This window comes from Micromys minutus, assembly GCF_963924665.1.
Source record: "Micromys minutus genome assembly, chromosome: 9".
Taxonomy (NCBI): domain Eukaryota; kingdom Metazoa; phylum Chordata; class Mammalia; order Rodentia; family Muridae; genus Micromys; species Micromys minutus.
This window is the reverse complement of record NC_137978.1, coordinates 28,377,280-28,484,532: the sequence shown is the minus strand read 5'-3', so window position 1 is coordinate 28,484,532 and position 107,253 is coordinate 28,377,280. Positions and strand designations below refer to the sequence as shown.

Below are 107,253 nucleotides of genomic sequence, written 5' to 3'. Positions count from 1 at the left end.
TTTTTTTTTTTTTTTTTTTTTGTCTATTTTCCTCAAGCATTTAAAACCACATTTTTTAACTAAAAAAGGTTTTTTAAACATTCAACTTGTGTGCATGCATTTGCATTTAGAGTTCAAAGGACAACTTTTGAGTCAGTTCCCTTTTGACCCCTGAGTTCTGGTGACAGAATTTAGGTGCTTTTACCCATTGAGCCATCTCACTAGCCCAATGCTACATATTTTTAATAGTAGTCCACAGAATCAGCCTCATTCTTCATACCCCCCCCTCTTATATATATGTATGCACACTCAGCTCCATTCTTCAGATTCCTATCTGAGGGTACAGAGACGCACCTTGTGTCTGTCCTTTCTGGAACTAGTACCACGGCTACACACAGTTGAGTGAACGAGGGAACCGGTACACAGTAAGTTGTTATCAGTGGCAGGCGACAGGGTTTACACACCAACTCCAATGTGGAAAATGACTGAAGACTTCCAGCCCTGCCTGGGTGATGAGCGCTGCTCCTCTCGGGCACCCCACGTCAGCTCAGAAGTTTAGAAATTGAGTCAGGAGCTTGGGTTCAACCCAAATGTTAACTTCTGGGTGTTTGCCATTTTCAGTGTCTATTAAAACTATATTTGGCTTTATCTTAAATTCGTCACAAGTACTAACTCAATCCTCAAACAACCCTATAGGCTGTGCTCTTTTAGAACTCTTCCCCCCCCCCAAAGATTTATTTTTATGTGTAAGGGTACTAAGTATACCACATTTGTCTGTGCATTGCCCGCAGAGGCATTTCTCATCGCTTGGAACTGGAGTTACAGACTGTGAGCTGCCAAGGGGGTGCTGGGAACTAAACCAGAGTTCTCTGCAAGAGTAACAATGGCTCTGACTATGGGACCATCTATCTCTCCAGCCTCCCACACTGCAGCTTTAATAACTGAGACAGGTGGGCAGAGAGGAGGAATATGTTCCAATAACATCTATGCCATAAAGCATTAGGGGCATGTTACCTGCCTGCCTGCCTGCCATGCAAGTTCTTAGGATGTACAAAGTACTTAGAAACCACATTCCCAAGTTCATTTTATAATAATTCTGAGGTAGGATATAGTTTTATCCCGTGCTTGCTCTAGAGCCAAAGTCTAGGCTGAAACCTCCTTGGCTTCCTGCTAGCTACTTAACCTCCCTGTCCCCATTTTTTCAACACTAAACTAAGGACAATAACAACACATACTTGTTATGCAAATGAGGGATCACCAACAGAGCAGTTCTGGGAATAGTGTTCTTTGTGCATCCTTCAGTGATCATCTTATTCAGAGTAAGAAAATGAGGAGTTCTGCATCCGCGGCTTTAAAGGAAATAGGTTTATCCCCTTCAGAGCCTATCAACATGTTCTTAAATGTATCATTTAATAACTGTGTGCACGCGTGCATGCAACCCCCCTGCACGTTGTCTTGTGACCCAGCACAAATTCTATTTCCTGAGATTTAAAATGATGCTCTTTAACACACTGAAAGATTTACATACAATGAATCAAAAGCCAAGGTATGCAGAGTTATCCAAAGATACAAACAGCCACCCAACCAGCCAAACCAGGCGTCAGCTCAATAAACATACTAATCTAGAAAACCATGCCTGTGGTCCAGGAATCTGAGATGAAGGGTAGAGCCAGGAAGGAAGGCGTTGGATTCAGTCTACTGTGGTCAAGGCCCAGTGACAATAATGGGGAAGAGATAGCCTGGTCCTTACATCAGTGAACTAACAGTTACTGCCTCTTTTACTGATGAAATCAGGTGTCTAAAGAAAGGTCTGCTTTTAGAGCAGGCTAAATTCACTCAAGTGATAAATGCCACCTCCATGAAGCCTTTTGAAGAAATCTTTTTAAATACACACCAAACAGTGTGTGGCTGTGGATCCTGCACTTGACTACTAACAGACCACCCAGAGGCCTGCTGAATTTAGTTACTCTTTCCTCTCACTAACATCTATTTAGATGCTCAGATTTGTTAATCTCGATCTGTTCTTTTATCTGTAAATGTAATGTATGGTTGTTGAGTTACCTAAATCTTTAAACTTACTTTTTACTTCCTTTTTATTCAGGATGGGGAGGGGGTTCATGGAATCCAAACTGGACTTGAATTCCTTCTATAGCCAACGGTAACCTTCAACTCCCGACCCTCCTGCCTCTGCTTCCCTAATGTTGGGATCCCAGGCACGTGACATCCTGCTGGGGATTGAGCCCAGGGCTCTGTTTGTTCCAGGCACTCTGGCCACTGGAGTTCTTAGTTCCTCTACTTCCCTGGTCACGTCTTCCTTCAGAGCCTCAGCATTACTGGTTACTTTTTATTTTTGCTTGACACACTGCTTCAAACTTACAACCCCGGCTGAGGACTTTTCTGTGTAAGCATCCAGAATGCGCATGATTTTGTTTTTTGTTTTTTAAGGATTTATTTATTATATATAACTGCGCCGTAGCTGTCTTCAGACACACAGAAGAGGGCATCAGATCCTATTACAGATGGTTGTGAGCCACCAAGTGGTTGCTGGGATTTGAACTCAGGACATCTGGAAGAGCAGTCAGCGCTCTTAACCGCTGAGTCATCGCTCCAGCCCCATAATGCCAGTCTTATTAGGCATAAACAACCACTTGGCTTAAACTTGTATTTTTTCAGTGATTTTTGAAAAAAAATTTTTAGTAGATACTCTCTGTATTTACATGTGAATGTTATCCCCTTTGCCCACCCCGCTCCCATTCCCCCTCCCTCTCTACTTGTCTTCATAAAGGTGCACTAACTCCCAATCACCCTCTCCACTTCAGTGCCTTGGCTTCCCTTACATTGGGAAAATATGCCCTCACTAGACCAAAGGCCTCTTCTCACATTGATGCCAGACACTGCTATTCTCTGCTGCATATGCAACTGGAGCCATGGGCCTCTCAGTGTGTGCTCAATGGTTGGTGTTCTAGTCCATGGGAGCTGTGAAGGATTTGTTTGGTTGACAAAGTTGTTCTTCCCATGAGGCTGCAACCCCCTTCAGTTCCTTCATCCTCTAAACTTGTATTTCTTTAATAAAAAGTAAGTCTGGTGCTTCTGCACTGTTTATGGGGTGACGTTAGTAATTTACAATTGAGCGCTAATGTCAGCAACTCATGTAAGTTAGATAAGACTGTTAAATCGACAATGCTTTTATTAAAGATTTATTTTTAATTATGCATCATATTCATATCTGTGTAGATGAGTGTGAACGCCTGAGGAGGCCAGAGAAGGGCACTATATTCCTGGTGCTGGAAACTGAACTCCATAGTCTTCGTCAACAGCAGCAAATGCCCATAACCACTGGGCGTCTATCCAGGCCCGGAGCGAATCAATGCTTCTTTCTAGGTCTTCTTTCTTGATGGAGTCTTGGTATGAGGTCTGGCTGGCTGTAACTCTCTATGTAGATCAGCTTGACCTCCAACTCAGGAGATCCACCTGTCTGCCTTTTCAGTGCTGGGATTAAGGATGTGTACCACCACACTGGGTTCTGAAGATGTTTTACGATATTAGGTGCAATGCAGTAGAATTATTCCATTTAAGAGTGACTACATAGACTACATACAGTATTTCTACTCTGTTTTATCTAAAAATAATGGGTAGCAGAAAACCTCTGGAGTCAGTTTCTTGGGTTCTTACTTGGGTATTTTTGAAAAATGGAGACATCTGTATTTTCCAGAGTTACGGTTGTGGGGGCCAAGTGGAATGATACTTGCTAAACACTGAGGATCATAACAACTTTAAAAATTATGTCCTGTTCCTACTGTCTTCTAGAGGCATTTCTTCACACAAATGAAATACAGTATGTAAACTACATGTACTAGCATGTTGGAATCAAGAGATCAGGTGTGTAAGCTAAAGCACACTGCTTTAACTTTCTGAGTATCAGGTCCTCCATTTACAAAAAGGGATAAAAATTGTTCCTACTCATCCTATGGTGAAAACTAGGCAAACACAAGCACAGACACAAATGCTTGGCATAGGGTTACATACACCACAGTCTAATGTGAGGCTGGGAAGAGCCCAGGGGGAAAGCCTTGGTCCAGCTTGCAGGAGGCCCCGGGCAGGGGTTAGTGGTGGTGGTGGTGAACTTATTTCTTTAAAACAACTAGTATATTAAAAAGGCGTCAGGCTGGGCAGGGTATTACAAGCCTATAATTCCAACTGCTCATGAAGATGAGGCAAAAGAATTTAATTGGAAGTTAGCCTGAGATAGCAAGACCTCCACCTAAAGAAAGATTGGCCAAACTATCGCTCATTAATGAAGAAAATTAAGTTGAGGGAATCAGAGGCTAAAGAACTTTCTTTTGTTGTTGTTGCTTGTTTTTAAAAGGATCTCCTTATGTAGCTCAGGCTAACTTGTAGCTGAGTTTGCCACATAGACTAGGCTGGTCACAACTCGGGGACCTGTTTGCTTTTGCCTCCTGGATTAAAGGTGTGCACAACCATGTCTGACTTAAAGGAGTTTCTCAAAGTTATTTTCTCAAAAATGGCAGAAAAGGGATTTGAGATCAGGAGCATCCTAGGAATCCAAGGCAGGAGTCCTTACTCAGCAGATACTCAGCCATGTGTTTCAGGCTCTATCTTTATGAAGATACATTTTCCAACTTTCTTTTAAAAAACAGGACAAAATAACACAATGTTTGTTTATAGAATAAACATTCAACATTTATTTAGTCTATATAGTATTGTCAGGAACACTTTATAGAGGATGCTGATGGCAACTTGCCCCTCCTCATACTATACGCATACAACCAACAGTGCAAAGGTTCAATGCAAAATGATAGTACACATTTTTATTTATTAAAGTTTATTATTCTCATAATTACAACTGTAATTTATAAGTTTGAAACATGAGAAAAATTCTATGAAGAGAGTTCAAATAAAGCTGAACAAGTACATAAAAGATGGTTAAAACTCTGTCTCTGTTTCCAGCACAGGCTTGGAGCCAGGGTCAACACCATAAAACGTCACAAAAGACTCCTAAGACATTCATTCTATACAGTCAAGCATGGAGACATAGATATGTTTATATCATATGTGCACACTTTAGTATGATATTGGCCCACTGAGCACACACATTTTAACAAAGGGTAAGAGTCTTTATGACCCAGCTAAGCGCACTGAAGATTAGGGCACACTTACTACACATCAAAAGTTGCTGTTTATAAGTTATAGATATTTAATATTTCCAGAGTGTTTTTTAATTAAAAAAATTTAAAGCATTTCAAACATTTTTCACTTTTCTCAGTGCAAACGAAGGTTATTCAAGTCAACTTACCTTTCTCCTGAGGAGTGAGAGGAGGGGCAAACAGAGACGCCACCCACCACAACCCAACACGACCTGCTCATCACCCTTTGCAGCAAACACTTAGGCCACTGGATTAGTTATCACAACTAAAGCCCTGTGAATATGATTCAGCCCTTACTTCATGTTTAACTTTTACACTGAAATATATTTTTACAAAAGTAGAAAAAAGTTAGCAGTGCAAGGAAGTGGTTTAAGTTTGCTTTAAATCCCAGCTATCCAACAGTGTGTGGGACGGGAAAGGAAGCACCATTTCAAGATGGTCTGACTAGACTCAGTGGAACTTATTTATAGGCCAGGCAGTAGATTACTCTGATTAACAACAGTTCAATGCCACCTTCACTAGGTTATCCTAAAGAATTTTAAATAGTTTGTAGGTGCATGTTTGTTTATCTTGGTATTACAAACACTAAATTAGTAACTCATATTTTAAAAATTACTCAAATCCATTTTAAATCCAGCTGTCTGTAAGGCCCGTCTGGCAGAAGACAGGCTTTTAACAAAAGCAGGGCTCTGATAATTTGGCAACTTGGTTTATTTTTCTCTCAATTTAAAAACTAGAAATTTTTTTGGGTGGTGTGGCATAACTTGTCAATTTTATAGGTGAGAAAAAATAAAGCAAGTAAATAAAGTAATTTAAACTACAAAGATGGACAGAAAGCAAGAGGATATGACAAATGCTATTTTTTCCATCTGTATCACTGCAAATAGCTGGGCCTTCAGTTAAGAAACAAAACACAAAATGAACACAAAGTACCTTCCGACTCTGGCTCCTAGACTCCAGGACACTTACTAACAAGGTCAGTGCAGCCGCAAAGGCAGATGGGTGCAGCCTAAGTGTTCGCTTACCTTAATGGATAGGTTGTATTTTAAGTTACAAATTTTCCTCACTAGCACTTAAACATTTCCTTACAAATCTTATTTGTAAGAAATTGGTTTGTTTTAAACTAGGAAACATATAGTGAGGTATCTGTTAATCTTAAAATTCTTTAAGTCCAGAGAAAATTGTTTTAGAAACATGTTTCATATACAAGGCTTTAATACTTTTATTTAGGAATTACTTGAGGCTGGAGCAATAATGGTTTAACTTAATTCATCTAGTTTTCAATAGTGGAGTTGATCTATGCAGAATATTTTCCCCTGTCTCTAAATAATAACTATTATTTTCTCCAGAAGTACATATAATGTACCTTAAACTGACTAATTTGTACCGATCAGAAGAAACAGGATAGTCTTTTCCTTCCCCTCCCTCCACCACTCAGCTCAGGGAGAATACTTGCACATTTTCAGAACTCCAGTCATTGTCATAGTAACTACAGGACAAGGGCAGCAAGCGTGAAACTATATCTGCTAGGTTCCAACAGGCAGAGGACTAGAACAAGCAGGCAAGAGCTCACGGTAAATGCACACCAGAACAGGGATCTAGGCGAAGCTGTTTAATTAGGGTACTGCTTTTGGAAGAAAATATAAGACACATTTGAAATAGCCCCCTCCCCCCGAAACAAACTAGACTCTTGTCACATTTATAGGAATCTCAACCCTTTGTATCCCATGCTCATAGGTAGTTTGATGCACATGGTAAAGAGCTTCAGTATTTGAGAAGAGCACTGTACTGCTGACAAAGGACACATAACTCTTCATGCTTCTGATATCTCTGATTTGCTAAGTGCAATGGCCAGTTCCAAGTCTTCTTGTTCCTGCTGATTTAGTCTGGCAAGCCTCTGCTCCTCTTCTCGCTCACTTTCCCTCTTTGCCCATTCAATCATATCTTCTTCAGAGGGATACTGCCATTTAAAAGTACAAGAGGATGAATGAATTAAAAAATAAACTAAGTCATACAAAAGACCTTTTATAAAAGAGCACTAATTACTTGTTTTACCTAAAAGAATAATGTTAATTCCTTGTTTTTCTGAAAATATATTTTAACTACTTACTGAGTTCTGGTTTACTTTAAATGTTAGTGCAATCTATGGGAGGAAAAGTCTATAAACTATAATAAACCCTATGAAGTAACTGATAAAAAGAGTAGAAATTGCAGGCATGGTGGCACATGCTTGCAGACCTAGCACATGACCCTCCTGCCTGAGTCCTAAGTTGTGGGATTACAACCCTATGGCAGCACGCCTAACTGATATACCATTAAAGTTAATGCCACCGGTGATAGACAGCTGCCTTACCTGGTCTTTCAGGAAACCCCACAGTATAAGGCAAAATTAGGCACATTTTGCTATATATAAGTACATTAGATACAGTCTGTGAACCTAACTATTTTGTAACAAATGTTTTGAAGATTCTGATAGTCCTTAGGAACTTTTAGCCCAGTTTTATATAACAAAATTACCCAGCTTAAATAAAACCTTAATACTAATGATGATTAGATTGGAAAAATATTTGTATGCTTGTAACTACAACCACATTTCAACTTCAGTAGAAACTAGATGCAAAGTTTTATTTGGTTTGATTTTTGTCACTCGTGGAGACCATCGAAAGAAGTGAAACAAACTGGAAGGCTTTGACTGTACCTGAGACTCTTGGTGTGCTTATCCAATCCCTCAAAGTAAAAATGGAGGACTTTATCATGAGCTACTTTTCTGATCTGTACTCAGAGTCTCATGTATAAAATAAGCAAAATGCCTCCACTACTGTTCAGGACTCATTCCAACCAGGTTTTTACTTACAGATCTATATTTAACACACTGACTGTTACAAACTGCCAGATAATTATTTTACACCAAGAATTACAATCTCCTAAGAAAGCCAATTCTCCATCCTTCTCTGCTTGAAACAACTCAAATTCCACCTGACATGGACCTTGAAGATAATTCTGAGTTGTCATTTAACAGGGATCTCTATCTTGTTCCTTTACACTCATTTGATGCTGCTGGAACCGACTCAAATGGCAGTCACTGCAACTGCCTCAGTTGCACAGATTCCTGCTCTCCTCTTTCCCAAGTAGCCAGAGTAGTGATGGGGTTAAAATAATGAGCAAGAGGACCCAATGGTACTTGCTGTGCTCAGAAGCATCTGGCCATTCAGCTGTTCATCTCCAAAGTCAAGGATAGAACGGGGCGTGGTAATGAATGCCACTTTGCTGAAAACCACCTCGTTAGCAACTCTAAGAATTTCATTTAATAATGATGATATATATGATGCTTCCAACATGGGTTACTCCATTTCTAATAGAACAAAGGATTTGCCCAGCCTATTCTCATAGTACTTCTATATGTTTCTCAAAGAATTCTTAGATCTTAAGTTTTGTAAAACTGAAAAGGCTACCATGTTAGAGCACACGCTTATCATAAATGAGTAACCGGGCTCTCAGATGGATAAAAAGAACCACCACCACCAAACCATCAAAACTACTATGCGAATACAGTGGGTAAAGACCTTTGTTTTGTATTCAAAGAACCCCTGCACTGTCCCCTCACAGAAACTGCCAAAGCCTTGTACACAAACAAACATCCACAGCTACAAATATACAAGTTTCTAAATCATGCATAACCATTTGCCAAATATTAACAGTCAAGATTTTACTTATATTTGTATCAAAGACTGAGAGAAAGGGTATATAAGACATCTTGTTTACAAGAACCACAATGACTAAAATCAGTTTAGCAATGGAGTCATCTGAGAATCAGCAAAAGCAAACCAAACAGAGGTACTGCTTGGGGGAAGGAAAAAAGGTAATTTTTAGTATGTTGATAAAATGATGCAAATTTGGAAGACTATGAAGAAATCCTTGAAAACTCTTCAAACTATAAATGGCAAGATTTTCCCCCAAACAGCCCATTCACAGTACTTACAGCACTGAAGTTAGCAAAATTGCCTGGATCAGCCTCTTTATTGGTAGTGGTAGAAGAAGAAGTGAATGGATCACAAAACATATCAGGATCTTTTTCTTTGGGACTATCATTGCCTGGGAAAGGCTGAAATGGATCATTCAGTTTAAAGGGATCAGAAGAATCCACTTTGTTGATGGGTCTTTTCCCTGGATCAAAATCATTACAATTAACCAGAAGACACAGCAAACACAAGCACACAAGAACATGTTGACAGGGAGCATTTAAAGAACTGCAGATGGTGCACAGAGAAGAGCCCAAGGCACTTTCTCAAAACGCCTTAATGGGCCACACCAACTGTCCTCAAAGCTTTCGTCTCTCAAATACATTTCAGGCGCAGCTACATGGACAAAACCAAATACAAAAAGAGCAAACAGGCCAAGAATCATAATTTTGTCCAAAGATTAAGTCTTTCTCCATTTTAAAGACGCATGCTCCTTAGGACGATAACGACAAACAAGAGAAAAATGATAAAGAATACACACAGCAACGGTCTCTGGTCACAGCTTCAGACTGATACTAATGGCAGTAATAGCAAATGACTGAGATTTGGTAAATCTCTTTTCTTTGGTATATTTACACAATGCCTAGTAGCATAAAACACAAGATTAAATCGACAAAACAACTCACTCACTTTGCCATCTATAAAACTTCAAGCTGAGAATGATCAACACTTAGAAGTCCATAGCCTATATGCAGAGCTGCTGAGAACTCATCTTTGACCAAATAATAGTATGTTGTCCTGCTAATTCATCGCCCACTGTTGTGATACCATGTTAGAGAAAATTATCTATTTATTCATCTTATTCATTCATTAATTTGCTTTTTAAGACAGGGTTTCTCTGTGTAGCCCTGGCTGTCCTAAACCCACCTTCAAACTCAGAAATCCACATGCTTCTGCCTCCTGAGTGCTGGGACTAACAGTATGTGCCACCACACCCAGCTAAATTCTTAAATTTTAAATTTTACTTAAAGTATAATACTTCTTGAAGAAAAGAGGTGAAGTCTAAGTTTCTTCAAATATGCTTTTCTTATAGGGCAGTTATGCTGATAGTCACATAATAGATTCTTTTTATTAATGTTTACAAAAGAATTTTGTATCTCACATCTACATATGCCTTCAGAAAGTCCTGTGAACGAAAGCAAAACCTGAGTCACAGCTACCATATAACAACTAAGGTACTGAGGCTTAGACATGGAGAATTATACATTTAAGATCACAGAGTTATGGCTCCAGTTATGAAGTCCTGGGTCTGATCTCTAGCACTATTAAAAATTCTAACAAACAAACCCCCCCCCCCAAAAAAAAACAAAAACCAAGCTGGGGCTAACGCTAGCATGTGGGGGATGTGGGTGAGAATCAGGAGGACGAGAGGTTCAGTCTGAGGCCAGGTTACACATGGGGCACTATCCAAAACCCAAAAGGACTGGAAATGTCACTCTGTGGTGAGAGTGCTTACTGAGCATCTGTGACACTGAGATTCACCAGAATATAAATTTAAGATCCTTAATCAGTGATCTTTTCAACAAACCATTCTTTCTCTTTGCTCCTCTACAATGATGCACACGTGAATGTCTTCAGCTTTATTATTATTGCATATATATGATGTGTGTGTGAACATATGTGTCACACTGTATGTGTGCACAGTATATGTATTGTCAGAGCAACTTTATGGAAACAGTTCTGCCTCTGAGCCTTTACAGAGTTCTGGGATTTGAATGTAAGTCACCAGGCTCTAAATTAGGGCATCTGAGTTTTAAAAGGATACTCACATGGGTGTAAACATGTAAATAAACAATATATCCATTTTAAAAATTATATAGACTCTGACCAACTTATTTCTAACCTGTGATATACGTGAGTTTCCTTTAAAGATAAAACATTGTGTAACTCATTTACTTAAGTTTTGAGCAGGTATTTATAGACTAACAATTGTATGTGCAATCTAATCAAATACTATGGGAAGACCACTGTGAGAAGGCAACAATGATTAACAATGAGTTGACAGTGATCAGTGAACTCTGGGGGCTGAATGTTACCCAGGAATAGTCTAAGGATAAGAACCCAGTGTGCCCAACAACACTGTCTTCTCACAGAGCAGCTTTTCCCGTGCCGGGCACCTGCCCTCACAGTTCCTTCCTTCTGCATTCAAGACAAACCTTTCCTGTGTAGTGCTAAACACAACACCGACTAAACAAAATAAAGTTAAAAGTACAACAATTTGTTCCAAGACTACAAAGAACTTTAAGATCAGAGTTTTAAAGCCTGGCATGATGGTGCACACCTTTAAATCCAGCACTCAGAGGAGACAGAGGCAGGTGTCTTCAAGAGTCTTGAGTTCAAGGCCAGCCTGGTCTATACAGCAAATTCCAGGCCAGCCAAGGCTACTTTGTTAGATCCTGTTAGATCCTGCCTCAAACAAAACAAAACATCTTTTATAAAGAAATGTTAAAGAGCAAGCAGTTTCCCCACCTTCCTTGTCTTTTTTCTAAATAAAAATAAACAAAAAAATTAAGGATTTAGGGAGGTTTCAAGTTAGTTTTCTCTCAAGAATATTAATTTGAAAACCAGAGTACAAAAAAAAAAAAAAAAAAAAAAAAACCAAGACAAAACAAAAACAACGATTTCACCCATTCTTTTTCTGAAATGGGGATGGGAAGGGGCACATGCCCAGCCAAGCGGATTGCTAAGTGCCTGGCTCCAGCTTACAGTACAGCCTTTTATATGACACATCATGATGGAAGTAAGTCCACACAACACTCTCTAGAGACAGATCATGAAGTTATCTAGGAAAGTCTCTAACTTGCATACCAGGGGGTGGCGGGCAGGGTCTCGTTGGAGTGCCAATCTTGGGTGGCAGTGCTGGAGGTACATCTTCATTCTTGCTGGGTATTTCCTCTAACACAGGTTTTGGAATGACCACACTGCTGGTAGAACTTGATATGGTAGGATTAGGATTAAAAGGATCTTCATTGCTGACCTTTGTTTAAAAAGAAATGTTTATATAGTATGATAAACATCTGTTCATAAAGTATTTAGAAGAATGATTAAGTATAATGCAGTGGTTTTTGTTTGTTTTTTTAGGTTCAAATCCTGGCTTTTCTATTTTCTTTTTTTTTAAAGATTTTATTTATTTTATATATAAGTACACTGTAGCTGTCTTCAGACACACCAGAACAGGACATCAGATTCCATTACAGATGGTTGTGAGCCATCATGTGGTTGCTGGGAATTGAACTCAGGACCCCTGGAAGAGCAGTCAGTGCTCTTAACCACTGAGCCATCTCTCCAGCCCAGTATAATGCAGTTTTATTTCAATCCTTAGAGAAGTGACATCTTACCTTTTACACTCAAGAACAAATAGACTAAAAACTGGTCTGTACGAGTAGTTTTCTCCCGTCACTTATCAAGAGCAACAGACAGATCAAAACAAGCCAATTCTAGATGGAGGGCTAAGTGAGGCCCAAATGGACTATCTGGGCTGAATGATAACAGAATAAACAGGAATGTCTGACTCTATGCTTGCCAATGCCCTTAAATATAGGAAAGACAATCTTAAAGATAATGGCTTCTTGAAAAACTATTAAGACAACCCAAAAGTCATTTTTTTAAAAAGCAAACTGATCCATGGAATACTAAGTCTACTAATGTGGATAATGGAAGACAGACTTTTCTATAACAAACTAGAGTATGATTTATTTAGGCCAGTGCTTTTCTCTCTTTCTCCCCCCCCCCCCCCCAGATTTGTAAAGCCCTGACTATTCTAGAACTCACTCTGTAGATCAGGCTGGCCTCAAACTCAAAAAGATCCACCTGCCTTTGCTTCCCAAGTGTTGGGATTACAAACTCGGGCCAGTATGTTTCAACAGTGGCACTACTAACTTTGGGACGTGGTAACTACATTCAGGGTGTGAGGGCGGTGGCTCTGCAGTGTGCTGGAGAGTATACTCAACTAACTAGGAACAGCATCTTCCACCTAGCTTCGAGAACCACAAATGTCTCTGGACACTGTCAAAAATGTTCCTTAGAGGCAGACAATTTGGCTCATCCTCAAATTCTCTCAAATCTTTTTCTTTTAGCCTAAATCAACACTACAGCTACACTGGAAAATAGGTAGTGGACATTCAGTGCCAGAGTTTACACATTTTTATGTTGGTACAGACCTTAATAGATAAAATTAAATACACATAGAATGGAATGAATGGTACAGCTACTGACCTGGAAGGGACACAGGGAGAACCTAGGAAAGAAACATTTAAACAGACAACTCTAATTATCACACTGAACAGATCTTTTAAAAGAAAATGTAAGCACCTGTACCACTGTCTGCTTATTATAGAGATGCTGATTCATAACTTCACGTAAAGGCAATACCTGCTATGAACTGATGGATTGCAATCAAATATCACATCTGTGAGAGAATTCTAATGGTAAGGAGGTCTGCTCATTTGACAGAACATGATGTTCCTTCCTACTAATCACTGCAGATTACCTTTGACAATGTGCTGAAGTCAGCAAATCCATCTCCAAATGATTCATTTCCAAAAACAGAAGCAAAAGGGTCTGTGGCTAGGAGTAAATAAAGACACAATATTTCATATTATTTTTTATGTGGTAACAGAAAAATTATTTCTAAATTTGACTGATGTCTATACAATCAAGTATACACTGAAAACCCCATATGGTGTATTCTTTAGTATTAATCAGCTGGTAAATGTCTCAGATCACAACCAGGTGCGACTGGAAGGTAAGGTTCTGGAACACATGTGAAACAAGACAGCCCCATAAAGTACATTTTCTTGTTGTTTGTTTCAAGGGAAGTACAGCGTATGACTTTGCTGTCTGCCGGCCTCTCAAGTGCCGGGATCAGTCATTTAACAATGTCCTTGGCCATTCAAGTCTCTTTTCACAAACCTTAGACTAACCCAGGCGTCACTAATTTCGATAAGAACCGAGTTTGTCATTCTCTACAGCAATAACTGTATTTTACTGTGTTCCACAGTTATCTATAACTAATAAGTAGTTTGTAGCACTAGTATTTGAATTTGTCATATACATTCTCCCCTGTAAAGTCACAGTCACGGACACAAAGCTAAATCTGTGTATATTGAGGGAGGGAAGGTGCACATGCTAAAGTTTCCAGGGCAGATTTGTACTTGGGATATATTTAAAATTAAAAAGTCAGCCAACTGTGGTGGCACTAGGCAGGCAGAGGCAGGCTGATCTTTGTGAGTTTGAGGTCAACCTAGTCACCAGAGTGAGTTCCAGGACAGCCTGGAGCTACACAAAGACCCTGCACCCTCCGCTCAAAAACCCCAAACCCAAACCAAAGCAATAACAAAAAGCAAAATTAAAAACAGAAAAGAAACCATTTATTAAAAAGGAAAAGCACCCGTGAATGGGAGCTGCGGAACGGCATATGCTGAAAAGACCAGAGACCTTAGTTCTTTTCTTTTTTAAGATGCTTTTTCCCTTCACCCATCTGTGCACACTTCGTGTATATATGTATTCAGATGTGTGTGCCTGGAGTCTGTGACAGCAGAAGGGAGCGTCAGATCCCCTGGAACTTCTGGTAGATGGTTGTGAACTGCTATGTGGGCTCTGGAAACTGAACTTGGCTCTTCTGAAGAGCAGCCAGTGTTGCTGATAGCTGAGCCATCTGTATAGCTCCAGGCACTTATTTTTGTCCGCTTTGCTCCAAGGAAGTAGGGCAGTGAGAGGGAAGCAGGTGTGGGTAAGAAAACAGCCCTTTCCAGGTCGGTCACAGCTCTAATGATGAAGATATTGACACTTCAATCATAGGACACAGTATCTGGGGGGGGGGGGGGCATAACTGGGGGATGCTTTTACCAGAGGTCAGGCATTCCCTTCCTTTCCTCTTCATTCCCTTGGTTATTCCTGATTCACTTCCTTGGTAATGCACAGGGTAGGAGAAAAAGGGAAAAGGCTCCTGGCTCCTTCTGAAAGAATTGGTATTGTTCCACCATGCCTTCTCTGTCTTTTCCTTACAGACTTTATAAGGAGTTACAGCACTTGTAGCAACACAGCTGAATTAGGCCAGAACTGAAGTACTATAAAGTATAATTTGAAAAATATTAATTGAAAAAAGGTATTTCTACATGACGAATTTGTAATTGCTAGAAGTTTTCTATAAGATACTGAGGAAATGTACCCTAAATGACAGAATAGTTTTTTCCAAATCAGATAAAAAACATTAAGACTTTGACAAAAACTGTCTCAGATGATGGTTCATATGATGAAGCACAGGCAGCACTCGGAAGCCATGAACAGTTGATTAGGCTTCCAATGTATGAACGCACCACACCCTCTCTCCCCCAAAATAAAGGTAATATATTGGGGAAAATGTATAGAAGCATAATATAAAATCATCTATAATCTTATTATCCAAAATCACTTGTGAATACTTTAGTATATAACTTCAACACTATTACGATTCTCTGTAAAGGTAGAAACAGTAAATCTATATTGCAGATATAACTTTCTATCCCTCCTCAGCTTAACTAATTACAGTTCTCATCAGCACCTAACCCGTGTCTGCTTCCGTCTGTCAATAAAAGCTCTATGATGCTGGAAACTTCATTGTATTTCTTACTTTCTCCTCAAGGATGAGCACAAGGCCTGGTGAGTAGGAGGTGCTGGTATTTGTTGAAAGTATTGTGAAAATAGGGGACAGAAGCCATATGTTTATTAAGGATCCTCCGAATAGATGGAACAGTTCTTAGCATAACCAGCTGACCAATAAGGAAGAAAGGAACAGATAAAAATTCCCCAAAAGACTGAAGAGACTGCTCAGTGGTTAAGCACACAGAATGATCTTGTAGCGTTCCCAGCACCTACAGTGGGTGGCTCACACAGCCTGTGACGCACCTCCAACAGACCCAATGCTGTCCTCTGGCCTCCATGGGTATCTACACTCACGTGCACTTACCTATACACAGATACATAATTTTTTAAAAATTAAAGAAAATGTCCCCCTGAAGAGTAGCTGGTTATCAAAGAATCCTAAGATGAAGAAATCTCCCTCACCCCTACCCACTAAACTAAGATTTAAGCTCAACTTCACACAGTGTTCAACAGATAAATCCAATAAGTAGCATCTGCAAAGACACATTGTATCTTCTTGAGCTTTAATTAGCACCTGGAAAGACTTTATTTCCTGAGTCTAGAGTTAGTAAAATAATGCGTGCCTGTGCGTGCTCCAGTTTATGCCCAAGCACACACATGCATACGCATGCCCATGTGTCTGTAGATTGCAGGAGTAAGCAAGTGCTGAAAGGAACTCAAGCACTTGATGTGACAACTATACTTTAGTGGTAAGAGTGCAATGATTTGTTTAACCAGATTATATACATATAATAAATGTAAATTTACTCATTTAAAAAACTGATTTTGAGAGCCCACAGTTCCAAATGTGATAGATGCCGCATTCAGGTAACTTGTTTGCTCCAATCTGCTTTATTACTCACCTTGCTACTCACGCTGGGAGCTAGTATCTAATCCCCAGCCTCACTCAGACTAACCTCTCTTTTTCATAACCTCCTTCTCTTGTCACATCAACCCAGGAAAACAGCACAGCCTACCAGCCACATTCCATTAAAGCACTCACGTTTGAATTTACTTTCCTCTAATTTCCTGTGCTCCTGAGCAGTAGAAAACCTACTCGTCTGTCTCACTCTTCATGAAAGGTGGCAATGAAACACTGACTGACCTGGAAATGGGTAAGAGTGTACCTATGGTTGAATCTAGTAACTGGCTCACCATTGCATAAACTGTGTAGCACTGATCAAGTTATTTAATGTTCCGGTACTTAGTTTCCTGGGATTTAGATTTTCTCTGTATTTTAACAGGACTCTTTATATTAAAGACAATTTCCATTACTCCTCTAAAGCCACGAACATTTAAACTTAGACCATGATCTTTAAGAGTAAATGCCAAACAACACTCTGTAAGGTTTACACTGAGTTAAGAGAAAGAGGCATTCACAGAAAGTAAAATGTACGGGGAAATATTGATATGGCCTCGTGTTAAAATTTAAGTGTGAGCGCTTTGCTTGCATGTATGTGTGTGCATCATGTGTGTGCCTGTTTGCTACGAGGCCAGAGTGCAGTGTGGGTCTGTGCAAGGGCCATCTCTCCAGCCACCTCTTCCTTTTGTGGTCCAGGCTGGTGTGGAAATCGCTACGTAGTTCTTGTTATATAGCCCAGGCTGGCCACGAACTCATAGCACTCCTACTTCATCTTCCTAAGAACTAGGATTAAACTGTTCTCATCACACCCAGATAGTTTTATATAATTTTTTCTTTCTTGTATTTGTTTGTATCTGTGTGTGCATATACATGGTTTACGTTGTGTGTGGTGTGGGCACATGAATGTTCATGGCAAGATCAGGACAGAACATTAGATGTATTCCTTTATTTCTATCCTCCTTATTGCCTTAAGACAAGGCTTCTCCCTGAACCAGAAGCTCGTCATTTTGAACAGGCCAGCTGCCAGTGAGCAAGTGAGGCCTCAGGACCTGCCTGTCTCTGTTCCCCAATGCTGAGGTTATAAGAAAGTGCAGCCATATTTAACTTTTTTTGTGAGTGCTGGGGAATCAAACTCAGGTCCTAATGCTTGCACAACAGCAGGGCTCTTACCCACTGATCCCCCTTTCTAGCCAAAAACTACACTGTACACAGCAAAAGCTTCTTATTGGTTTTCCTGACACTGAACACAGTATATAGTTTAAGGAGAATGATAGATGATAATTAATAAGGAAGTAAAAAGTGATACACAAATATTTGTTGCTATTATTAGTATGTTTTAAGTGGGAATAATTATACATCAATCTAAAAATCATAATTAATAGGGCAAAAGTGTTTAGAAAAGAAAACCTTGGTGAAGGGTGATGATTAACAATAATAAAACTGACAAATGTCTTTACCTGAATCACTAGCTGCAACAACAACGGTTCCACCAGGAGCGAATGGGTCATTGTGCTTCCAAGTTTCTATCTAAAGAGAACAGTAAAATCTCTGAGAGGCAACATTTCATAGGTGGAACTTCACTGTCAAACCTAAAAAAATACTTTATAAAGTTCTGAATCAGAAAACAAACATTGGAACAGTTTTTCTTTTCCTCATATAATCAACAAATGGAAACAATTACTCTCTGATTACAATATATTTATCTAAAAAGTATGCGCCACATGTATAATTTAACAAGTTAAGTTTATGTGAACACTCAAGCAGTCACCTCACAGGAAGGCCCAACCAGAATTCCAACCCCTCTTCTGCAGAGCCACTTTTGGTAGTACTGGCACTGACCCCAGAGCTCACATGTCCTAACCAAGCACTCTGCCCCCGAGCTCAGCACCATCCAGGGAAACAGAAAAAACCAGATAGGTGTGATGGCTATTAGATCAGCAACCTTTTATTTTAATAGAGAAACTATGAGATGAAAGGAGAAGAACAGGAGAAATGTGTTAGTTTTAAATTAGGAAGAGCAGAGTTGGCTTGGGAGCAGTGGAGAATAGTTAAACACGAAGTAGAAAGAGAATTCAGACTGCCATATATGTTAGAGGAACTTGGCATATGGTCTTCATTATAAACTAGGTATGGTAGGGAAAAAAAAGTATGCAATAGTCTTGTGGAGACAACAAACATTTAGTTATAGAGGTGTTCTTCAAAATTTACATCAGTGGGAAACACCAACTGCTGGGCAAGTAACTCTTATTAATGAACACAGTAAGGGATAATTACCAAAAAACGAAAACCACACCAAACCAATTACTCTTCTAAGAAAGTAATCTTCACTTAAGATAACAGATGATAAAATAGGCATTTATGTAAAATGCCTGGCGATTAATTGTGCCTCTCTTGGTCTAGTTTACAGAAATATTGCTGCCAATCTTCCAACAAAAACCAGCAAAATATTTCATTGTATTATTCTGAGTATTTTAAAATATCCAGAGTATAAATTTATTTTTATTTTATGAGTATTTGAACTGCATGTATATATATATCTACTCTATGTGTTGTGTCTGTCTGTCTGTTTCATGTGCCACACCCGCATGCCTGGTGCCTGTGGAGGGTAGGATAGGGTGTCAGATCTCCTGTAACTAGAGTTACAGATAGTTGTGATCTACTGCTGGGACTGAACCCAAGTCTGTTACTGTTGAGCCATCTCTGCAGCCCCTATATATATATTTAAATTTATATGAGTACACTGTAGCTTTCTTCAGACACACCAGAAGAGGGCATCAGATCCCATCACAGACGGTTGTGAGCCACCATGTGGTTGCTGGGATTTGAACTTAGGACCTCTGGAAAGGCAGTCAGCACTCTTAACCACTGAGCCATCTCTCCAGCTCCATAAATATTTTTTAAAAGCCTTCAGACACATGTCTTGGACATATTAAAGTAACACGATTTTTTTTAAGATTTATTTTTAATCGTGTGTACATATGTGCATGTCTCATGTGTGTCAGTACCTCAGAAGTTAGAGGCTCTTCATTCTCTGGAGTTGGAGTTGCAGGCAGTTGTGAGTGTGAGTGTTGCCTGACAGAGATGTTGGAAACTGAACTTGGGTCTCTTTGGAAGAGAAATACATGTTTAACTGCTGAGTCATCTCTCCAGCCGGGATGTCATGTAGCCTAATATACTCTCAAACTTACTATGCAGCCAAAATTGGCCTTGAATCCTCTTGTCTCCACTTCTCCAGTGCTGGCATTATACCTTTTTACCACTGCACTCAAAAGGGTAAATGTTCTGAATCTTAAATGTCTTCATTTTTAAAGCAGGGGTATCAACATCTGCCTTAAGTGAAGGTTAGAGCGGTGACTGTACAGCTCCGAGGCCTTTGGATCAGAGGCTGTGGACACAGACTCAAGAGAGCCTGACATTCAGTGCAAATTTAGACTCTCCAAGATTAGCATTCCAAGTATAACTATAAACAACATGATTTTATTTTCCTAAAATATTAATGTCTCCCTTTAAGTAATTTCCATTTCTTCAACAATACAGCAGATAGTTATAAAAAGTTTTACTTAAAACTGTCTTTTGGACTTCCAGCCACATATTTAGTATCACCCATGGGACAAGGACAACTTCATTCTGTAAATCATCCTACTCCTCTCCAGGGGTCATCAAAATATGAAATATTACATTAGACAAATTCCTGGATGGGTGGGATCCAGACAAATGTCATATGAACCATTAAACACAACCAAAAGGAAGCTTCCATGGCTATACATTCAATACACTTTCTTAGATGTTTGCTCATGTGGCTGAACAGTCTTTAATCCTGCCACTCACCGATGTGTTACTGCTATTGCTGGAAGCACTGAAGGGGTCAGTACTTGAGGTGGTAAAAGGATCCGTAGAAGTCTGCTTAAAGAAGCAATCAGATGCAAATGGGTCTGAACCTTTGAAAGGATCACCACCAAATGGATCTAGGAAGAAAAAACAAACATAAAAAGCTGAAAACCTAATGTTAAATTCTCTATTGCTATAGGCATCATCACTGTGTTCTTTACTTAGAAGACACTTTGAGGCATTCCTTATGAGCCACTGTGAGGAAGGGATGAGCCCGTCCACAACTCAGACTCAAAAAGCCATAACCATTTCTTTTTACTTCTTTTTGTCCCTTTCCAACACCAGACAGAATATTTTTAAGTATGCATCTTCTAGTACTTTGTGTTCTCTTACTCCTTCTAAAACCCCCACCCTCAGTAAGGCTGCTTGTGCACCATGGATGACCTTCATGTCAGCCTACTTACAACCCTGCTTCTTCCTTCGCACCTCCATCCCTTTCCTCTAGGCAACTATTGAGATTTACAGCTTTCCTGCCTTGGTGTTTTTCTTTTAAACTCAATAAAATTGTCCTCTTTGAATAGACTTAATTTTCAAAAAGTAAAATCATTTTGAACTCCTACAGAACTTCAAGTTCCCTTTTCATTTTAGAGTCTATTCTGCTTTCAAGAAAAATAAAGCTTCTCACTTACTAAACTTTTTAGTTAGCATTTAATTTTAAGGGATTCAGTCCTAAGTTTTCTAGTGCTGTGCTTGTAAAAGAAACAAACACTGTATAATACATTTCCTTCTCTGAGCTCAAGGCTAATACATTGAAACATTTGGACCAAAAGTAGGAAGCAAGACTTCCTTTATTCTACTGAAAAATCTGAGAAAAAACAATTATCTCAAATCTTCCTTCCTTTCTTTCCTTTTAAAGACTTATTTATTTCATGTATAAGTACACTGTAGCTGTCTTCAGACACACCAGAAGAGGGCATCAGATCCCATCACAGATGGTTGTGAGCCACCATGTGGTTGCTGAGATTTGAACTCAGGACCTCTGGAAGAGCAGTCAGTGCTCTTAATCACTGAGCCATCTCTTCAGCCCCACCAATCTTATTTTTAAGCAACATTTTGATCATTACTTTAAAAAAAAAAAGAGTTTTGAGTTGAAAGTGTACTAGAGTACTTTGCTAAGATGCACAAAGTCTTGTTTAACCCTTACACAGATACACAGACACACTCAGACAGATAGACACACACACACTTCCTTAAGCAAATTGATAAGGTTCTAACCACTCCCTAAAAATGCCTGTGTGTCATGCAACACACACACACACACACACACACACACACACACACACACACACACACTTCCTTGGCTTTAGAACTACTCAAGTTCTGTGTTCTCACGAAATAAAATATAAGGCATAACAGAATAGAATTAAAGTTAAGAAAAAACTCAAAAATATACTGACCAATTTTTCCAAAAGGATCATCCTTGAAAGGATCGCCTGTAACAAACAAAGAAAAAGATACTATTATTTATTGCTTCGGAAAGGGGTACTTTTAAAACAAAAGCAAGTTAAGTGAAACAGTAACAGTTTCAACAATTCTATTTCCATATTACAATACTTTAATGCAACAGTTCTACTTCAAAAGGGGTACTTTTAAAACAAAAGCAAGTTAAGTGAAACAGTAACAGTTTCAACAATTCTATTTCCATATTACAATACTTTAATGCAACAGTTCTACTTCAATAAAATCATGCTATTCAGCTTGTGTGATATTTGAAATAATAAAACATAAATGCTTGACTCAATGCACATCATAAGAAGGCAAGTGGGAGCCATGGTAGTTCGAATGAACAATGTTCTCCATAGTCTTTGGTCTCTGAACACCTGCTTCACAGGTGGTGTCAGTGTTTGGGGAGGTTTAGGAGGTTTGGCTCTGTTGGGTCAAGTGTGCTGGGAGGCAGGCTTTGAGAGCTCAAAGACTGACTTTTGATGTTTGCCCTCTGCTTCCTGTTCTGCCTGCTGCCATGCTGTCCCCGCCATTACAACCTCAAAGCCACTGGAACAATAAGCCCAAATAAACTCTGGCTTCCTTAAGAGGCCTCCTTGGTTATGGTGTTCTTCTTAACAGAAGAGTAACTGATGTAAGAACCTTTGATTGAAGGAGGTTACAGGGAAGAGAGACACAGTAGTAACATTTTACCATCTGTACCTTCATGTATAGACAAGGCTAACTAGGGCAGCAACAAAACAAAATGAAACAAACCCTTCATCATTTCAGAAGCCAGAGGCAAACTCTCACACCTATGGCCACTTGAATTTTGATAAGAGTATCAGGAGCACATGTCAAAGAAAGGATGAAAGGACAACAGTTTTTTCAACAAGTGGTATCCATGGGATGTAGTTTACATTAGCCGAGTGCCTTCCTGGGTGGCACAAAGCCCTGGGTTCCAGCCCCAGAACCCTGTATGTCTGGTGTGATGGTGTGAATCATAATCTAAACATTTAGATGTAGAGGCAGAAGGATCAGTTAGTTCAAGGTTAGCCTTGGCTATGTAGTGAGTCTGATGCCAGCTTAGGCTACAGAACATCCTGTCTCAAAAAAAAAAAAAAAAAGTTTAGACAACTAGAAAGATCTTTTTAGAATTAACTAAACTAAATCTCTAAATCTCTATAGTTATTAAGATACCCCCCAGTGTGTGTGTGTGTGTGTGTGTGTGTGTGTGTGTGTGTGCGTGCGCGGGTGTGTACACACACACATGCAGGTGCCCAAGAGGCCAGAGTACATCAGATTAGATCACTGGAGCAAAATTACAGGCAGTTTGACTGCCTGATGTAGGTGCTAGCACCAAATCCAGGTCCTCTGGTAGTTCTCAACCACTGAGCTGTCTCTCCAGCCCCAAAGATCAAGATAGAACATTTATACTCCTGCTTTTCTTCCAAAGACATTATAGCTAAAACTATAATGTCTTTGGAAGAAAAGCAGGAGTATAAATGCTCATGCTTATAACCAATGCTCAAGAGGGTGAGGCAAAAAGAGGACTGCCATTAGCTTGAGGCAGAATAAGAACCTGCCTGAAAAAAACTACACACAGAGGCACACACATGCGCGCGCGCACACACACACACACACACACACACACACACACACACACGCAGAGTTAATAAAGTATTTTCAAACCATATGTTGGGAGTTTTACTTGGAATATGTAAAAAGCTCTTACAAGTCAACAATAAAAAGACAAACTGGACTCGAAAGACAGCAGCGTTTAAAAGTGTATACTGTTCTTCCCAAGGAGCCATTCCTAGCACCCAAACTGGGTAGCTTACAACTGCCTGCAACTCCAGCTCCAAAGGGATCCAACTCCACCGGCCTCTGTACTCATGTCCACACACCCACATACATAATAATTAGGAAAACAAAGACAGTCTAATTGCAAAGGAGGAAAAAAATGATGTGCTGCTCAAAATTGACATACATGTTTTTGCTGCCTGGTCTACAGATTGAGTTCCAGGATAGCCAAGGCTGCACAGAGAAACTTTGTCTCAATAACATAAAAACTAGGCAAAGAGACATACATGTTTTTTGCGTGTGTCCATTCCTTCTAGGTACATATCAGGTCATACAGTAACTCTAATTATTGGTTTGGAAACTGCCAGGCTGCTTTCCAAAGACCATCTCCCATTCCCACCGGCAGTGGAGCAGTTGTAATGTCTAAGTATCCTCACTGTCACTGTTATCCCCTTTCGATGACTGCCATCCTAGTAGATGTGAAGTGGTAGCTTATTTAAAGGTTTAATTAATGCTGTAATAAACTTACTGTTTACATATATATTTTTAAGAAATAGTTAAATAATTATGCCCATTTTAAAATTAGGCTGAGGCTGAGGAGGGAGAAAATGCTAAACTGTTCCAAAATCAGATTTGTGATGATTATAAAACTATAAATGTTCTTAATCTATGATTGAATGGTTCATCTGTAGTTCTAAGGATCAAACCAAGGTATTAAGCCTGCTAGGACTTACTGAGCACAATCTCAGCCCTATATATTTTAAGTGCAAAACTTATGTTTACTTTTTGACACTTTATATATTATGCACTGAGTGCATGCGTGGTGCCAGTGGAAGAGAAGAGAGTATCAGAACCTCAGGAGCTGGAGTTGCAGACAGTTGTGAGCTGCTGTGTGGGTACTGGAGACTGAGCTCATGCCTTCTGCAAGAGAGTTAAGCCAAGTCTTAACTGTGGACCCATCTCTCCAGCCTGTGGTTTGTTTGAGACTACATCTCACTGTGTAGCCCTGGCTGAAACAAGCTATGTAGACCAAACTGGCCTCACACCTACAGGATTCTCCCACTTCTCTGCTTACCAAGTGCTGGAATTACACAAGATAGTTCAGGGAATGAAATATAATTCAAAATACTGTGACACAAGGAATGTTTAACATATTTCAGTCATGATATATTTTAATCAGAGTTATTTATTTATTTATTTATTGAGATAGGGTTTCTCTGTATAGTCCTGGCTGTCCTGGAACTCACCCTTTTAGATCAGGCTGGCCTTGAACTCAAGAGATCCATCTGTCTCTGCCTCTTGTGTGGGAGATTAAAGGCATGCACCACCTTGCCCAGCTAGATTTATGTTTGTAAAATTAGAAGTATCAAAAGGAAGGAGAATCAGACATCTAATTCTATTATATCTTTCACTGTTATTTCACTTTATTTTTGAGATAATAATCCACTGTGTAGCCATGGCTACGTAAACCACACTGGCTTTGAATTCAAGAGATCCATCTACCTACCTCTGCCTTTTAAGTACAACAAAACTCATGTCATTATGCCTGACAGCTTCTAATGATTCAAAATTAGTGTTTGCTTTTTTTCTTTCATCTTCATTTTTAAAGTTTCCTGAGGCAGTTTTGTAGCTCAGGCTAAACTCAAATTTCAAAATTTTGGGATTACAGAAGTGTGACTCTACTTGACCTGGTGCTAGTATTTCAGTAATTATTAGCTAAGTAATGCTGACTCATGAGTGTGCAGTCTCTACCACTGGCTTATAGCTTTTCTTTAAGCCTTTCCTCTGAAGAAACAGTCTTTTAATCAGACAACCCTATGAAAGATGCTAAAATTAAATAGTAGCAAATATAAGACTAAAAACCCTTATTCTCAGTTTATTTATATTGTAGAAATTATGCTCTCAAAACTGAAGCCTTAATGCTTATATAATATATACATCATGAAGTATTTTTTATACACTTACAAAAGAAAGATACTTACTGCCAACAAAAGGATCAGACTGGAAAAAATCCAAGTTTGTATCTGCAACTGCATCTGTCAGTGAACTTGATTCTACATTAAATGGATCTTCCTAGAAATAATTTTAAATTAAAACAGATATTTTAGTAACCAAACATTTAAAGAAAGTACTTCAAATGACCCACATTCTGACCATATACATACTTTGAAAAAATTAGTAAATGTTTTTCAGCTACAAAGATCATTTAAGACGTGAGTGATAAGAACAATTGAATTTACAATCATCTTTACCTCTTTTGAATGCTTGTCATCATCAAAGCTGGGACTCACTTTTTCATTATCAGTTGCAGCCACAACCTCGCTTTCATCAGTCACATCAGAAGGTGCTATTTCAGGACTACTTCTCACCTACGAAAGATACATATGTGAGCTTGACAGATTAAAAATCTTCTCTCAGGCTGCTGAAATGGTTCGTGGGTAAAGGCATTTGTTGCTGAGCCTGGCAACCTGAGTTTGATCTCCAGGACTCACTAGAGGAAGTGCAAACAAATTCCTAGAAGTTTACTTCTGGCTTCCACAAGAACATTATGGTATGCCAATACCCACCCATAAATATAATAAAGATTTTTGGAAAACATTATTTTAACAACTTTTTTTTGAGAGACAGGGTCTTATTGTGTAATCGAGGCTAGCCTGGAATGCACCATATAAACCAGGCTGGCCTCAAACTCAAAAGGTTCATCTGCCTTTGCCTCTGAGTACTGGGATTTAAAGGAATTACAACATATGGCTAAAAACAATTTTTAAGCTGTGTGTGTGTGTGTGTGTGTGTGTGTGTGTGTGTGTGTGTGTCTTAACATTTATTTTGGTATTGGCAATCAAACCCAGGACCCCTTGAATGATGTGCAAACTATCTGTCACTATGCTGTATCTCTAGACCCTTAAAACCTTTATTCTATCCAAATACTAAGTTGTCATCTCTGAACTCATACACATACAGGTAACATTACAAGGACTGAACAGGTTGCATTTATTATCTCCCTTTCTTGTTTCCTCCTTCCCACTTCCTCTTCCTCCTCCACCCACTCTGTGTGTGTGTGTGTGTGTGTGTGTGTGTGTGTGTGAAACAAAAAAAAAGAGGCCATGAATTTCACTGGAATGTGGGAAGGGTTAAAGGAAAGGAAAGGAAAAAAGGATGTACTTATAATTTAATTTTTAAAAAAAGTATTAAAATAACATTTTAACTATTAAATACCTAAATACTTAAAAATAAAATAAACTTTAAATAAATTTAAATTATTACCTAAGCCAGGTTTTCATGCTGTCTCTGCAGTTCTGGAGGCAGAAGCGATTATGCAGAGGTGTTTGAGGCTAACTTGGGAAACAAGTGAGACTCTGTCTCCAATGTTATCATCTACAGAAGTGCTTTTGTTGTTCTGAGACATGGTCTCTCTATACAGCCCAAGATGGTTTAGAGCTCACAGCTGTCCTCCTTCACCTCCTGAGTGCTGGGATTAAGAATGTATACTAGGGCAGCAGAGAGAGCTAAGCAGGTACAGACACTGATAACCTGAGTTCAATCCCTGGTCACAGGTAAAAGGAGAGAACTGACTTCCATGTGGACACTCTGGTATGTATGTACATACAAAATTAACAGACAAAACTTTAAATGTGTCTGCCATCATGCCTACCAGAAACACTGATCTTCAGCTATGCTCTATGAAAAGCAAACAAAGAACTAGCTGTGGTACCAAACTCTCTCAATCCCATTAAATGGGAAATGGAGGCAGGCAGGCCAAGTGCAGAAAGTTAAGACTGAGAGGATGGTTCCCTCTGTAAAGTGCTTGGTGCACAAACATAAAGAAATGAGGTCAAGTTTGAAACACCGGGCTTTAAAGCTAGGCATGGTGGAGTGTAACTGTAACCCCAATGCTAGGATGGCAGAAATACGTAGACATCCCAGGTCTAGCTAAAATGGCAGCCTCTGTTTTCAGTGAGGAGACCATGCCCCCCAAAAGAAGGTAGAGTGGTATTAGAGGACACCAAAGTTGAACTCTGGCTTCTATCTACACCTGCACACATGGATGAGGGCAACCAAAGGTGAGCACACTAGTGAACCCTCCTCTCCCCACAGGCAGACACATTAAGTTAAAAAAGAGCTTAAAGACATCCTCAGCTATATATTGTTTGAGGTTAGCCTGAGGTACATAACCTATTATTTTAAAAAATACTTTTATTAATTAGATTACATTTGAACATTAGTTAAAACTGAAAAAAAATTCAATTGTTGGGGCTGAAGGAATAGCTAGCAGTTAAGAACACTAGCTTAACTTCTTCCAGGGAACCCAAGTTCAATTCCCAGCACCCACACAAGGCAGCTTAAACTGCCTATTAACTCCAGCTCCAAAGACTCTGACACCCTCTTCTGGCTTCTGTAGGTACCTGCACACACATTCATATATAAACATTAAAATTTATCTTAAAATTATATTTCTTTACATTATATACAATGCTAACAAAACACTGTTCTGGGGATGGGGAGACAGCCTGTTTGATAAAGTGCCTGCTGATCAGGCATGTGGACCTGAGTTCAGATCCCCAGCATCCATGAACAAAGCTAAGCATGGTGATAGTGTTTGCAATCCCAGAGCAGGGGAGGTGTAGACAGACAAATGCCTGGGGCTTCTGGCCAGCTACCTCAGTCTAATTGATAAGCCCTAGGTCTCAGTCAGAGAACCTATTTTAAGAAAAATTAGCAGCATCCGAGGAATGACACTTTGAGGATGACCCCTGGCCTCTACACATAAGTATAAGTATGTACACACTAACTTTGATCTTCATCAATCTGTGGGAGGAGGGGGAAGTTAATAATAAACACTATGGAATGAAAACTCACTGATGACTCCTGGTGTATGGGTTCCAACTCTAGGTTATTTTGGCCTTCGGCATGTTCATTGAGGTTGGCTGTTTCGCTGCTGCTGGTGCTGAGGCTACAATAATCTGTAGCACCATTTACAAGAATGCTTTGTGGGCTGCTGCACCAATTCGATTGGTTACTATGAGTTTCCAGATCTTTCATTTCCAATCGCATTCGCATCTGCCAATACAAAGTAGAAACATAAAACCATTTAACACTAGAACTATATGTAACGTACAAATAGCTATGCCCCTAGACTTACTCAAGTTTGCTTCCTATTAGCAGATTCCTCTAGGTTTCAATAATCTCTTCTACTGAGTCCTCCTGCAAATTCAGCATGCATACATTTGTTTTTGTAAATCTTGTGAAATCTCCAAGAATTCTGTCTCCGGTCTCTGAGAACTGGCAGTCTTTCAGGGTATAATTAGAAAAAGAAAGGCTCAAGATACTAGAGGAAAAGATAGCTAAGTAACAGAAAAGGAGATTCAGCAGTGAAGCTATAGGGGTGGTAAAAGAAATTAAAGTATACTTTAGTATACTTTACAGTATACTACATCGTATGCAATATATAGAATATGTATATTACACACACACATAGGTATATATAGTATACTATATAGTATAAACATTTTTAGATTCGGCCATATTCCTGTTAGAGAAGGGAGTGAAGATAGGGTAAGACAAGCTAATGATCTGTTCTGGCACTATCTGTAAATGGGAAAGAAGAGTCCTTGAAAGTATCTTCTAAAAAAAAAAAATAAGTCACACAAAGTTCAATAAACAAAGGATAAAGCTGTTTTGACTCCACTATTCAAATGTATTCAACAGTAAGATAGAAAAGGCAGAATCAATATATTATAATAAATAATAATAATAATAAACAGAAACAAAAATCTAAATGATTTCAATGAGCAAAACTTATCTAAAACTTAGAATCCCAAGAAAAGATAGTAACTTGTGTTGTGTCTTAGGGTTATCACTGCTGTGATGAAACATCATGAACAAAGCAGCGTGGGAAGAAGGATTATTTGGCTTACACAGCATTGTTCATCATTAGTGGAAGTCAGGACAGAAACTCAAACGGCAGGAACCTGGAGGCAGGCAGGGGCTGATGCAGAGGCCATTCAGGAAGTGCTGCTTACTGGCTGGCTCCTCAAGGTTAATTCAGCCTGCTTTCTTTTAGCACTGAGGACCACCAGCCCTGGGATAACATAACCCACAATGGACTGAGCTCTCCCCATCAATCACCAACTAAGAACATGCCCTTCAAGCTGGACATAGTGGTATGTCTTTAGTCCCAGCACTTGGGAGGCAGGAGAGGGTAGATTTCTGTGAGTTCAAGGCCAGCTTTGTCTACAAAGTGAGTTCCAGGATATCCAATACTGTTACACAGAGACAAGACCCTGTCTTGTAAAACAAAACAAAAAGAAAAAAGAAAATGCCCTACAGGTGTGTCTCATTCACAGAAGCATTTCCTCGCTGCATGACTGTATAAGACAGCCAGCACAGGCTTATATTTATAAAAACAGACTATTTACTAAGAATTCATGGATCAGACACTATGCTAAATTACCTCATATTTTGCCTCATTTAATCCTTACAATATCTCTAGTAAGTATGCCTGTTAAATCTTCAACTTTATCTGATACTCCAAGGTGATTCACCTACTAAATGGCATAGCCAGCATTTAAACCTGAACATGTTTAGCTACAAAGCCCCTACTCTAATCCATTATGTAAATGTACATTAAATATGCAACTGTAAGTATTAAACAACTAGAGATACTAACTAGGCAGCTGGAAAAGGAGCAGGTGTTAGAAAGCTACAAAAAGGACAAACAAGGTGCCTCTGGGCATTCTGCTTGTTCCCACTTACTGAACTGATTTCCTGTTGTGAGTCTTGTAGCTGCTGCTGAAGAGGTTCCAGCTGAGCCTTTCCCGACTCCACACTTTCTTCCAGTTGTGCTGTTTCTTGTTGTAGGCGACTCAGTTCTTCTCTAGCTTTTGACAATTCTTCCTCATAAGTGGAGATCTGAGATTCTTGACTAGTTATTTCTGCTTTCAGGGAAGAAATCTATAAATGGAGATGAATGGGAGGAGAGGGAAGTAAATGGAGAGATGTCTAGTTTAGTGTATTAGAACTTTTGAGGTATTCTTTTGGTAGTGAAAGACAACAGGAAGGGCTAAAGGAGATTTAGAGGTATCATCTGTGTAAATTAGGTAACATCTGTGTGATCAAGAGTTGGAAAAATATTACCCTTCTAATTTCTACTACAGAGAACTATAACTCCTCACAAATATCCCTCCAACTCCTTCACAAAGCAACTGCTGGCTAGATTGCCACTAACACATAGGGAATGTTTTCTTTTTAAACCAAGAACAAGATGGAGGTAGAGAGTGGGTCAGTAAGCAGCCAGGCTTTACCAGCTGGGCCTCTTCAGCACATTTTTTTCTGACTTCTTTGAGCTGCTCCTCCAGCTGGGCTTTCTGCTCATCCAGTTCATCCAGGAGTTCCTGCACCTGCTGCTTCTGGGCCTGCAGTTTTTGTAGATTAATACTCTCCCTTTGAACTTCATCTTGAAGATCCTGAAACACAAGAAAACTCACACATGTATCTCTTTGAAGGCATGGATAGGTGAACTTTTAAGTCTACCTTAAGGGAAAACAAAGTTTTGTTTATTAAGTATTTTGTATTAGAGGGCTAAAGCACTCAATCTTACATTTAGTTAGTCAAACCTCTTCTAGATTTGGATCTCTAATCTCAGAGCGGTCCTTAGATGTCTAACTGACTGCTATGTGTCTAAACAGAGCTTATACTATTTCCTTAATCTGCTATAACCTCAATCTTCTAGTGAAAACTATGGCATCTTCTTCCACTTTTTCTTTCAACTTCCCTTTCTCCTCTGAGTCAGGCTGCCAGCAAATCTTTTCCTGCAGCGCTGGTTTAAGTCTATCTCTCTCAGACGTTACCTTCCAATGGGTTATACTGCTTCATCACAGCTACTCTCACATGTATTTCAGCACCTCAGCCACTTTAAAAAAGACTTTTGTCAGCTGAGTGTGGTGACACATACTTTTAATCCCAGAAGCTCCAGAGGCTGAGAGACATATCTCTGAGTTTCAGGCTAGCCTAGTATGCTGACTAGTTTTATTGTCAACTTGGCACATGATAAAGTCATTTGAGAGGCGGGAACCTTAATTAAGAAAATGCCTCCATAATACACAGCTATCTGGCATTTTCTTAATTATTGGTTGATGTGGAGGGCCCAGCCTTTTGTGGGTGGTGCCAGTCCTGGACTGGTGGCCTAGGTTCTATAAGAAAGGCTGAGCAAGCCAGGAGAAGCAAACCAGTAAACATCGTTCCTCCATGGCTTCTGTACCAGCTACTGCCTCCAGGTTCCTGCCCTGTTTGAGTTCCTGTCCTGAATTCCTTTAATAAACAGAGCTGTGGAAGTGTATACCAAATAAACCCTTCCCTCCCCAACTTGCTTTTTGGTTATGGTGTTTCATTATAGCAACAGAAACACGAAGACACCTGGTCTACATAGTGACTACCAAGGCTACATGAAGACCCTGCCTCACAAAAAAAAAAAAAAAAAAAAAAAAGGAACAATTCCATCTTATGTTAAATCCCGTATTTTCTTACTTGTATTTAAGTGAAAGGAGTGGTCTCATATGGTAGGGAATAGCATTTGTCAGACCTTCGGTGGGTGTAGGGAAGAAAGGGTTTCAAGTGTGTGTGTGTGTGTGTGTGTGTGTGTGTGTGTGTGTATGTATATATGTAATTATGGCTAATTATGGCTCACAGCAATTAAACAAAAGTGCCTAGGACTTTCAAAGTAACCAACACACACACACACACACACACACACACACACACACACACACAGAGTAATGCATGTCAGAGTGACAGTTTTGCAAACTATCTGCCTGATCAGTGCACTATATAAATAGGATGAAATGTCATACTGCATATAATTACTGTGTCAGTTAAAATTAAGAAAAACAACCTTTTTCTTTTCTTTTTTGAGAATGGGCCTCATGTAGTCCAAGCTGGCTTGAACTCAGATGTAGCAAAGGATAGCTAGCCTTGGACTCTAAAGTAGTGGAATTATAGTTACACCATCACAACCGGAAAACAATGCTTCAAAAGCATGAAACACAGAGTAAAATCATATCAAATCAAAACCTTTCGGTCTCCATCCCACTGGGAGAAAAAAACCCTCAAAGCCCTTAAGAACTGAAACCACCCTGTGCCAACCCATGCCCAAGTGCTCCTTCCACACTGAGAACCAACACCACCCTGTGCCAACCCATGCCCAAGTGCTCCTTCCACACTGAGAACCAACACCACCCTGTGCCAACCCATGCCCAAGTGCTCCTTCCACACTGAGAACCAACACCACCCTGTGCCAACCCATGCCCAAGTGCTCCTTCCACACTCACTATCATGCTGTCCCTCTCCTTCCCCCAGTACTTTACGACTTCTTCTCCTAGACATGGAAACATTTGATCTCTTTCAGTTTCTGACCAATATAACACTTCCTGATCTCAGCAGTTTCTCTGTGTAGCCCTGGCTATCTTGGACCTCACTCTGTAGACCAGCTGGTCTCCATTTCAGGTATCCACCTGCCTCTGCTTCTCAAATACTTGGATTAAAGGAGGGTATCACTCCTTCCCCTCAGGCTCCAGTTTATTTTCCACAATAGCTATTTTATAGCTACAGAGTTAATCTATAGCTACAGAGTTAATCCACTTACTTTAGTCAGGGAGTTGTACAATTATCACATAAAGGCATTTCAGAACATTTCCATCAACTTCCCAAAGGCACTCTTACTCATTTCAAGTTTCCCCTTTACTCCTGACCTCCCTTCTTTTACTCCCCATTCTTCTCTGTCTAGGCAACCACCAACCTATTTCTCATGTCTACAAATCTGTCTAGATATTTTACATAAATGTCATCATATATTTTTCCCCTAACTGGGGTCTTTCAATTAGCATAATGCTTTCAACATTGGTATATGATTATTTTAAACCGCTTCACTGAGGTATATAGCTTACATGACATACTAAAAATTTGTCCTTTCTAAACTGGGAACTGAATCTAGGGCTTCACACATGGTAGGCAAGTCCTCCACCACTATTTAAGAGGAGAAATTTTAATTGATTGTGTATTAAAGATTATGTTGTAAGATGGTTCAGTGGATAAAAGTTGTCAGCACCTCCACAGTGAAAGGAGAGACCTCCACAGGCGTACTGTGGCATGCATGCATCCCACATGTACATCCAAGAGGTAGGTGCTATTACTGGCCACATATACAGGTAAGAAAACTACGGCACAAATGGGCAAGTAAGAAACTATTCAGATCACTTCTCAGACTTTTAGTTAAGATTACTGGTTTATTTTTTACCAATTTAATATTTGATGTATCTTCTAAGTGTAATATATTAAGTGCATTTTAAAAAGATATATTCTATTTTGAATTACATGTGCATGCTTATGGGTATGTGCCTGTAGGTGAAGGTATCCATGGAAGCTGGCATTACAGGCAGCTGTATGCCATCTCACGTGGGTGCTGAGAACTGAACTCAGGTCTCCAGGAAGAACATGCTCTTCACCACTGGGCCACACCTCTAGCCCCTGTTACATGAATTTCTGTATTAGGAGATGGAACAGGAGCTTCATCCATTTCTGTGCTCATGACCAGAAAATCCAAAATCCTCAAAGACCAGTATCCTCTCTACATCCCTATGTATGCACACACCCACATCCTGCCACATACCAAAACAAAACTCAGAGATTAAAAATAGTAAAACTGGGGAAAGGAGGAATGACATGAGGAATTTTTGGAGGGTGGAGAGGGAGCGGGATAATGACTAGACTGTAAAAACAAGATTAAAGAATAATTTTAAAAATAGTAAAACTGTTACTCTCCCCATCCATCCAATTTGTTTTTTCCACAACTCAAACAAGAATCTAGAATTTCAATTCTCTATTCATATCTAGTCTTTATAATCATAGACATGTTGTCTTTTAATATAAATCCAAAAAAGGACAATACTGTTTACCCAAAAAGGTCATATATAAAAGTGTTTAGGACATAGTTCTTATTTTTTAAAGCTTAAGAGAAAGGTGTAGGTAGTGTTATCATATATCTAATATCATATATAAAATATAACAAATATTAATTAATATTCACTGATAGAAAAGTTTTATTTTATTATTTCTCATGCTTTGCTGTATTTTATATGTAATGATCTGTTGCATTTTATTAAGTGTGTTTGGGTATGTGTAGTGTGCACGTGCATGTGTGTGCAGGGAAGGGGCAACTTGTAAAAGTCAGGTCTGTCCCTAACTATGTGGGTCCTCAGCCTTTGCCTAATAAGCCATTTTCTGGCCCTGTATTTTACAAATTTCTTGGACCCATTTTATTTTCTATAAATAAAAAATGTCAACTCTGACTTTCTAAAAAATATATTTTGTTATTTTATGTGTATGTTGTGCTTTGTTTGGATATACGTCATGCGTGTGCCTGGTGCCCATGGAAGCTAGAAAATGGCTTCAAGTCCCCTGGAACTGGAGTTATAAAGCCATGTGGGTGCTGAGAATTGAACCTCGGCCCTCTTGAAGAGCAGCCAGTGCTCTTAACGACTAGGCCATTTCTCCATCTCTGGTGAATTTATTAATTTAATTTTTTCTCTGCTATTGGCCTTTTTATGTAAGAACTATAAGTAACAGGATCAATGTTTATTTCCTATAAAACCCTGAACTATTTTTAAAAATATTTTTAGTGAGACTTGATTATAACAAGTCAATGTAATATACACACAGTCCTGCTTTCTCAGTTCACCTGGTCCTACTGCTTTCTCATTTTTCTTTGCTGCAATGAAAATACACCTTGTAACACAAAAATAGAGGACATAAGGGAAAGTTTCCTGACAAAATACCTCTAGGAAATTCTTAATCAACATCCACATAAAAGGTTGTGTTTCTCTATGTTTATATCTCAGCATGAAGAAAGAAGCATCTCTATAAAAATCCCAACACAACGCTAGGCGGGTGTGGTGGCTCATGCCGTCAACCCTCACTTTCACAGGTGAGGGAAAATGAGTGTTCTGAGTTCAAGAGAAGCCTGAGCTACAGTGCATCCTATGTCAGCAAAGTGTGACCTTGTCTCAAAGCTAAACACAAAACAAGAGTTCGCTCAAGCAGTTAAGAGCACCTGCTGTTCCTTGAGACATAAGTTTGGTTCCCAGCACCCATATGGCGGTGGCTCACTGCTGTTCAGAACTGGAAAAGTCCCAACACTTTCTTCATTAGCACTGGGTATGCACATACATGTTCAGGCAAACACCCACAACGTTTGAAAGAATTCTTTACAAAGAAAAGCTTTAAAGTAAAACAATATTAAAAAAATAAAACATTTCTAATACAAATCCACACAAAGGATCTTTGCTTTTAGTAAACAGATTTAAAATTCAGTCAAAATGAAAAGTGGCAACATATATGTTAATATGAATAAGAAAGAACTTTTACCACTAACTCACTCACTGTCATGCAACTTCTGTATTATTGTCTGTATCCAGATCCACTATTTTACTGTGGCACAAATTTGCTTCTCCTGGAACTCGGTGAAGCACCAGTGCCTGTCTCCCTCACCCCTCCAGCACTCTGCCTCAGCACACTCTAACTAGGGCAGTGCGGTTCTAGCGCTTGCACAACTAGGCAAGTTGCAGAGGACTGCTGCTGGTGCTCCCTTACGTCTGCTCTACGGGCTTTGTGCTATGGACTGCAAGGGAAAAGGGGTGACACCAGTGGAGAGCAACAGGAACAGAATGAACAAGAATGGTGTGTCACAGTGCCATACAGGTCTGTAAAAGTCAGAGGCTTCAGATATCCAACTAGAACACTCTCCATCTTAATCCTTTGAGACAGGGTCTCTCACTCAACTTGGAGTTGGACTGGTGGCCAGCAAGTCCCAGTGAATCTATGTCCACTTTCTACTCTAATGGGTTATAAGCATGTGCAGGGATGCCTGGGTCTTATGTCGGTGCAGGGCACTCTAGCTTGGGTTGTCATGCTTGCACAGCAAGCACTGCTTCCCTAAGACATCTCAAATACAGATTTGAGATAAGTCAGTACTATAAAAGAAAAGAACTGACAGAAATAAGAAGTCCAAACTTGAAGCCATTTATTTTCCAACAAAATCTGTTTAGACTGACTAACTTTCAAACGATAAACACTAAAATGGCTAAATGGAAATGTACAACTGGTTCCCAGGGAGCAGAGATCTGGGAGCAGGGAGAAGAAAAGAAAGAAAATGTTTCAAGATGTGAGCTCACAGACCACACAAGAAACAAAACCTTAGAAAAATCAGTATTTTCCTTTAAAGTAGAGAGCATATATAAATTACAAAACCAAAAACTTGACTGGAATCTAGCTCTGTAAGGGAAAGAAGTTTAATATGCTTGAGGCCTTGAGATCATTCTTCAGCACCATAACAAAAATAAGCAAATAAAACCAAAGAACTCCAGGTGGGGTCAGAAAGATAGTGAGCAGTTACCAGCACTTACTATTCTTACAGAGGACCTAGGCTCATTCCTTGGACCCACATGGCAGCTCATGTGGGTGCAAGGCCTGTAACTTGCTCCAGGGACCAGACACCACTGCCACCGTTCCACCTCCTGCAAACATTCCAAAGGGACAAGGTAGAAGGATACTTAATGATAGGCTAAACTTTATTTCTTATTAGCATCTCCATTAGAAAGTGGAGTCAGGAAGAAGTAGCAAAGTACACTTTCTCAGATGCTGCTATTTAATAACAGCTCTATTAAAAGGTCTTTTACCAGAAACACCAAAAGCAGTGCTGAGATCAGGTTATGGTGGTGGACATGTGTAATCTCTAAACTTGGGAGGCAAGAGGAGCAGAAGGCCTGGGTCACCCTCAACTACAGTGAATTCAATGCAAGTCTGAGTTACATGAAACCTGTTTCAAAAAAGACAAAAAAAAAAAAAAAAAAAAAAAAAAAAAAGAGGCTGGATATTGGAATTACAAATTTTAACTATCAGTATGACTCTTACTCTGTGCCTTGTTACTAAATTGTAAATCAGAGCTACTTCAGTAGGTAATGAACCCCACTTCTTACCAATTTTGCTAAGTCTTTTTGTGCTTCAGGAAACAGAAAATAATGACAAAATGAGGTGTTTTGGTTGCAATATATATGTATAAACACATACATACATACACACACATATAATGTATATCATCCTTCTTGGTCCAGCATCTCATTATCATTGATAATACAGAGATGGCTCTACTAACCCAGAACTTTCATTAACCTCAGTGTTGATTTTCAGTGGGTTTATTTTCAGCCATCAGGACTTGCTCTACACTATGCAAGCTTCAAATGCCTCATACTTAGAAGTACCCTATGCAAAAACCAGTTTAGAACACATGTGCCAAACATACATTTTTGGATCTCACAAAGCTTAATGTTACTTTACTAATACCATTAATCAAAATGTACAGGTACATTATGAAGAAATTTTAGCAATAAAATTTATATAATTATAAGAAACCAAATATTTGAGAATATTCAAGGAACAATATAAATGTTAGTTCTTCCCTGAACAGGCTATTTAAACCTCTATCCTTTTTGTTTTTCCCTATAAATGTACTCAAATAACAAAATATTGTCTATTACAAGAACCTGTATATTTTAGAATAGCAGTTGGTTAAATCTAGAAGTTGTTTATGATTATACCAGTGATTATATTGAGAAAAAGAACAACTTTGTAGATTTTTTTTTGTCCTCTGTTCCCAACAATAAAATTCAAGCAGCTTACCAGCCTACACCCAATCTCATTAGCAGGAAGAGAAATGCTGGAAATAAATCTCTTGACTCTTACACCACTTTTAGGAAAATACCAATAAATATAATAAATGCAGTCATCCAATCAGAGTCAACTCCCAACCTCTCTGGCTTCCTCAGGCCTTCAGTGAACCATCTTCCCCAGCCTAGCACGGTTCTCCTCTAGCAAATGAAAGGATGGCTCTAAGAAATTCCAGTTTCTATCCATTTAACAGCATTAGGACAGGCAGAAGGACCTAACATGTAAGTGACACATTAGGAAATGCCCATCCATGAGCTCTTGCTGGCAACTGCTCTCAGTGCCTGCACATCCAACCCCCACAGAGCACAGCAAACAACCCAGTAACATGGCCACACAAAACACTGCTGAATAATGTTTTCAATGTTTAAAACACTGTCACATTTATCAAATACAAACGTGTTTTTTAAATCTCCTCTATTTAGAAAATAAAAATACTAATGCAACAAAGCAAAAATGAATTAAATCTCTTTATGACAAAGTATTTATGTCCCAGTATTTTGGCTCCAAAGCATTTTATAAGATGTTATTTTTAAATCTCTATCATTTCCACCCTCCCAGTGACTTGAGAAACAGTACTTGAAAACGGTAGGTCTCCCAGCTGACAAAAATCTTAAATTCGTGAAAAAGCAATTTGGCTTTTGAAGATCCAATTTAATTTTATTGGTTTAATAATACTTAAGTCATTCAAAGTTATCTTTAATGAATAATATGTAGATAAATATCATTAAAATATTTTCAAATTTAGAAATATGTGCTTAAAAACACTGCTTTCTCATTGCAGTATTATATTTAAAGGCCAGAATTCTGAGCAACAACCATCATTTACAAAAAATTTTCTGTCAGACAAATATTAGGTCCCCGACCTATCACGCCTGCCCGTCAGATAGTAAGCACGCTCAGCGAAGACTCCCCCATGAGAGCAGGAGCAGTGCATTTTACAGCTTACCTGAGCCTCGATGCTCCTCTGCTTCACTGTGTCCTCCTTCTCTTTCAGGTCCTGGGCCACATTGTTCTTTTCCCTAGAAGACCAGCAAACAATGCAAGAGTATCTGAGAACATCAGCTACAGCTGGTATGGCTATCCATCCTCCTAATCCTGAATCTCTTTTTAAATACATGCTGAAACATTCAATTTTTAAATGAAGGGCAGAATTTTCTACCCTCTTTAAATTATTTATGGAATAGAAATCAATATAAGCTCTGTTTGTAAAGAAAAAAATGCTTCCTCACTAAAATGTGGTGAAAGGGGGATAGATTAAAAAAGGAAGAAGCAAAAACTAATCAATGGAACACTCAGATTTCAGTGATCTCACTGTTGCTATGGTGATACCATCCAATGAAAACTGCGGGTGGAGAAAAGGAGGAGTTGCATCAGCTCTGTAAGTTTAACCCTTAACTGTCACTGTCCTATTAAATAAGAATGGCTGATAGAAACAGTGAACAATATTAAGAAACAGAGCCATTTGTGTGTTAATTTTCCTTAAATATCAGTGTACATCAATTTTACAGTGCAACAACAGAAAAGTATAAAAGATTGTTAAGATATAGGTAGCACACTCTATGAAAAACCACATTTACTCCAACAGGGTCCTTTGGGGCTACCTATGAAGCCCAATAGGTCAATATACAAAATCATGTACATTATGTTTAAGAACAGTCCAGAGAAGTGTGATATCTTTCCCTCAAGTCAAACACACAAGGCTCTCCTTTAAAATAGCATCCCAATTTCCTATGTTCTTTAACAAAGCTGTAGCCATACGAATGAATCTAAAAAATAAAAATAAAAACCCTTTGATTTAAATTACAAAATAAAGCTATTTCTTTTCCTAGAACAAATTTAACAACCCATGTTTACTAAAACCATTAACATGTACTGCTCTTTTATTTCCTGCAAAATGAGAGGTAAAAAAAGTCCACAGAATTCTTCAGCAATACATAGGAGTGGGGAGAAGAAGGCAATATGGAGAGGGGAAGAAAGCATTTAAGAAGCCTTCTAGTCTTGGATGGCAGTTTCATCTTACAGAGTCATTGCCATGTTTCAAATAACTAACATAAATCAGTATGTAACAGAACCCAAATGTAAGCTCCGATTCCACTTAGCTGTATTATAAAGTGAGAAAATTATGTTAACTATGTGGGGAAGAAACTGCATGCCTTATCTGTATAGCTCATCTTGTTAAAGTGCAGCACCAAATCAGCTGTTCTGGATCTATAGGTACAGTGATCTGAAGATTTGTGTGGAGGAAAAGGTACATGAATAAAGATATTTGTACACTGTTACTTTTAAATACCTAAAATAGCCAAGGAACTCAGGAACCATTTGTCAAATGGGTTGCAATGTGGGTCGAAATGACATGGAGATTTTAAACAGTCCCTTTACCAATCCATCACTGTTCCAGCCTTCCTTCCACCTCCAATCCCCAACCCTTACCAAATTATGTGAAAACAAAAACCAAAACATCTGAAAATGCAACACAAATTCTGCTAACTCAATCTTTGACATGTTTCTTTTTATCCTTATGTGAGCAGATGAGTGTTTCCAGTTCTGCTGCAGTATGCCAGAGATAAATCACATAAAAATCTAGCGTCCTCCAAATCTCCTCCCCATCCCCTCCCCAGCTCCATGCCCCCAAATCCTCAGAGACATTCCACACAAGGTCAATATTACTTCAGCTCCATTTCAGACGGTAGATAATGAAAGTAGAAGACGTTTTAATGTATCGGAAAGCGTTGCTGCAGACATGAATGTGCATCATTTAAATTCTCTCTGTTGCTCTTTTAACTCTTATTACTGACAGTGTCTGCTCAAGCCTCTGTACTCTGCTGTTAGCTCTTGTTACTCACAGTGCCTGCTTGGAAGACAGAATGTGCACACGGGAGACAGAGCTGTAAGAAGGCAGTGAGCTCACGTAAAGTAATGCAGATAGAAGAATGGCAGAGCAAGGGAAGCTCACTTGGTGAAAAAGAGACCACTAAGATCAGGGCTCTTAGTAGCAAGTGTCTATGCTTGAATAAAATAGAGGATACTTGAGGAGCAAATGCTACTGCTTATAATTTATGGTATTTGGGGGAAGAAACAATAGAGCAGATATCTCTAAATATATGCTGAAGACTATTCTCCACTAAATAAGAGAACCTTTAAAAATAATTTCTTAGCTCAGATATCAATAAAACTTAACTCTAACTTATGTTTTGTTAACCTAAGGGAAATCCTGGTTCCTTTACTAATTCCTTTGACAATATAGACAAAACTAAGTACCATAACATAGTACTGGCCAATGTATAAAAATTAATTTAGATTATAATATCAGAAACACCAAATTGCTAATCAGTTATCTTAAAATAGCTCTTACCTCTACCTACACTCTTGTTTTCAGGTAATTAAAGACATGTAAACATATACTTGGATACATGAAAAAAATGATTGCCTATATTTCTTACATTATTTCTTCCTTTAATTTTTTTCTAAAGGTAATGTATAAATAATCAATACAAAATACTAAAAATGTATGCAGATTTCTATGTAAATTTTTATGCATGTGTATATATATGTTCCTATGTATATGAGCAGGAGGACATGTATGTGTTTGGGGGGGCAAGGTATATGTCTGGAGTCTTCCTTGATCACTGTCCACACTATCTATCTATCTATCTATCTATCTATCTATCTATCTATCTATCTATCTATCTATCTATCTCTATATAAAAGGGGGGCAGGTCTCTTACATGCACCTAGAGCTTGCATATTTGGCTAGTCTACCTAGCAGTTTGCTCAGGAGATAGATATTCTGTCTCTGCCTCCCTACTGAGATTACAGGTGGACCACCATATCTCCCCAATGGTGCTGGCTATCAAGGCCTCACCCATATATACTTGCTTGACAAGCATATTACCTGATCAGCCATCTCCTCAGCCCCCAACACATTCTGTTTAGCATACTTTAAAAACTAAAGGCTCTGTACCACAATTAAAAGTGATATATTCAGCTTCTCAAGTAGCCTCCTATATACTGTATGGATAATAAAGAAGTCATGTCCAAAAACAGGGAGAGAAATTGCCTTAATCACCCTTTATTTAGATGACCTCACTGCCCTATTCATTTGCACATACTCGCACAGCCTGAGAAATCCACAGTACTAATGCTACAGAGAGGAAGGGATAGAACTCCCTGGCAATAGAAGGGCTGACTGTTTTGATTCCATGTCTCTTATATTGGACCCATCATGGAAAGCACAGTTTAGGCTAGGCTTTCAGAGGCACGAGGTCGACAACTGCAGAAATTAAACATGAGGAAGTCAGATGCAAGGGCAGTTGGGTCAAGAGAACCTGAGTCCACAATTTACTTCTATTTTTCCAGGCCAAGTTTATGGGGAGGATAGAGGGCACCATCTGTCTTGACTTTGACATAATGCCAACAGCATCACAGACAGGACTAAATCACTTTCCATATCCTTCCAGATACACAGTTGTCATTTTTATGAACATAGCATCCATCATTTTCTAAAACTAAAAACCATTAAAAACTAGAAAGCTTGTAAAAACTCACAAAGCTGTATTTTTTTTTTTCCAGTCTTGGTATTTCTTGTAAAACTCCTTTAGGAGCAATCTAAATTTAAAATGTTAATACTAAGAAACTTAACTACTAATTTCTATTACAAGTAAAGAAGTATTCTATTCTCATTAAATAATCTTCAATGAGATGTCTAAGTCTTAGAGTAAGGAAAAGAACAAGATTCTAATCCAGCCTGCTACAAAAGTGTCTTTCAGACAGAGGTCACATCTTATTCTTCACTATCTTGAGTTAGGATGGCAAAGTACACATGACGGAAGATATAGATTTTGAGTCTAAGTATCAGTCACCCTTAAAGATGACGGAATACTCTCTGAACCAGTGAAAAGGACACAGCGTTACAAGGCAAGGCTAGAAAACAATCTAAGTGCTGGCACTGAGCTCATGGAACAGAGCTTAAGACATACGCAGGAGGAATTCTGTACTTGCCAGGCAGAGCAGAAACATACTTGAAAACACAGCACTCCGGAGGCAGAAGCAGGCAGATCTCTGTGTGTTCTAAGCAAGTTCCAGGCCAGGAAGAGCTACTAAGTTAGATCTGTCTTTAAAACAAACAAACAACAACAAAACTCCTGTACCTGGCAAAACTGGCCTTAAACTCTCCCCACATAAACAAGAACTAGTAGGCCTGTCCTATAAGAAATGCTAACAAGAGTCCTTCAAATGAAAACATGATAGACAATAAGTTAAAAAGCATATGATAATGTAAAGGTTTCTAGTAAAGGTAAATATATGAGCAAATACTAGAAATGACATTATTATAGTTTTGGTTCACAATTTCACCTTACACTTTCTGTAAGATTTAAATGAGAAATTTCATTAAAAACTTCTCTGTTAGTAGAAATGTAATCCATAAAAATATCTGTAACACCAATAAACTAAAAGAACCAGAGTCTTTATGTGACTAAAATGAATGTCAGCTAAGCTCAGATTAGGAGTTAGGGCTGTAATTAAGTTAGTAGGCTTTACAGTATGCATGAAACCCTGGGTTTGGTAAACCCAGTACAGCATAAAACTGGGCACCCTGGCATTCACACCTGCAATCCCAACACTCAGGAGGTAAAGGCAGAGGTTCAGAAGTTCAAGGCCATCCTCAGGATAGCAAGTTTAAAGTCACACTGGGGTATATGAAAACCTGTCTCAAAAAGAGGTGTTGGGAGTGGGGAGTTAAGTGGAGCTGGTTCGGTATGATCATAATAATCATACCGAACAGGGAGCCAGTCACTGTCACTGTCAGCAAGCTTGGTGTGTCATCTTCTTGCTTGTGGTTCTTTATCATTATATAGCATCAATTATCCTAAGGAGCAGAACTGAAAATGGCCCTTTCTCTTCCCCAGGGTTCTAGGTCATGGTTGAAAGTGACAAGTCTCCTGTCCATCACAGCACACATACACCTGCATCTTTTTTTTTTTTTTTTTAACAAACAACACTTATTTCCTCCATATTTTTCTTAGCCCTACAGAACAAGATGCTTACACTGAACAAGAACTACTCTACAGGGGATGCTTTCCTTTCTACTCTTTCCGCTAACACAGAAATATACACATATACATATATACATCAAACTGTCCAATTTTGGAAGATTGAAAAGTTATGGAGATTACTAAGGTAGCAGTTAATAAATGTACTTAACGTCACTTAAAATGTACTTTTAAGTTCTAGTCCCAGCTATTTACAAGGCCAGGGCAGGAAGTTAAAGGCCTTCATGGACTACATACAAAGGGAGTTTTAGATCAGCCTGGGCAATTTAGCAAGATCCTTAATACAGGGGAAAAAATTTTAAAGTGGGTGATATGGCTCTGTCCCCTTAGCTTCATTATCAGGCCCACCTAGGGTAGAGCCAGCAGAGGTGATCAGCATGCTATGCCTTGAGCTCCACTGTCAGGCCCTGCCAGCCTCCATGAGTTCTGCCAGCATCAGGAACATCCAGCCAACCCAGCATAAAGATACAATCAACAAGAGTCAGGGCAATATGGCACCATCAGAGCCCAGATATCTTACTTCAGCAAGCCCTGGACATCCTAACGCAGCTGAAGAACAAAAAAATGACCTTAAGTCCAATTTTATGAAGATTTTTTTAAAACAGAAAATTAATAAATCCCAAAATTCAGTAAACTACAAAAATCTGGAGCTATATAACTAACTCAAATGGCTGAGCACTCACAAAAGACTCAGGAACAATCTCCAGTATTAAAACAATAGACAACACATAGCGGTTAAAATGGTTATATACATTAATGATCAAAAATAACACAAAAAAGAAAGCAGAGGTGAGACTTTCTAGATAGACTAAATGTATCTGCGATGAAAGGCACATGTGGTGAGGAAAGCTGAAATGGAACCGTAAGCATGCAGAATTGCAGCACACAGGAAATGCTGAGCCCTGGAGGTTTCTAGACTAGAGTGATCTGAGAATGACAGTATTTAGCAATACCGTCTCTGCTCTCCTTTTCAGCTTGTGGGGAAGAAAGGAATGTCATTCAACTGCTGATAACTGCTGGAAAGGCAACACAATAGCCTCGGGTTTTATTTGGAAACTGTTAGAAGTTTAGAGTTATGTTAAGTAATAACTACATAAAGATGGTGGTAAGTTTTAGCTTTTCATTAAAATGAATCTAAAAGAAGGTAGCCTTTTACTCTGACTCGACTAAACACTTCAAAGTTTAGGACAGACACTGATTTTTACTTAGATTTTTTAGTTTCTCTAAAATTAAAGTTGGGCCCCTATTTATAACTTGTTGGTAAAATAAACATTAGTTATAAAATAGTAAGATTAATGCTGTAAACATTCTTAAAATGTATATACTTAAAATACACACACACACACACACACACACAAAACTAATTCTCTTAGTTCTAGGAGGCTGGCTGTTTTTCTGTTTTTAAATTAATGTATGTTTTACTTTACGTGGTGTTTGGGGTGATTATACATGCACACCACCAAGTACATGAGTGCATGCACAGGCTAGAAGAGGGTTTCCAAAATCCTGGAACTGGGACTACAAGTCAGTGGTGTGCCACCTGAGCTGCTGTGACCTCAACAGGATCTCTGCAAAAGCAAGTGCTCTCAGCCACTGCATCATCACCCCAGATAGAGGCGGGCTGTTTTGATGAGCTTTTCTTTCCCCTTGAGAAATAAGAGAATATATCCATGGGCATAAATTGTTGAAAATAGAACTTAACAAAAACAAACTGACAAAAAACAAATTTGGGGGCTTGGCTTCTATAAAACCAAAGCACATTTAGTAGCAGAACCCAAAATTAGATCCATTTTTTTGAAGAAAAAGAAATGTTGGGCTAGAGAGATGGCTTAGTGGTTAAGAGCACTAATTGCTCTTCCAGAGGTCCGGAGTTCAAATCCCAGCAACCACATGGTGGCTCACAACCATTTGTAATGAGATCTGATGCCCTCTTCTGGTGTGTCTGAAGACAGCCACAGTGTATTTATGTATACTAAATACATAGATAAAATTCTTTTAAAAAAGAAATGTTTATTTTTCAAATAAAAAGTACCTCATTTGTTATTTTTATCCAGGACAGGAAGTATAGAAGGAAACATAAACCCTGAATTTGGTGTTCCTAACTATTTTAAAGGAACAGTAAAGTTGCTAACCAAGATTAATTTACATTACACCCAGAAAAAAAAAATCCAGCATAATATCTAGCACACTAAATAAACTTCAGGAGCTATTATTAGGATCATTCTTTTATTTATTAATATAAAATCACATTTACTGGCTTCCCCCACCCCCCACTCTTGAAATAGGGTCCCAGAACTCAATATTTGGACCAAGCTGGCTTTGCACTCATAGAGACAGACCTACTTCAATTTTCCTAGTGCTGGGATTAAAGGTGTATGCCATCATGCTGAGCTGTTTACTGGGTTTCCAGAGGTGGCAAGGAAACATACAAACTGATGACACCTGACCCTTCTGTTGGCAGAGATTGGAAATCTACAGATCCTAAACTTTCTTGTTTGTTTTTGTTGTTGGTTTTTGAAACAAGGTCTCACTACATAGCCCTTGCTGTCCTGAAACCAGGCTGACTTCAATCTCTACCTATCTTGGCTTCCACTAACATTAAAGCCTCCAAGCCTGGCTTAGAACCTAAAATTTTTTGAAAGACGTTTTGTTTTCCAAACTCAGACTATAATACATCTTAAAGCTTACTGCTTTAAGATATAACTGTCCCTTAGTAAGCTACAACCACAAAATATATGTAATTAAAGATTATCTAAAAATCTATATATTAAAAATAAGTAGGTTTTAATATATTTTACTTACTATATTAAAATAATATTACAGCCTGTAATAAATCTGAAAAATGTTACTGAGATGTTTTACATTCCTTTCTGATACTTTGAAACCAATACATTTTAATGTAATAGTACATCTTAACCTGGACCTGCCTATTCCAGCGCCATCACTGGTGAGGCAGTCATTGCTGATGCCTCCTAGTGTTGGTGCCAAGGAAGTGCTAGAAACAGATCAGACTGGATCATTTAAACACAAGTACACTTGGTGGTACTATAACCAATGATCTCTTCAAATCTAATGGTTTCTAGTAGTAACTTAATAAATTAAAAGCATAATTTTAAAAATTTAAGTAGAATTCTAAGGCTTTCTTAAGAAAATCGTTCTTTGAGATAGACTCACTTTGTAGTCCAAATGGGCCTTGAACTTGTGATGAGCCTTTAGTGTGCTGGAGTTACAGGAATGTGCACTATAGAGCACTTGTGAGAACTCAGGCTCAGACTATACCTCAGCAGGGGAAGCTTGTTCAGTTTTCAGAAGGCCCTGACGTGAGCACTGCAAAAGAACACAATAAAGCTCCTGCGGATAGCTAGGCAGGACTCTGACGGCTCTATCAAAAGTTATTGTTTTACATCAGTTCTTGAATTAAACAAGACAGAAACCTACACACGGAGGAGCAGAATGACATGGGGATGACCATACCCAAACCAATGCGTTAGCCCCATGGGAAACTGGCAAATCCTTCCCAACCTACCCCACCCCTGTGAGCCTCAAAAAGATGGCAAAGTTTTCCTCTAGTCCCCAGAATTTGCCACCTTCAGACTGCTCCTACTAAGATTAGCTAAACCTGACCTCTTGTTCATCTGTATAAAATAATCTGCCTCCTTGTTCAACTGTACATAATGAACCTGTCCTCTTGTGTGGTTGAACATAATGATCCTACCTTCTATTCGACTGTTCATGATAAATGCACTGAGCCCAGCCTACCTAATCCCAGTGTTTTTAGTCTCTCTCTCTCTCTCTCTCTCTCTCTCTCTCTCTCTCTCTCTCTCTCTCTCTCTCTCTGTGTGTGTGTGTGTGTGTGTGTGTGTGTGTGTGTGTTCTTCATTTTCTCACTGTCCTAAGTAGGTCAACCTTTGGGACTGTGCAGACATGGCACTGACCACCTGGCTACAATGGTCTTGTTTGTCTTCACCTAAGGAAAATAATGCATTCACTCATTCTAAATAGCATTTATTGAGCAACTATTCAGAAAGTCTTATGCTCTCAGGTATGAGCTGAGTACTGAAGATTATAATAACCTATACTGACTCACATATTCTCAGCAGCTATATAATAGTGTGTGCATTTCTATTTTACAGACAAGGAAACTAAGCTACTTGTAGTTAAATATCTGACAAAATCAGGCTAGCAAAGTGGCTGAGTGGGTAAAGACACGTGCAGCCTAGTGTGACAAGATGTGTTTGATCTCCAGGACAGACATGATAAAAGAAGTTGTGCTATGACCTCCATGTGTACACACAATCCCACATACTAAATAAATGTAAAAACAATATGACAAAATGATGCCAGATAACCTGGAAGTCTGGTTAAAAGTTGTACCACTGAAGTCCTGTACTGCATGACCGGCTGTGTGTGGAAGAAGAGACAAGAGCTGGAAAGGAGCTCAGTGCATCAAAGCACTTGCTGTCTAGCCTCACAACCAAAGTTCTAGCCTTAACACTGCCTTCTGACCTCCACCTATACTTTGTGGCATGCATGCTTGTACACATGTACACACACATACACACACACACACACACACACACACACACGCCTCCACAGAATAAATAATTTAAAAATTGTTAAATCAATATAAAACCTCTTCCTCTTCAGGGACATTGCAAGAATTCAACAAGAAAATTTATATAAAGTGGATGTATCACAATACCCAGTAACTATAATTATCTATCTTGTTTATTGGCCTAAAACCAGGATAATAAATAGGCCTGGCAGGATGTGACTTTTGCTTCCTATGTTTCTGCTAAAAGGACAGACAAGAAGGAAGTAGAATCTAGCAGATGTCAAAATATTACCTCCTGCCTCAGCATAAATTATCATGACCACACTATACAAGTGACCAAAATAGCCTCAGTTTCTTGCACCTTTCCAACTTTAAGATTTTTTCTTAGGGGGTTGGAAAGATGGTTCAGTGGTTAAGAACACAAGCTGCTCTTGCTGAGGACCCAAGTTCCCTTCATAGTACCCACAATTGCCTATAACTCCAGCCTCACCAGGATCCTATACTTTTGGCTACCACGGGCACCTGATTCACATGTGCAAACCCCCCACCAACACACACATAATTAAAAATAAAATAAATCTAAAGCAAAGCAAACCCCCCAGAACTTCTCTGAGGCATTTACTTTCAGAGTAAAGATTCTTATGGAATCCATCAATAGCTTTTAAAACTTTAGCTGGACATAGCAGTACATACCTTTAGGCCCAGCACTTAGGAGGAAGAAGCAGGGGAATATCTGTGAGTTTGAAGCCAGGTTGATCTACATATCAAGTTCTAGACTAATTAGGGCTACAGGGTGAGATAAAATAATGAAAAATAAACACACAGATAATGTTTCTGAAAGTGGAAAAAGAGCAACTAGCAACCTAAAGATTTCAAAAATAACTTAATAAGAGATATTAAGCTTGGGCCATAAAGCATGAAAAAAAAATACTTACATGTAATGAGAGGTTACAGCACTCTGCTTGGTGCTGAAGGTAAAAGAGCAAATACAATGTCTACTCTTAGGAAGGTTTACAGTGTCACAGGAGACAATACAATGTGGGAAGTGTCTAAGAATGGCCAGGAAGACAGAGAAAACTCTACGGTTGTTGTTGTTTGAGACAGGGTCTCTTTGTATAGCCCTGGCTATCCTGGAAATCTCTCTCTAGACCAGACAGACTTTAAATTCAGAGACCCACCTGCCTCTGCCTCCTGAGTGCTCAGATTAAAGGTGTGCACCTCTGTGTGCTGCAGGGAAAACACCATGAAAGAAGAACTCTTAATACTTCACTAAGAAATAAGGTTAGGGAGTTACTAGGACGTGGGGGTCCTGGCAGCACATTCTACATCAGCTAGAAGTCCTGGAAATTGAATATCTTCACCTCTAAACCAATGAAAGGGCAGTGAGATGGCATAATGGGTAAGGAAGGCACTTGCCACTAAGCCTGACAATCTAAGTTAGATCTTCAGGACGCACCTAGTGGGAGGAGAACTGACTCCACAAACTTGTGCTATGGCCTTTACGTATGCACCACAGCACACTCATACATGTGCACCACAGCACACTCTCATACATGTGCACCACAGCACACTCTTATACATGTGCACAATATACTCATACATGTGCACCACAGCACACTCTTATACATGTGCACAATATACTCATACATGTGCACCACAGCACACTCTCATACATGTGTACAATATACTCATACATGTGCACCACAGCACACTCTCATACATGTGCACCACAGCACACTCATACATGTGCACCACAGCACACTCATACATGTGCACCACAGCACACTCATACATGTGCACCACAGCACACTCTCATACATGTGCACCACAGCACACTCATACATGTGCACCACAGCACACTCATACATGTGCACCACAGCACACTCTCATACATGTGCACACACACAAATACATAAATAAATAAAATAAACAGTAAAAAAAAAAAACCAACAATGAGGATGGAATCTTCCATCAGAGAATAATTTAGTAAAGTCACATATACTTTTTAAATTCTTTCTTGTTTCATAGTCATACACATTAATTCTAAAGTATTGTAAAAGTTCAAAAGGACAGACTCTCAAGAGTAAAACTTTTGTATAGAACAAATGTATGTTCACAATAATGGGAGGCTAGGTATATAATAAAATATTTTAAAGACTTGGTGTTCTAACACAAACTTTAACATTCTAATCTTAATAAATGTAGCTTTAGTATACATTGATGAGTCTTACCATGACTGGGTAAGGTGATATACGAAAGTCTGCCTGTATTACAGGTCTCACTTAAAACAGAAAATATTTTTACAAATATCATTTTCCACACAAATGAATCATACATTGATAAAGTGTGACTACAATCTAAAACAAGGTTTTGCAACTCCTTAGTTTTCGTAAGTTAGTCACAGAATGTTAGGTGTGCTCCTCATGGAGCACTACAGTTAGTTACTGTTAGTTACCAGTCATTAGGGCAGACACAGTGCTATAGTTAATAGCTTAACTGCTCAAACAAACTACATATTAGAAATGGCAACAAACACAAGGAGTATTTATTCATGGTGTCCTAATTCCTATTAAAATAACCGCAAAGACATTTTATACATTAAACAACTCTGTAAGTCAAAAAAGCAAGTTGTAGAACAATAGAGAACATGTCTTTCTACATCAGCTTGAGACACAGAGACAAGTATTTTCCTATCTAGATGTTTAAATGTTAATAGACATACAAGCAAGCAGGAATGTTTAATGGAGCATTTATAAACCTTGTGAAAATCAAATCTGAACATTATTATAGACACAGTAACCCAATGTTTACTTGTTTTACCAAAGTAATAAGAATGTAGTGTGTGTGTGTGTGTGTGTGTGTGTGTGTGTGTGTGTGTACATGTATGTATGCAATGGGTATGAAAGCAAGAAGTAAACAGTGGACATCTTCCTCAATTACTTCTCTGATATTTGATTTTTAAAAAGCATTCTGATTCAATTTATGCAGAAATATGGTAATTACATAAAGTATATATTGTACATATAATTTATATGTGTGCTTATAAAGTCAGCTATAATTTTACTTTACATACCTCTGCAGGTCAACTATTTCATTGTTAAGGGTGTCTAGTTCCTTAATAGCAGAGAAATCTGCAACAGGACTTGATCCTATGATGTTCTAAAAAACAAAAAATCCACAGTTATACATTATTACTATAAATGCTAAGCACTAAAAATGCTAGAAGCTATACAGGGGAACAAGGTATTTCATTTTACTACATCATTAGCACTTTTAACTCATTTAATAAAATACTTAGAACAACTATATATGTAAATGTAATTATGTATGTACTTGTAAATTAAGATGGTTCCATTATAATCTCTAGAAAGCTATTATGAACCCACACTCAGACACATTGCCTTTGTAATGTTATCCTAGTCTACCCAGAATTCTACAGTAAATAAAACATACACTAGAGTAGAAATGAATTCTTCTACTGAGATGTGTTATTTATCAGCAAGAGGGATGATGACTTACTTCCATTCATATCATCTAACACAGAGTAACCATACGAATTTTGTTGAATCTCAGAATTATAATAGTGGTTGATTTTATTCAATTCAACAAATACTAACTTTTGTTAAATGCTTTTAGTAACTACTCAATTTAACCTAAAACCTACTAACCAACTGCTCAAACATGTTCTGTAATATTACTATCATTATATACATAACTCTATATATATCTTTCTTTCATATTAATGTTGTTTTGTTTTAAGAAGCTTTTAATTCTGTGTGTGCTCGCAAGTGTGAGTGCATGCATATTTGCACACTACAGAGCTCAGGAAAGGTATCAGATCCCCTGGAACTGAAGTTGTAGGTGGTTGTGCAGTGTGGCACAGGTGCTGGAAGTCAAACTCCAGATCCTCTCCAGAAGCAACACACACTTAACTGTTAAACCATCTCTCCAGCCCATTTTGGTTTTTTTGAGGCATTTACCCAGTCTGGCCTTAAACTTGTTACGAAGATAATGGTGACCTTGAATTACTAATCCTCCTGCCTCTATCCACAAGTGCTGGGATTACTTGAGATGCTACTGTACCCAACACTTAGCTTTCACTTAATAAATAATATTAAATATCAGAATTGGTTACCAAGTGTTACTTACAGATACAAAATCTAGACTTAATTTAGATTTTGTCACTTTTAACTATATGCTCTTCACCAGAAAAATGGAGAATTTAATCTCTGCCCTGCTTACTTGGGTCAGATAAACAGTTTTCTTCTTTGAACTCCCACTGATGACCTGTTTAGCTTCTTAAAGTCAGAACAAAAGGATAACTGTTTCTTTAAACACCTGATTTATACAGTTACAATCTGATTGGCAAATAACAGAATCATCAACTTCTGGAAATGGTAAAACGGAAACCTAAGATATATTAGTGACCTCATTAGCAGAATATAAAACTGAGTATTAATACTAATGTGAATTTAATGTACATCACTGACTTACACAACAGATGAAACCTGAAGGCTCCATAATATTCTATAATATTCCATTTTCTCACACTTATTAAAATAACTTAAAGTTTACTAAGCCCATCAATTAGTTCTCAAAAGTGATCTAAAAGTGGATTATTAGGGAGGTCGGTATTAACTCAATTTAGAGCTGAGGAAATAGACCAAGTGACTGCTCAAAGTTGAACCTGGCTATTAATTTTATCAAGTCTTCTGATAACATTAAAAGGGCCATTTCCTAACATGACCTTTAGCATCTGCATCCCAAGATAATTTAGAAAAAACTGTGCCAAAAGTAAACTTGGTAAACAGTTTGATTAAATTTGATAAATAATTTCTTGTATGTTTTTAAATATCACACTGCTTGTTAGAACTGCACTGTTTTGACGATCAGCATTAAAACTCATCTATATGGTCTCAATTAAAATTCTAATTTCATATGGATTACGACTTTGCATCAAATATATTTCTTTTGAAGGGTTAGTTGAGACAATGCTTCCCCCTATATAGCCCAGGCTATTCTTGAGCTCACTCAAGAATATAGCCTAGGTTAGACTTAAATTTACTGTAAACCTCCTGCCTTAGCCTCTAGAGTGCTGAGGTTACTTGTATACATTGCCATAATGATTCTCAAAAAAAAAAAAAAAAAAAAAAAAAAAAAAAAAAAAAACAACCAAAAACCCTCTTAACTAAACCCCACTAAAATACAGACTGTTACTGACACTATATTAAATTAAAATTTCTGCATGAGAGAGTTACTCACTAGTTTTGGCTTTATTTAAATTTGACCTGTGGATTAGGATGAGTCAGTCTGGCAGGCAAGTGAAAAAAAAATAGCACTTGATCTCATTTTCATCACCAAGAGTAGCTTCTATCACTTAAATTGCTACTGAGAAGTGTTCTATCAGAGGTGCAAGTATACCAGAAAACACATGGTTTCCACACCTCTTCTGTCACTCCAACTTTAAAAAGTAGCTCAGATTTGAGTCTTTCCTATTAAAATACCAGCAGATAAAAGGATAAAGTTAAACAAATTAGTTTAACCTCAAAAAATTAGAAGGTGGTAGCTTTATATGACTAAAAATGGAATGCAAGAAAATATGGAAACATCCAGCTAACATTATATATAGCATGTGAAAGGCACACAAAGAAAAATGTAACTTTATTTTGTTCTTTTATTTAATTTTGAATTATTTTTTATGAGTATGAGTGTTTGCTTGCCTACAAGTCTGCACACCAAGTGTGTACTTGGTGTCTGTGAGGAACCAGAAAAGGGCTCTGGATCCCCTGGAAGTGCAGTTATAGGTGGTTGTGAGCTGCCATGCATATATGAGCTAGGAATCCAAACCAGGTCTTCTGGTAGAGCAGCCAGTGCTCTTAACTGCTAAGGCATCTCTCCACACACCCCTCTTTGTTTAGTTTTAAGTGTATGAGTGTTCTGGCTGTGTGTAAGTGTACATGTAGTGCTGGTGGAGGCCAGAAGAGGGTGTCAGCTACCCCTGGAACTGGAGTTACAGACAGTTGTGAAGCTACTGAGACTGAGAACCAAAACCCAGATTCATTGGGAGAACAGTCCTTGCTCTAACTGCTGAGCCATCTCTCCAGTCCCACATGCAACCTTCTTACAAATACTTTCTCTCACATTTTCATAAGTCTCACTTTAGTGATTATAAGTGGATTAAGGTTTCCAGGGAAAGCAAGCCACAGTGCATGCAAGGATCAATTGACATGTGATAAAAGCATGCTTATCAACTGTTTTCACTGTCAACTTGGCTGCATTTAAAAAAACACTCTAATTTCAAAATACATCATGTAAATAAAAACTGTAATGCTAAAATACAACAACAAAGACAGCATAAAATAAAGCTCTAACCTTGAGAGAGAGGAGAGTTAAGAAACTGACAGTACAAGAGCGAAAGCAGAGTGCTGCAGAATGGGAAAAACAGTCCAAACTAGAACTAGAAAAACACAGGAGGAAAGCGACATTCAAGGAGGATTAGTGAAGCTACAGAAATGCAGTACCACTTTTTTTTATTAGTAATAAATCAGATTGTAAGGAGAAAAGAGATTATTTGAAAGTAAGCATAAGTTTTATTTTATTTTTTGGTTAATAGATAAGACAACAATTAATATAACACCAACACTAAAAATTATAAAGCATTTCCATGAATCTGGAACCAAGAGACAAAGTATGCTCTAGAGAATAGATTTCTGAGAAGTCTACTAAATTATAAACTGGGTAACAGATAAAATCTCAAGTATGTACTAGCAAACAGATTTCAATAAACAGACAAAATTGACTCAGTTCTGTTCTCTTGGAGACCAAAGTTGATTAGTGTTGTAGTCATTATCAATTAAGAATGGTAAGAAAAACTCTACATAAGTCTACAATGTTGCACAGCTGAGCAACAGGAACAGAGCAGAGCTTAAATAAAAGCCCTGCATCTTTCTGTGCAGTATCACTCTCAGCCTCTTGGTAACCTAGAGAAACTGTCAGACATCAAAGAGTGCAAAATTCACAAAGTGCCCCATCCCAAAACTCACAAGGTACAAAAACTTTTTCATATATTCAATTCTCGGGACCTGGAAGTAGTGAATTCTATTTAGATTACATGGTGGCAAATTCCAATTTTGACTTTTGCTATATAAAATTTGTTTTAGCTGTTTTAAAATAAATGAAAAATCAAAACATTTTATTAATATTTAAAGAAAATACTCAACAGCACACATTTGGCAGTTTCCATTAACATACAACCCTGAAAAAGCACTACAGAAATATTTATATTACAGGTAAAAAGAGGATTAAAGATACAAAGTTTGGGTGGGATGTTTTATTTTGTTTTTGGGTTTTTTTTTTTTTTTTGTTTTGGTTTGTTTTTTTTTTTTTTGTTTTTTTTTTTTTGTTTGTTTGTTTTTTTCTTTGAGATGAGGTTTCCTTGTGCTTCCCAGGATAGCCTTGAACTTCTGGATTTAAGAATTCTTCAGTGTCAGCCTTCCCAGGAGCTGAGACTACAGGTTCAAATGACACTTGGTTATTTAATTTTGAAAGCAACTAAACCCATCATATGTCTTTTGGAAGGTCTATTATAGACTGGGATATTGTAAGTGCGCTATATTAAAAAGGAGTTTCAGATAAGAAAGAAAAAAATTCAAAGGAAACTGTGAATAAAATAAAGATGTTCTGAAACAGAAACCCAACTAACTTGTAGCTGTTTAAGTATGAAATCCAGCTGTATACCCAAGAATGAAGGGTCATTCTATGGCAAAAGTCACATACAGATGTATCCTCAACATACAGTTTTTCTTGAGGGCTATTTTGATGTAAAATTGATACTAACCAATTACTATCCCTAGATTTTGTTTCCATATTTGTATTGTTTTTTCTAAGAGTGAATTATCAGGGCTGGAGAGATGGCTCAGTGGTTAAGAGCACTGACTGCTCTTCCAGAGGTCCTGAGTTCAAGTCCCAGCAACCACATGGTGGCTCACAACCATCTGTAATGGGATCTGATGCCTTCTTCTGGTGTGTCTGAAAACAGCCACAGTGTACTCATATCTCACGTCCATAAAATAAAAAAATAAATCTTTTTTTAAAAAAAGAGTGAATCATCAAGTAAAATGTAACAATTTAATTCCTACAGCTAGCATTTCAATTCTATTCATAAAATTTGACTATGCAAGGTACATGCCTATAATCTTAGGGAAGTGAAAGCAAAAAGGATCACAAGCTCAAGGTTAATTTTCAGCTACACAGTGTTCAATGCAAGCCTGGGCTATATGAGACCCTGTTTCAAAAAATATTTTAAAATATCTTCAATTTAATATAGTACAGTACAGCTGTCATATGAATAATGCATAGTGAAGTTGACAAGTTGCAGTTCACGGATGTTAATAGAAGGTATATGAACATGCTCACAGACACACACAAGCTACCAGCTCTGAGTGCTCTGTCCCTCCAAATCTGTGACTTGATACAGCACTTGTCCTTTTCTAGGGCATGCAGATCTTCTTTGAAGTTACCTTACCTTTTGTAAACTGGACCTGTCTGATGGTGGAATCATCTCAGGAGTGAGAATATGAGGAGGGTCAATGCCTTTTATTAACTTCTGATTGATTAAGTGAAAAGCCAAGGCAAACTGGTCCTTTGAAAGCTTTCCACAGTCCTTTGTGTCACATAGTGACCTATACAAATAAACAAAACAGTACAATGATGCTACAGTTACTAACCCCATAACTCCAGAAGAAAAATGTGATGGTAACTTTTTAAAAAGCAATCAGCTGAATTGCAAAAGACAAATGAGAGCTTGTTCAAAATTTACATAACTATTATAGAGGTGGACCAATTAAGATGCTGAAAAGATCACCAAGGCTCAGGAAACATCATGGAAGAAAGGGTAGAAAAAATGAATGATCAGGAAGCTGAAAGGGGTGCTGTGAAATGCTCCCTTCTGGATGTAAATTGCTGTTGCAGTCACAAGCATAGCAGCTGTAGTTACCTATACAACATCAAGCCATCAACATTGCTATATGCACAAGAGAGGTACACACTAGGCTCCACCCTTAACTGAGGACTCAGTTAATGGCTTCAGGGGAAGGGAAGTCATATTTCTTCAGTGAAGTAGTCACTGGTAAATTACACGTAACCCAGTAAATAATCCTACACTCATGTACATGCAAACAATTCTAATTAAGTTCAGGAGAACAGAAAACAAACAAATAAAAACATAAAAGTTAAAAGAAAATAGGTTGTAAGCTCCAGAGAATGGAAGGGTGATAGAGAGGGTAATGGACAGTGTGTGTGAATGGTCAAAATATATTATATACTTGTTTACAATTGTCAAATAATGAATTTTTAAAAAATTTAAAGTGCACCAGAAAACAGATGTATAGTCAGTATCACATGTGGACATATTCAATTTTATGAACGCATACAGTCATTCTGAAGCTATGGAATTTTTGCTTACATGTTCCTGCACTTATCTAATACAAAGAAATTGAAACCCCAGAGTTAAAACTAGAAGCATAAGCTTTATGCCTTCTTTTATGACTTGTGTTCTTTACCTGCACTGTCTTTCCTCATCACCCTTTTCTGTTCTCCTTACCACATGTGATACTTACTATTCTGAGATGTGTATCTATATGTACATGTATATGGTATAGGCAAGGACCCACAAAGAATACACAGGATTTTTCTTTCTGAGATTAAGTAACCTCAATATTATACATCTATTTTGCTACTAAGATATTTATATCCTCGTTTATTGCTGCTCTATTCTCTATAGAATGAAATGGGACCAACAGACCTCCATCAACAAATAAGTGGATAGCAAAAATCTGTGTGTGTGCGTCATATGGAAAACTATTCAGTTTTAAAGAAAAATAAAATCTCTCTCTCTCTCTCTCTCTCTCTCTCTCTCTCTCTCTCTCTCTCTCTCTCTCTCTCTCTGTTTGTGTGTGTGTGTGTGTGTGTGTTTGTGTGTAGAGGGAGAGGCAGGAGGAAGGATGGAGAAAAGGAATGAGGGCCAGAGAAAGACAAACAGAGACAGACAGTCAGACAAACAGACAGACTCATTTATTCCAGGTTGGTCTTAAGGTCACTGTACAGCCAGATTGGACCTGACCTTTAGATCTTCCAGCTCCTTGGATCCTGGGATTGCAAGTGCGGACCACCATACCCGATTTATATAATGCAAGGGATCAAACCCAGGCTCTCCTGCAAGAGACCTTACCAACTGATCTATATCCCCAGCCCTAAAGATACTACTTATTAAAGTGTTAAAATTACAGCCATCTAGATTCTCTACAGAATTCTTTAGAGTAGAGCTGGTGTTAACTGAGGCCCCACTTTAACAACCTAACTAGTAATTGACACCTCAGGTCCCTAAAGCTCCAGGCAAACAAACCCATGTTTGAGGTTTAGAGGATTTTTTTATTACACTTTTGAATTTGTTTATTATGCATAATTCTTTAATTCTGAATCTCCTCTATAAAAAATAAAACAAAAAATAACTTATTCACAAAAGTAGTAAAAAAAATACAAATGTATAAAACTAGAGTTAACATACAATCACATATATACACATTTTAAAAATTATTAAAATAAAGTATTACCAAATGTGGGCTAGCAAGGCAGAAGGTAAGCCTGTTTTCAGGAAGGTTTCACGGACCTCTTGTCCAGACACATATCCATCCATATCCTTATCAGTTTTTAGAAAGATTTCATCATATTTAGCTTTTTCTGCAGGAGACACAACCCACTAGAGTAGGGAGAGAAAGACTGTTAAAATGCATCCAACCTTGAAAAGAATATCCACTTGATACTCTTTTCACACATAACAGTATCTATCACCAGCCTGAACAAATCCACCCAAATAACCTTGATGGCAGTACACTGCCTCCCACACATCAGAATCCAACAGTAGAAAGGGAAAGCAACAAATTTAAAGTCAGTTAAGACATTTACAGATGCCAGGTTAACATTTTTCTTTTAAGTAACCAATGAAGTCAAGCACAATTAAGCCTGACCTTTGAATTCCCATATTAACATCAGTAACTGGTGTTACTATATAAGCAATATCCAGATAATCCCCAAGTTTTATTCTCTATAGTTCCATGCAGCATTCTTGCCCAGAGCTGAATGTGCACATGCTGTCTTTAGTTGTCTTTACACAACCTGACAAGAGACCATCAGAGGAAGAAAGAATCAATCAGAAAATGACCTGTTCTAAAGAATCAAGAATTAACTACAGATTAGAACCAATTATTATGACAGGGCAGGCATGCATGTTAGCACACAGTATCTTCCATCTCCATCTTTAATGTCTGATAGATGAAGGCAAATCCAGTTAAACATCCGCAGGACCTAAGGAGCACCTGCCTCCTCTGGGCATCATGCTATACAGGTAACCATGGGAGCGCAGCATCTTCGACTGCAACTTCTCTATCAGTCACATCCATGCACTTTTGTTAGAGCAAAATCCTTGAACCCCAATAGATTTCTACCTGTCTTAATGGTGATTTTGTAGGTAAAATGCCTACAGGTGGTAAGGAGTGGTAAGATTCCTTGGATGCTGAAGAGGGGATCACCCACATGGAGCCTGATATACTGACCGTTTTTCTCTTAGAAGGTGGCACCAAGGCTGGAGGCAAGGACATTGGCACAGGTTCTTTCTCCAGTGCACAGTATACCAAAAACATGGCCTTAAAGATAAACAAAATGGTATTAGATAGTATTTTTAAATTAGTACAAAATTCATTCACTGAGTTAAGCCCTGTTCAACCACAAATCATTTTCAAATCATCCTGTTTGCTTTTAAGGTTTCTCTGTGTAGCCCCGGCTGTCCTGGAACTTGCTCTGTAGATCAGGCTGGCCTCAAATTCAGAGATGTACTTCCTTATGCCTCCTGAGTGCAGAGATGAAATTTGTGAGCCACCATGACCTCATCTCAAATCTTTTTTGAGATGAAGAAAAGTTGAGAGAAAAAAGGAGAAAAAGGGAAGAAACAAAAAGAAAGAGGAAGAAAAATAAAGAACTCAAAGCCAAATAATTCTTAGGAAGAAACACTCAGCAGCAAAATGCAGAGGTACAACCTTCAATTGAAGTTATTGCAATAGCAAAGAATATAAGAATTTGAGTAGAAAATGCTGTCTATAAAGAAATTTCCTAATATATAAAATGCTCCTAAAAATTAATAGACCATAAGTCCAATAGAAAGATGGACAAAAACTATGAACAACTAATCTGCACACCCCCACAATGGACACCACAAATAGCCCAACCTTTAACATATAAAAGCCATGCTCAATTTTACCCTTAAACTAAAAGTATAAGTTAAAATTATAGCACATTAACATTTTGCCTAAGTGGCAAGAATCTCAAATTTCATAAGGTACTTGGGAGAACTGTAGGGAAAGAGGCACTGTCAGATTGCTAGTGGGCACTGAAGAGTAATAAATGCCACTTTATCAGGATTATTTGGAGCAGGGGGCAACTGGGCAAGACACAACATTGCCTTAAACCACCCTTTGGCCTCAGTTCTCAAGTGCTGGGGCTACATGTATGAGCCACAGCCTCACCTACCTTTACACAGCGTGGATGTGGTGCGTAAGAGGCACTAAGAGGTGTTACTCTGCTGCTAGCTACTACCCACCATTACCACTGCCATTACTATCTACCTAGTCTCTGCTATCTGCCGTCCGCACCTACTCTAGGGACCGAGGCCTTCTTCTTTGCCTTCTCATTTACCTAAACCTCTACATATGTTGAAGACACTGTAATAGCCTAAGTTTTACGCCACTTCTTGGAGAGTTTTTCTTTCCTTAAATTGTCTCCCAAGTAAATATGAACTATACATATTAATAAACTTGATTTTCTTTTGAGAACATGTCTTTCTTTACATGAATCTCAGCCAAGAACTTGAAAAGACTAGAGGGAAAACTAGTTTTCCTACTCTACAGAACTCAAATCAGTAATAACCTTTTGAAAGGCAAACTGACCACCAAGTTGCAAATATACTCTTCCCTTTTGCTCAACCATTCCACATCTAGAAACTAATACTTACATTGTTTTCTTACATATAAAATGCTGTCTGAAAAGGATTATTAACCACAGAAATTGGTTGCAACAGCACCTGTCCATCAATAAAAGACTAACTTAAAAATTATGGTATACCTATGTTACGGTAAGTATTAAAAAGTATAAACCTTTTATTCCACTCTAGTGCCAGCACCCGGGGAGCCATATGGCACTGTGGGGATCTCTAACTTGGTGCTCCAAGGTGACTCTAAGAACTCAGGCACGGTTCACTCCACCACCCCTGCTGCTTCTGACCCAGGTGGATGCAACTGCCCAGTATGTTGTTTCCACTCACTTTCCTCCACCTCCCTGTACAAACATGACTCCACATCCATGAACTTATCCAACAGGTTTATATGTTAAATTCTCAATCCACAAACTCTCTACACAATAAGCTTACAACCAATGGACAAAGATATAAACTGCCCATGGAGCACCAAGTGCCATATGCCCCACTGGGAACCAACACTAGCAGAGGATACAATGTTTACACTTTTAATATTTACTGCAACATACCTGTATAATAAAAACTATGAGACGATAATTTTAAAAATTAATTAAACTAGGTGGGGGAAGCACACTCCTTTAATCCCAGCACTTGAGAGGCAGAGGCAGGAGGATTGCTGAGTTTAAGGCCAACCTGATCAACAGAGTGAGTTTCAGGACAGCCAGGGCTACACAGAGAAAACCTGTCTCAAAAGCAAAACAAACAAACATCATGGGAAAGCATTGCAGTATTGTCTTTACGAATATGCAATTTTCAAAAAATAGCAGATTTTGAAATTTAATTGGAATTAAATTGGAAGCAATCCATTGTATGCAGTCTCCAAAACAATATACCAGAAAAAAAATCACAAAGTGTTTTATGAGAAAGTAAGTCCAAAAATCTAAAGCACAATGATAATATAAAAAAAAAAACACATACCTCCAGAGTGTGTGTGTGTGTGTGTGTGTGTTTTGTATGATCTTCTGTAGTAGGTATTATCATAAAGAGCAAATAATTATTCACAATTTTTGTACATCTGGACCAGGAAAATTCAAGGATAAGCCAGAAACTAAGAAAAGTGGCTGGTCAGAGAAGATTACATCAGTTGAGGGCAGAGATGGATCTTTTCCACTATCTTCTTGTACTAATTTTTGATGATTAGAATGTATTACCTATCTTAAAATGTTTAAATACCTAAAGCATATATATTAAAAAAAAGCACACTGTCTATAGAATATCTCAGTGTAAAACACTGTAACTTCTCCATGTTAAAGATATCTTTCATACTCTCAGAGGATGAAAGTTTTATGGCTTAAAAAAAAAAAAAGAAAACTATATAATAAAAGAAAAACAGACAATATCCTTAATCATGTGAAATCACTCAAAGTTATACGGAACCTTTAAAAGGATTTCCATTCCAACTGCGAGTGGGTGCATTATTTCTTGATTTTCTTCTACTGAAAATCATAATTCTCTTAAAAGGAAAATTTGCTTTGGGATCCTATCTTAACTAAATTTGAGTTTTATAGAGTTTCAAATCAGTACTGAGTACTCAATACAACTATGACCCACAATTTATATGATGGCTAATATAAATGAAGAAACTGTAGCTCAGGAATGCTAACTTGTCTAATACAATATTTTAAAGATGCCACAGGGTACTGTATACACTGGTGTCACGTGCCTATAATCCCAGTACTCAGGACCAGGCAGCAGAGGACTGAGTCTAAAGCCAGCCTAGGTTATATAAGAGTATGATTCAAAAAGAAACCTTTTTTGATGTGTGTGCATATGTTTGACACACACACACACATATGTATATAAATATACATTTAAAAATTTAATATATATAACATATAAATAATATAATAATATATATAAACGTATATGGTACAAACCAAGATCTCCCTAAGTACAGCATTAACAACAGCACCTGTATACTAATTTTGACTACCATACTTTCCTTTATAATTGGAAAAGTTAAATCTGACCTGTGGACCCAGATTTTAGTGCACATTAGAATTTCCTGAAATTTTGGAATCAGTAGAGCTGGCACTGGGCCAAAGAATCTGCATTTCTAACAAGTTCTCTGGGACTGTGTATCCAAGAATAGTCAAACTAAGCCTTTACCACAAACTGGCCAAACAATAAAGAATTCAATGTCAGTTTGAAAACACATGAACCCTATGTCTCAAAAATGTGAAGCTCCAGAAAGAAACAATCTGTTGAGCACACCCTTTCCATCCAAATTTGCAATACGTGTAGCACTAGACTGGACTCTGCTAATAGAGTGACTAGCGTGCACAGCAAGGTCAGCATTCTTGTTGCAGATGGAAGTCATTTCCGGGAAAAGTGGACACTAAACAAAACAAAAAGCAATGCTTGCCATCTGCTGCCAATAGACAACACATGTTTTCCTAAAAGTAAATGAGTTACTAATTTCATGTTTCTTGAAAATAGATTCCCTGACAAAACTAAAGCCAAAATTTTGTTCACCAAACTAATACTAATACTGAAGATGAACAGAACAGTTTTAGTACTGCTGGACTATAATCTTGTTCTCTTACTCTACTGTACTCCATCCTATACAAAGACTGCAACTAAAACAAAAACAGCAACCAGATCAAATGATGCCCCGTGTGTGTCTGTGTGAGTGGAGAGAAACAATAGTTTTCAAGCTAGTATACACTATGTGAGTACAGAAACACATAAAGACACTAACCTAAAAGGCTCTGGGATATTTCTATTTAAAAATAAAATTAGGCTGGGCAATGATGGTGACAGATTTTAATCCCAGCACTTGGAAGGCAAAGGTAAGTGAATCTCGAGTTCAAGGCCAGCCTGGTATACAGAATAAGATCCAGGACAGCTAGAGATACACAGAGAAACTGTCTCTCAAAAACTAAAAATTAAAAGAGGAAATAAATAAATAAAATCATCACAAAGCTAAACTTACACAAGGTGCCAGAGAAGGAAACGACTTAGTTCAGGATTATTACCAACTACTGACTTTAAGTGTTTTTTTTCTTTGTGTTCTAAGTAATATTAACTTTCAGTGGACAGCAGATTAGTATGATGGCTTTTATAATTTTTATTGCACAGTAACTGAATTATCTTTCCTATGTACCTGAAGTGAGATAAAACATGATGGCAAAACATACACATCCTCTTACTCATTAAATATTTGCACTCACCTATAAATTCTAAAGACATTAGTAACTACAATCTGATGGGCATATTCCAAGGATAAATTAAAATGGGAAAATGTCCCAAGACAGATGACATACACTGTTATTTAAGCAGGTAGGAAGCCCGTAAACTCAAGCCTTGTTTTAATAGGCTGTCAGAAAGTGTGGGTGTGAGGTTGTCACGTAATAATATTTTACATTTTAGGACATCCAGTTACTTACCACTGCAAACTCATCTCTGTCGAGCTTGCCATCATGGTCAATATCACTCAACTCCCAAACCTTTAAAAAAAAAAAAAAAGCAAAAACAATCAATGCTCTTCTACTTTCTGTGCTACTTAGAGACAGGAAGAATATTAGGGACTAATGGAGTATGAGAGTGTCTGAGGTTAAGTATCTTAAAAGGAATCTGGACTTTGTCTTAATTGAAATGGGAAGTCAGTAGAAGGGTAGTTTAAAGCAAGAAAATAGGAATATTCAAAGTTTAGGAGTCTCACACTGATCACATAGTAGAGAAAAGGTTGGAAACAATACTTGAAAAGATCCTTTTAAAAACCAGTTTTGACAGACATGGTACTGCATGCCTTTAATCCCAGTATTCAGTAGGCAGACGCAGGCAGATCTGAGTTCAAAGCCAGCCTGGTCTACAACGAGAGTTCCAGGGCAGCCTGGGGTACACAGAGAAACAGTCTCAAAGAACAAACCGCAGTCTGTATTTATTAAGCCCAGGAGTAGTAGCACAGTATGTCTGGCCATGTGATGGCAGTCATCACTATTCCACCACAGCATCTGACATTCCGAGTTTGTAATAAGCATTGTATTAAGGACATTCTGTAGACTATCACATTCAGTCCTTGGAACCTATCAACTGAAATGTGCACCCATGTCACAGACTTGAAAACCAACACAGTTTTTCTAAGGACTTTCCCAAAGGTGTGGAATTGTAGACGAACACACACAAGTTGAAAACAGATCTTTTATCTTATAAGATGAGAAAGTCATGGTGGTGAGGGCTACACTGTGCCTCACACAACGGACTGAACCTGCCAAGAGGGCAGAGGCTTCCTGCCATGCAAGCATGAAGGCCTGAGTTCAATTCCCAGACACATAAAAAGGTAGGTGTCAGGAGTGGCTCAGCAGTTCAGTGCACTGGTTTCTCTTACAAAGTCTTCAGTTCCCAGCACCCACATGGTGGCTCACAACCATCCATAATGCCATTTCCAAGGGACCCAATGGTCTCTTCTGACCTTTATGAGCACCAGACATGCACACAGTGTATATACATACATTCAGTCCAAACATTCATACACATAAAATAAATCATTAAAAAAGCAGATGTCTAGGTGTTGATAGTGCAGGCCCGTAACCTCAGCACCAGAGCTCCAGGATAAGGAAAGAACATGTCTCAAAACTGAAGAAAACAAAAAACAATGTAAGAAAGATTTTTAAAAACACAAAAAGAGAGAGTTCCTAAAGAGCAGGAGCTGAGGCTTCCACATTCAAGTACACAGGGAGAAAAGAGCCAAAAACAAACATCCCCAAAAGACAGAAATGTAACAGTTTAGCAGATGAAGGAGCTCAGTGCCAAACTGAACAAACTGAGCTCTACCCCAGGACTCACGAGCCAAGTCCCTCAAATTGTCCCCTAATTTTCACAACGGCATACTATAGCACATATTCCCCCCCATCCCCCCACACACAGTCTCTCTCTCTCTCTCTCTCTCTCTCTCTCTCTCTCTCTCTCTCTCTCTCTCTCCTTTCTCTAATTAATTAATTAATTAAAATGCAATTTTAAAAAGTCAGAAGAGAAATAAGAAGCCCAAGATTTAAAGTGAGATCAAAGAATTAAAAGTTTTTACATACATCTAAAAAAAAAAAAAAAAAGCCTAGTCAGAAAGCAAAATTTGTGATTTTGTATTCCTTTAAACAAGGTCCTATTCTACACAGAATATGATAGAAAACATAAAATACATATGGTCTGGGCTTGGAGAGATGACAAGTAAGAGGGTTCTTGCTCTTCCAGAGGACCTGAATTAATTCTCTGCACCCACATGTTGGTTCATAGCATCCTGTAACTCCAAATCCAAGGGATCACATACCTGGTCTGTACTCCATGGGCATCTGTACTCTATGTACAGACACACACACACACACACACACACACACACACACATACACACACAATTAAAAACAAAAACAAATCTTTTTTAAAAATATAGATGGTCCTTAGAATTTGTCAAAAAACAAGACCATTCACGTATACATGGGAAGATACAAATATGCTTAATGGATTTACATATAAAACTAAATCTAATCACTCATATTTTATAGGGAACAATTAAAACAAAAAATATAATGACAATAAATTACATGTTACAAATACAAAAAATTCTACACTGATACAACTTTAATAAGATCTGTATATATTACGTTAGTGCTCCTGGTAAGTATAAAATTAGAACATATAATAACTACGTCTAATATAATGTTGTAACCCTAGCACTCATGAGGCTCAGGCAAGAGCTTCATGAATTCTAAGCCAGCCTGAGCTATACATTAAGAATATTTCCAAACAGGGCTAGAGATGGCCCAGAGGTTAATACTGTTTCTAAAAAAAACAAACAAGCAAACAAACAAACTACAGTTAAAGTTTGCTATCTTACTCTTCCAAGGATTTCCACAGGTAACTTAGAGTTGAGCAACACTGGTTTCACTTTGTCACCAGACAAAAATCCATCCACTGGGTTTAAACTGTCAAAAATTGCATCATATTTGGCTTTATCTTCAGACTACAATATGAAAAAAAAAAGACGAGTTAAATAATCATGAAAAGGATTTAACTGCACATATAAGAATCAAATCCTCAAATAACAGGTAAGATTTTTAAGGTAACATTTTTTTTAAATATTCTCATCAAAATATATTAAATAATTTCAAAGTGTCTCCACTAAAGACTAGCTGAAACACTATGTTTCCTTTTTCTACCTTGGAGTTAGAATCACACCATTTCAGAGATGGAATGCTAGCCTCTCAAACAGACCGACATCAATAAAGTAACACATCAGTAGTGATACTCTATCTTTGAGTTCCTGAAAGAAATTTTTTTTTAATGTCACAAAATATCTAACAGAGCTAAGGCATTCCTCAAGATTTTCTATTTTTGTATTTTCTATACTCTACATGATCATGCATATGAAAGCCCAATGCAGAACAATGTATTTTGAGGATAGAGAGAAAGATATTTATAAGTAGGAAGCAAAGGAGATGCAAGAAACTTTCTTACCTTTACAGCCCATGGGAGCTCAGCAACTGAAGTCCCACTGGTTAGCAAAGGACTACTGGACTCATGCTAGGAAATAAGAAAATGAATACATTTAAAATCCCTATAATTATACCTAGACAACAAATACCTACGGCAACCCTTGTAAGTCAGATCTAAACTTAGAAATATATATTCTCAAAACTGGTCAGTACTTTTACCTAATTAGTTTACTTTATGTATATGGTCGTTTTGCCTGCATGTATGTTTGTGTACCACATGTATGGCCAATGTACCACAATGTGGACCAGAAAAGTATGTTGAATCTCCAGTAACTGAAGTTACAGACAGCTGTAAGCCACCATGTGGGTGCTAAGAATCAAACCTGAATCCTCTGGAAGAGACGCTAGTGCTCTGAACTGTTCAGTATCTCTCTAGCCCCCTGAAGTTAAAAGCCTTACTACCTCAAAAATACTAAGTTTAAAATCAGAGGGGTTGGAGATAAAACACTTGCCCAGTAAGGCTCTGGGTTTAGCTCTAGTAGCACCAAAATTAAATTTAAAATTAAAACATCAGCCATTAAATTTCTGAAAAAGTTTGGAGATAATAGCTGTATCATATAATTCCCAAACAATGATACTCAAAACTTTGTAAAAATCAGCACACAGATAAATAGATCGGTAATTAAGAACAGAAAAATCCATAAAAATATCAACATGCATACGGAAATTTAGGTCATCGTTGATATTGCATTTGAAATTGGTATGAAAGACTAATAACTCAATACATTGTATTAATTGTATTCAGTAGTTCTATTCAGTAGTTATCATGAAAGAATAAATTCGAATCCATTCATATCTCCATTAGGAATAACGAATAGAGAAAAAGAAACAATCAGTTTTATCTTGAAAATGTGTTTACATAAAGCAATTTGTTGTGGGTGTAAATAACATAGCCCAATAAAAGACAAATGCCAAATTGGAAGAGTATATTTGCAGATGATAGGGATTGAGAGTTAACTTTCTAATTTTTAAAGAACTTCTAGAATTCAGGAAGAAAAAAAAATCACTCCAGAAAAACAATCAGAGTCTAAAATTAGACATTCCCATAAGTGGAATATAAACCATTTGGTATCTTAAGAAAAACTAATCAGCTAGGTGGTGGTGATAGTGCCTTTAATCCCCAGCACTGGGAAGGCAGAGGCATGTGGATCTATCTCTGTGTTCAAGGCCAACCTGTTCTACAGAGTGAGTTCCAAGACAGCCAGGACACAGAAAAACCCTATCTCAGAAAAAAAGAAAAATTACTCACTTTCACCCATAAGCTAAAAAGATAATATCTTTTTATACTTTACATACCATTTGCCACCAAGCTGACCAGGATCTTTAAATTTGGTAACAGTAAGCAAGCAAAAGTACAAGGAAATTGGCATGCGACCAATTGCTGGTAAAAGTGACATCCTACATGCAAAACCTCTTTTTCTTATGTGCCCCAGGCATGAAACAGCTTTGGCCAGGCCAGGCATCAGAGCGAGGATGGACTGCCCCTGACTAACACAAGAACACCAACAAATAGGTGTCTCTTTGCCCATTGCCAGGAGTTACATGCAAACACTTTTAAGACAATCACTCTTGAGAGTTCATTTTCATATTTCTACATATGGAAATAATATAGACAAAATTACTATGCATTGTAGACTTTTCCTTAAAATTTTATCTTTATGTCTACTACCTGGAATTTATATGTCATAGTACATATAAACAAAGAAATACTATTCAAATACTAAATAAAGTTTATGTTAACATGTAAGTGTCTCTAAAAATGTTTGTTTTAAAGCATATGGAATTCAATACATAAAATGCTACCAATAAAAAATTAAGAATAAGTTTTTATATGCACATATAACTCTGAAAGACACATAGAAAACTAGTAACATCAGTAATTACTAAAAAGTAAAAACAGGTAGCTAAGTGATAGGATTAAAGTAGAAAAAATTAGAATGTTACTTTTTATTTCAAGTCATATGGTCACTTTCCACTTTATTTCTTGGGCAGGGTCTCTCAGGTGACGCAGAGCTCACTGATTCCACTACTTTAGCTAACCAGAATACCTCGGGGATCCAGTCTCCTCTGAATTCTGGGATTACAAGCAAGTCACTATGCCTGTCCAGATTTTAATGTGGGTTCTAGTGATCTGAACGCCAGCCCTCATGTTTACAGAGGCAAGTACTCTATCCAATGAACCATCTCCCCAGCCTTGATCTTTTAATTAAATAAATTTTACATATAAAATTATTTCTTACAAATCTCGGTGGAGGAACAGCCAGATTTAGGCTACTCAGTGAGACTTCCAGTCCATTCTGGGCACATGCCACAAGCCGTAAAGCAATAAAGAATTCCTGACAAAGAAAAGCATAAATATTAGAAGCTTTTTTCCCAATCTACCTTCTCATACTTTATTGCTTGAAAATATAAAATACAAAATAATTCACAATTATTCTACAGTATTATGTAGCGACAGATATAACAGTATATTTGTTTCAAAACCATTTGCTTTAAAACTGAGAAAAAAGACACGAAGATTATTCTACCATCTATTACCATTAGTTTAAAAAAGTAATATAGATTAAAATATTTAAATATACTATGGTATATGAAAAGTGGAAACTATACAGAATATTCATACTTTAAAGAATATTCCATGTCACCAAAAAGTGTTATATATTAACTGAATTGAGTGGGGGAGCCTAAAATGAAATAAAACTAATTGTTATCAAAAGTCAACTCTGGAATGGTAGATATAATTTTGAAATTGGATCAGGAGTCCAAGAGTCAACCCCTACTATTTCAAAAGAACTACAGAAAACAATTGGGCAGTATCTAAAAATAATTTTAACTGCTTGGCTTAAAAATATTTACAAATCTCCACCAAAAGTCCTTATACTTTAAGTCTCAATTCAATCATATTAAATAAAGAAATGTAAAGAAGCCAAATGTGTTTTCAGTCATTCTGAGTGTTTTATTCCGGTAATATTTTTTCCAGTTTTTCAGCATCCTAGGCCTGTTGCTAATTCGATGTTTCACTATTTGTAACCATCCCCTATTCCCTACCTCCTCCTAACATTTTCTAACCTTGCAAGTCATCTGTTTTTCTCAATACTTGTCTCTTAAAATTTTTCAAGAGATTCTCCTTGGGACTGGGAAAGTAACTCAATGGTAGAGTATTTGTCTCACATACGTAAGAGACCCTTGGTTTCATCTCTAGTAAAACACTCTCTCTCTCTCTCTCACTCTCTCTCTCACTCTCTCTCTCTCTCTCTCTCTCTCTCTCTCTCTCTCTCTCTTTCTCTCTCTCTCTCTCTCCCCCACCCTCTCCTGCACCCTCCCGTGTGTGTGTGTGTGTGTGTGTGTGTGTGTGTGTGTGTCTGTCTGTCTGTCTGTCTGTCTGTCTGTCTGTCTCACTTTCTCTTACTTTCTCTTACTTGTTCTCCCTTTTTCTCATTTACCCAAGAAGTTTCTGTGTAATCAGACTTCGACTCTCACACCTGAAGAAGTACTGCCTAAGTCACAGGTAACCTCCTAGCTCCTTCATCCTCCTTACAGACTTAGTAATTCAGACAAAAATGACGCTTCAAAGCTTGTCTCATCTACAGGGCATCATGAAGCATCCTCATTTCTCTCTCCTTTGACTTCCCATGTCTCTTCTGCTGACATTTTATTTGTACCACTAAGCTTTCAATGCTGAGATTCTTCAGCTATGCTTAAAGAATCAGATCCATGTCTACACTATGGGTGAGCTCTGAGATGAAGTAATTCTCCACCAAATTCTAGCTCTGCTACCTAAAGCTGCAATGCCTTGAACAAGTTAAATAAAATTCAAATCTAAAAGGACTGTCTGATAATATCTACCTTGCAGTGTATTAGGAGCAATGAAATAAAAACTCTTCCGTAGAAGGAAAACACCAGGTGTCATTTTGTCATACATGGTTTCTTTCCTTTCTTTCATAGGATAGATAATTCAAACAGTATTACCTATGGGCTGGGATATAGTGCTTGCCATGCAAGAGTGAGGAATGAAGCTCAGACCTCTAGAACACATGTAAAGCTGGATGCCACCAGTACACATTTGTAATCCCAGCATGCTCTGGCTAGATCAGAGGTGGAGAAGGGAAATCTGCAGAAGCGTATGGGTTAGCCTGGCACATGCAGCTGAAAACTACAAAGAAACCCTCCTCAGTCAAGGTTGAGAATGAAGACTAACACCAGCGAGGTTTTCCTCTCATCTCTGTGTGCACCAGGCAGACATGGATATGTACACACCAAACACACTTTTTAAAAAGTATACCTTTGCTATAATTTGGATCTTAAATGTTCCCTAAGACGCTAAGCTCATATGCTAAAGGTATGGTCCTGGGTGGTGTTACCAATAGGTGAAAAAACTTTAAGAGGAAGGGCCTATGTAGGTCACTGAGCATGAGCCCTTGAAGGAGATATTGGGATCTCAGCCCTTTCTCCTCTCTTTACTTCTCAGCAGCAATGAGGTAAGCTTTTACTCACCATGCCTTTCTGCTTTGACGGTCTGCTTCATCACAAACCCAAAAACAATGCAGCCAAATGACTGTGGGCTGGAATTTTGATTAACTGTGACTCAACATAAATCACTGTTCAAAATGCCAAAACAAAACACTATGCTTTCAATGTAAACTCAAACTTCAATGGTAGACCCATATATCTAGCAACCTGGGTATCACAAAGACAACTCAAACTTATCCAATGTCCAGAACTACCAGCAAATAAGTTTTTATATTATAAACTCCTAACAGGAGCTGATTCTGACATTGTCACCTCTGCACTTATACAGCTTGGTTCTTAACGAATACTTGCTGACTGAGTTAGTGATACCTGAGTGGCAAAGTCCTCAATGCCTTAAACTGGCCCTTCTTTCCAGACCCTCCAACGAGAACAACTATAATCTAGTCCTGAAATCCAGGGTGTTCTTTAGGCTGGAGAGATGACTCTGCCATTGAGAGCACTGGCTGCTCTTCCAGAGGGCATGGGTTCAGTTCCTCACACCCACATGGCAACTTACAACTGTCTGTAATTCCAGTTCCAGGGGATCCAATGCCTTATCCCTTGCAGGCACCAAGCGTGTATGTGGTACAAGGACATGCACATATGTGCAGGTAAAACACCTATACACATAACATAGTTTTCATATAAATGAAGCTGAGTATTTTGACTAATTATTTTCATCTAATTATTATTCTGAACCTTTTTCTGGTTTGATCTTGTTTTAGCTATGTTCATAGGGAAAATGAGCTTTACACATGAGTTTTACACAGCTGGTACTAAGCAAGAGTATCAGGCCATAGTAAATTTTCAACAAGCCCATATATATATACATGGTATTCAATATCTTTGGCTATAACCACTTTCACATATGTATAGAGTATAGTTTCCATCTTGTAAACCACTTTTTGACCTACATATAGGACATAAAACAAGAATTCAGGTTTGATTACCTCCAAAGACTCCTTTCAAAGGCCTGGGCTGATCTATAGTAACATTTACTTATAAAACCAGTATTATGATCTTGTACATTCAAGAAATTTCATTAATAAGATACAAAAAGCAAAATCTCTCTGTAGGATAGATTATATATATTAACATATACATATGTGTTTATTATAATATATAACATATATTAATAGATATCTATATATTAATATATAAATATGTAACATTTTATCTATTATGAAACATGTATAATACAAATAGATATATGCTTCAAAAAACAATGTCACCAAGCTTTAGCAATCAGCTCAATGTTCAGTCATTCGATATACTTTGAATGATAGGACACATGGTCTTGAAAAACAAATTTTGAGCTTAAAAATTTAAAAAGAAATTATGTTTTCTTTCAAATTAGCCAAAAAAAAGAAATTCACAGGAATCTCTCAATCTTACTTGTTTGTTCAGGACACCTTTGCCATCTGTGTCAGCTAAATCCCAAATCTGAAATTTACAAAGAAAATAGAATCAATATATATACATTTAAAATATTAATCAAGTCCCTGTAATTTATAACTTTATGAACTATATATATAAACAGATCTAAGAATCATTAAAAATTATTGAGTGTAACTCTTTCAAAGACATGAAGGCCTAGGTTAGATGATCTAGCTTAAGAACATTGAAGGAATGAGGGAAAAATTAAACCCAAGTTCCAACTTCTAGTCAAATGCCCTTTCACCAGCCCAGGGCTTAACTTTGAATCAAATGATGTATATTGAAACACACTGCCCTGATTTTAGCTCTTAAGATGAATGTTTTTCCTATGGAGAGTTAATGTTTATCTGTGAATCATAAAATTATTAACAATGAATATTTTAAAAAATTTTATTTATTATATATCAATATCATGCCCAACAATTTGGTAAAAGAGGGGCTCCCCACCTCTGTTCTTTCCAGTCCCTCACTGTACTTTGTACTTCAAACATCAGCAGCTTACAAAAGACGCAAGGATAGGCCCAGCTGTTTGAGTGGATAGCAAGATTCCTATTCTGCACCGTCTCTTCCCAACACCCAAATGTACCGTTACTGTCTCATTTAATCCTATTCAAAGTGATGTTTCTAAAATGTTCAACATTGCTTTAATTTTCAAAAGAAAAAGTTATTACACCATAACACCCCCATCCTGTTCCTTCAACTGCTTCTATGTCTCAGTTCTAACGTGTATGTTTCCTGACTGTTTCCTTCTGAATTTACTTGCAGTTTCACTAGGCTTCTACACATTCATACATAATCTATTTATATATAATAAATACATACTACCTTTCCAAGAATCAAGTCTGGAAGCCCCGACTTTTTCAGGAATGCAGCAGCATCTAAAGCCAACACTCTCCCAGTATTGCCTGCTTCAACCTGAAAAGACAGAAAACAGGAAGCAGACAATCAAACACAAAATTAAAATTACCACTACTTTTGTGTTCCCTCCCTACATTACGAACTGGAACCAGAATCCTTCTGCTAACAAGGGCAAGGACTCTGCAGAGCCTAACAGAGTGGTGCCATCTGGACAGGAACCATTTGTAAAATGTGTCTACTGTGTCTGCTGTTCATGTGAAGAACCTGAACTCCAGCCTCTAACACCTCATTCCTATGGTTGTCATTTAAACACCAATAAAAGAAGAAAGCACTTCCTGAGGTCTGACAAACTGAAATAGCTATTTACGTTATTGCCTCTTCAAATAGTTTCAGATCAACTGCTTTTATATCTATTTTTAGAAACTGTAATGTTAAGAAAAAAAAATCAAAGTAGTGTCAGCTCCAAACCAAGCAGTAAGTCATGACAATATTCAATTATTTAATTTACCTGGTACACTAAGAGAAACACATTATTTCCATTGATGGGGACTTTAAGACAGAATGCAGTCACAACAAACAAGAAAACAAAACAACAAAAACCCAAAACTCATTTTTGTAAAAGTTTTTCTAAATTTATATTTGTAAATATGAAAAGTAAATCTAAAAAAGTCAGTGTCAAGTCCCAGTCGCCACAGCTGTTGCCAGTGGGAAGCACTGGTCCAAGAGTGTGATGGACAGGAGTACGAGGGGCTGTGTGTCGCCCAGTTCACCTCCAGTTAGTTAAAGGAAACTAACCCGACTTCCACCTGGCCATGCCCACAGAGCAGTCGGGTTGCTTCTACAGCAGCTTCTGGAGCAGCTCCGCAAGAGCTGCAGACCAGAGCTTATCAGAGATGGCAAGTCTGGTGCCCACAGGCAGTGCACATTCAGAACGATGGGCCTGTGACTATAGAACTGAAGTCCTCTGCTCCTGGAGCTGCTAGCTCTGCTCCAAAGCAGCTGTCAAAGCTGGAGAAACAGCAGCAAAGGAAAGAAAAGACCAGAACCAAGGGGCCTACTAAGCCAAGCAAAGAACAAAATGCCCCGTGAAAAGAAAACTACAATGCCAGCAGCAGGGCAGAGGGTGACATGTCTTCGGAGTGGGAGTCATAGATGCAGAAGCTCAGCAAATTACCATTGGGCAGAACCAGATTCTGAAAAATTCAAGATGTAAAGCCCCTACACTGCTTTAAGAATTCGGGGCTCAAATATGAAAAGAAAAATCCGAAATAAAACACTGGGAACCTGGATATCCCTGCAGAAAAACAACACCAAAGGACCATTCCATTTTGTGTATTGTTGTGGTCTGATGGGGTAGTGGGTGTTGTGGGGTAGGGGAATGCTTGTGGGTTCACACCCATGCCTTCCCCATGGAGAAGTCCATTGGTTTCCTTGCTTTCTATCATGTGTTGGCTTGCTTTTGGAACAGGCTGACCCAGTATCATCTGCCTTGAAGTTAACTGTGGTGTACAGTGTGTCTGTGATCAGTCTCCAGCACATCCCTCTGTCCATCAACTCCATCAATGAGTCACAAGACAGGGCTGGTGTTAGGCAACCAACCAGAGCACACTGTATGAGACTTTGCCTCTGGTACATATTCTCTTCTTTTCTAAAAATAAATAATAATAAAACAAAAAAAATTTTAAGTCGTGGGAAATGAAATATTATACTAGGATATTCATGAACTAATTGTGTTTCTAGGGGTTTTTTTTTCTTTTTTTTAATTGAACAACTTTATTTTAAAAAACAAAGATAAATGTATAGATTTTAAGCATTTTTGCCTAAAATCTATACAAAAAAAGTATACAAATACATTTTTGTCAGTACTTGGTTCTTTTAAAGGTTTGATAGTGTGCATTAAGATCTTACTAGTTACAATGAGCATAAAGTACATGTAAAACAAGATGTAACCTGGAATTAGTCAAAGTTTTCTTCGTGTATAAAGATTAAGCATAATGGTTTTTCATTTTCTTTTTTTTTTTTTTTTTCCTTGAACTTCATATAGTCTGTGAGTTGTTTCTGGGGTGTTCAGAGCTTTCTGGGGTTGTATCCAATTATCAGTGACTGCATATTATATCTGTTCTTTTGTGACTGGGTTATCTCACTCAGGATGATATTCGCTAGATGTATCCATTTCTTAAGAATTTCATAAAGTCATTGTTTCTGATAGCTGAGTAGTACTCCATTGTGTAAATTCAGATGACAGCAGATGCTGGCGAGGATGCAGAGAAAGAGGAACACTTCTACACTGTTGGTGGGGTTGTAAACTGGTACAACCACTCTGGTAATCAGTCTGGTGATTCCTCAGAAAATTGGACATAGTACTACCTGAAGATCATTTCTTTTTTTTTTTAAGATTTATTTATTTATTTCATATATGTGAGTACACTGTTGCTGTCTTCAGACACACCAGAAGAGGGCATCAGATCTCATTACAGATGGTTGTGAGCCACCATATGGTTGCTGGGAATTAAACTCAGGACCTCTGGAAGAACAGTAAGTGCTTTTAACGACTGAGCCATCTCCCCAGCCCATGTTTCTAGTTTAAAGACTAAATTTCTCTGCCAAAAAAAAAAAAAAAAAGTATTCTGCAAAGTACCAGAAAAAGAAGCAAAAGGAAACAAAACCCTAAACCTTCCAAAGGGAAGGAACCGGTCAGACCAGGCACTCAGAAACAAACAAACAAGCAAAAAAAAAAAAAAAAAAAAAAAAAAAATACCCTACCTAATCCTTCAAATTTTGGGGTAAGAAGGAAGCACAGAAAGTATCAGGAAATACGCCTCTAGAACTCTCCAGAACTATTTTTCTTTGCCCACTTCCTGACCATGGTAGAAAAGGAACATTCACACCCAGAATATCAATACACTCAAAGAAAACATAGATTGAATTCATTAAATATTTATATACTGCATCCTAATATGTAATCTTATACTCTTCCATTCTAGCAGTCATAGAAACAAATTAAGAACATCCATTTATATTCACCTACAGTCCTGGTTCCTGCAAAAGGCTCTCTGCTATAAACTACAAGCTAGAATCTATGTCCTCAACAAAGTGTCTTAGTCTCACAAAGGATTCAAATTCCAACACTTCAGAAGAATAGACGTCTGGGCTCAGAAAACAGCTTAGTGGCAGAGCACTTACCTAACATGTATAAAGTCTTACGTTTGATTCTCAGTATAGTAAAAGAAAAAGAATAATAAAAAGCAGACACAATGGAACATGCCTTTTTAAAGTTTATTTTATGTGTACTGTGTTTTGCCTGCACATGTCTGTGTACCACATATGTGCTCAATACCCACAGAGGCCAGAAGAGGGTATTGGATTTCTTGGACCTGGAGATACAAATGTTTTTGAGCCACCATGTAGGTGCTAGAAATTGATTCTAGATTCTCTGGGAAAGAGCCAGTGTTACCTCCTGAGCCATCTCTCCAATCCCAGTACATGCCTTTAATCCCAACACTTGGGAAGAGGCAAGAAAATTGGAAATTCAAGACACAACGCCATCACACAGTTAATTTAGGCCAGTCTAGGCTGCATAAAATCATGTCTCAATAGCCAGGTGTGGTGGTTGTACATCCCTTTAATCTCAGCACTCCAGAGGCAGAGCAGAGGTGGACAGATCTCTGAATTTAAGGCCAGCCTGGTCCACAGATTAATTTCCAGAACAGCCAGAAGGGCTGTTTTAAAAACCAAAAATAAAACAAAACAAAAAGCCACCGTATATCTCAAAAAGGAGAGAAAAAAACACCGGAATGACTTTCAGACTACACTAGCAAACTGAATTAGGCCTCTGGCCACTTTTTAGCTTGAACTCGGATCTAGTTTGTGAAGCAAACTCCTGACACAAGATAAGCCAAAAAAAATAATCATACAGGACTCAAGAGATTGTTTACAATTTAATGGTGCTCATTGTTTAGGATGTTATTGGGATTTGTTTTACTTTCGGGCAGCAGAGGTTGAGCCCAAGGTCTCCCATATGTAGATGCTATAGTACTGTGCATATGCACAGCCCTCTATTAGAATTACTTGATTTTATTTTTTAAAAGGTAAGTTTTTGGTATGTTGCCTAAGCTAACGCTGAACCAGCCAGCTCAAGATGTCCTCCTGCCTCACATCATTTCCTTTTTCTCCTCTTTTTCTGTTGTTTTGAGGGTTGGGAGAGTATCTTTTAAAATAATTTTTAAAAATTATTTCTCTGTGTATGTGATGGGGGCAGGGACATTGCATGTATGTAGAGGTCAGAGAACAACTTTTGAGAGTCCGTTCTTTTCATCCACCATGGTCCTGGGGGGTCAAGCTCAGGAAAGCAGGCTCATAGAGCAAGTGCCTTTCCCTGAACAGTCATCACAAGTCCTTCCCCCTAATCTTTTTTCATCTTAGGTTTGTTTGTTGTTTTTTCTGTTTGTTTGGTTTTGTTTGTTTGTTTGTTTGCTTCAAAAGCCAAGGCCTCATGTAGCCCAGGCTGACCGTAAATTCCCAAGAGCTGGGATCACAGGTGCTCCATACTGCCCAAGTCTCTTTTTTTACAGACCCTCTTGAGCAACAAGAATCCCACTCTTAAGAAGTGTGTGTGTGTGTGTGTGTGTGTGTGTGTGTGTGCGCTTAAAATTAAAAAATACACAAACTCTATATATTTTTAAGAATTAGACTTAGAAGCTGCTAAGTAGTATACAGTCCTAGACTTACAAGTCAAAACTAAAGAGCTCTCTATACTGGCTAATTAGTATCTTCTAAAATGAGATACACAACCAAGCCAAATGAGACCACTGTTTTCTATAAATACTCAAGTTTTCTGTGAAATGAGCACACAGAAATGAGCAAATTAAGCTGGGCACAGGAGCACACACTTGTAATCACAGCACTTGGAAAGCAGAGGCAGAAAGTTCAAAGTCATACTCGGCTATTTAATGAGTTCAAGGCCAGCCTAGGGTGAATAAAACTATCAAGAATATTGATAGAGAGAGAAAGAGGAGAGAGAGAGATGAACAACTGAAACCATCTAGAACATCAGGACGTTATCTGATCTAAAATATGTGTGTGTTTCTGGTTAGCTTTTTAAGAAGGCTTTAAACTGAAATGAAAAATTATAGAACTGTTATAATACAAACGATTCTTGTCCATACACATGCAAACAAATTTTCTGGTTATGAATCACTACAACGCATATTCTTATTTTTACTTTTAATGCTTTTCAAGGTTGAAAATCACAGCTCACACTGGCCTCAAACTCATTATGTAACCTAGGATTATCTTGAACTCTTGATCCTCTTTCGTCCTCCATTAAGTGCTAGGATTAACAAATATTATCACATCTGGTTTTTGTATTCTTAATTTTATACCTGAATACTTCCCTGAGTAATTAATTAACAAAAGCCTTGATTCAGATTTTGGTTAGCTGGTTGGTGGGAATTAAACCTAGGGGTTTGTGTATGCTGAGCATGTAATCTACCAAAGAACTAGACCTCAGCCCATATTCCATTAATGTGTGTGACAACCTTGCTTTCAGTCTGTAAAACTTACTTAAATAAGACAGGTATAATGGCACACACGTATAATCTCAGCACTAGAGGCTGATGCAGGAGGGTGGTGACAAGCCAGACTATGCAGCAGGTCATCCAGACTATGGAACAGGAACCCACCACCAAACACCCAAACCATCAAACAAACAAACATATAATAGTCATTGCCATTTGGCTTACACATTAATTTGGATGTTTTAGTCTAAATAAATGTATTTAATGTTCTACAGATTTTTTAAACACTAATATTTAAGATAACTAAATTCTCTCTCATTTGTCTGAGAGCTAATTGCTAATGTTTGGTGTATGCCTGTAATCTCAGCACTCAGATTGAGATAGGATTGTGTTACTTTAATTCTTTCAAATTTTATTTTTAATGATGGTTTTTAAACACTTTAATCTCTTTTATTGCCCACCACTTACCAGAGGTAGTGGGGAAAAAAATAAGGAAGTGAACCTGTTTAGAAAGGTTCTTTGGGGCAACTCCCATCTCTGTTGTTTGAATAGGCAGTTCAGTTCACAGGTTAGCAGAAAGCAGCAGCTCAATCCACTCACAAACACTTCACGAATACATCAGCAGGCCAGTTCTGTAGAGTCTGGTTAGCAACAGTGGTGACACAACCTAGCAGAGCCAGCCAGGCCTCAGCCTTGGCTCAAGTCAGAAGGAGAGATCAGCAGGAACACCAAAGTTGTTGGCTGTGCCTTTCTCAGATCAGCAAAGACTCAAAGCCCACAAGTATTGCACAGCTGGCTGTACTAGCAAAGCCAAGTTCTCCCTCAGTCACTCCATGGAGTCCAACAAACATCATGTGTCCTCCAGGCACTGCCTCAGTGCAGGCATCCAATCAGCCTGAGTCCATGAAGTCCCAATAAATGCAGCTCAACTATGCAATGTAAAGTGGACTGAAACATGTTGCTAGCAAAGAATCCTTTATCACATGTCCTTTCACATGCTTGCTTTAGCAAAACATCCTCTCTCCAGTGTCTGCTTCAGGAAACATTCCTTCACGAGTCTGCCTTAGTCTTTCACCTTTGTCCACTTCAGGAAAACACTCTTTCTCATGTTTGCCCCAGCAAAACACCTTCCAACACAACTGACTTTCCAAAGAACCCTTAAGTTTCCACTTCAAGATTATGTACTAAAAGGCCAGCAAAGACCACCTAGCAGGACCCTCTCAAAACAAAAACAGTATCAAGTACTCAAAGCTAGAGGCTAAAGCCCAAAAGTTGAAAGCATAGCACATCAAACATACCTAACAACTGCTTATCTACATGTATATAATCAACAATTGATAGCATAGTTTATGATCAATTCAGAATACAAATAGTAAAATCTTACCTGTCTATAGTATTTTTCATATACAGGATTTCCACTTGACAACTAAAATAGAAATAAATAGCAATTATATTTTATTCAGTAAGTTCTTGTGATATATTTGGCATTTATTCAAAAGATATTTGAGAAACAATATAATGTAACAAAATAATAGGACAAAAGATGAAAAAAATCATTTCAGAAAGATTGGGATTTTCTAGGGGGAATGAGTTTGTTCTTCTTTGGTGACAAGGAGAAAATGAGTAAAGTCACAGTTTACAAAAACCAGGAAAACAAAGTCTAAGGGTCTTATTCAATCAAAATTCTACCCAGAAACCCACTATATAACAGAAGTCAGTTTAAAGCTCTCTTCAAAATGCCCACCCTCTACCTAAGTATCCATGGTACTTAAAAATCTATTCAAAAATCTATCTCAATAAAGTAATCAATAGAAGGCAAGGGATACAGTACAGAAGGAAAGCATTTGCCTAGCATATACACTGGGGTAAAAACTGTGACCACAGCAACAACAAACAACCTGTGGTACACAAACTGGTGTGATGATGACGATCTGATGTCAGACTTGAATTGCTCATCTGCAGGCAGTGCCATTCATGTCACCCCATTCAAAGGGCTCCTTGTTCACTGATGAACATAACAGCTCATCTGCAAGGCAGCCTCAGATACCAATGCTCAAGAGCTCAAGTTTGCCTGTACAAGAACACGGAAGAATGTTCAGGAAGGGCATCTAATAAGGCTCAAAGGTGACAGGAAAGCAGGAACTTAAAATTGTGGAAGAAAAGAGGGTGGATATACTTAGAAATAACACGAATGCATGCACTTAACAAAGCTCAGCTGCATCTGTACAAAACAGGAAGAAGTATGGACACGGTGGTGGGTACATGCCTATGTACCTAGTAGAGGCCAACCTGACCTATAGAGCAAGACCATGTCTCAAACACACACATACACACATATGCAAGGAAAAAGAAGAACTTATGAACAAGAGATAACAGTATAACATTTTGTAGAAGACAATTTATAAAGAGCTCCATTTATTTGCCATAACAAACATGGTATAAGTTAAAGAAATGAAAATACACAAAGGAAAACAAAAGTCAAGAGTGACTGTGTGTGTGTGTGTGTCTGTGTGTGTGTCTGTGTGTGTGTGTGTGTAGATAGAAGAACATAGGAAGTAACTTAGGGTATAATTTTAAATGATTCAGTTGACAACCTGAATGTCCATGAAGGCAAAAAAAGAGGGTATTATTTAAGAAAGCTCTGACAAGACTTACTAAGAGGTGAGGGAGAAGGGAGAAGAAGAGCACAGGTAAAAATACACATGCACAGTGTGGAAGATATATAAGATCTATAAATTAATATATACTCCAGATATATTAGGTGTATACTAGACATGTACATACTTTCACTTTTCCAAAAAAATTTTTTTTTGATTTTTAGTTTTTGGGGACAGGGTTTCTCTGTATAGCTCCAGCTGTCTTAGAACTCACAGACACCCATCTGCCTCTGCCTCCCAAGTGCTAGTATTAAAAATGTGCACCACCAGTTTCAGAGTTCACTTTTCAGAGAGAAAAAAAATTCAGGGTCATGGCTAATGCTGAATGTCAATATTCACAGATGCTTTTATATATAAACAGTTGAAATGTTATAGATGAAGCTAGTATTGAATACAAAAAGTATTTCAGTATGGCAACATAACAGGGTCATCAAATTTTAATAGCTGTAGCCTTTATAAATGTTACAAGTTGCCTTATAAATCTTACCTAAGTGTCTAAGTGTCTTAATGGTAGATATTTTTAAAACTAAGTCCCCCAATACTTGGCAATATGCTGTACAAAACCAGTTGGAAATCCTTATTCAAGGATCAAAGTTCAATGAAAACAAAACAAGATGTGGGCTGGGGAGATGGAGGAGAGTTTCATGTGCACACATGAGGGCCTCAGTTCAAATCCCCAACGCTCACATAAAAACCAGGCAGGATGTGTGTAACCACACGCCCAGCATTAAGGAAAGAAGACAGGTGTATCCCAGGAGCTTGCTGGCCAACCAGCCTAGTGGAAATGGAGAGCTTCTGGTTCACTGAGCCCCTGTATCAAGGGAACAAGGTGGAGAACAATAGAGAAAGACACCAGACATCCTTTTCTGACCTCTGCATGTACAAAGGCCTATGCACACGAGTATATCACACACCCACAACACACACACATGAAAAAAAGCTCCAAAAGAAACTTCTTTTGAGACATAGCAATTACCAATTTTATTGACAACTTTTGCTACAACAGTAACTGCAGATTTCAAAGTCACAGGAGAAGTGAGCAAAATGATGAGAAGTAAAACAGAACGGAAGATTTCATTTTGGAATTCTGTATTATGCTCCCGAGCTAACTATAATAATTCCATCAAGAATCTTTCATTTTTAATTGAATAAATTTCTATTCTGAACTAAAAAGAAGTAAAATAAAACAGAGCACTTATAATATCCCATTTATAATCCCAGTAACAGGGAAGTTGAGGCAAGAAGACCGAGCTAAATTCAAGGTTGCCTGAGCTACATAACATCAAAGCCAGCCTAGGCTACAAAGATGAGAGCCTAGCTCAAAAAAGAAAAGAGAACTAACTGGAACTATTATATTACCTATCAATACAATAAAACTAGTCTGAACAGAGATATTCCCAAATGTATAATATGTTAAATATCTGTAGCATCCCCTTTATAATCTTAAAAATGTCCCAGTTTGAGAATTAAAAAAAAAAAAAGTATATGATTACCGACATAAAGGCAAATGTCTGTTTTAAAAAAGAAAGCAAAGATAAACAGGAGTTGATTTTACTGAACTGGCATCCAAGGGAATTGTTTTAAATCATAAATAAGAAATTCTGAGCTCCAAGACAGGTAGTGGTGGCACACACCTTTGATCCCAGCACTTAGAAGGCAGAGATAGGCAGATCTCTGTAAGTTCAAGGATAGCCAGGGTTACTCAGAGAAACGGTCTCTAACCACTGAGCTTCAAATTGTACCTTATTCATCAACATAATACAGATCCACTAGTTACTGCAAAAACATATAAGAACGCAGCAGTTTATTAAGGTGATTAAAGTATACCCTGTCAATTACTACACTAATGTGACTACAGGTGACAGCAGAAAGTCATCAAATTGCCAAGTCACTCATATTATGCAAGATGAAACAAGAATATTGTTTATGTGCCTCAGTAAAACCAGCTTTTGTCATTGTTGCTAAACTATAAATATGATCACTTTTTAGATGTTAAAAAAGCACACATCCTAAACACAAACATCAAAAAGGAATGGCTAAAGTGCTACCTGAAGACCCAGTTATTCCACTTCTGGGCATATACCCCAGAAAAGCTCCAAAATACAACAAAGACACATGCACCACAATGTTCATAGCAGCCCTATTTATAATAGCCAGAAGCTGGAAAGAACCCAGATGTCCTTCAGTAGATTAATGGATAAAAAATTGTGGTATATTTACACAATGGAGTACTACTCAGCTATCAGAAACAATGACTTTATGAAATTCTTAAGAAAATGGATGCATTTAGAGAATATCATCCTGAGTGAGATAACCCAGTCACAAAAGAACAGACATAATATGCAGTCACTGATAACTGGATACTAACCCCAGAAAGCTTTGAACACCCCAGAAACAACTCACAGACTATATGAAGTTCAAGAAAAAAAAATGAAAAAACATTATGCTTAATCTTTACACACCAAGAAAACTTTGACTATTTCCAGGTTACATCTTGTTTTACATGTACTTTATGCTCATTGTAACTAGTAAGATCTTAATGCACACTATCAAACCTTTAACAAAACCAAGTACTGACAAAAAATGTGTTTGTATACTTTTATGTAAAAATGCTTAAAATCTGTACATTTATCTTTGTTTTTTAAAATAAAGTTGTTCAATTAAAAAAAAAAGGAATGGCTAAAGTGTTCAGAGATAGTCTCTAGAAAACAGGATTGTGTGGTTTTACATTCTCAATAGCACTGTGCACTCTCTGAAGATCCTTTATATCAAGAATACTTATATAGAGAATCAAACAAGTTTTTGATTTGGGAAAAATAAATATCTAAAAGTAATTGTACAAAATTGCACATGAACCTTTTTAGCAATAAGTGAGATTTCTAAAGGGAAACTTTTAAATCACAGTTGTCTACATAAAAAATAATTCTGTTGTAAAATCATTATTCTTTATCAATTTTGACATATATTCATAAATATAAGAGAAATTTCTTTTAAAAATAAGTTGCAAGTAAAGCTAAGAGATAGACGGATCTCTATAAGTTGAAGGCCAGTTTGGTCTACAAGGAGTGCTCCAAGACAGCCTGGACTACATAGAGAAACCTTGCCTTTAAAAAAAAAAAGTAAATTGCTACATATTACTACACAGTCTGTATGTATGTATATATATACACATATATTAATTAAAAACAAGAAATAAAAGAGGTAGAACTATCCCATTCACAAAGAATAAGATAATCTACAAGTAAAGTACTAAAGAATCCATTTAAATGAACAAAGTTACCAAGGTTATAAGAAATAAAAATCAGTATATAAAGTGAATATATTTTATGCACTTACAGTAAGTTTGACGATAGACTTAAATAAATTCCATTGACAGTAGCATCAAAAAAGAATAGCATGCCTAGGAGTACATTTAACAACTACAGAACAGTTTCTGAAAAACTATTTAAGCATTGTTGAGTAAAATTTTTAAATATATAAATAAATCTGGGCAATGGAGTCACATGCCTATAATCTTAACACTCTGGAGGTAGAGGCAGGAGAATCTCTGTATGCTCAAGATCAGCCTGGTCTACAGATCAAGTATCAGTATAACCAGGACTACACAGAGAAACCCTGTCTCAAGAAAAAAACAACATTGAACTGTACATGTTTAGACAAACAGATGAATAGAACAGAATTATGAATTCAGAATAAATTCATCATTTATGGGATCCTGCACCACAACTAAAAGATACCAACAAGCAAAAAATATTAAATTGGATCCTTCACATCCTATACAAAAGTTAACTCAAAGGACCAGAGAGATAGACCAGTGGGGTAAGGGTACATGTCTCTAAGTCTAACAACCTGAGTCCAACCCATATAATCCTTATGGTAGAGTAACAACTAACTCCCACAAGTTGTCTTTTGACTTAATACATACATACATACATACATACATACATACATACATACATACATACATACATACATACATGCAAGCAATACATATATACATACACATATACATACACACACAAATGTTTAAAAAATCTTTTTTTTTAATTAGCTAAAACTGCAACAATCAATGAACCATATAAAACCTAAAACTTAAAAAAAAAATCACTCTTGGCCAGGTGTGATGACTCAACCCTCTAATCCCAATACTCAAGAGTCAGAATCAGAGGGATCTTAAATTCCAGGCCAGCCAGAGTACATGGTAAACCTGTCTTTAGAAAAAAACTGTGTGTTGAAGATATAAGTCTTTATAATCTCAGATCTGGCACAGAATTCTTAGACTTCAAAAGTACAAGCAGAAAAGGAATGGTGGTGCACATCTGCTATTCTTTAGCAGCGAAAGGCAGGAGGATAAAAGATTAAGAGTTGAAGGTTATCCTCAGCTATAAAGCAAATTCAAGATCAGCCTGGGCTATTTGAGGCCTTGTCTCTAAATAAGAAAAATAAAGTGACTAATATCCACACTTGGGATGCTCAAACAGGAAAATCATGAATTTGGCGACTTTATTCCCAATTTCAAACAATTCCCCATTGTTTTAAAGACCATCTCAAAACAATAAACCTTGTTAAGTTTTTATTATAGGAATAGGGAGGCTACAAGAAAAGAAGTTTTGACCACCTTACTCCACGAATACTGATACTGTCAAAATTTATGCGCTGAGGAAAAAAAAAAAATCAGCCATGAAAAGCAGTGGGAATATAAAAGAGAAAATTTACCAAACACAAAGACAAACCAGGACATTTCAAGCAAGTGTGGCTCAAAGCAGCGTCAACAGAATCAGTTTTAAACTGTTCTAAAGAACCACATGGTCCAGAATCCATCCACAAGACCATGCATGAGAGTATGCAGGGTGGGGGTGGGGCAGAATACAGAAAACAGACTAAGAACAAAAGCAACACAGATTATAGAGAAGATGCAAAGTAAAACATTTCAATTTTTTATATGCTTAGTGCCAATTTACAATAAATAAAATTTAACAAACTATAAGTGGCCTTTGTAACCAAAATAAATGTGCTTAACTTAAATCCTAATCAGACTAGGCATGGTGATATGCCTATACACTCAGCCCTCAGAAGGCTCTTACAGAGAGCCCAGATTCAGTTCCTAACACTCACATGATGATTCACAACCATCAGTAACTTCCCTCATCTAACCTCCATGAACACAAGGCACATGCACACAGCACACATATGTTCATGTAGGCAGCAAAAACTCTCAGACACATGACGCAATTTTTCAAAAACAGAGATTTGGGGCTGGAGATAAAGTTCAATGGTGCAGCCCTTGATAAGCACACATAAGACCTTGGGGGTCAATATCCAGAAATGAAGGAAAAACATCTAAATCTAGCAAAAGCTCTAGGAGAAAGGCTATAGATTTTAAACATAAAAAAACCTAAGCAGTTTACAAAAATAAAACAAAATAATAATTTTAATCTTATTATTAAAATTAAAGAAATGACAAACTGAAATGGTGAAATCTAACTTTTATGTCAAACAAACACTGATCAAAAAGTCTAATATAAATATACTATATCAAAAAAAGCTAAGAAATGGCATTCTCAAACAGTGTCAGCATTGCATAGCATAAATGTATCATTTGAGGGGCTGGAGAGATGGGTCAGTGTTAAGAGCACTTATTATTGCATTAGACCTAAGTTCAATTCCCAGCATCCACAAGGCAACTCACAGCTGTTCAAAACTCCAGTTCCAGGGGATCTGATGCCTTCTTATGACCTCCACAGGCACTAGGCATGCACATGGTACACACCCAAATATCACATAAGCAAGTAAAACACTTATAAATCTTAAAAAACTTTTAAACCATGTGAGCTAATAATTACATCCATCAAAAACTAAGCCCTGTAGCTACAGGCACAAGAACGTGTAAAATAGTTACCACAGTGCTAGCAACAGTGAAAGACTGTAAACAACAGAAACATTCATCATTAGGTTGACTAAGTTCTTTAAACCAAGATTATTCATACACAAGATTACCCTGAAATGTTTTAAATAATGAAGGTATCTATATGTACTTACAAAGAACTTCCTATTTAAAATAAACTAAAATTAATAATAAAGTTGCAAAGCGGCAGCTTATCAAAATAACTTTAAAAGATATACTAAGAGAAAGAGTAAGATCATTATAGAAAATACACACAGGCACTTATGTATGCACGTGCACACACACAAACACACAACTAGCAAGAATAACTCCCTCTAGGAAATGTAGTAAAGGCATCAAGCAGGTAGTAAACTAGTGTTAATGTATTTTATTCATGTTCCCATTTGTTTCTGATGATAATAATATGAGCCTCAGTATCCTCCAGTTCGAAGTAATGATAATAATAGCCTGATTATTTGGTTATTATAAAGATCAAATGAAAAAGCATAAAATACCTTGTAAATTACAAAGCAAAACACAAAATTATAAACTATTCTTCAAACTGAATTCTCTAAGCCAATTATAACAATAAATATTATCATTTCCTGGATCAATTTCTCTAAACACAAAGATTAGACTATTTAAAATTAAATCTACCAGATGTAACAATGTATGCCTAGTATGTACAAAGCACATACTAGATTCTTAGCAAGAAACACAAACTCAATGGAGTAAACTAAATTAACTTAATTTAACTTAAAAACATTCAAAGAAATCCATAGAGAAGGGGGTGTGGTTGAGTGTTAGGGCACTTGTCTAGCACGTACAGGCCCTGGGTTTTATCACCAGCATTTAAAGAAATTTTAATTCTACACTGAGGGTACTGGGGCTGTGACTCAGTTGGCAGTGAGGATCCATTATGTTATAAATACAGCTGCAGTAGCACAAGATCCCAGAACTGAGAAGAAAGAGGCAGTAGGATCAGAAGTTTAAGGTTATCCTCAGCTACATAACAAGTTCTAGGCCAAAAGGGATACATGAGACTCTGCAGGAAGATGGAGAGAGAAAAAAAGGAAAAAGAAATCTTAGTGTAGTGCAATCTTAGAATATCATTTTACTTTTTCACTGATGTCAGTTTAAGTAAATTCTCAAAAGTGTCATATAAAAGTGCTAAATCAGCTGCTAACAGAAGGAATACATATACACTATTAAAAATGAGTTAATTAAAAGTTATAATTAATGATATTATAAAATCGTAACTGTTCTTTTTCTTCCAGTCTTCTTCCTATATATGTTTAACTGAAATCATTTTTCTGAATTCAATCTCAAAAAAATAAGAATCTCTGTGAGTCTATTTTCCTGCTTTTGTTTCCAGAATTATAATTTTATTAAATGCAAAACTCACACAGAAGTTTTTATATTTCTTTAGAACACAAGTAAATGTTCTAATGAGCATTTAAAAGGAGGGAACTGGAGACAGTATTCGAGCCTGTTACTAACATTAGCTTGTAAACAAACAAAAAATGCACTCATTTAAGAGACTACTGGACAAACCCAACTGGTCCTAATTAACTTTAACTAAAGCAATACTTCCCAAGTGCTGAACATTCCAAACCATTTTAAGAATGACTGTCTATCAAGTAAGCAGAAATCTTCTGAGCATGCTGGGTATACTCATTATAAATAGTACAAGAGACAAAAGAGAAAACATCATAATAGAAACTCAAATCTGTCACATTGAGTAAAATATTCATTTTCTGACTGTGAAAACAGGTCATAATTTTCAAACATTACCCTCTGTTTATTGTCATGATTGCTAAATTGAAGCAATAAACTGCTTTGTTTGCTAACTAGGACATTTTGTTTACAGACTCCATCTAGCCAGCCCAACATTCTGATTTTTTGTATAGTGAAATTAAAAATAAACATCAAAATGACACACCTGTAATATTAGCATATAGGAGACTGACCATCTTAGAGTACAAAGAGAGGCCAACTCTCAAAATAACTGGATTAGTAAATAAATGCCAGAAACCTAAGTTGTGGGATACTTTCCCCTCCAATTTCCAAAATTTCTGTAACAAAATTTTATTATTTTTAAAATTAAAAAACATCAACATCAAACTACATATGCCAGCGTCTTAAAAGCTGAAACAGGAAGACTGCACGCCCCAGGTCACAAGACAAGGAAACCCTGTCTCAAATAAACAAAGCATTTCTACACCACATATTGCAAGTGGGGCCTCTGGGTTTGATTTGGGATTTTGCTGTTTGTTTGTGGCTTGAGTTCTTGTTTAAGACGGGGTTTTTCCAACAACCCAGACTATGAACTTTCTATGTAACCAGGGATGACCTTGAGACCCTGGCCATCCTTCTGCGACTACACTCAGCACCTAAAATTACAGATGGACACTAGCACTCTGTCTTTGTTTTGTTTCTGATTTTGTTTTTATGTTTGTTTTTTATGATAGGGTCTTGCCATGCTTCAAAGTCTGGCCCAGAACTTACAAAGTAGCCAAGGACAGCCTCAAATACATAATTCCCCAGCCTTAGCCTGCTAAAGTACGTATTGTTTTTAGGTCATACATGAGTTTTTGGTTTGTTTTGTTTGTCTGTTTCTAAAGTCACCATTTACAAGTACTTTTGGGTTAAAGTGCTCGTTGTAAGCCTGAGGACCTGAATTTGATCCCTAGAATCACATAGTAGTCCCGGTATAACCAATTCCCCAAAATTGATATACACATGCACTAAGCTTGAACACATAGAAAATAAGTAAAGTTTTAAAAAGTTATTATAAAAGATAAACCATAGCTAGGCATGGAAACACATACCTTTATTAATCCCTGTATCCAGAAGACAGAGACAAGAGGAGGTTATCTCAGTCGGAGGCCATCCTGGTCTACACAGTAAGACCAGGGCCAGCTAGTACTTCACAGTGAGAACCTGTCGAACAGATTTGTTTGTCAAACAAACAAACACACACACACACACACACACACACACACACACAAAACTGGACCATGGGTTTAGATCAATGGTAGAACATGCATACACAAAGCCCTGCACACCCTCAAAAAAAAAAAAATCTTGATATACTAAGATAAGAAAACTTCAATTCAAGGTGAACTGCCAAATAAATATTTACTCATCATACCGTATTTTGAAAAATAAAAAGTTTATAATGAAGTGTATTAATATACCCACAACTTATCAGGGTACCAACAAATGAACTAATGTCTTAGCAAAATTTGTTAATAAAATTGGTAGTTGCTATGTTTCAAAAGCTGTTTCTTTTGGAGCTTTTTAAAACTCTTCTTTACTCAAGAGACTTGTGGAGCAAGCATCTTTACTCTCAACACCCAAGATCTCTGTGAGTGCTTCAGTGTTTCAGGCTGGCCTCAAACTCAAGAGTGCCTCCAGGTGCTAGAATTAAAGGCAGGCAAGTTCCTGTCCTGACTTCCTTTATTAATGGACATTTCCTTCATTGATGTGGAAGTGTTAGCCAAATAAACATCTTCCTCCCCAATTTGCTTTAGGTCATGTTGTTTCATCATAGCAATAGTTATCCCTTAACTAAGACAGAAGTCCCTAGGCCAGGCGTGGTGCACACCTCTACTCCCAGCCGTTGGGAGGCTGAAGTAAACTGATCACTACTGAGACCAGGCCAGCCCAGGCTGCACAGTTATTGTTAATGAGGAAATAGCCAGTAGTAGAGTGGTTGCCTAGCATTCGTAAAGCTCTGGGTTTTATACAAAGTGCTCAAGGATAAAAGAAAGAAAAGCAAAGAATGCTCAAAAACAAAAAGAAAACTTTACTTGTCCTTGCTATACAAAAAAAGCAAAAACTGAATCTTTTTCATTCAAATTTCTTTTTCATTCAAATTCTCTCCAACCTTTCCCATGTCCAGTTTCTCCCCTTCCAATTCATGGCCTCTTTTATTATTACACACACACACACACACATACACACACACACACACACACACACGTAAATACAACCTGCTGAGTTCATTTATTATGGCTCATACAGATGGTTTTTGGGCTAGTGACCAGGTATTAGATAACTAGTTAGGGGGTTCATCCCTGGGGAAGACCGATTCTTCCTCTCTCTGCATTCAGTAGCTCTTTATCTAGGAGCTGCGACTGTTTTCTGCTTTTTCAGCCTGAAGCTCTCCATACCACCATTTAACTTTGTTGCCATTCTGGCCTCACATTCACAGTAATCCCATCTCAGATTCCCACTTGCTGAGATTAACTTGAGCTATCACATAGGATTTGAATTTTACTTAACAAGAAAAGTGAAAACAACTGAAATGAGAGAAATAAAAGTTGGTCAGCACTAAATATGGTGAGAAAACCAACACTTCATCAGGTATGATTTACAAAACAGAATGTTAGAGAACTTAATAACGTTCAAAGTCCTCTATTAAAATTGAAGCTTGAAAATTTATTATTTTGTTTGTTAGTATATTCTAAGTAGCAACACTAATTCTTGGAAAATAGTAAATGCTAACAATATTTGTTGGATAATATTTTTTAAAATTCACTTATTTTTACTTTGTGTTTGGGTGTTTTGTCTGCAAGCATATCTGCACCTCCTAAGTGTTGTGCCTTCGGAGGTCAGGAGATGAGGTTGGATCCCCTGGAACTGGATTTACAGATGGCTGTTAGTTACCACACAGGTGCTGGGAACTGAACAAGGTTCTCCTAAAAGAGCAGCCAATGCCCTTAACCACAGTGGATCAATTTTTAAGGCGAAGAAAGCAGAGACCTAAAGATTTTTCTCATATCTATATTATGATATATAATGAAATATTACTCTTACCATATTTATTGGCAATGCTGAAGATGGCAGTCATAGTCTAGTATTCTATCATCTCTAAAAGACAAAACATAACCTCAAGCTTTAACTGTTTGGCAAGCATTCAAAGGGCATGGGAAACATAAACAACAACATTTTTCTCTAATTTGTTGTTTTAGTTAAAATAATAAAGGTCAAAAACCTAAAAAGCCTACCCTAATGCAATGTGTTGCATCTCATACTTTAAAAATATTTACAGAAGCCAGGCAGAGCAATGATGCTTTCAATCCCTGCAACTGGGAGACTGAGGTAAACTGATTTCTGCTGAGTCCAGGACAACCAAAGCTAGAAACAAACAAAATATCTCTCTCTCTCTCTCTCTCTCTCTCTCTCTCTCTCTCTCTCACACACACACACACACACACACACACACACACACACACACACACACTGGCTGAATGAATGAACAAACAGTTGAATGAACTAACTACCCTATTCCAAACTGATCATTACAGAGGCAGAAACTAGCATCTAGTTCATCTTCATAACTGTCAGAGAGCTTTTTAACAGCTTTGGCATAGACCCAAGAGTTATCACTTTCTTCCACATAAACCAAGGGAAAGAGATGAAATTTAAAATGTCCTTTGCTGGGTCCAGTGTCACACACCCATTATCCCAGCTTCTTGGGAGACTGAGGCAGACGGATGGATCACTTAAGGCTAAGAACCTGGACCAGAATGGCAGCACAGCCACATACACTTCCAACGCTCCACATGCCTCTGCCCTGAAGAATCCCCCACTTGAGTATGCCATCTCTAACTCTGTGTTAGAAGAGTAGAAAAGAGAAACACAGGTAACATTAGATCAATAATGAATGTGAAACTAGGCTACACCATTATCTGACTTAGTCCAAGTAGCTAAAAAAATTTTAAACAAAATGTGTGAGAAACTAAGGAGATGTCTCAGAAGGTAAAAACACTATGTAACATGAGGCGTGGAATTCAAATCCCCAGTACCCACATAAAAACCCAGCACAGCTGAAGAATGCCTGTAACCCCAGCATTGAAGAGCAGAAACAAGCTGGCCAGCCTAGCAGAAATGGCAAGCTCTCATTCACTGAGAGACCTGTCTCAAGGCTGCAAGACAGAAAGTGACACAGGAAGACACTTGACATCCTCTTCTAGTTTCTTCATGCACGCCAACAGGCACATGCACCTGCACACTCCTATGCATGCAACACACACACATAAAACTGGAGAGATGGTTCAGCTCAAGTTAATAGCACTTGTGGCTCATGAAGAGGACCCAGGTTCGGTTCCCAGTAGCCACATGGTGGTTTATAACTATACATAACTCTAGCTCCAGGGGACTTGACACCCTCTTCTGACTTTATGTGGGCACCAGACATGCATGTGGTATACATACATACAGTCACACAAACATTCATACACAATTAATTGATTATATCTAAGAACTACAAATTTACTAAGTTTGAAAAAAAGATACATTAATAAATACTAAAAAACCTTAGGTCCCCCCCCCCCCGTGCCTTTACAATTTTTTACTGCATCTTAGTATTTTATTATCAAAATATTCTAAATTAACTTATTTGAATTATCAATTTAAATTCAAACATAAGATACTAAAGAATAATTCCCCTAAATGATTCAGCATTTACTCTGGATACATTTTAACACCTAAATACACAACCACAAGAACATATGCAAATTATGAAAATGACTATAAAACTGAGAGCCTAAAGCAAATTTCCAGAGATAAATGATAGTGAACAGAAACTAAAAACACAGTACGATCCAAGAAAAAAATAAAGTAGGCATACAACCAAGAAGCAATTCTACAGAAGTCTTCAAGGGAACAAAATCTTTAAGAGGGGGGAAAACTGCCAAAATTAGCCAACAGAGTCAGAATACAAGTGCCTGCCAACAGAGATCGTGTTTAAGGCAGGTCGCTATCTAGACTCCGAAAGCCAACACCCAAAAGTCAATGTTTCCATTTCTCAAATTTGAGTTTCAGAAGGACCCTTCCAAACAGATTCATGACCAAGACTGGACCATCTTTAAAGTTCTTCCCTCTTAGATGCCAGTCAAAACACAATGACCCACAGTAAATAAATTTGGAAATGCAAAGTGAAGTTTATGAGGTTGTTCCTGAAAGGTGTAGCTCTTTTACCTGAGGGGTGTGTGTGTGTGTGTGTGTGTGTGTGTGTGTGCATGTATGTGTGTGTGTCATAAATAGTATATATAAAGTCGCTTTTGCTGGGGATATAGCTCAGTTGGTACAGGGCCTGACTAGACAGCATCAAGACCTGAGTTTGATCCCTGGCAATAAATAAACTTAGTATAGTGGTACTTGGGAGACGGAGTCAGAAGGATCCAAAATCATCTTCTTGACTACATAGTGAGTTCAAGGCCGGCCTGGTCTACTTGAGACCCTTATAATATATAAGTAAAATATATAAGTAAAGATATATAATAAATATGTAAGTCTTAAAATATATAAGTAAATAAAATCTCCATCCTGGTTCCTGGGAAAAATACTTTTCTATCTCAAAGTTCTAGAAAAGAAACACCTCAAGACTTCTGTATCATAACACAGAAATAATCTACTATCCAAACACACGCCCCACCTTATAAGTACAGGCAAATCTAGGCCAAGGAGACAAGATGGCAGGGAGCTATCACAGGGCAAGCTTGATAGGCTGAGGTGGGCTCAGGCCAGGGAGTGCACAGCCACCAGCTCTGGAGAGGGCAAACTTATGGACAGTGAAGAGGGAAGGGGCTGACAGGTGGCTGGTACCTCATCCCTCCTGGATGACTGCACTTGGTTTTACAGAAACGGAGAACTCAGGCTCTCCTGAGTGAGTGATGTTTAAATGTTTCCTATGAAACTCGAGGACAGGGCTCTAAAGGAAGAGAAATTTTAAATCAATTTAAAAAAGAAGAGAGAGTTCAAGAACAACTTTTGGCACAGATCCGCCCCAGGACAAAGTTATCTCCCCGATGATTCCCGGCACCAAGGCGGAAAGAGGCGTCCCACCTGCAGAAGGCTGGCACTGTGACCCCTAGGACGGCGATCAGAGACAGTCCCCTCGCGGGTGGGAAAGTCTCCAAGGGGATCAGAGCAGAAGTTAACCTGACCAAGAGGCAAAGGCGCTGGTAGGGCAAGTGCCTGGGCAGGATGCGACTTCGGGAAGCGAGGCTGACTGGAGGGAACTGAGGGGAACTCCGCAGTCGTCGCTCCCGAGGGCCAGAGCTGAGCAAGGCTGAGGGACCCATGCCCCGCCGAAATAAAGCCTCGCACAACCCGCGGGCGCTGCCTCGCGCGAGCCTCTCTGGAGTTCACCTGGGGGCCGTCAGGCCCGTGGGAGAAACTTGCCGAGAGGGCGAGCGCGGACGGGACCCGCGTCGGGGGCGGCGGCCGGGAAGGAGCCGAGCGGGGCGGAGCCGAGAGCCGGGCGACCCGGGGCGGGGGTGCGGCGGCCGCGGCTCGGGCTCCTGCTCCGGCTCGGGATGGCGCCCTCACTCCTCACAGGCGCTCCCACCGAGCGGCCCGAGGGCAGCCGCCGCGCCAGCGCCCCAGAGCGGTGGGGGGAGGGCCGGGGAGCCCCGGCGGGTCGAGCCGGGCCGACCGGCGAGCGGCGTTACCTGTGTCAGGGAGAGCTGGGCTGCCGCAGCCATGGTGTTTCCATCATGCACGGGAGGGGAAGGAAGGACAGACTGACGGGGGCCCGGGGCGGGAAGGAGGCGGAGGGACAGGCCGTAGGCGAGGCCGGCGGCCGGGCGGCTCCCCGAACTTCGACAACTTCCCTCCTCACGCCGGCCCGCCCCGCCCCGCCGGCCCCACAGGCCGCGGCGGCGCGCAAAGCCCGGCGCGGGAGTCGGAGCCGCGGAACCAGGCCCTGACCCCGGCCTCCCTGGAAAACCCGGTGCGGATTAAACTCTGGGACGGACGGGAGGCGGAGGCGGCGCCACAGGGACCTGAGAAGTTTAGGCAGGACACCCACCGACCCTCTTTCTGGGCTGCTGTTTTTATTTCAGTAAAGTGCGGGGGAGGGGCGGGGGGATATACCCATGTCCAGGTGGGTTGTGGGAACTAAGAGTAATGGTACTAAGTAATGATAGTAACAGTCTAGTAGTGATAATATTAAATAATACTGATTGTATGTGATTTGATCTACCCTAAATGCGTGCGTTTGTTTGTTTGTTTTTAAGACAGGATCCTTCTCTGTATAGCCTTGGCTGTATAGACCAGGCTAGCTTCAAACTCACAGATATCCACCTGCCTCAGCCTCCAGAGTGCTGGGATTAGATACTTTTTTAAAAAAATTGCATGAATAGGGGATTTGAAACAGAAAGAAGTTATACTAATGAGGAAGGTGAACGGGCATGGTGGCATATAACTTTAATCTCTGTGAGTTCTGGGCCAGCCTGCCCTACATAGAAGTTCAAGGACACATAGTTAGGCCCTGTCTGAAATAAAAAGAAGAGGACTTCCCCCCAAAAGAAAAGGAAAAACAAAAACAAACGAATGAAAACGCAACTCTCTTAACTGAAGCTTTCTACCAGCTATCACGTGGATTAAGAAGGCACATAAGTCCCTCTAAAGTAAACATCTTGGGAGTAAGAAGGAGCTGCTTTCCTTGCCTGCTCTCTGTCCTCCCTGGATTGTTCAATTAAAAAAAGCCAGTAGATCTAGGACCACAGTGTATTTCAGTGATACAGTGTGTGCATAAAGCCCTGGGTGTCATCTCAAATTCTTTCTCATCATAAATGGCACCTCTTGACAGAGTATTATCTCTCCAAACCAGTGTACATACTCCTTTGTTGACTTTCTTTACTAAAAGAAGTCAACAGTCTCCTAGTGACTTGTTTACGTAAGTCTAACCCCTCCCCAGAAAAGCTCCTCAATGACAGGGGATTTTATATATGCTCTGTGTGTGTGTGTGTGTGTGTGTGTGTGTGTGTGTGTGTGTGTGTGTTTTAACAACATAGAGTTATAGTATATGCTTAATAAAGACCTTTGTCCTGCCTATATTCACATAATACACCTTACTCTTTCTCATATTGCTATACTTAGTTGGAATAACTAACCACTTACCTGAAATTTTCATCTACAAAAGCTCAGTGTCTTAGGGTTACTATTGCTGTGGTGAAACACCATGACTGGGAGAGTAAAGGGTTTATTTATTTCTCTCACAGTCTGTACAACAGCTCGTCATCAAAAGCAGTGAGGGGAGGAACTCAAATAGGGCAGGAACCTGGAGTCAGGGTCTGATGCAGAGGCCATGATGGGATATTGTTTTCTGACTTGCTCGGTTTGCTTTCTTATAGAATCCAGGACCATCAACCAGCCCAGGCTTGGGCCTTCTCCTACCCACCACTAGCTGAGAAAATGCCCTAAAGTGAGTTCTTATGGAAGCATTTTCTCAACGGAGGTTTCCTCATGTCTAATAAATCTAACTTGTGTCAGGCTGATCTAAAACTAGCCAGCACACTCAGTTAGTATGTGGCCTACTGCAGGAAGTCTAGGAAGTTTGCACACCAGCTTTTAGTTACTTTAGTGTGACTTTTGTACTCTACCTTTTTATTGAGTTTTTACTAAGTGTGTGTGTGTGTGTGTGTGTGTGTGTGTGTGTGCGCGCGCGCGCTTGAGTAGTGGGTAGATTCTCTCCGTCCACCATGGGGGTCGTGGGATGGAACTCAGGCTGGCAGTCTTGGCAGCGTGCGCATACGCACACACTTGAGTAGTGGGTAGATTCTCTCCTTCCACCATGGGGGTCGTGGGATGGAACTCAGGCTGGCAGTCTTGGCAGCCATCACTCTGACCTTCTAAGCTGCTTCAAAGGTAGAATCCTCTGCCTTGTTTTAAAAGTTAGTTCAGGGCCTGTCCACATCTCACTGGCTTGTAAAATTCTTAAAGATGACTGACCCACTACTGCAGTTCCCTCAGACACAGAATTATCCAGCCTCAATATATATTGCCAAGGTTGTTCTTCCTTTCTCACTCATGGTGGTTTCTAGGGCAAAACCCAAGAGCGGGAACCACACGTGGGCACAGCTGTTATCATTATAATAGGATCCCTCAATACACTGAGACAGCTGGAAAGACCCAAGATCTAGTTGGTTCCACTTCCCCTTTTAGACTTTTTCCATCACAGCCAAAAAACAGAGAGCCCTCAAAAGCTTCCAACTCTACCTAGACTCCTCTGACTTGCTCCAGCCTCAAAGAGCAAGTTATACAGGTCTGATGAGTAACCACTTAGTCAGGAGTGTCTCCTTTGACCTCTTTTGCCATTATTCCTTTTGACTCAAGGGAGAAGAGGAGAAACTATCCCAGTTTGAAATATCAGCTATAACCCAACTGATGTTTCTATGCGCATCTTTTACTTCACATTATAAGTTTGAACTTCACAAAAACACTCTTTAAAAAAAAACAATTATCACACTCACTTTCCAAATAAGGTACTCGGCACCAGGGAAGTCAAGTAATTTGCCCAAGGTTGCATGGCTAATAGTCAAAGCAGTTGATATATCGAAATGAACAAAACTTAGGGACCAGAATCATCAGAGTGTAACAGAGGAATCATTAAGTATAGGACATTTGGGGGGCTGTGAAGTAATGTCTGAAAAGTATTTGAAGTTGTAGATAGAAGTGTAGAAGTTGGGAAATCTGAGAGTCAGGCAAGTTTGTGTTTGAAAATAGCTGAAAGGAAAGGACGCTCAGAAGTTCTCCTCTGACCCTCCGACCTTTGTAAACATACCATAGCAGGTTAAGGAACTAAAAGGAACTATTATGGTTTTGCTTTAAGTAACAAATGAAGCCTCGTTTTTATATACACGACTCTTTTAAAGTTTATGTTTTTGCTTGCAAAATCCAACACAACTAACTCCTGATACCTAACAGGTACCTTATAAAACTTGATTGAACTAAACTAAACATAAAATCTCAGCTATACTTATTTGTATCTTCAGTTTATGCCCACTTCACAGATAAGAACACTGAGAGGCTAGGGAAATGGCTCACTTGGTAAATCGCAAGCAGGAGAACCTGAATCTGATCCTCATCACCCATTCAGGGGGTGTGGGAGGAAGCCAAGAGATGAGATTTGTAACCTATAATCCTAACACTGGAGAAGCAAATACAGAAAGATCCCTAGGGCTTGACTGATAGAAATGTGTGCATTCCAACTCAGTGAGAAACCTTCCCTGAGAAAGAAGGTGAAGAGCAATTGAAGACACCCTATGTTGACCTCTAAAGCACAAACATACTGGCTCGTAGACAGTTTGGGTCTTCATTTAAGGCAAAAAGAAAAGGTCTGAGGATATAGCTAAGCTAACATACTTTCTAGTATGCACAAGGTCCTGGATTCAATCCAAAAGAAAAAAAAAGGAAGAAAGAAAGGAGGGAGGATGGGGGAAGAAATAGAAGAGAAAAAAAGAAACACCTAGGAAAGGAGAAGAGCTTTAAATTCAATATGTAGGAATTGTTCCCAGTCCCTTCAGGAGCACCAATAATTTACAATGGCTTCAGTTAATAGCATGGAGCCGGAGATGAGAACAGGTCTTCAGGGACAGCACTGGTGGGGCAAACTCCCAAGGCCTACAACTCTGACACTGGGGTATTTTTTTAATGAGATATCAAAGATAATTTGCAAATGTGTGTCCCAGATCTCATCAAAGCACTGGGTCGCATCCCAAATCTATTTTAGGAAGACAAAATATAGCTAATGGAAGATATGTTATAATCTAATCCGTTGTAAAAGGAATGAACTACATAGGTCAGACAAAAAAAAGATTTACTTTTTTTTTCTTTTTAGGGCAGCTTAATGTCTCTTAAGCTTTAAGCTTCAAATCCCTGGCATATAATTCTGATATAATAACTTGGTACAGATGGTATAAAATTTTGACACCATGCATAAATGGCCTTTGAAAGAGACTGGTCTGGACTCTGTAAGTTCAGTAACTCATATTTATGCAATACCATTGTGGAAGGCCACCACTTAGCTCCCTGCTCTTCAGCCAGCCATCTAATTACTAAGTGAGTTTGTAGCTATATTAGTTACAAGAAGGGGGAGGGGCAGTTTTGAACACCTGACACATATATCCCTGTCATTAAAAGGTAGGTGTTACCTAAGATATAAAATTATATCTGATGACTATAATCTGAGTACTAAGAACCAAAACTTGTTTTTTACAACAGCCTGATAAGGATTGTTTTTACCTTACTTTACAGAAGCGTAATTTTTTCAGTTTCATAATTGAAAGGTCTTCTGATTCAAACCCATTTTTTTAAAATAGAGTGTAATGTTAGCATCTTGGAGAATAGCCCCCCAAGATGATTCCATGAACTGAAATTCTGAGTATAGAAAGCTGGAAGTGAGATGCAGATTTGTGATAAGCCTAAACTTGGGATGAGCCTGAGGAGGAGACCCTAAATCACAGACCACGTTGTTATCAGTCACCTTTCTATGCCGTTCATCTCCCATCCCTGAGCCTGTCAGTAAGGGACATCCTTACTTCTGTTTCTTTGTTTCTCAAGGTTTGAAAGCAGTTGTCATATCAGCTTTTTATGAACATTGCAATTGTCCGTGCGATATCAGCATCTATAAAGCTGAGAAATGCAGACAGAGTAATTGAAACAATGAGGGGAGGCTGTGAGGAGCTCTCTGGATATACAAAGAGCCAGTTTGTGTGCACGACTCTTTGTGAACAGCCTTCCACATACATGGTGCTGTGCTTTAAAACAAAGTTGTACTACTATTGTAATGGTAATGTGGAGCTCATGCTTTCTAAACTGCTGCTTCATAAGTATAGATCATCATTGTTCAGACTTACCCAGGGCAAAAAGAATGTGTGAGACATACAACAATAACAATTGTGCTACTCACAGAACTGTCCCTGTACCAGGGTCTAAGACATGAAAAGAACAAACAGTAAAAGACTGTCAAGTGCCATAGACCCCAGGGTGCCATAAATCAATTCAAATTTGTTATCACCAATATATCACAAATAGGATGTCCTGGGAACAGCTGAATTTCAGACCTTGGAAAATCCAACCAGTTCTATTATTGGCTCTATAATTTCTTATTTTCCTAACTGTGGACAAGTCAGTGAGTGATAACAAGCCATGGATGCCTCCTCTGCAAACTGAAAGTCATATACCTACTTGATTATACTCTTATGATGATGAAAATTACATGTAAAACCTAGTGCCTAGCTGGCATACAGCAGAATCTATTTTAGCTTTTGTGTCTTTTCTTGTCTATTTTGGGGGGAATATCCAATAGTAGCCTAAACTAGAAAACAAAATTATTTTTAAGGGTTTCAGTGGTTTGCCAAGGCCTACTTAATGACTCTTTTCATAAATTTTTTATCCATTTGTAATGTTTATTGAATACTCTAGAGTAAGGGAAAATATTCAGCTGTTGTTCCCAAAGTGGCATTGGCTCTTAGTGAGAGAGCAACTGCAGTTTTATGCTTGCCCTATTTCCTGCCTTTCATTTCCCTCTCTTATGTAAGGTCCTAGAAACCACAAGAAATCAAAAAGAATACCCTGGGAGAGAAAATATTTGTACTCATGGCTGCAGATCCTTTCATCTACAGATTTCAAAGCTTTTTCTCCATAAGTAATTACTATCCCTGCTCAACATGTGTAAATGCTGAGACACCATCAAATGAAGAAGCTTGGCTTCAATCACAAGGCAAGTCAGAGGACAGGCTACAAACAGAACAAAGCTGCCTAGTGTTCCAGCTTGTGCTCTAAAGTAGGACACATGAGAATCGACACACTCGTGAAGTGTTGAGGCCAAAAGTTTGAAGAGGGCTGGAGCTGGAGCTCAGTTGCTGGAGAGTTCGCTTAGCATGCGTGGAGCTCTGGGTTGGATCAAGCTATGGAACTGGGCATAGTGGTATATACCTATAATTGAAACAAGTGGGAGGTGGAGTTAGGAGGATCAGAAGGTCAAGGGCTCGTCCCCACTGACATAGAGTTCAAAGTCAGCCTAGGGTACACATGTCTTAGAAAGAAAGAAAGAGAGGGGGTAAGGGAGGAAGGGAAAGAGGGAGGGAGGGAGGGAGGGAGGGAGGGAAAAGTTTGAGAGGCTGAGGCATTCTGAGAGCTCAGTCCCTTACTGTAAATCTATAATTAAATCACAAATGAAGATATCCGTCTTGGGGTTTGAAGGAAAAACTCAGTGACTGGATTTCTGTGAGCTCAGAGTCAGGTGCTTTGCAAGTAAGTGATGATAATGCTGGTTTCTGTAGCTGGGGAAATGAAGGCATCCTTCTTAAATACGCATAATGAAAATAGACGACTCTTTCAGTCTAAGCTTTTTAAGAGCCATAATCACAGTGTGTCTTAGCTTAAGACCAAGACTGTATATTGAGTACCTCACACCATAAACAGATAGAGGGTGCTTTGTCCAGGATCCAGATTCATTTCTCCCTAGAATTCTATGCTTTCTCTCACAGCCTAAACCCAGTCTATCAGCAAGTTCTGTTGGCTAACTCTCCAATATGTATCCAAAGTTCTAACTTATTTTCACTGTCCACCCATATCTGGTAACTCCTCCCTCTCTCCCAGCTACCTTCTTTCTCCTGGACCACTACGAAAGCTCCTTAACTAACGGTCCCACACCCACCTCTGTGCTCATGTTCTCTACACTGTGATATTCTAAAGCCATAATTGTGATCTTATACTTTCCCCATTCAAAACCTACAGGGTAGCGGGAAGGGACTTGAGAATTGGCTCAGCTGTTAAAAACATCTGCTGCTCTTCCAGACAGCCCAGTTTGGTTCCTAGCACCCCTGCCAGGTGGCTCCTAATCACCTGTAGCTCCATTTCCAAAGGATCTGACATCATCTTCTTGCTTCCACTGCTGCATGTGGTACACTTAAACATGCAGACAAAACATGCATGCACATAAAATTTTAAAATCTTGAAAAAAAAGAAAAACTGGGGCTAGTTAAGAATACTGGTTATTCCTCTACAAGACCCAGGCTAGATCCTGATGATCTACACAATCACATTTAACTCCAGTCTCAAGAGCATCTGGCATCCTCTTCTGACCGCCAAGGACACTGCATGCACAAGATAAACAGTCATACATGCAGGCAAAAAGACCCATTCACAGAAAAATATTTAACACCATTTAATAATAAAAAAAACAGGGACTTCTCATCAACCTCTCTTAATCCATGGCTTACAGTGGGGACCAGGTCTTTGGTGGTAAAGGACATGTCTACAAAGTACAAAAGAGCAGGTGTGTTTGGGCTATGCTGATATTTCTTTTCTAAGACAGGATTTGTCTGTGTAGCCCTGGCTATCCTGGAACTCACTATGTAGACCTCGCTGGCTTCGAACTCATGGGAATCCACCTCCCGAGTGCTAGGATTAAGGGTGTGTGCCACCACTGCCCAGCTGCTGAGATTTTTGATAGAATGAAGCATAGCATATTTGGGAGAGAGGAACTAGCAGAGGGTAAAGGAGGAACCAGAACAGAACACAGGCAGATCAGGAATGAGCTGAGACAGGCTTAGAGAAACTGGGTCTTAAGAGAGCCTCAGACAAGCAGAATCACCACTGGAACAGAAAGGACAGTCACTGAGTTGTGTGGCTGGCCTTTTCAAAGCTAGTGCCTTTTAAAAGATTGATTTATCTTCTGTCTCTGTGAGTGTGTGCACACATGTATGTGCTGTGTACATAAATTAGAAGGGTGTCCTCCTCTATCGTGTTCCACCTCGATCTTTGAGGCAAGGTCTCTCCTGAGCCTGGGGCTTGCACTCTCTAGGCTATGATGGACACATACAACCATTCTAACTTAAAAAAAAAAAAATAGGTAGAACTCAAGCGTGTGTGTGTGTGTATGTGTGTGTGTGTGTGTGTGTGTGTGTGCACTCGAGCACACACACACACACACACACACACACACACACAATTAGAATATGCCAGTTTGGCTGCAGAGATGGCTCAGTGGTTAAGAGCATTGACTGTTCTTCCAGAAGTCCTGAGTTCAAATCCAAGTAAGGCCAACCTCAGCTATATAATGAGTTTTAGGCCATGTGAAACCACATGAGACCCTGTCTCCCAACACACACACACAAAATCAAACCTGGCATGGTGTCTCACACACACACACCTGTAATTCTGGCAATGGGAGGTAGAAGCAAGAGAGCCAGGAGTTCAAGGTCGTCTTTGGCTATACAGTTAATAAGAGGCAAGTGTGTGACACACGGCTTTGCCTCAAATAAACAAAATAAGTGAAGAAATAAATGTAACACAGCACATAAATAGACAATAATAAAAGTCACATATTCACAATAGATGTGAAAGTGACCTTTGACAGTGTTCAATAAAAATCCCCGAAGAAAATCAGAACAGACGTTCAGCGTAGTACAGCTATGGCAGAAATGGGACAGAAGCAAGGGAGGCACAGGTCAAAACATCCTGTTTATAGACTACATCGTCTTATACCTACAAGACCCTAAGAGGTCATTTTCGAAATTAGATTTAATAGACACTTTAACAAAGCTGTAGGTTGTTGTCTTTATGCAGATGAAGGTAGGCACAAAATAAAACGAGGCTTGTCACTGGACAAGAAGAAAGGGTGGGCGGGGACAGAGGTTAGAAGGGGAGAGGGAATCGAGAGGGTGAGGAAGCAAGATGGAGGACAAAGATGAACCATCTCTACTTGGCTCTGCATAGCCTTAGGTTATTTGAATATTTTATAAAGGATGGATTTGTATAGGATGATTTGTCTTGTCTAGGTGGGCAAATTATATCATATCACTTGGCTCTGAGTTTATGGTGTGGATGTTTTGTGGGGTGTAAAATTTACTGAGAAAATCTGAGATAAAAACCATTCCTAA

General features: G+C 38.4%; 1 protein-coding gene across 4 annotated transcripts; it reads right to left on the bottom strand.

Moving 5' to 3' along the window:
* Positions 1 to 6,274: 6,274 nt before the first annotated feature.
* Positions 6,275 to 98,210, bottom strand: EPS15 (epidermal growth factor receptor pathway substrate 15). 4 transcript variants are annotated; one of them, XM_080921055.1, is made up of 25 exons: positions 98,032 to 98,210; positions 82,410 to 82,451; positions 75,477 to 75,566; positions 74,610 to 74,657; positions 70,946 to 71,041; positions 68,668 to 68,733; positions 68,048 to 68,173; positions 65,607 to 65,666; positions 60,638 to 60,835; positions 59,747 to 59,892; positions 57,661 to 57,817; positions 52,210 to 52,295; positions 39,478 to 39,550; positions 31,061 to 31,222; positions 30,513 to 30,710; positions 28,617 to 28,817; positions 26,012 to 26,128; positions 25,742 to 25,832; positions 21,932 to 21,967; positions 20,475 to 20,611; positions 18,104 to 18,173; positions 13,653 to 13,729; positions 11,972 to 12,140; positions 9,124 to 9,308; positions 6,275 to 7,104 (listed from the first exon to the last, which is right to left on the bottom strand). In XM_080921055.1, exons 1-25 carry the CDS (start codon positions 98,062 to 98,064, stop codon positions 6,958 to 6,960), a joined length of 2,811 nt encoding a protein of 936 aa, XP_080777181.1. In that variant the 5' UTR covers positions 98,065 to 98,210; the 3' UTR covers positions 6,275 to 6,957. The 4 variants fall into 4 exon arrangements, 3 of the variants coding, with proteins under 3 accessions (XP_080777181.1, XP_080777182.1, XP_080777183.1); XM_080921056.1 differs by having other exon boundaries at positions 60,746 to 60,835; XR_013975126.1 differs by having other exon boundaries at positions 6,966 to 7,104; positions 9,124 to 9,246.
* Positions 98,211 to 107,253: the final 9,043 nt, after the last annotated feature.

Coding starts and splice junctions, on each gene's coding strand:
- EPS15 (XM_080921055.1), bottom strand. CDS start 98,064: ATGGCTGCGGCAGCCCAGCTCTCCCTGACACAG. Junction 30,711..31,060: donor GTGCTGAAGAGGCCCAGCTG/GTAAAGCCTGGC, acceptor CTCCATTTATAG/ATTTCTTCCCTGAAAGCAGA. Junction 28,818..30,512: donor CACAACAGGAAATCAGTTCA/GTAAGTGGGAAC, acceptor TTGTATTGGCAG/ATGCGAATGCGATTGGAAAT.